We start from the raw sequence: 120,200 nt of genomic DNA, 5'->3' as shown, positions 1-120,200 counted from the left end.
CTGAACACTGCAGCTCATTAATTGTTGACCTTCCTTACAAGACACCTCTTAATGATGACTTTTGGAGAATTGAGTTTCTTTCTGTACCATACTGAACACATCAGCAGAAGGTTCAGGATATCCTGTAGCAGGCAGAGTGAAGGTATGTGAATGCCTGGCACCCCCTCTCCCTAGTGCAGCTGCAATCATACTCCTAACTAGCCCATTTCTTTGTTCAGTAGGCTGTGGTTAGGTCTCAAGTGCTGAGGTACACTGTTCAAGCCTAGTGTGAAGTTGCCCTCTTTCCAGTACTTTCGGGGGGGGGGGGAGTAAAAGGGATCCAGATTCCCTGCCTTTTTTTAGTCAATGTCTCTACTTCTCCTAAAAGCAGCTTCTAAGATACCCACTAACATTACACAGGCCAACACACATTTTGCTTCCTTAAACGTTACACCAATTTCTGGGTGTATTTGGGGTGCCGATTCCAAAAATGGCATCCGTTTTGCCCTATTACGTCTAGTTTTGGAGACACGGCATAGCCTCATTAGTGTATGGTTCAAGCAGCCTCCTCATGAGGAAGCCTACACCATGGCTTCCTCATTAGGAAGCTACCTGAACCATTCACTAATGAGGCTATACTATATTTCCAAAACTAGACATGACAGGGTAAAACGGATGCCATTTTTGGAATCGACACCCCAAATTCATATCAAACCACCATAAAGTTTGGGAATAACTTTTCTGACCCTCAATTTTGTAGGCCTGTGTTATAGAAGGGATTTGCCAATACAGCTTGCATGGGTGTTCCAGGTTGGGTTCCAAACCCACATTTTGAGTCTAATCAGTGCCTGGATGGGGTGACTTCTTATGAACCTGATACTGCCTTGAGTTCCATGACAGAAGAAAGGAAGGATATAATAGCAAATAAACAGAGAGGCAAAAGGTTATTTCTGATACTATTTGATGTACTGCAGCTATAAATACATAGGCTGGAAAAAATACTGAACACTCCTAGCTACCCGCAAGTTTTACTTCCTGCTCTGAAGGATAGCAAAAGTATGACAACTTTAGATGCCAACATAAATGTTTAGGCACCCAGGATCTTTCTGGTTGAGAAATGTAGAGGTGCTATGAAAAACTATGGCAGAAATTAAAGTTTAAAAAAACAACAACACATGACACCTAGAAGCATTTATTTTATACCACAAACTTAAATATGATCATGTGTACATAAAAGTGTACACAGTATGCTGAACAATGCCAGAAAAATTAATATTGATGCAACAGTTTTCTAAATTAAACATTCAAAAAAAAAAAAAATGAGCCAGAACAGGAAGACAAAAACGTAGAACGACTTACTTTCAATCAGCACAATGCTTAAAATTGAGAGCAATCCTAAACATTTTCAATGCTCCTTACAAAGCTGCCAAAAGTCCAACTATTTTTAAAAATTGATTTTTTACATCAATAATAAAAATCTGGTGACATTATAAAATCAAATGCTGGGCTGCCTTTACTCCCTTAAAATTTAGAATATTCCAACAGAACCACAGGAGTAAACCCACTTAAAAGTGATATATGTTTTTATAAAACAAAACAACAATATGTACATTTATTGCAAATTATATTAAACTAAAGTGGAGGGGGAAATTAAAAAAGATGAAATGTCTACTTGCAAATTAATCATCAAGTGATTAGTCTCCCACTCTGATAAAAGTCAGAAAGCAACATGTATAAAAATTGCCACTATGTGACTTTTCATAGCAGGAACTAGAATCTGTACAACTTAATTTTGCTGGAAAGTAGGCAGGTGGAAAGAATTATAAGTAAAGAGTCTCCAAAAGCAAAGCAAATGTGAATTCAGGTATTTTCCATGGATCTTGGCTTAATATTCATTCAGTAGGCCTTTATTTTTTTTCTTGCAAAAAGGTGGGCAATACCCAGTTCTAGGTCTGACAACTGTTAAAACTGCTGTAAGGATCTCCCTCTGACTTGCTTTAAAAAAATGCAGCATGAAAATTAATGAAGTAACACACTTTTAAACTCCAGATATGCAGAAACTGGAATCAAGTGTTAAGCAATTTGCTTAATTATTGACTTTTCATAAAAAAGTCTCTGGGGAAATAAGTACAGATGCTTTTAGCCTCTCTCTCAAGAGTTTCTGCAGATTAATTTCATCTGAAAGGGAAGCAAAGTTTTCTTTCTGTTTTCAGAGCTGAAAGCTGTGAATTTTGAAGTATTCAGTTCCTATACAGGAAGTTTCTTGGTGTTTGCAGAAGCTTGGAGCATGCCTTCATTTGGCCCTCCTTTCTTCCCTTTTCGAGGAGGTTTTCTTTTTACCTTGTGGAGGAGAAAGGAATTTCAGAAAGTTAAACATGGTATGAAAGTTCAACCTTAACCAAGAAATGAACTTAACTTCCCTGAAGGGCATATTATTAGCATTAAAAACCATTTCAATAACACCCTTCCTGCTCTAGGCAGCTTACAAAGAATAAAATAGAAACAGAATAGAATATCAAAGATAAACAATCAAATTAAAAGCAGCATCAGTGAAGCCAAATCCACAGCTGAAAAACCAGATTACATATTTCAAACACTACTGCAGCCATCACTTTCCTCCAAAAGCCAGGTTGACAGATCTCCTAAAGGTGAGTAGCTTAGCAGTCAACCAAACCTCTGAGAGGGCATCCACAAGGTTAGTGCCACCACAGATAAAGTTTTACTCCTAATGGATGTCCTCCATCTCTCCAAAGGAAAGGGCATCCAGAGCAAAGCCTGAGTTGGCAACCAGAATGTATCAGCTAGAAGGCATAAAAGGGGGAAAGTGGTCCTCAAGGTTACCAGGTCCTAAACCTTATAGGGCTTTAAAAAGATTATTAACATCTCAAACTGAGTCCAACAATCAGCAGTCAATGCAACTCATGAATAATTGGGGCAACGTGATTCCATTGTATGGCCCAGTCAACAACCTGGATCTCACATTTTACACCAGTTCATGTTTCTGAATGCTTTTCATGGGCAGCCCCAGATATATAACACAGTTGTTTTCTAATAATAGATTTTTCACTTCAGACATCAATATTGTAGACATTAAAGGCCTCCTCTAAATTTAACTGAAGAAAAGCAATATGCTTTTAAACAATGCTCTGTAATATATCTATGAATTGCGAAAAATTTATTTTAATTCAAAGTATGGACATATTTTCATCATATGGCAACAATGTAGGAGGATCATAAAGATGCTTCAGCATAAGTCTAGAAATCCTCTGCAGCAAAACTAAGGAGAGGACAGAATTCTGTATTTTTTGTTTATAAGATCTCATTGAACTGAATTAAATTTATAAGATATAGAAGAATTATGTGATGTTCAACATATGCAAGAACTTGCTGCTAATCACCTCCTTCCAGCACCTGCAATTATACAAATACATGACATAGCCCTGTATAAACTGCCTGCTGCACCTTCAGGAAGCCTCCCTCTGTTAGATCTGTTTCCTCAGAGTCTTCCTGGCTGCTCTCACAAAGTTTAAACAGATCCACTTCACTTGGAGAATATCCAGGACTTGATTCTATCTCCAACACTGAATCTCCATCACTTCCCAGCACCTGGCTTCTGAAAAATGTTAGAATGGGAATATCATTTGGGAGTCAAATTTTAACTAAATCAAGCTAGGAACTGTGCTTCTGTACTTGGAATTGAGATAACGTAACTTCTGCTTTTCAAAACTGAAATCAACAAGGGCCACCACAAGATTTTTCTTAATGTTATTTGAGAAGCAGATAGAATCTTGTATATAGACTGTTATATCATTGTATTTTACAGATGTGTATGATTATGTTTTGTAGGGGTGTGTGTGGTTTGGGCCATTTATGCTATTAAATATAATGCAGTTAGGTTTTAAGTAAACCAAGTAAGTAGCTCTTTTTTAGTAAGATATAAAATCTGAGATAATGCTACAATGGCTAACTCGAATTCCAGACATAAGACATCTCTTTTACTTTGGGCTGCACACAAAGATCTACTTAGTCTGTCTTCTCTGTCCTCACCTGCAGGGACTGCTGTCTAGAATTTCCCATGTCAGCTGGACAGGAAGACTTTTAAGCAGTTTTTTTTTTTTAAGTGAATGCCATAGGAGAGCATTTGTTAAGTCATCTTCCACACTCCTTCACCTTGTCGTTCATTAACATGGTTATAGAAACCAATTGTTGGAAGGATTCCTTTTTAACAAAAAGTGGATCTCATTATCTGTACAAAGAAAAACTTAAATTCTGCACACTAACAGCATAGATAGGATTACACATCAGTTTAAAGGAAATCTGGAAGTTTTGGCAAGAACTAGGAGACTAAGAGGGATGGGAAAAAGGTGCAGGTCAACAAGAAAGGCAGGGGGACATAAAAAAATATAGGAAGGAGTTTGCAGGAGGGCATACAAGCTGTCCTAAAACTGAAGCCCCAACAGAACCATTTTATTTCTGAGCTGTCACAACACAGCCTTCACCTTCCCAAACTTTAAGCTAACACAATCTGAAATTGGTGGCATGGTTATGACAGATTATTCTACAGTGGTCCAGTGTATACCTGGGACACATACTGTTCAGGACTTAAACTAAATGTTATATGTAGACAGCTTTGGTTTATTAACATGTGTTGCCATGTATTCAAACACATTTGGGAAATGTCCCCAGTTTCATAAGAGAACAGACAAGCATGCACGCTGTACCTTTGTAGATCAATCTGTCTCTGTGCTGGGACGGCTTTCTTTACTGCATCTTGCTGTTTTGGTGCTTTGGCATTACTTGCCTCTAACCCCCCTGGACCTTCTTGACTTGGTGCTGCCCTTTTCCGTCCTCTACCAGATGATTTACTTGTTTCTGCATTTTTTGCTGTGGTGCCCTGAGATTCAGATTTGGGTGGACGTCCTCTCCTGGGTTTGGGAGGGGCTGGCTGTCCGGTCTCATCCGTTTTCTTTTCTTCTGTCTTTTGATGAATATTCTCCGTTCCCGCTGCTGGTGCAGTTCTTTTTTTCCCACGCTCAGTGCTAACATTTCCTTGCGTTGCCTGATCGGAGTTAATCTCCTAGAAAACAAAATGAATTGTTAGCCTGTTCTCAATTGAGCCCCAAAAAGGTCAGGTGGGGTTATACCCGATTCAAAAACTTGCAAGCATTTCTGAAGCATATTTTCAATTGCAACTGCCTTGCAAGCACCACAACATAATTAATTCAAAAGAATTTCATCCTTCCACCAGACCCTTTTTAATACTTAAGGTGGCTTACACTAAGACCATGAAAGCAACAGCATTCAAAAACTGAAAGGCTGTAAAAATGAGTTTTGGGCTGCTGTTATAACATAGATGGACAAGAAGCCATCAAGACAGAATCCCACATGCACTGCCACTGCAGATCCCACATGCCACTGCAAAGAAGTCCCCCTCTTTATTATCCCCTTCTCATGGGAATGGTGGCTGACTGATGGCTTCCGCAAACGTTGAAGCAGTTTTCAAAAATCTTGTAAAACAGCAATTTCTGGATAGCATTAACCAGGGCCAGTATAAGCCTTAGCCACGGTTACAGTCGGCAGCAAAGATGACCATAAAAATAGTAGGCAGCAATTCCTAGAATTCTTTTTAACTAATCTGCCTAAGGGTGCAATCCTAACCCATTTTCCTGCACAAACATAAGGGCAATGCAACTTCGAGGTAAGGGAACAAACACTGCCATACCTTGAGGAGGCCTCCGTAACTGCCTCCCAACTGCAGGATGCAGCACATGCCCCACTGGCACAGCTATGCCAGTGCTGGAATGTTGGTTAGGATTGCGCCCTAAAGGAGGTAAGCGTCATTCTAATTTCAACCATACCTTGTTTTTTACTGGTTCTATTTTTGCTGGAGTAACAGAAATAATTCTTACTGGATTTTCATCATTTTCACTGACACCAGTTTCAGATATGTCTGAGCTCTGCTCTCTGTTGGAGAAATACAAAAAGAATTCAATTAAACATCTGCTTATCTTCGTAACTCTGTCAAACAAAAAGATACATTTACTCTTATTTCAGTCTAATTGGTTAACGAATAAGTAAAAAGATCAATATTTAGAAGTTGACAGCCTTAGAACAAAGCTATTGAAAGTGCCAAATTAAACATTATCCAAATATTCCCAACTCTAAGGAATACATTTTGAACTGATAAAATGGCATATTCTTTTATGAACTCCATCACACTGGTTAATTCTCCACTAAGGCCTCAATATAACACAGCTTAGCTTGCCTACCTGTGTGTTACATAGCGGTTTTCAAAATTCGCTTTTCAAATTCATGATTGCCATAACAGCAACAAACTCAAAATTCTGAAAGTGCATCTTTTCAGCATTTTTCATTAAATATTCCATGCAAACCTGCATATGGACTTAGGATACAACCCTCAGTGCCTCTCCTGTTTGGTGAAATAACTGCTCTGGCATTGGCATCCTTCAGTCTCGGAAGACTATGGTATCGTGCTCTGAATGGTGGTTCTGGAACAGAATGTCCTCTCCAGAGCGCGCAGCCTGGGTAAAGTAGATATGGAGGATAGACTGTTTCCCATGCAGCAAATCCCCCCTCTCCACGTCGCTGAAATGGTCCAATGGAAAGGCAGAAGCCAATACAGTTGGTTCCAGTGGCGTTGCAGGAGTTGCCAGACGTGACTGTGTTCAGCCACGAACTGCCTCAGGGACTCCGGCTCCGGATTTTGCCTCGAGGTTGACTCCTGAAACCTTTTCCATAACTGGATGTAGCCACAAGGCAGTGGAGGTTTGGGATCAGAGTTTTCCTTCTCTCAGATGAGCTGACTTCCCAGGCTATTGAGTCCCATCTACCCGGTAATAACTGCTCTACCCTTGTGCAAAAAGATCTGCTTAAACAATCTCCTCTTTCCTTTGCAACCCCTTACACTCCCATGAAAATCTGTTCCTGAGGATAGGAGGACCTCTCCAAGGACAGGTATTTGGGAGCTACAGAGAAAATGGGAGATTAGTGAAATCACTCCCCCCCCCCCCCCGCAAACTGAAGAAGTACTTAGGACAGAAACCCTTCATCTACTGTGTGGTTTGGGAGCCTAAAATTCAGTAAAGAGGTAATATTTTTGCTTACAAAATTCCTTAAATTGCAAATAATCAAGCTTCATCTAAAACTCTTTGGGATATACTCTAAATATTCACAGTGTGTGCAGGGAGAAGTGGCAATTTCCCTTTCCACAGATACCCCCCATGCCACTTTGTTCCAGAGGGTTCTCCAACTGTCAGAAGCAGATCCTCAGAGGGAGCACAGAGAAGTGCAAAGGGAAGAGAAGATTAAGGGGTGAGAACTGCCCATCTCTTTTGTACTAGTAGTATTTGCATAACTAAATACAACCCCTGAACTATAGTATTACTATTACATAAGAGGTTGAAAAGTTTGCTTAACAGAAAGCAATTGGATGATGAGACTCATTGAACCCAAACTCCAATTCTTGTGTGCACATCCAATTTTGTATCTATTGTATTGTACAGTTATAGGAGCTTTATTACACCAGAACACATTTTATTTCTCAGCAATTTGAAAATAAAATAGGAAAGTTATTATTACAGTAGTACATCCACCAGAATGCATTGCAAGTGAATCAAAGAGCCCTAAACAGTAAGTTCCCATATGGATTAAGCTGAGCTTGTACGATGCCATGCTGATGAAAAATCTCTGCACACAGTAGCCTATTTAAAGAAAAAACATTACTGCAAAGCAGTGTACCTTGATCGGTTTCCTGCAGGGGAACTCAGTTCTGAGTTTACACTATTATTGCTTCCAGTTTCAGATCCTGTGCTTCGGATATATGGCCTCCTTCCAGTTGCAGATAAAGGTTTATTTACTGCACCTAATACACCAGTTGGTTTGGGCTAAAATGGACAAAAGTAAGTTTATTTATGTCTGCCACAGAAGCATGTACAAGGTATAACCCATTTAACTATACAATAATGAAAATACAACTTTTTAAAAAATCAAACAGTCCCCTCCAACTCCATATGTAAAGTACTTTCAAATAATACAATTAAATAGCTGCAGGTATCATGAGTCCAATATGTAAAGATTCAAACATATATGCACTGTTGGAAAATGTACATTTTCAAGTGGCAACACATACCACAAATACAATACAGCCTCATGGCTTTATTCAAAGACCTTCAACTTTAATTACAGACCATAAGCTCAAAAATGTGCGTATTAAATAGATTCACACTGCCTCAGAATTTTAAGGATTTTTCTTCTATTGCATTATACTATTCTAAGGTTAAACTGTGGGTGCAGAAAGAATACAAAACTCTTCAAACACACTTTTAGAGTGCCATTTTAGAATGTTTACTGCCTATAACAAATGTAAAATACTGCAAAACAACTGCATGAATGAGAATATTTAATCATTGCAAAATTGCAAAGCTAGGATACAGTCTACAAATTACTGAGCTGCACAAGTTCTACTGAAATAAAGGGTTTTTTTGTTGATTTAGGTAGAGACATGTCTAATTAAATAGATGGCAGATTGTACTTCATTCAGTTGACTATTCCAATGTCAAGTAATAAAATGGAAGGCTTCAATTGCCATGTGAAGTCAAGAAATGGGATCACAAATAGTACCTTTCCTGTTAAAAGAAGAACTCTCATCTCTTCTGAAATATAATTCCTGTCATTGCAAAAATCCTGCAGGAAAGGGAGAAGTTAGTTTTTTCCTTATTAATATTTTAGGGTCTATAATTTGACAGGCTAACTGGCAGTTCCTTAATTCCCCTCCACCCCCAGTCTTCAAGAACTAATGCTTCTAAACACTTTTTTCTAATGTTCATCAGAAAAACAGGTCACAAACTGAAGAACTTAAAAATCAAATTTCATGAGCCAAAGGGGGCTTTTTCTCAAATAGCCAACACAGGCTCATGCTAAATGGCAAATTGCTTCTAAATTTCAAAAGCAGTTTTGAGATATCATAGGGAAATTAACCCCCTCCCCCCTCTGCATTCAGAACACCAAAATTCTACTAGGCTAGTATAAGTTCTTCGACTGGATGATGGGCCGTACTGCTGACAACAGAGCAGATCCAGCAACTCCAGCTTGAATACAATATTTGAAAAATGTATTGTAATCTGTGAGCTAGTAAAGCTAATCAGAATAAACATTTTTTCTAATTTCTGTATTTTATAGCCAGCCTGTATTGCTAGTGCTAATTGAGCCCATATATTATAGACAAAAGATAGCATGCACCGTTTCTCCACCTCTAAAGCAAAGGCTCCTTTCTCCAGAAGCAGATAAACCGCTGATGTCACTCAGAGTTTATGGCTTGACCTCTAATAATCTCACATTTCAAAACACTCATAAAAATCACTGTAAATAATGTTAGTAGCATTCGTTTTTCACTGGATAAACGAATAGGATATTCAAAGAATAGGATAGTATTTGGATAATTATCTAAAACAGATAATTTAACAAATATAGTCAAGAGAAATGCAAACTTGCCTCTTGCAACATTTGAAGTTATGCTTAACAAGAAAATAAAGTCACAAATTTGTTTCCGTTACCATCACAAAATTACCTTTTCAGGTTGTGTAAAAAATTTCATTGGCAATACAGGATCCTTTGGAGAATCTGCATTACATAAAGCACTTTTGCTGTTGATTACACACAGGGCCACATCACATACAGTATAGAGTTTCTGAGGTAGGGGGGAAAAAGATAACAGTACTTGGAAGTTATTGTGCACTTTGAAAAAAAAAAAAAAAAAGACCACCACTACCATGGTGCTAGTCTAATACACAGAAATAAGTAAGACAGTTACATCAAGGAATCATTATTAAATAAGTCAATTCCTTTCATACATTTTACTTCCTAGTGAAAAGTCTTGGTTTATTTTTCATAATCAAATTTTGACAAAAACAAAGAAACCTACTTTTCATGCTTCAGACTTTGGGATAATCCCTGCCCACCTACTTTTCCAGTTCCAACCTTGGAGTTGGAGGGGACCAAGAAATTACTCCTGACCTTGCACAGACACATAGGGTGAGGTCAGGGACTAAGGCTGAAATCCTATGTACATTTACCTTGGAATATGCCAAACACAGTAGTACTTGTTCTGAGTAAACATGTACAAGCCTGTGCTCAAAGTGGTCACAGAATCCTGTCAATTATAGTTTATGGACCCCTTCTTGTACAGTATATCAACTCACGTGCACACACAGAGTTTTCTATGGGAAGACAACACTCTTACCCCAATTCGATCACAGGAAACAAAAATCAAGAATTGCAAAAAGGCACTAGGATAATGTAATAAACAAGTTTAGCCTTCATTGATTACAACTATATACTGCTTAATTAATCATTTTCTTTTGCACATGCACACTGTTTACAACTCAGATTGCCCATGTAGAGAAGGAAGACATTCTGGCTTTGCAAAACATTCTGTCGATCTTGTTCAATAACTGATTTCAAAATCCTTTTCCTTCCACCACATTTCTTACTTCGTTGGTCTTTGGTTCATCTGGAGACTGTGCATCCCTTGTAAGTTTGATGCTTTCTGTCATTTTTTTCATGAAAGCATGGCTGTTGTTTTCATTTTTTGTCATTAAGACTTCCAGCATGAACCACAGGCACCTAATGAAATACAAATGCCTTGAAACACATAACATTAACATTCTGCTTATAGAAGGTCTGCTTTGGGCCTACTTCAAGCTCTATATTTTGTTTCTAGCAATCTCAATATCGCATTAAATATTAAATGTATTAAACATAATAAACAAGAAACAGATAATGCAAAACTGCAGGAAATAGCTATCTCAGAAACTGATCTTCCATCTTGTAACTAATGGCTCACTGTTCAGCTGCATCATTTTTCAGAAAGAAATCCTCACCCAGAGAATTGCCTGGAGACACAGGAAGCAGGTTCTACTACTAAAGGTTATGAGTTCTACCATGCAAGTTGCCTGGGTAGGAGCACTGTCTAAACTACATGTAAGCCACTATCAGTGAAATAACTAAACAGTAAATAAGTAAAAAGAATATGAGTAAGATCTTCCAAAATGAGTGCTCCCATTAACTGAGTTGCTAATAAAAATCTGAATTTTGTATATGTTTAATTTAAAGCACTGCAAAAATAAAGGAACTTCTTTTTCTTTAGAAAGAAGAAATAAACCTGTGTTTAGAATGTCCAGTAAGATCCCCCACATTAAAAGCCATCACTGCAAACTACAAGTTTTTCAAATTTCTGACACAGGAGGATACATACTCTTTGATATCACGAAGCTGATCAACATCTTGAGGTTTTGTAAAATCTGGATCATGAGCCAACAAATGAATCATGTATGGAACCACATATTCAGGCAGCAGGGATAATAGCTTTTCTGGAACAACACAGTATAAAAGCTGCATTAGCAAACAAAATATACACACACTGATTCATGCTGATCACCAAAGAGATTTCATTGTTTCGCTACTAAGCAAGCAAACAATACAGTTGTAACCCATTTTTACAAAAAAGTTCTAATATAAATTCAGTTCATGTAAGAATTAGGCAATGCCTTTCAAAATACATATTACTGCTTTCTTCATACACACATACCAAAACACAGTATTTGAAGTAAAAATGTAAGAAAAAAGTTTACTGGTAAACAAATTTACTAACCATTGGCCATAGGATTTTGCTTAATGTACTCTCGCCGTATACTTATATTTTTAAGCAAGCACTGTCTTGCATGTGCTCTCCTTTCTTTTACAGGGTCTTTGGCACACAATGCAAATATTGCCATGTACTCCAATGGGAGCAGTAATTTTACTAGTGCCTTATGCAGCTTCTGAGCAAATATCTGTCTCACTTGGTAACATTCATCCTGTAAAAGAAAAATGAGTATAACAAAAGTATGTCATATAGAAGCCAACAGAAATTCTTATATGCACTCACGTATAGAAAAGATTTTAAAATGCCTCTTTTTTAAAGTGTACATGTTACTTTTCAGATATTAAAACTCTCTCACAACAGCTCACATGACCATAAACAACAACAGTTAAATAATAAGTATTAAATTCTGCAGAAGACAGCAAAGTAGCTAAAATCCAATAAGGCATCAATTAAATCCAGCACTGAAGAAATGTGGGAAAATCTGAATAAAAAAAAATCTTCATATATTTACAATGTTCAAGGAGAGGAGAAGGAACACATTATCTTAGCCTGAACACAAATTCCATAGTAGGGAGTGGGCCTTCCTTTAACTGTCTCCTCACAGGCCTACGAAAGGTATTTACTTACATTAATGACCAATGCACAGAGTTGAAATTGCTCTGGGGTTATAATTTCATGGTAACAAGGCTCCTGTGCAAGTTTCATTATGGCACTACCAGCCGCCAACCGTAGACGGGACATGTCAGATTTGCTGCATACAAAAGAAAACAATGTTTCCCTTCTATCAGCAGTCAAATGTATCTATACATGTAAGAACAGTATGAAACTTCTATTATGTATCACAAAACAGGTTTTTCAGTTGAGTGATAAATTCTTCACTATATCTTAAACTACATAAAAGATGACATAGCAATTAACACACTTCAGATGCTAATTAGCAACTTCAGCTTCAGAACCAATCTGAGAATCCATTATGCCAGCGGTTTCCAACCTATGGGAGCCCAAGGACTACTGATGCAAAAATTGGAATTGTCATGGACCACATGCAATCCCTCACCCCGACCTCCTGCACACACAAAAAATACAATTAAATATGTAATAATCAGAAATTAGTTTTTTATAGAGAAGATTTGTGGTTTGTCACTTTTGTTGCCAGCTGCGGCTGTGGTCAGTCCATTCTCCGCTCTCTCTGGTGGTCTGTGGAGCAAGCAAGACACTGGAAGTGATAGAAGGCAATCTTTCTGGGACCTCAGACCACTTCTCAGGGTCTTGCAGACCACCTGTGGTCCACAGACTATGGGAACCAGTGCATTATGCAGACTGAAGTGGTAAAATTCTGGACTAGACCGAACTTTGCATAACACCACTTAGGGCCATATCCTATCCAAATTTCCAACACTGATGTAGCTGTGCCAATGGGGCGTGCACTGCATCCTGCTGTGGGTGGACAATCATGGAGGCCTCCTCAAGGTAAGGGAATTTTTGTTTGCTAACCTTGGGTCTTCATTGAGGTTACATAAAAGCTGGAAAGTTGGATAGGATTGGGCCCGTAGTCATCATCTAGTTCATATCGGAGCCCTCACCACAAAATATTTTCAGAAATATGCAAAGCACATATAACATTTAACAGCAACTTCCACTCTAACAACAACAGATAACTGACCACAGGAGAAAGTATTTCAAATCAACAGAGCTTCTTCTATAACTGTTTTTTAATCTGTTTCTCCTGATGTTGTCATGTTGTAATTACCTTAAGTATCACCAATACCTAAAATACCTGGGGCCAGGACATCACTTCCAGGTTCACAAAGCTCAGAGCAGTTGCTTCTTCACCAAACCCAGACATGATGTCACAGCCACAGGGGCCGTGGCCTGTTGTGTACTGCTGGTAACATCTCATGTACCACTAGTGGTACACATATCACCAGTAAAAAATGCAGTTCTATAACAAAGCTTGACATTTAAGATGAGAATCTGCATTCCAGGACAGAGTATTCAATCATGGTAAAATGTACAATTTGCAATTCATAAACACCTGCATAAAAATCCTTCAATTTCTCTTTGCTCCACTGGGGATCAAATAGACATTTCCTAGACCAGGCCAATGAGAATTCTAAAAGCGTCTTACCTGATTCTCTTCTGTTCTGTCAAGTCTCCTTCACTGACCAGCATAGCTGATAGTAAACGAAGTGTTGAATTTGCAGATTTGGACTGGTTGTTTTTCATACCCAAGAGCCAACGTACAAGAAGTTTAATTGCTTGAACCTATTAACAGATAAATAAATCACAAATACTCTAGTATTTGTATTAATAGATAAATAAATCACAAATACTCTAGCATGCTGTTTTCATGGACTGAAAGACTAGCTGATGACTTCGTTGATGAGTACTTCAGCTAGTCTTCAGCTGGATCTTCTACCTTTCTATCTAACATCTAAGTTTTAAAGAACAATGTAGCTACATGGCTAGCTAGTACTTCTTGCTATAATATAGTTGTAGTTTTACTGAAATAATATGACAATAATATTGGCACATAATGTCAATATTGGCAATAATATGCTATGTTAGTTGGCTTACTAACCCTTAAAAATATTTCATAAAATTGCCCATAACAGAAGCAATCTTGCCTTACTTCAATGCCAGCCTGTTTTAAGAATTGTCCCTGGGACTTCAGAAACATACTTTGAGTGGGAATTGCAGTCTTCTAAATTCAAAACAATAATCTGACAAGATGATTCGCCTTCTGCATATCCTGCAAAAACTGCAGCCTTGATGACATTGTGCCTGAGGACCTTGATTTGACAACTTGTGCCATTAAAGTTTCCGCAGATTCAAATTATATAACTTTACAGGTGCACCGACATTTAAAGTAAGACGACAGGCTAGAATTCCAGGGGGATTCATTGGTTTGAAGAATTCAAAACAATAGTTCACTGTCTGATTTCTGTTTATCACAGTATCAATCGAATGCCGCATGGGTGCTTTTGCCACCTTCTACATAAAACAGTCTGTCTCTCAGCATGTTTTTTTATTAGTGATCCATAAGCAACAACCATGCCAAATTTCAGCTTTCTAGCATAACGGGAAATAGGAGATAAACTGATGTTCAGGGCAACGTGAACAACGCGTGGGGTGGTTTTACCGCCTTCTATGTAAAATACAATCTGCCTCACAAAGTCATTTTTATTACTGAGCTGTAAGCAACCACCATTCTTTCTATGTTAATGGGAAACAGGAGATACATTGATGAGTCAGGGGTTTCACTTTTATATATATATCAAACAAGGGACTACAGAAAAAAAGAACACTTTTGAATGATCACTCATATTTCAATTAATTTGCTGTCATAATACCTATCTGAAAGTTTATCACATACTAAACTACAGAAGAGATGACTAAAAACCATGCAAAATAATAAAATAGTCTTTTAAAAACAGTGTAGTGTTTCCTTAATTCAGCTGCAGGAAACTACCCTAGATACTCATCTATAAGGCGATAAATTTCTGCTAATAAATCAACTGTAAATCACCTCCTTGCCTTATCTCTGGGTCACTCAGGGGTCAGGGCTGCTGCAGCAGCCAGTAGAGCAAGGGGACAATGCAGGGACTCACTGCTAAGCCACCGCTGGGACCCGTGAGTGCCCACCATCCTACCCCAGACAGCCAGCAGCAGGCTCCTGCGTCTTGTTCTCATGTTCTGCCAATGGTAGCCGCTGCAGCAGCCCAAGGTGAGTCAAGGGGAGAGGCAGGCAGGGAGGAAGCAAGGTTTGCATGGGGGGGGGGGTGACATGGCAGTGGAAGTGGAGCAACCATGGATGCAGCCTTTTTTCCCATTGCGCCAACTGCAAGCAGCATCTCCCTTGCCCCTCCTTTCACCTTGCGGCCAATAGGTGGGTGACCAGCAATCCTCCTCTGTATTGGAATTGCGGAAGATCTGGCAAGGAGGTAGGGTGTGGTGTCAGCAGTGGCCCCTTTAAGGGTAAGGAATGGGCATCCAGCAGTGTGCTGCACAGCTGCAGCCATCTGAAGGCAATAGGGCCCTCAGGGATATAAGGAGCACCTGAGGCAGGAAGGGTTTGTAGGTAGCAGAAGGAGGAAAGACACACTGAGGAACTTATAGCTAATGGACTGCTAAGTGAATGAACTTTGGAAGCTGCTGGAGCAGAAACTACTGGAGACACTGATGTTTGGCTGCTGTGCCCAAGACCTGCTAAGGACCAAGGGGCTGCTGTAGTGGCGGGGGCTGCTGGCAAGAAGGAGGACCTCTGTAGGTTAAACAGGCGAGCTACCCTGGTGGTGGGGTCCAGCAGTACTGCAAGGCAGAACCAGGGTCACTTGTGAGGAAAGAAGGGAAGCTAATTAGCTAAAAGTGGGCATAATTCTCCAGGTGGAGCTTGGACTGCGAATCTGGCAGAACATCCTCCTTCCTCCCTCCACTCCAGAGCATGCATGCCCATGTGAAAATGTCCGACTGACCCCTGAGAGGACAGAGGGAGCTGATGGACCACTAGGGAACCCCACCCCATGTCTTGACAGAGTGCCCGCAACCCTTGACTGGGCTGCAGTTGGTGCTCAGGAGCCTTGTGAGTCTGAGAGGAGCCACAAAGGGCCCGGCAATACTTGTGCTCCCCTCTGAGGAACGCTTGCCCTGCCACTCCAAATGGGACCAGGAGGGAAGCCTTGCCAGTCATGTTACTCTCCTGCTGCCTCTCCTGAAGCTTTTTCAGCCCTCAATGCCCCCCACAGCCCCTCTGCCACCCCCCCAGAGCAGGGGGGCCTCAGCATGTTCCATACTTCTGGAGCAGCAGACGTGGGGCAAGAAGGCAAGCCCAAGTCCCCCTATCTCCTCCCTCCCCTCTGGTTTCAGGGGGATGATGGAGGTGAGAGACGAGACACCAGGTGGCCAGAATGGATAAGGTGATATGTGTGTGATAGAAAGATGTGCAATGATTGGTGGTGGTCAACAGTGACCCTGTTTCCCTCATGTTCTCTCTGACTCCCCCCCAACCCCCTCCAGTGACCATGCCAAGAAGAGTTAAGGAATGTGGTCTAGGGTGAGTTTGCCACAGAAAGAAAGAAAGCGTGCACAAACAACACATGCACACATTCCACTTTTGTTAGAAAACACTGCACACACTGCCCATGTGAGTGTGTTATTGATTAATGATGCCATGATCTCGGAATAGGGAATCTTAGCTCATGACACTGCATCCTGCAAAGAACCACCACGGGCACACTGCATGTCCCCTACCTTGGCATTTCTTTTCCTGTTCCACCATCTCCACATGATGGCAATGCTGCTTAGCTGGGCTCAGGCTGCAATCCTAACCACATTTACCTGAGAGTAATCCCACTGGTACAATTGGATTTACTTCTGAGTAGAGATGCATAGGATTGAGCTCTCATTTAGCCATATACAATATTTGGGATTTTTATTTATGTGTGGGGGGTCTGTGCAGCCTGGATTTACTAGCCCTTTCTGATACAATGGGGTAGCCAGATTCCCTTAAAGGAGGCCCTTAATTTTTTTAAGACACATCCCATTAATGTATTTCAACCCCGTGGAACATAAGCCATGTCCCTTTTACAACCACAACCCCCCCCCCCAAATTGAAGATATCTCTGTGCTGCCTCTTATTTTGAATGTTTGCATCTGACATAATGTGGAGCTGTTGTAATGATCATGTGATTTCATTTATTTTTTTAAGATGGTGTGTAGACATCTGCCCTTCCCATCCTGTAATTTAGAGTGCACTTAATGTTTACAAAAAGATTGTGAACAGCAGAATTTAAAAAGTTAATAAATATAAAATATCTTATGATCTTTTACTATATTTTTTACGTTTACTATATTTTTTAAATAAATTAGAGGCTGTACAGTTCTTAGGTGACAATTACTGGTAGGTTATTTTTTAGGATGTGGCCTAGGGTGAAATCAGAAAAAATTAGTCAGACACCCCCTAAGTTTATCCCCCCTCCCCCACTTATCCAATGGTCATAGAAAATTCTATGATTTTTGGCTCAAAACCTGCCTTTGACTTATCTGTGAGATTGACTTATACTTCAGTATCTACAGTATTTGAAATTTAGAACAATGATGCATTTTCCTTTACTGGATTACACTACTTTTACGTGAGCATTATATAAAGTTCAGCAAAAATGAGAAATTAACTCTGGTTCCCAGCAAAGAAGCAGATAGGCCAACATTGCCCTAGTTCATCACATGCATTAGTGGAACAGAACTAAAGTAGCAAGATTATAAGAAATTATTCCACCCAAATCTTTGAAGGGCATTTAACACTGATCAGTCAACAAAAGCAAAATACTTTCTTGAAATTAGAGAAACTGAATTCCTCACACTGCAACAAAAATTTTTTGAAAGTAGATGTAGGGAATCTTTACAGCTCACACAGAAAAAGATATTAACCTACCTTTGCTAGAACTTCTGGAGAAACCTCTTCATCTGGCGACCAAAGTTTCCCATTTTTCTCACCTGTAGACTGCAAATATTTATGCAAGTTTGAAAGCTGACCAAAACAGGAAATTCACAAATACGTATATGAATTTAGCTTCTTCACAGAAGCTCATATATCAGATATTCATGAAACACTTCTTCACTCTCACCATTTGGTAACAACACCCATTACACCAATCTCAAACTTACCCTATCATTCATCAGGAGATCCTTTACAATGAAATTTGCAACTACAGATTTCATTGGAGATGCAAACTGGTCTGGTGCCAACATAGAAATGTGACCCAAAGAAACTAGTGGAGTTATAAGCTGCTCTGGAACATCAGCATTCAAACTTCTACTTAAAGGCTGGGAATGAAAAAATGCATTAATACATGGTACATTCACAGACAATTACTTCCAAAATCATTACTGCTATAATTTGATTACAAATACAAGTCTCAAGACCAAAAACACAATACATGTATTTATTTCCAGACTTAAATTAATACTATGATTTGAATTCAATAGTCCAACATCTTGAATAAGACACACTCAGGGAACAAACTGTTCTCTATATCAATTTTCATACTGTCATCATTATATATCATTTCCCTAGCTCTAAGGAGTAAAGTTCAGTGCAATCTTTCTATACTCCTCATAATCCAAACACATTTTCCCCAGAAGTACTCTCACAGCTCAATCTTAACCGGTACAGTGGGGCTGCACGGCCCATGCTGTATCCAGTGCTAGGAAGGAGCAGACTGGAGGTCTCCTCCTTGTGTCAAGCCCTAACCTGTGTAGTGAGGTTATTTATTTATTCACATTTTTATACCGCCCTTCCTCCACAGAGCTCAGGATGGTGTACACAGTGCTCCCCTTCTTTTGTCTTCACAACAACCCTGTGAGGTAGGTGAGGCTGAGAGAAAGTGACTGGCCCAAGGTCATCCAGGAAGCTTCATGGCTGAGGGGGGATTCGAACCTGGATCTTCCAGGTCTAAGTCCACCTCCCAAACCACTACACCACCCTAGTTACTCATATCTGTGCCAGATAGATTGCTGGTGCAAATCCAAGAAGCCCAAGAAGTATTGGGCTTTTAAGCCTGGGGGGGGGGGAATAGGACATTGTGTAGGCCAGTGCCACTGATCCTGCCCCCCTCCCAAATCTGAATCACCCACTTCCTACCTTCTCCCACTCCTGCACTGCCCAGTGGGAGTTTACTTGCTCTCTTGGGTCTAGCATCCAGATTCAGTGCTGGCAGGATGTTGCAGGTTCTCCCACCAGCACAGCTTACTCAGCAGGTGCTGCAAATGAAACTGGTTTGTGAGTACTGTTTCTCAACATTCTAACACTTGGGGTGCCATGTGGAGGGTTGCACGGGGCTCCCCACACCTCCTGCTTCTTCCCACAGTAAGTAAAAGCACCTCATCTCAGCACTGCGATCCTCGGGATCACATTGCTGCCTCCTCCCGCCCCTTAAAGGGATGGAGGATGCTTACGAGAACTGGTGGGTTGTAACCCACCAGTCTGAGAACCACTGCCTTAAAGAATGAAAAAGGAAAAGTGTCACTGGAGTCAGCCCTAAATGAAACTGGCAACACACAGACTATCTCCACTTTTTCTACCATGAGGTGTCAGAAGACCATGGTGATATGGAACAAACCCCTAAAATTCCATCAATACACCATAACAAATGGGAAATATTGGCAAAATTTCATTTCCTTTTTCGGACAACTTGAAAACTTACCAAGATACATTAATTAAAGATTCTTACATTAAGAATATATTAAGTAATTAAAGATCAAATTATCCGCTAATTACCAAAACCTCAAATGCAGGTGACTTCTTGAGAAAATGAAAGAAGTGTAAGGTAACTTATGAGCTAATAAACAAGAGCATTTGTTCACTGGTGGGTAGGAATAGTTATTCTGATTGTATCCAAAGTTACTAATGACCAAGCAGCAATGACATAGCTGAAATACACTATCAACAGAACTTAAGCTATTCACACCTGTGACTGTAGCTATTCACTGTGACTCAGGGCCCAATCCTATCCAATTTTCTAGTGCTTATGCAGCCATGCCAATGGAACATGCACTGGCATTCTGTGATGGAGGGGCACTCACAGAGGCCTCCCTAAGGTAAGGAAGCATTTGTTCCCGTCCCTTGGGGCTGCATCGATGCTGGAAAGTTGAATAGGATTGGGCCCTTAGACATGACTGACTCTCTTTGAATCTAACCCAAACTTCTTGCTTTATTCCTTTTAAACAGAAACACATCAGAACCAAAACAGCTTCATAAAATAACTATGTTCTTAACTATTCAACCTACCAATCAACTAAGACTTTGATTAGTCTAGCATTTAAAGTTAGTTGATTGGGTATTTATCAGAGTAGAAGTAAAGAACATTGCTCAATAACATGCACTTATCACAATGTATATACTCTTTGAAGAGCTCGATTGTTAGAACAATACCCCAGGGCTAATTATTGTGCCTTCATTACGTCATAACTTTTTAAAACTAGCAAGGCAAACTCATTTATTATTTATTTAGCTGAAGTATTTATACCTTCATTTCTTAACCTTGATGAGTAACAATACCCATCAGAATAAATTTACAGAATAAGTTTAAAAATTACAATACATATAAAAATAAGTAGTCAGTCTGCATATGTATTAAAATATTTTAAAAACTGCATTAAAATACGGTTTTACCTACCTCAAAGATTTGTGCAAGCTGTACTTCTTTATTTGAAAATATGGCATGTATACAGTGGACAGCTTGTTTTGCTTGGTGAGGTGTTCCTCTTTTTGCTTTCTGATGCAAAATAGGAATTAGGGTTCTGGATATATTTAGCAGAAAAAGAAATTTTTTTTGAAGAAATTATAGCAAAAATACATTCCTACAATATTTGTTTAAAGTCAAATCTAACATTTCTGGAAATGTTTCAAAATCTCTACCACGGAAAACTTCTAAAGTAAATTAGGAGCAAAAATTCTTGTGTTGAAAGGTAGCTCAACTCCCTGGTCAATAACCACACTGTATGAATTATAACTCAATCCTATTAGTCTTTTACATTAGCTGAATGAGTGTATTATGAATGAGTGTATTATAAACATGAAATTTATCTTTGATAAAACATTGGTCTTGAAGGCATTAATTCACACCCTAAGGAGGAGCGGATGATAAAACTGTTTCTATCAGAATTTTTTTAAAATAACATTTTGGCAAAATTATTCTAAACAGATTTAATAAATCCTTAAAACAGTTATATGCCTTAACATTGGTCTTTATATCTACTTCAATTCTTCTGGAAAAGTGGTTCTCAAACTTTTAGGGAGATTTACTCCCTAAGTAAGTCTTTGCAGAGGAGGGGCGCTGGCAGCGATGCCAGGATTGGGTCAGGAAGAGGGGGTGAGGTGTAATGGAAATGTGCAAGATCCCTCAAGGTGATAGGGTGTGGTGTCAACAGTAGTCCCCTCCTCTGGCAGGCAAGCATCGGGTTAACACCAGGGCTTTAGATTGCAGTGAGTGTGCTGCAAAGCTGCAGCCACTTGGAGGCAAAAAGGCCTTCAGGGTTAAAAGCAGCACCTACAAGAAGGAAAAGAGTATGGGTAGTAGAAGGAGAGAGAACAAAACTAGACTGAGGAACTAATGGACAGGCTGATGGGCTACTGGACCTGCTGACTAACTAACCAATGGACTGACTAATGAATAGGTGCAAGAATGGACTTCTGAGGATTGCTGGAATGGGGACTGCTGGAGATACTGGAGATAGGTGTGTGGCTGCCATGCCCAAGACCTGCAGAGGACCAAGGTGTTGCTGTGGTGGCTGGAGAAGCTACTGGCAGGGGAGGGGAGGGGAGGAAGAAGGACCTCTGCAGGTTGAACAGGTGAACTACCATGATAGTGGGGTCCAGCAGTGCTGCAATGCAGAACTAGGGCCACAGTTGGGGAACAGTGGAACTAATTAGCTGAAAGTGGGCAAAGGTTCTTTAGGAGAAGCTTGAACTGAGAATTTGGCAAAACATGAGAGGGGGTGCTTTCACTTACTTTCACTCATTTAGGGCTGCTGGAGGCTCCAGGAGGTGCAGTGAGCCTTGCGCAGCTCTCTGCAGGGCTCCCAGATGCTTGGAATGTTGAGAAATAATAAAGTACAAAGCACTTTCTCTACGTCACAATCAGGAAGTGCTTTGTGCTTACTTATTTCTCGATGTTCCAAGCAAAGGGGAGACCTGCATACAGCTCCCTGCACCTCCTGGAGCCCCCAGGAGCCCTACATGAGTGAAAGTGAAAGCACCCCTTAGCAACACGATCCTAGGGATTGCATTGCTGCTTCTCCCCTAACCCTTCCCCTGCCCCTTAAAGAGACGGGGAACCTTTACACTAACTGGTAACTTTTCTCGAAGAGTAACCTTGATAAAAGCAATGTACTGATAGACAAATGTAATTTTAGTTAAGCTTGTGTGCAGAGCATTTACTATACCGTACCTCCCACTTTCATCCCATTCTAGGCAACAGTGATCCAGCAACCCTATAATGCGGGTACTAAAAGATAATATATGTTCCAAGCTTTTCTTTTTCAGAAAGTAATGCAAATTAAGTGATATGGCAGTGATAGGAATAGGTGTATTTACACCAGCAAAGAAAACTTTCAGCATCCACATGCTAAAAGACTGAAGAGAAAAAAAAATACTGAAAGCACTTTTGGTATGTGAAGAAATGCACTCACGATCTTATCTGTGGCAGATCAGTTTCTATTTTGTGGCCTGTGTTTCTGAATATCTGAATAGCTGCTTCTGCTACCTTATCATCTTCCATCCTGAGGCACTGCAGGAGAGATTCATATGTCTCTGCAGAGTGGAACGAGGTAGGATGCGTGAAAGACAGAACCTGTGGGTACAACCAAAGCAAAAGTCATTTTAACAAATGCATCCTGAATTCTTGGAATAGGACAAACTATGCATCTAAACAAATATAACTGTTTCCCATGCAAGTTTAAAGGAAGGGCTGGGCAACATAAGATTCTCTTGTGGAAACCCTAATAATCCCTGCCTTCTGTAGGAACACAAAAAGGGGTTGACTTTGTAAGGTGCAGAAATAAGTTTGAATACAGGATGTCAATGTTTCTTAAAGTGGTTCCCATTTGTAGTGCCAAGTAGGGCAGCACCTCTCTTTAAAGGCATCAAAAATAAGGCATGCTTTTCTTTTATCAAGAAAAGACAAGCACAAAAAATATTTTTAAATGCATTCCAGAAATCATCTTCTATAGGTGTGTTCAAAGCAATTTATGAAACAAAACAATTCTCAAAGAATTATATAATTAGTTTCACATGCTTCAGTGGATTTTGAACTTTTTTGTTTTTTGAAACAGCAGCCACATGCCACATGGCAAACAGCTTTTGAAATTAAGGGGGCTTTTAAATTGAAAAAACCCATTGATACGCATACTCTGTTAAAAATATGGGCCCCCAGAACATTTCCCCTCTAAACTAGAACTACCCCTTTCTGCTCAACTCAGAACAGGTTCAGATTATTTTCACTTGAGTGTCTTGCAAAAAAATCACTTCTATTGGGTGGACTTTTCACCCAATCAAATCTAGATTTAGTACAGTCGTCTACCATACATCACTTGGTTTGCATCCTATAGAACAGGGGTGCCCAAACCCTTGGGGCCACTTGTGGCCCTCAAAGACTCCCAATCTGGCCCTTAGGGAGCCCCCAGTCTCCAATGAGCCTCTGGCCCTCCAGAGACTTGCTGGAGCCCGCGCTGGCCTGATGCAACTGCTCCCAGCATGACAGCCAAGTCTTCAACTTCTCGCGTGAGCTGTGGGATGAGCTGTTTCACATCAGTAATGCAGCAGTGGCAGCAGAGAAAAGGCTGGCCTTGCTTTGTGCAAGGCCTTTTATAGGCCTTGAGCTATTGCAAGACCTTCATTCATTCATATAAGTTCCATCTCTAATAAATTCATTTATGTAAATTTATTCAAATTTTATATGTAGATTAATTCTTTTGTTTCCCGGCCCCCAACACAGAGAGATGATGTGGCCCTCCTGCCAAAAAGTTTGGACACCCCTGCTCTAGAATCTCAGCAGCCTTCATGTTGCCTTTGGCAAGAATGCTTCACTGCAATAAGGAGGGCTCTTGCTCGTTTCAAGACTCTCAATTCCTTAGTCTCCCCTAAAATCCATTAATTTCTCTAGCTTTTAAACCAGTATTTTCTAAACAGAGTATATTTGATGTTGCCTTCTTTACCTAATCTGCTCTTTGACATGTTCTAATTTACTGTGATTATACCTAGAATCACAAACAAACCCACAATTTAGGATATGGAACAATATACTGAGATTAAAAGGATGATTCAGGCTAGTCCTTCTCATAGTTTTCAAGTAAATGTTAGTATCTGAAATCTTTGTTCAAACCCCAAAGTAATGATAGACTCACTCAAAGAAAATAGACTGGAATGCAGTCAGTTTAGGTACAATATCAAGTAACTTTACAAGAAGTACCTTGAGAAGTTCAAGCCCTGAACGAATTGCAGTATCAGGACTTACGCCCTCCTCTTCATCATCAGCTGTCCCTTCTATCGATTTATTCATCAGCTTTACTAATGCACTAAAAAAGAATTTTTTAAAAGATTACACTTATGTTCAGTGCGTTGAGATATGGCTTACAAATATGATCAGACCATAATGTAACAATTAGCTAGTTCATATTTAGATTCTTATTAAAAAATGAGAATCATTTTAAAATATTTAAAATATTTTTATTTTAAATAACTTTTAAAATATAACTTTTGATACATTATTACAACTTTTGAGCATTATTTTACTACCTTTCTCCAAATATTTAATTTGAACATCCTAAACTTTATGTTGAACATTTTCCTATTGCATAATTGAAAAAGACATGCTTTGCAATTTTATAAGAAAAAAGCCTTATTTTTTGGTGTATTTATTAAGATTCAATTCAGTTCCAGCAACCTTTCACTGCATATATCGCAAACAAAAGAGATACCAGCAATTGCGCTACATGATTATATGCTTTTTAAAAGGGCAATGGTGCCAAAAAAAAAAAAAAATGCACAATAAGTGTCACACATCCAGTCATACTTACCTGATGGCTTCAGAGTCAATGTGTACAGGGGCAATTCTTTCCAAAAGAAATTTGACCATCTCCAGGAAAGGATTAGTTGGTTGCTTAGGATTTGCAAGTTTCCGTGCTATCTCCCTCTGAATAAATGGGAGAGAAGGGCTAAATTATTTGACAAATACTCTTATGTAGAAGTATTCACAGTTCTAATTTTCAGAAGCTCTAAAAATTCAAGAGCAGCATCAGGCTCAAAACTGTAAACAGCTACTGCAGATAACCAAATCTGCAGAGCTGTAAATTACCAAATTAACAGAGCTGATAACCAAATTAACAGAGCTGATTGAGCCAGCCTTCATTAACATATGAACTAGGTGTAACAGCTGCTGTTGGATAGTCTTCCACAAAAATTGTTCCCTATGCATGTACACTTCACAGCTGATACAACTTTTGAGCAATTAAGCTTTAAAATACTCTAGCATTGAATGAATACTCTCTTAAGGATTTCACCACTTCAGAATCTATATCCACTCAAATCCAAAAGCAACTAGTGACTTAATTTGAAGGTCTTGAACATTTGCTCCAATTCAGGGTTCTGTGCATACTGATGCATGCAAAGAGCTCCTTTAAGTCTCATTCATTTCAACAAAAGGAGTACAAAGGAATGCACACTGAGACACATGAGCTTCTCAGTGGTGCTATTCTAATAATCACATTAAAGATTTTTAGGCTCATGCACACTTGATTGAAACATATCCTATGTTTTTCGAAAAGGGTAACTGTAAAAGTTGTGCTTTAGTGTAAGGTTTCATTTGTGCATTAAGTTACCTTAATTCTGCAAACCTAAGAACACTTACTTGTGAATAAGGCTTACTGAGCTCAGTGGGACTAACATCTGAGTAAATATTCACAAGATCAGAATCAGATACACATCCTCAGTTGTTAGAAACTTCCCTTATTTGAACTTTATACTGAGCCATTTTTCTGCCCTGTTAAGGCACTGATACAAATTTTGAATACTTTCCTGTTCCTCTAGGATAGTGGTTCTCAAACTCTCAGGGAGAGTTTAAGAGCCACTAAGTGTTTGCCTCAGAAGGCAGGAGAGCAGGGGGAAGGCAGAGATGCAATGCCCAGCATCACGCCTCTGATCAGGGCACAGGGGCAGTGCACTGCCACTCGCCGCCACCTGCAGCAGCTTCCTGGGGGTTGAGGAGCCCAGCGCCAGCCTCAGCAGGGCTCCCCACGCAGTGCAGAGCCTTCCAGAAGGCAGTCAGACCACTTCCTGTTTCTCAATCTCAAAACCGGAAGTGGTCGTGATTGACTTCTGGAGGCTCTGCGCTGCATGGGGAGCCCTGCTAAGGTTGGCGCTGGGCTCCCCTGACCCCAGGAGGCTCCTGTAGGTGGCGGTGAGTGGCAGTGCACCACTGCGCCCCCATCAGAGGCGCAATGCTGGACATCACATCTCTGCCTTCCTCCCCTCCCTACCCCTTAAAGGATAACAGCACAGGGCTCTCACCCTAGTTTGAAAACCACTGCTCTAGGAATATATAAAAATGCTATTCAATATCTATACTGGAAACCTATAAAAAACCCAAACCCAATTTCTTACCACACAGACATCTGCCTGTTTACAGGAACATGTAGGGCTGATTAAGAGCTCAAGTTGAGAACGAAGCTTCTCATCATCACCAAGAACTTGATTGAATTTTTTAACAAAGTCCTGTGCTTTCCCAGGGTCAGGGAGATTTTCTATAGAAATAAAAGACTGAAAATGTAATTTACAGCAGCAGTTTTTAAGTGGTGTATTGAAATACATATTAGAGATCTTACTTGCTATAGTCATCAGCTTCCCAAACATAGCAGCACTGTTTGCCTCTGACTGAAAAGAGAAAGATTCAGAGTGAGCATTCAAACAGGAAACTTGCTGGGCAACATGCCTGCTTGACCTGCTTCTACTGCTGCAACATATTTTTCTTCCTCCCACTCTATTCTACAATTTGGGCAAATGCATGATTACCAGGCAATAAGCTAAAGATGTGAGATACAAAACAAATTTGCCTGTCTTATAGCAATTATTTGAATTATAAAACTGAAATTAGAAGAAATTGCTAAAGGGGGGAAGGAAATACAGGTGCCCCTTGTATTCGCAGGGGTTCTATTCCAGGGCCTCCCACAAATAATTACCACTGCTAATTGGGTAAGAGGCACTTTTTCAAGTGGGTGCTCCTCTTTTTTTAGCAGGGGGAGAGTAACTGGCCCACCTCACCCCGCACTGTCTGTTCTAGTGGCTGTCTGCTGGTATTTATTTGCATCTTTTTAGATTGTGAGCCCTTTTGGGACAGGGAGCCATTTAGTTATTTGATTTTTCTCTGTAAACCGCTTTGTGAACTTTTAGTTGAAAAGCGGTATATAAATACTGTTGTTGGTGTTGTTGTTGTTATTATTAATAATAATAATAAGGAAAATGCAGATAAGGGGGAACCCTATATAAACAGAGCCCCCACCACCCCATTACAGTACCTTTGTTTTTCTGTAGCAGCACTTGCAGTGTGGGCCTTTCTTGCTTAACTGAAGAACTGAAAGTGCAGGTAACCAGCATGCACACTACAGAGAGGAGACTAACTGAATGTTAACAGGAAGTAGTAACTGTCCTGCTTCCTGTTAACGTTCACTTAGACTCTCTCTAGCATTGCTTGCATGTCTGGTTCTTCAATTAAGCAAGAACATTAAGCAAGAAACACCTGTGCTGCAAGCACAGCTACAGAAAATGTAGGCACAGTAATGGGCGTGGGGGGATCACCCCGGATCTGGGGATAAGTGAAACTACAGATACTGGATCTGGATATGGGGGTGGTGGTGGTGCCTGTACCCTTTAAAAATTTAAGTAAATACTTTTTCCAAAGGGACAGTCATGCTAGTCTGTAACAGGAAACACACCAAGAATTTTGCGGACAAGAGACTACAGGCTGAGCCTCATTATTTGCGTGGGTTCTGTTCCAAGCACTCACGTGGATGGCAAAAAAACGCACTATAGCTAATCAATTTTAAAAACAAAGTTTCTTTGCTCAGGCAACAGTCTTGCTGGCCTTTGCGATGTAAGATAAGAGTCATTAAGAAGACAATCCATCAATCAATCCTCCTCCAAGTGCTTCACTCAGCCCCTCCCTTCACCAATGCAAAGTGATCACTTTTCTTTCAAGTGCTCAGGGGAAAGGGAGGGGTCTGCTGGACAGAGACGGATTGATGGATTGTCAGCCAGCTGCTCCCCCCTCATTAAGGAGGCTATCCTTTAAAGGACTGTTCAGTTTTTTAAACTGATTTTAAAGGGATACATTTTTCCCCTTCTCCAGGGATCAGCAAATTCCTTCTCATTTGCAGGGGCCATTTGTGTTGAGTCAACTCTGTGTATAAAAAATCCGTGTATAAATAGGCTGGACCTGTATTTCAGACAGTCATGATGATGTCATCACCAGTTACTTCTGGATTGGGTGGGCAGATGCAATGCAACAAACACCAGTAAAAGGCTCAGTGCAGACAGGAGGGCTTTTCAGAGTGCATGAAAAGTGCACGCTGGAGTTCTGTCTGCTGAGCCGAGCCTCCTATTGCTGCTTGTCACATTGCATTGCTGATCTCGCTGCCAGGTAGTGGGTGTCTGGGGATCCTGAAAGTACCACCAGACACCACTTCAGGTATCACCAGTGGTACAAATACCACTGGTTGAGAAACAGTGCTCTAGCCTGAAAATGCTCATGCTAAAATAATGTTGCTAGTCTTTAAAGTAACTCATGACTTTTAGTGATTTTTATTAAATATTATTTTGTTCATATATTACTATGATTTAAATATTGCTATTAGTTTAGTTCTGGAACAATATTGGGATGCTTTAAAGCAAAAAACCCACAAGGAAATGAAGAGATGACATTCTACATTTCTAACCACTGTATACTACCACATAAAGTTCTGTTAATCCTCCACACACACAAGGTAATATTAGAATGTAAAACACAAGTTTGAAGCCATCATTAAATATGTTAAGTTCACTATATACATGTTAAAATTAGACAAAATAATAAATACAATAAGGTAATTAAGAGTTTCTGAAACCGTACAATGGGTTGCTTATGTAAATCTAGTAACTCCCGCACGTGACTCCTAAGCATGTTCTGACACTTCCACATTTCATTCAGTGCCCTGGGAATAAAAGAAATTACAACTGTGTTAAAATAAGATGATAGTATTATTCTATAACCATCATATGGAATATGTCTCAAAACACTACGAATGGTGCTTAAGTGCTTTCATTCAGTAACGCTCTTAAGTTGCAAAGTAATTTTTGTTGTAAATGTAAATCTGTGGCCTGTGGCTTGGATTCAAAGGTGTTTCCTAGCAGAAACCGTCTTCAACTCATGGGAGGGCCACTTCCAACTCAGCAAAAGAGTTTTGCATGAGAAAAAGTGACCCCAAAACTAGAAGCTTTTTTTTTTTTTTTAAAACAAGCTCTTTTCAAAACATGCTCTAGCATAGCAGGTTGCATGTGCTATAGCCTGAATAATCCTGGTTTGCATTTAAATCTTGCATGAGTGGAAGGTGGCTCATGCACAGTTGTTTGCTTGCTGCCTCCTTCCCATAGCAGTTCTCAGAACCTCCTGAAAAGGGTCTCCTGAGGGTCAGGGATCCCTCCAAAGGGAGTGCGGAAGTCTATTCTGCCCAATTTTAAAGCTATTCCTTCCTCCCCTTCCAGGTTCTCCCCACCACCTGTTCCCTTCATAAAGGCCCTCCCCACAAGCTGAAACCTTGGGGAGAGCAAGGAAATAACTCTGAAGGAACTTCCTTATTATCTCACAAGGTTTGAATGCAAGCTGCCGTTTCTTATACTGCAATGCAAATCCTAATAACCTGTGGGTCTGCACTACAAGAAACCTTCCACAAGTGTTTGTTGAATGGCACCAAGTTATTTTCCTCTTCCTCTCAGTGTTCTTTGAACCTTAACCTTTATTTTTTTTAATTCTTTTTTTCTTTACTTTATATCTTATTTTACTTTAATGCCTCATTTGTTGGAACATGAGTTAATGCCAATAAAGGTCTCTAAATCTTAAAAAAAACACCTTTTTTTTAAACCTAGGGCCTCAGTATCCATGGGAGATCAGTTTTTGGACCCCTTGATGATACTGAAAATTGTGGATAATGAAATCCACAATCTTTGCCTCCACGATCTTTCCTTAAGCCCTCCAAAGGGGACCAGAGCTGTGTTCCAGTCCCCTCCAGAGGGCTTTCTTAAGCCTGGAAAGGCAGCATGTACCTGCAGGCTTCAGAATGGCTTAGACCCCCCCCCCAAATGCTACTTCCGGTTTCCCTTGAAACTGGAAGTGACATTTTTATGCCTTTTCCTAAGGGAAAACGGCAGTAGCATTTTTTCAGCTCTAAGAGCCATCCTGAAGCCCACAGAGGCAGAGATGGAGCTTGCCGCTTCTTGGGGCTTCAGAAAGCCTTCCGGATGGGACTGGAGTACAGTTCTGGCCCCCATTGGAGGGCTCAAATGGAGCTGAGTCTGGCTCAATATGGGTCCAGTGGAACTGAGTTGAGCCAGATTCGTAGATGTAAAGTCTGCTGATAAACAGGCTCCACCTGTACTGTTGAAGCTCACTTATACTTTTGCAGAGAAAATACTCAGAAGTATACTCACTTAACAGCATTTGGATCTAAGCTAGCATACAAATAATATAAGCACTTCATCCTCTCTTCTGTTTCCAAATTATGAGGAACAAGATACTGAGCAAAGATTTTCTCCACCAATAACCTAAAACAAAAAACAGAAACACAGAATTATACATATCCTAATTATTCATATCTTTCAAACTATAACACAAGCCTTGGTGTACCAACCCATTTTCTTATTTCTACATATCTTCTAGCTCTCCAAACCTCTCTATTACCATCGGAAAGAATGGAGAATACCTGATGGAATCTCCATTACTCAAGGTAAATGGAATTAATTATAAATAGCCCAGTGGTTCTCAAATTTTAGAGTCCCTAGAGAAGCGATTTTCAACCAGTGTGCCAAGGCACACTAGTGTGCCGCAAGTGGTCCACTGGTGTGCCAAGGGAGCTTGGAGAATTTATTTAATAAATATCACTTATTAACAGGATCACTGAGGGATGTGAACCCCCCACCAGCAGCATGATTGTCAATTGTCAAAAGACTGATGGTGTGCCTTGACAATTCTAGTGCCTTGTCAGTGTGCCGTGAGATGAAAAAGATTAAAAACCACTGCCCTAGAGGCTGCTGCCTGCTTTATAAATGCCAACAGATGAAGCTATTATAAACTGGAAGTGCCCTTTAAAGACCTCTGGGGACTCAGCCCAGAGAACACTTCTGGTCACGTCTGAGAGCTCAGGTCTGGCCTTCCACCATAGGTTTGGAACCCACCATGAGTTAAATCCATGGGTCCCAGATCCGTGGATTAGGAGGTTGGACCTGTAGCTCTAATCGCAGGAACAGACACAAATTATTCTGTCCATGTTCTTGGGCTTCTGCTTCCCTCCCTCCTGACTGCATCAAACTGCACCATCCTCAAAAGTTGTTTTGCAAAGCTGGAAGACTCTACAGTGGCCTCTGATGTTGAATAGGAAGTAGCAGTTAGAACAGAAAAGCTGGAGAGTTCCAATGAACATATGAAAGTTTATGGGTGTTTGCACTGGCTCTTAAATCCTAATCCAGATTAATATGATGTCTAAATCATATTGCTTCAAATTAGTTTAATGTTTCAAGTATATAAAGGACATTGTTCAATCATCATTATGAAATAGAAGACTGACTTTGTTCAATCATCATTATGAAATAGAAGACTGACTTTATTTAAAATGATTATATCCTAATTTTCTTTTCTAATTCCTATGACAGCTTTATGATTTCTAACTAAACTACTAGGAAAACTAAAGTGACTCTCCATGAGTACAAAGTCTAGAGGCCTAAATTGTGCCCTGGCATGATTTCTTTGTTTGTGAAAAGTGGACAGATTTACAGCAGGAGATGGACAGCACTCCAACATATTGTATTTCTCTGGCGTACTAGTTTACTACAGGACATTTTCTATACAATGGCTTACATGAGACCTCCTTCCTCTTTTTATAATTTGAGATAATTTGCCATGACATCTTAACTAGGCAACATGTTTCCACTAACCAAAGATGTGGTTTTCTGTCTCTGGTTTGAGAGCAAACTACAGGTTGAGCCTCATTATTTCTGTGGGTTCCAAAAAACACACTATAGCGAATCAATTTAAAAAACAAAGTTTCTTTGCTCTGGTGATTTAAAAACAGCCTTGCTGGCCTTTGTGATGTAAGATAAGAGCCATTAAGAAGACAATCCATCAATCAATCCTCCTCCAAGTGCTTCACTCAGCCCCTCCCTTCACCAATGCAAAGTGATCACTTTTCTTTCAAGTGCTCAGGGGGAAGGGAGGGGTCCGCTGGAGAGAGATGGATTGATGGATTGTCAGCCAGCTGCCCTCTCTCTCTCTCTCTCTCTCATTAAGGAGGCTATTGTTAAAGGACTGTTCAGTTTTTTAAACTAATTTTAAAGGGATGCATTTTCCCCTTCTCCAGGGATCAGCACATTCCTTCTCATTTGCAAGGGCCATTCCTGTAGAGTTAAATCCATGTATAAAAAATCTGTGTATAAATAGGTTGGACCTGTATACTCAGTGGTAGCAATAGTTCACCCAATCTGACAAACTAAAGGCCCAGTCCTATCCAAATTTCCATCACCAATGTAGCCGCAATGAAGTCCAGAAGTAAAGGAACAAATATTCCCTTACATTGAAGAGGGTTCTATGACTATCCCACAACAGGATGCAATGCAAGCCCCGTTGGCGTGGCTACATTGGTGCTGGAAAGCTGAACAGGACTGGGCCCAAGACAATCTCAAACTATGGAAAAGACATGAAAGAGAAGATCACCCACAAGGGTTGCCCAATGGCCAAACCAGCATGGCAATCAGCTCCATGATAGCTGGATTGAGCTGTGGATAATTTAAACAGCTTACTGTTAAGTTCCACAGTTATATTTTTGGAAAGTGGCTAAATTGACTCACTTGTCATCGATGCTATTCTGATAATATATGTGCAAAAGTTTATCCTTTATCCAGCTCACTTTCTCTGCTGCATCCTTCCCAGCTTCAGCATGAAGGCAGTATTTTTTGTATAGTTGGGCAAGGCCCATCATTGCTTCTTTTCTTACCCGCCACTTAAAAACACAAAAACAAATGAATGATAAAACAATCATTTTACTCAGAAAGCACTGCATTTTACACTAACATATTGATGACTAAAATATCCCACAAGTTTTTAAAGTTTAAATTAATATGGAAGTGTCAGCACTGTTGTTTTTCCCAGAGCAGAAGGCTGACAGGACATCTGTCTAGAATAGTAGCACTCTTCATGTCTTAAAACCGGGCTTGCCAAACTGCGGCCCACAGACCAGATCCAGCATTAGAAGAAACCTGTCCCTGTTGTGAATGGCACTTACCATTCTCATGCCGCATCTTATGTTGCCATTCAATCTCTGCAGCAAGTCGTGGCAGGGAGCCGCTTCTCCTGCCCACTGCCCCAGCAGCTTCTGCAAACAGAACTTGCTGCAGAGATCAGATGGCAAGATAAGACAGCTGACATGACTGAATAGTATACCAGGACTAGTTAAACTGAAATGAGAGTACTTTATTTAGAAAACCTTTTTGAGAGAATATTTTTTACTGATTTTTGAAAATACATACTACATACAAGAAAACAGAAAAAAGTAGTACACACAATAGCTGGCAACAGCTTGAACAGTATTCCAAAAGCAGGGAAAAGGCAAGGACATCTTGCAAGGTTGGTTTAGCACCTTTTTCTCAAAGAAAAATAGTGATCAGCTGGGCATGAAATTGACACATTTTTTTCCTTACAAGAGATTCATAAGTTGTAAAATTATCAGGCTTAAGGAGGTCTTTTAGAGAAAGATTTCATGAGTCGGCTTTTCCACAAGGACTATTATTATTATTATTATTATTTTATTAATTTATATCCCGCCTTTATGCCCCAAAGGCACACAAGGCGGCTTACAACAATTAAAAATACAACATTAAAAACTTTAAAACAATTTACAAATAATTAAAAATCTAAAAAAAACAAACCCCGTGAATTCTCATATAAAAAGCAAGAAAGTCGGCCAGCCTGTCAACAATTAAAAGCTTTTTGAAATAAAAAGGTCTTCAGTCCACGCCGAAATGTTAACAAAGAGGGAGCAGTTCTCAATTCTAAAGGGAGGGTATTCCAAGGTTCGGGGGCCACCACCAAGAAGGCCCTCTTCCTGGCCGCTGCCCTCTCACATCTCTTGGTGGCAGCACAGTCAAAAGGACCCCCCCCAACTGATCTAAGAGCACGGGCAGGATTGTAAGGAAGGAGGCGGTCCCTCAAATACCCTGGACCCGAGCCATAAAGGGCTTTAAAAGTCAAAACTAGCACCTTAAATTGGGCCCGGAACAGAACCGGCAGCCAGTGTAGCCTCCGAAGCAACGGCTCGACAGAGTCAAACCGACATGGCCCAGCAACCACACAAGCAGCTACGTTCTGTACTAATTGTAATTTCCAGACCGTCTTCAAAGTCAGCCCCACGTAGAGCGCATTGCAATAATCTAATCTAGATGTCACTAGGGCATGGGTTACTGTGGCCAGGTCCGCGCAGCTCAGGTACGGTCGCAGCTGGCGAATCAGCCAAAGCTGAGCAAAGGCTCCCCTGGCCACCGCCACCACCTGGGACTCCAGGTGCAGCTGTGGATTCAGGAGAACCCCCAAGCTGTGGACCTGCTCCTTCAGAGGGAGTGCAACCCCATTCAGAGCAGGACGATAGTCCAGTACCCAAGCTGTGGATTTCTGAACCAAGAGCACCTCTGTCTTATTCAGATTTAATTTCAGCTTGTTCGCCCACATCCAGCCCCTAACCACCTCCAGAAAGCGATCCAGGACCCCAACCGCCTCCTCAGAATCAGGGGGAGAGATAAAGCTGGGTGTCATCAGCATACTGATGGCAACCCACTCCAAACTCCCGGATGACCTCTCCCAGCGGCTTCATGTAGATGTTAAAAAGCATGGGGGATAAGATGGAACCTTGCGGCACCCCAAACCTAAGAGGTCGGGGTGCCGAACAGGCATCCCCCAGCACCACCTTCTGGGATCTGTCAGCCAGGAAGGAGCGGAACCACTTCAAAACATTGCCTCCAAGCCCCAACCTGGCCAGCTGACGCAGAAGGACACCATGGTCGATGGTGTCAAAAGCCGCCGAGAGGTCCAGCAGGACTAACAGGGACGCACTCCCCCTGTCTGTTCCCCGGTCATCCACCAAGGCGACCAAGGCAGTCTCCGTCCCGAACCCCGGCCTGAAGCCAGATTGGAATGGGTCCAGATAATCTGTTTCCTCCAGTACCCTCTGAAGCTGGGACGCCACCACTCGCTCAATCACCTTGCCCAGGAATGGAATATTCGAGACTGGCCGAAAGTTATTTAAATTAGTGGGATCCAGGGATGGCTTCTTCAGGAGAGGGCGAACCATCGCCTGCTTCAAGGCTGGCGGAAGCACCCCCTCCCTCAGAGATGAATTCACCATCCTCCCCGTCCACTCGGCCAGCCCTTCCCGGGCAGCTCTAATTAGCCATGCTGGGCATGGGTCGAGCGGGCAAGCAGCAGGTCTCACACTCCAGAGAATCCTGTCCACATCCTCAGGCTCTACAAGCTGAAAAGAATCCCAAATAGCAGGACAGACAGGTTCCCCAGGGACATCACTAGATATGCCCACAGCGGCGTCCAAGTCATGCCAAATCTGATCGACCTTCTCTGCAAAGTGTTTTGCAAACTCGTCACAGTGAGCCTCCGTGTGCTCCTCCCCACCAGTAGGGGGGCCAGATGTAGAAGGCTGCGGACCACACAAAAGAGCTCAGCTGGACGGTTCTCTGCAGATGCAATGGTGGCAGAGAGGTGTGCCCTTTTAGCTGCCACCACCGCCTTAGAATAAGCTCTTAACTGGGCCCTAGCCCGTGTACGGTCAGATTCGGTATGAGTCTTTCGCCACTGATGCTCTAGACGTCTGTCCTGCCGCTTCATCATTCGCAGCTCCTCAGAAAACCAAGGGGCCGCTCTGACTCTGCGACTGGGCAGAGGACGCTCGGGAGTGATCTCATCCAGCGCCCTGGCCATCTCCGTATTCCAGAGATCGACCAGAGCGCCGGGTGGGTTTCCAGCTCTGGCAGCAGGAAAATCCCCCAGAGCCCTCAGGAATCCATTTGGATCCATCAGCCTCCGAGGGCGGATCATAAAATGTGAATCCCTGCCCTTGCGGAGGTGAGAGGCCGCAACAAGCCTAAATCCCACCAGAAAATGATCTGCCCATGACAAAGGAGTGATCTTAATGTCCTCCACCTCCAGATCACCATCAGCCTGCCCAGCAGTAAACACCAGGTCCAGCGTATGTCCCGCATCATGCGTTGGGGCCGATATTCTTTGCAACACATTCTTTTATATCATAAATTTAGAGGTACCCAAAATCATGCAGCGTACAAGCAATTTCCAATTTAGCAACAACAAGAAAGTAACTGTATTTCTACATGAAACATTGTCATGCTTTTCGTTAAAGATAAACAGAAGATCTAATTTACATTACGTTTGAATAAGCATACCCATGATTGCAGAGATATCCTCTAACACAGTGTTTCCCAAACTGTGGGTTTTTGGTGGGTTGTGGGAACTTTTAAAAGTTGTAAGCTCCCTTTCCCAGTTTGCAGAAGAAAACAGCTGAAATGTTAACCTGTGGTATGAGTTAATCTTCATACCCTCAAATTACAATGTCACATTTTCTCTAACAATTGGTGTGCCAAACATGTGAACGCAGTTTCAGCCTTTTGTCTGACTGGAAGTCCCTAACTGCACATCTTGCTCTACAGGTCAGGGTACTTCTGAGTACCCTGGGATGTCTGTAAAGGTTGGGGGAACACTCTTTAAATTCAATTTCTAGGAAGAGTATAGCAAATGCCTACACAAACATACTATATGCAAGGTCTCTAGCAGCCTCCGGAGCACAAGATTCTGATTATTATTAATTAATCATTTATTATTTAAAATAAATTTATTTCTAGATCTTTTTGTCTAATCGGTCACAATACATGGTCATTACCGCATGACCATCACATATGGTAATGGTAATTACCCCCTTTCTGCATATTTCCAACAAAAACTATTATTTTGTAATTTCAGGGGACATAAATAACAGCAATGAATCAATTTCAAGGTATTTTCCCTGATAAGGGCAGAGAAAGTCTTGAATTGTTTTTTTTGTTGGTTTTTTGCCGCAGATAGTATTTCATATGTCCAATGGAATGTCTAAATTCATTTCTTTTTCCTAAGCTGCTTTGAGATCAGCTTTAGTTCTGAGAGGTACAGAAAGTACAGACAGATCATTGATTAGGATGTGGTCATGAATGCCTCAAAAGTGAGGCAAGTAATCAGAGGGCTTGTTCTTGAAATGAGGCTATGGATATGAGAGAATCAGTTAAAAGATCTCAAACCAATTAACATATATTTCATGTAGTTGGGTTTTAAGTTGAATAGGAAAAGGAATTATTTTCTTCCAATGAAAAAAACTACTTAAGTAAACCATGACCATCCCATTTATCAAGCTGCCCTTTCTTGCATGCATCAAAGAGTAGTAGATGAAGTAGGAAAAGCATAAGCAGGAATGCTGTCATCATTAACATAGCTCTCCATTTATTCCAAATACACACTGTGTTTTGTAGAAAAGAACTGTCAATCAAGTGTGACCACATGGCACAAGTCATCTCCCACCTCATGGATCTCCAAGGAGATCTAATCTCTTGCATTTGTATTATGGGCTAGCAGCACAAACTGCCAAGACTGAAAGGTACAGTATTACAATCTCAGACTGAACACTCCAAACCCTCACTCTTTACTAGGGTTATACAGAACTACTTTACAAAACCTGGGTGATTTTCCCCAAAAGAAATGAATTGTATAAGTTTTTCTACCCAACGGAAAAACAAGCTTGAGGGACAAGATAAGCAACAAGAGTGACTGCTCAAGTTCAAGGTCTCATTTGCCATATAACCTACAGCAGTTATTTTTTCCCCACAGTTTGCAGGATCTTAGTTTTTGGTGGCTTGATAGGGGCTGCCTAACTGGCTTTAGAGATGATCCTTGAGCTGTACCAATGGATTACATACAGTCAGCCATCTTACATGCAACAGACTTGCACAAATTCAAGAATACATGCTCCCCCCCCCCCCCAAAAAAAAACAACAGAGAAAAAACAGTTTAAATAGTGCAGGTGGATTTATAGATATGTAGAATCACCCAGAACACCAATATTTTATCTCTGTATTGAAATAAGGTGTTGACATTTGAATGACCATTTCAATAAATGGATTTTATGCTTTGTTCTAGCAAAATCAATATAAAGTGCACATCTGTTTTATGCCGCACAGAAATTATGAAGTGTGCATTTCACAAATTTTGACTTCTTGGTTAAAAACATATTCTTCCTTGTTATAGTCTTACCCTCTTATCCAGTGTTCTCTCTCTTACAAAACCAAGAAGCTGGTCATTGACTAAAGAAAGGTCCCTCTTGCCAGCAGTTATTATGGTAACAATAACATCATGGCGAATGGCTTCTTCTGGATCATGTGATCTAACTTTTAAGTACTCTGTTCAAGGAAAAAACAGTATCAGTTGTACTGGAAAATACAGTCCATTCATATGCTTCGGTTATGACTACAATATAAAAGATGGGCGCGTGCACATGCCAAAGTAGCTTCTGCTGAATCAGCAAAATTTATTTCCGAATGTATATGACTGGAAAGAAACAGCTGACATGGTCAAGCGAGGAAGCATCTGAATACAGAGAAGCCTCAGGTCCTGTTTAACTAATGCAAAGCCATTTATAGTAAACTTACAATTTCAGCAAAAATTAGAAGCCGGCAGATTAAGCTACTTAAAAACAATTCAAGGCCAAACTACACATTAAGGCCATAATTAAGAGATGAGTTTACACTAACAGCACACTCTATGCATATTTACTTAGATATATGTTCCACTATGTTCAGTGGGTTTACTCCTAGAGTTTGAGTGAGCAAAAGATTGCAGCTTAAATGTCTCTTTTAAAGAAAAAAAAAGAGGGAGTAGGGGAGAGAAAGTGATGCAGATCAAGATCATGGCACATGGAAGTTAAATTCCACAGGCTGTTTTTCACCTATAATCACCTCTCCTCCAGCAAAGCAGTTATTTGCAATTAAGGACTCTGGGGAAATATTTTGGTAGTAAAACAGCACAAATAAAAATTATCAGGCATCCACAGTTTCAATCTGCATCACCACCATTCCCCCCCACCCCAACTTGTATCAGTTTTCCGTGAACAAAGGAATAATCCTAGTTTTAAAACAGGCTTAATCTACCTTCAATGGTTCTTTTAATTCTCTGATAACAGAATAATCAAATCACACATCAATATATCTTGTAACCATAGTGCTAATTATTGTGCCACTGTGCAACATACTTGAAACAATCATCTTCAAACTCTTCTCTCTAATTATTCTAACCTTTTGAGTTGGATAACTTACCAGTAAGGTCTTTTGCTAAATCTGGATGGTTCATTAAACAATGACTTGCAAATTTCACACTCTCTAATCTCACAGGGACATGGATATCATTAAATCTGGAGAGGGGAAAAATTAATTCACAAGCATGTTCAAATTGAGTATTAAGACAAACCGATTACATTTCCATGAACTCCATCACTGAGAGTGCAATACACAGAGTGGACATGCCATATGGTAAGAAAACATATAGGACATGGCTGTATAGCAATACTTGAAATAAAGCTATGATATGACAAAATAGCTAAATGTATAATTCTTGAAACCTAACTGGATCCATTAGATATCAACAGAAAATAACGGATCTATACAACCACTCAACAGAATACAAATGCTGTGCTACCTCCTTTGAAAACAGAACTTGGTCTAACAATTTGAAGCAAGTCATCAACTACAAATATAAATACTATGAGTTGTGTGTGAACGTTTTTTGATTTTTTTTTTTAAAGGAGAGAAAGAGAAATGTTCAGGAAATAATTGCTTTGGAGACAAATACAGTCAAAGATATATCTGTAGTTCTCTCACCGGCCAAGAAAACACTGCCAAAGAGGACGGTTCTGCGTTGCAAGATCAGAATCTTTTGAGCCAAATAGCTTAGCCAAAAGACGAACAACAGCTAAACGTTCCTCACCGTCATTGCTCTATAGATTGAAAAAGAAAAGGCCTCTTTTGAACAACTTGTCAAAATTAAATGATGAGCTGTCCAGAATAGATATCAAGTTCTTGCTACTAAACACTAGATCCTTGAAAAATAGCCAAAGCAAAAAAACACTGGAGCAGAACTAACAGATAACCCATAAAACCCTATCCCAGTGAGAAGTTCTTTAAGCGTTACCTCACATAAAGAGTTACCTCAGTCCATAGATAAGGAACTACTTGTGCATGGATCACCACTATCATGCTGATGAGTCTCTATTCCTTGTACCACATTCTTGGTTACTACAGATGAAGCACAGACTCTCAATATGATGGAAATGATCCATGTGATAAGCAATTTAGTTGTTACAGTCAAGACAGGGATCACTCACTAAGAGAACACTGTTTTCAGAAGTTGTGTTCTATACACGTCTCAAATTATTTGAGTTTCTGTAGAGCAATTGTTCCCAAACTGTGAGCTTCAGCTCCCCAGGAAGCTGCGGAAACTAGCCAGGGAAGCCATGGAATCCTTGCAAAAAAGACGACACCCTATACAATGTATAGGATTGTAGCCCTAAAGGGGAGCCATGGCCAATGAGCCAGTAGGTCAAGGAAGCTGACAGCTAAAAAGTTTGGGAACCACTAGAGATAACTCCTAATTCCACTAATTTTGCTTCAGCTTTACTCTGTGCTGACCTTTACAGACCATGTAACATTCCCCCCCCCATGCCCTGCCTGCATTCCTACTTGGTGGTTAACTTTTCTTCTACACCATCTAGTCACCCTTTGTTGGAAAATACTCTGATTTTTCTCAGTGCCTACTGCCATACTAGTTTGATCCAAGAACATGGTCCAGATATGCTGTTGCTATACTGTATTGTGTCTAAAACCTGTGGGATTTTACTGTATTTTGTACAAAAGCAACCTCAGTGCTATGTTGGAGTGGTTTGGTTCAAAACATCAGTTCACAGTAAATAAAGTATTTTGATATATTAAGTCAGTCATATTTCCACAACATTTGGAAAAGTATCAGATTCAGAGAGATACTTCAGGAATGGCCAAAAGCTTATGCATACCAAGTAAGTTTTATTTTTGTCTTGGAAGACTGGATCCCCCCCAATCCATATTAGTAAAACTGATTCTGACCCTCCATCTCTTCCAAAACCACTAAAGTATTAAAAATTATTTGCCATGGGAGCCTGCTGTTTAAGAAACATAAATCCCAAGCTCCAATAAGTATGGAATTAGTTAAAAAGGTTTTTGGAACCTGATCAAACTATTGGCAATTGCCAATTAGAGAAATAAATTTGTTCTTAAATCCAGAGTCTCATGTGAGGGATTTCTACATACATAGAATACAAGAGTACAATATATCTTACCTTCAGTTTGAACTCGAGCTGCGGCATGACAGATAGCAATAAATTAGGATCAATAGCAAAAAGCTCCTGTATTAGATCAAATACATGCTCCGACAAGTCACTTACAGAAGACTTTCCTAATACGAGAACCTGGTTAAAAAACTAGAGGAAGAGATTAAATTGTTACACATGCACTTGAATATAGTATATACTTGTATAAACAGTGATCAACAAATGTTGGCTAACATTAGGAGCCAGCTAAAACACATGCTTGCTTCTGATCCTGTTTCTCTCCCATCTTGGGAGAACAGTGGAATCTCTTGTCTAGTATTGCTCAGTGCTTCAAAGAGAATCTGAAGCAGAAGTTTCACCATTTCTGAGTGCCTCCAAAGCCAATCACAAGGTCAGACAAGAGCTTCTGTTCATATCTCACTTTGTGTTCAGACAGAAAATGTAATGGATGATCTTGCCTGCTCAAGGAGACAGCAAAGCAAATAAAATTGCTTGTCCCAGAAGTTCGGAGAAGAATCAGGACAAGTCAGTGCACATGTATGGCTGCATGGATACCAGGGCAAACAGCTCAGAATATTCACTACTTTTGTTGAGATAAGTAAAGTATGCTTCTGTTTGGCTTGGGGTTCCATGGTTGAGCGAGAGCACACAGTATGATTGGGAGGGGGCAGAGGGAACAGACAAGGAAAATTTTCTCATGGCTCTCAAGCTTGTAAGAATAAAGGATGGACCACCAGGTGATGGTGACTCCTCCTTTCTGATCTGAGGCCATAGCAAGCATCTTTGGACGTGGGCTGAGGACAAATATGGGTGCTTGCCAGAAAAGAGTTACCACAGGTTATTGCTTTTGCGGACTGCCCTTTATGCAAGAGAAACATTTTTAAGTGCTTAACAGTAAGACTACAATGATAGCATTTGTCAATATTGTAATTCTTGATAATTCAGAAAACCTTTCAGTGCAATCTTCATATCAAAAATATGTTTACACTTCAGTTCACTTAATCCTACTTAAGTGAATCAGATTTGGAACATAACTGGGTTCATAGATCCCAAGCTTTAAAGCTGGAGCTTTCAATCAAAAGCTCTAGCTTTTCCAGAATTCACCAGTTTATCTGCAATGTATGTCTATATAAAGAATGCTGTATGTCAATATATTTGTTCTAATTGTCTTCTAATGTGCTTGATTGGCAGTTTATGACATACAGCAATTCTTTTCAGGCAACTTGGTTCAATCTCACATCCCTGCAAGTGAAGTTCTTGTTTCCAGCAGAGACACAATGCTCCTTTGTTTCCTCATCAGGTAAATTGTGTGCAGCAAGTCTGGAAGCTGCCTCAATGTCCAGCTTCGTATCCCTAATGCTAGGGATCCTGCATTTGCCCTGTCTGTGAGAGACAAGGAAGAACAGCATGCATGCTGAAGGTGGCAGTAGTCACATTTCCTCTTTCTCTGCTTTGTGTTGGAGTTAGGGGATAGCACTACATCCAGTTGGAGAAAAACAGAGGGGCAACATCAATTTTTTCTCATTTTGATAATTCAAACAAAAAAATAAATAAAAGATTTATGAAGTTAACAATAACATACATTGGCAATGCATGCCTCAATGATCTGGACTGTCCTTTTCAATAGAATCTTTGCAAGATCAAATGCCTGTTTATTAAGGTTCTGAAACAGAGAGAAGAAAAGCTTCAGAAGAAAAAAATAGCCTTTTATCAATTATCAACATTAAGTAATATCATATCTAAAGAGAGGGATCATTCTGTGTAGAAAGTTAACACCCAAGTTCTAAGAGGCGTCTTCTATACAAAGGATTTCAAATTCAGGAAGTACTTCCAATTAGCAAAAATGCTAACTTACAAATAAATACATTTCATATCCAAAAGGCACCAACATCAACACATATCTGATAATCTTCTGAAGGTAACTATTTGTTTTGATACTGAGGAAAAGGCATAGGAAATTACTGATATGACGGAGAATTCATTTTTATGCACCTCATAAAGCAATGCAGAAGTCTTACAAACATTTTTTTCCCCTAGCATGAGGGGAATAAGTCACACCTTCGCACACCCCCACTCTGTACCACTACCACCCCTAGAAAGAGGAGGACTGGCAGAAGAGTTAGAAAAGACAAAAGGAAATTATTTTTACCCAGCCAATCAATCTGTGGAACTCCTTACCACAGTATGTTGCGATGGCACCAGGTCTGGATGCCTTTAAGAGGGCATTGGACAGATTCATGGAAGAAAAGCCCATCAAAGGTTACAAGCCATGACAACTGCATGCTACCTCCAGGTTTTAGAGGTAGCCTACCTCTGAACACCAGATGCAAAGGAGTGGCAACAGGATACTGGTATCTTGTTGTACTGTGTGCTCTAAAGGATTCTAGTGGGGCCACTGTGAGATACAGGAAGCTGGACTAGACAGGCCCTTGGCCTGATCGAGCAAGACTTACAGTCTTAATTTGGAAAAGTTGTCTAATTTTTCAAATTCAGATTCAGATTTAAAACAAATGATTGTTATCTACCCTAGCCTATCAACTTGTAAGCTGTCATTTACACATATAAAAGTAAAACATGACATGCCCTTGGTAACCACCTCCACTCTATCAGGTTTCTCTACATGATTCCCATAGGCAGGGCCTAGGAGAGGGGAGTAAAGGAGTGATTTGTACCCGGGCCCCGGGTCAGAAGGAGGGCCCAGGAGCCAAAGGAGGGAGACCAGAAATTTCCTAGGATCTTCCATTTTCCAATCTCATCCAGACTCACTGTCCACGTGGGATGCTGGGGGCATTACCATGGGCACAAGGCAGAGACTACTGCCACAAGCCAGACACACCAGGTCCAGGAATGCACACATTCCTTAACAGTGTCACATCTGGGAGGAAACTGACCTGATACAGTAGCTCTTTGGCTTGTGGATTTGCTTATCATGAAGGAGTGTATAGTCAGAGGCACAGCTGTGGGGCTACAGCTGCTGCAGAAGTCTGTTTTGGTGTACACAGGACACTTTCCATTCTAGTGTGAGCCTAAATACAATGCTACTAATCTCCTGCAATGATTTTCTATATTTGAAAGACTTTAGAGAGACTTAGCAGTGTGTTTGATTTTCTGAATGTAGCTGCCAACACTGGGCAGGCAGGTAGACCTGAGCCCTGCATTGGGAAGACTGGTAGACCTGGGCTCCAAAGACTAGTCCAACTGTTATCCCCCTTCCAGTTGTGCCCCCATCAGTGGCATCGCCAGGGGTGTGTGGGTGGTGTGGGCCGCACCAGGTGACGCGCATGGAGGGGTGATGCACAGTGGGCGGGGGGGGGGGTGACACGCTAAAATCACGGTGGTTAGGAGTAATACCATCATTATATACTGTTGGATGCGGAATGCTGAGCAGAATGCAATGCAAAAAAACCAGAGTGAAATATCTCCTTTCTATCAAAAGTTATGGCCAAAAAACTGGAGAACAAAAAATGCATGAAGTCCTATGGAAAGTGAAACTGAGCCGTATCACGCGTTTACTTGTGAGTAAGCGAACCTGCCTTAGTCCTTCGGAAAGGGCAGGCTGAGAGGAATCCAACGACACCAGAATGAATGCAGCCCCCAAAAATACCCAAGAAGGAAGTCCCTCCCTCCAAGCAGACAAACGTATTGATCCCTATGGAAAGCTAAACTAAGCCTCACGGTCGCATTTACTCGCGAGTAAGTAAAAATGCCTTGGCTGGTGGTCAGGCCAGGCAAAAGGGAATGTGAAGTCTCCCCAGCCCTCAGAGCACCCTCCAGACGCAACTGGAGCACAACTCTGGTCAGATTCAGTTGAGCAGGCCAGAGGCTTACAGGGGACCAGAGACTTACTGCGGGCTGTGTCTGGCCCCAGGGCCAGGTCTGGAGACCCCTGATTTAGACTACAGAAAAGAAAATCAAGAACAGAGGTACCTTGGGTTCCTCTGAGCCACTGTACGGCAGTTGCACTATGTTACATCTCTCCTATGAAGCAACTGAAGCACACGTACTATGCCCTCAGAAGCCAGATAGGTACTTGAATAGAGGGAGGGAGGCAGAAAGATAACAGGGAAAAACAGTTTTGTGCTGCTCTTGTAGTTATCTGGATAAAACAAAAAGTAAGTCAAAGGAGTTTAAACCAAGATACACTATTGGGTAGGGGTATCACTAAAAAAAACACTTTTCAAACCTTGTGTGCGGGGATAAGGTTGATAAGAATAGAGTCCAATAGTTCTTGAGTCACTCCATCGCCTTCCATGATGATAGAACTCATCAAATCCAGCATGTGCATTTGTACTTTCTGGTTGTGGCTATTACTAAACATAAAATTAGAATAGATTAGTTTAATAATACTAATGTGACCATCTAATTTGAGAATCTTTACTGATTTGCAGCATTTCTTTGTTCACATCACCACACCATGAACACGCACACTCCTTTTTATGTCTCTAAAGGACTTGAACAGTCCAGTGCCCAGGGATGAAGAGCAAAGTTTCCAGATACAACAGTCCCTCCAAATAAAGCACTCCCTCCTCCAATAAGAATAAAACGACAGCCACACACTTTTATAGGAGAACATAAAGTGTGTACTTGGAGACAAAATTAGGGAAGAGGGCTGGAATTGCCTTTTGCTCTCAGATTTCTGGGAAATAGTATATTTTACCCCTCTTCAGAATTCCAAAAGCACTACAGGAAATCAAGCCTCTCCAATTTGAACCACCCAAAATCTTCTCTTTGTCTTGCTAGAGTACAGCTGAACCCTACAAATGGACTTTTATACCTATCAGGTACGATGACCTCAATCCCCAATCATAACTCATCACTGGCAAGGTACAGTTTCCAGCTAAAACATCCTTTACCACAGCTATTTCTCTTTCTACTTTCAGACATGCTTAAATGTTAAAAATATTAAAAGTGTGTACATAAAAATAACTTAAAATTTATGGAAAGCTATATAATTTATCTCTTGGCTCACTAAAGGCCCAATTCTATCCAATTTTCCAGTGCTGGTGCTGTTGTGCCAATGGGGCTTATGCTGCATCCTGTGGTGGAGAGGCAACCACAGAGGCCTCCTCAAGATAAGGGGAAGATTTGTTTCCTTACCTTGGGACTGCATTGCGGCTACACCGGTGCTGGAAAGTTTAATAGGATTGGGCCCTAAGGTGTTACAACAACCATAAGGAATACGCCTAGCATTTTATAATTATCAATTCAGTTCATTTCACTATATGCATTAAAAGAAAAAAGAGACATGATATTTAGACTGCACAGAATTTCAAAGTAATTCAACTTACTTGATAACTGAAAAGAGAGTCTTAAAAAGCTGAATAAAAATTTCATTGCAATCTTCCAACTCAAAGCAGATGTTGTAAGATTTAACCCAAGCTAAATTCTACAACAAAAACACAAACATGTTAAAATTTTAGCATCATATAATAAACTCATAATGTTCAGCATAAACCTCAATGTGTTCAACTAAATAGACCTATCTTATACACCTGCATGCTAACTTCTAGATTCAGGCAGCATGGGATAAGTAGCTTTATGTAATGTGTATTTTTTTTGTTTGTTTTAACAATATCCAAATAGTTTCATGTGCTGTGACATGTTTTCTGTCTGTGCCTGATGAAAAAAAACCATTAAAATAAGTCTAGGATCAGAGCCAAAGCTGGTTTCTGTCTTACAGAAACTGAGTAACGCACACATACGAAGTTGCAACTTTCATTAATAGAAATTAAATAGAAATTTGTTGACTGTAAAGCATAAAAATCTGTAAAAACAAAAGTTACCTCTAGTAAATAGAAGTATCTGTTAAATTGGGGGCTTTTGGTATCCTCCAATCCTTTTAACTGTCTTGTAATAAACAAGAATATATCCTGTGGATTAGAACAAACAGAAAAAGAGCTTCTTAAAAACATAGTATGACATGTCAACATTGCTAACATTGTAATCCAAGTTCGTTAAACTGCAAATATTACACTATTACAAAAATTTTTACACTATCTCAAATGAAAATTTTGAAAGCATTTAGCCATTTCTCTCGAAATTAGAAATTATTCACAAATGTTTTACCTTGAGTTTGTCATGGGAAGTGTATGGTGCTTCTGGAGCATAAATTCGAAAGATATCAGCCAAGCAACATGCTACAAGGAGACGGACATCTTTATTAGGATTCCTGAGGAAAAATTCTGATGCAAGGTGCAATGCAAGTGGGAGATATTGTTGTTTCTCATCTTCTGAGTCCTGATCCATGTCCATAAAAGTTTTCACTACCATCTAGAAGTCAATCAAAATAGTAATACTTTCAATTTCACCTCAGTGTTGCCAACTCCATCGTAATAGAACTTACTGCAACCAATGATTCAGCATATATATGTTTTGTAAGTTTCTTACCACAGACCTACATACATTAGTTTACTAAAGTTATGTCATATTCTTTAAGATAAAGAACTTGAAGTAACATACAGATAAAATGCAGCATAATTAAAGCATATAATTTAATGCAGATCAACAACCAGAACCCATCAGCTATATTCAGAGCATCAGATAATACATTTAAGATCAATTTCCAAACATGAATCAACAGTCACAACATGCCAAAAATTTCAGCAGGTAAAGTAAGAACATAAGAACAGCCCCACTGGATCAGGCCATAGGCCCATCTAGTCCAGCTTCCTGTATCTCACAGCGGCCCACCAAATGCCCCAGGGAGCACACCAGATAACAAGAGACCTCATCCTGGTGCCCTCCCTTGCATCTGGCATTCTGACTTAACCCATTTCTAAAATCAGGAGGTTGCGCATACACATCATGGCTTGTAACCCGTAATGGATTTTTCCTCCAGAAACTCGTCCAATCCCTTTTTACAGGCGTCCAAGCCAGATGCCGTCACCACATCCTGTGGCAAGGAGTTCCACAGACCAACCACATGCTGTGTAAAGAAATATTTTCTCTTGTCTGTTCTAACTCTCCCAACACTCAATTTTAGTGGATGTCCCCTGGTTCTGGTGTTATGTGAGAGTGTAAACAGCATCTCCCTATCCACTCTGTCCATCCCCTGCATAATTTTGTATGTCTCAATCATGTCCCCCCTCAGGCGTCTCTTTTCTAGGCTGAAGAGGCCCAAACGCCGTAGCCTTTCCTCATAAGGAAGGTGCCCCAGCCCTGCAATCATCTTAGTTGCTCTCTTTTGCACCTTTTCCATTTCCACTATGTCTTTTTTGAGATGCGGCAACCAGAACTGGACACAATACTCCAGGTGTGGCCTTACCATAGATTTGTACAACGGCATTATAATATTAGCTGTTTTGTTCTCAATACCTTTACTAATGATCCCAAGCATAGAATTGGCCTTCTTCACTGCCGCCGCACATTGAGTCGACACTTTCATTAACCTGTCCACCACCACCCCAAGATCTCTCTCCTGATCTGTCACAGACAGCTCAGAACCCATCAGCCTATAGCTAAAGTTTTGATTTTTTGCCCCAATGTGCATGACCTTGCACTTACTGACATTGAAGCGCATCTGCCATTTTGTTGCCCATTCTGCCAGTCTGGAGAGATCCTTCTGGAGCTCCTCACAATCACTTCTGGTCTTCACCACTCGGAAAAGTTTGTGTTGTCCGCAAACTTTGCAACCTCACTGCTCACCCCTGTCTCCAGGTCATTTATGAAGAGGTTAAAAAGCACCGGTCCCAGGATCCTTGGGGCACACTCTTTGCTTCCTGGTCTCCAACCAGTTCTCAATCCATGAGAGGACCTGTCCTCTAATTCCCTGACTGTGGAGTTTTTTCAGTAGCCTTTGGTGAGGGACTGTGTTAAACGCCTTCTGAAAGTCCAGATATATAATGTCCACGGGTTCTCCTGCATCCACATGCCTGTTGACCTTTTCAAAGAATTCTATAAGGTTCGTGAGGCAAGACTTACCCTTACAGAAGACATGCTGATTCTCCCTCAGCAAGGCCTGTTCATCTATGTGTTTTGAGGTCCTATCTTTGATGAGGCATTCCACCATCTTACCCGGTATAGATGTTAGGCTGACCGGCCAATAGTTTCCCGGATCCCCCCTCCTTCCCTTTTTAAAGATAGGCGTGACATTTGCTATCCTCCAATCTTCTGGCACCGTGGTTGTTTTGAGGGACAAGTTGCATAACTTAGTCAAGAGATCAGCAACTTCATTCTTCAATTCCTTAATAACTCTTGGGTGGATGCCATCAGGGCCCGGTGACTTATTGATCTTTAATTTATCAATGAGGTCTGAAACACCTCAGTCAGGAGGGGCCGTTCAGGCAGCGGTATCTGCCCAAGGTCTTCTGCCTTGAAGACAGATGCAAAGAACTCATTTAATTTCTCTGCCATCTCTAAGTCTCCTTTTATCTCCCCTTTCTCTCCCTCTCCATCCAGGGGGCCAACCCTGGATAAATAAATGCCTTCAGAAATAAAATCCATTTGCATATTTGCTGTTCAGCAGAAGTAGTTCATAGGCTTCCTCCCACAGCTCCAAGACAAGCAATATTCTCTGTTTCTGCTATCTACAGTAGAGACCTCCTGGTATCTGTATAGCCTTTCCCAGCACTATTATAGATGAGAGCTTTGAAGGCACTCCTAACTAGTGCCTCTGAAGCTAAGCATAGTATCAGGCATAATATCTCTCCTCTTCTCCAAAATAGGCAAGCAACAGAGTCTATGACAAGCACATTTGGCTGGTTAAAATTTGTTAGTCCAAGCACCAGGACTGACTTACACCCTGCCTTTCCATCCTTTCCCTGCCTTAAGAGCCCTAAGGCAGCTTACAAAATAATATTATACAATAATGGAAAAAAAAATACTAAAACATTAATGTAAAAACAATTAAAACCATAACAATTAAGACAATAAGACACAATAAGTTCAACTGGATCACAGTTAAAATGTTTCATAAAAAGCATCACTCCCCTCTCCATGTCAACATTTAAAAGCTTCCCTAAATAAAGTCTTGAGGCCCTACCAAAAGGACTCCAAAGAGGAGCTGTCCTCAACTCCAGGGGAAGGAATTCCACGGGGTGCCACCAAGAAGACACTATTACTTGCCGCCATTCTCTTCACCTCTACTGGTGAAGGGCCCCCGCTGATGACTTGAGATGACAGGCAGGATTATATGGAAGGAGACAATCCCTCACACACCCTGGACCCGAGCTGTAAAGAGCTTTAAAAGTCAAAACTAGCATTTTGAACTGAGTCCAGAAATGAACCGGCAGCCAGTGTAGTCACCAAAGCAATGACCCAACTGAGTTGAACCAGTGAGCCCCAGCAACCACGGGCAGCCACGATCTGCACTAGTTGCAGTTTCTGGACTGTCTTTAGAAGCAGCCCCATATACAGCGCATTGCAGTAATCTAATCTAGATGTCACTAGGGCAGTGGTTCTCACTCCTTTAGCACCGGGACTCACTTTTTAGAATGAGAATCTCTCAGGATCCACCAGAAGTGATGTCATGACCAGAAGTGACATAATCAGTAAGAAAATTTTTAACAATCCTAGAATGCAATCCTATCCACACTTACCCAGGAGTAAGTTCCATTTACTATCATTGTTAAAAGCATCTTTACAGTAGCCTGCTAAACATACAGATCTGTGACATTTCCCCAAATGCAGTCACTTACCAGGGTAGCATCAAGTCTAATATTCTCAAAATAAAATATTAAAATGAATGGGGACCCAGCTAGTGGGTCCCGACTCACAGTTTGAGAAACACTGCACTAGGGCATGGGTCACTGCAGCCAGGGCTGAGCCACCCAGGGTCACTAATCTAGATGTCACTAGGGAATGGGTCACTGTCACAGGTCTGAGCCACCCAGGTATGGTCACAGATGGCAAATCAGTGAAGCTGAGCAAAGGCTCCCTTGGGCACACCTGCCACCTAGGAATTCAGAAGTAGCTATGGATCAAGGAGCACCTCCAAGCTGCAAACCTGTTCCTTCAAAAAGTGAAAGATACATCTGAAGGATGAAATGAGCATCACCATGGGACACAATGGGAGACACCAGGCACTTCCAATTTTTTTAAAAACAGAAATGGAACACAGACGCTCCCCTTTCCAACTGAACCAGAGCTTGTGCGTTCCCCCTCCCATTGACATGTCTGATGGCGGCAGCAGCAGAATTACTACCGCAGCCAGTTTCTGAAATCAGACGCTGTGAATTGGCGAAGGGAGGAGGGATGTTGGTGGCTGGCTCGGAAATTTGCTATTCAGCATTGCTCTCTCGGCAGAGATGTGCAGAGCGGGGAAGTGGGGTGGTGGTGGGGGAAGACTGAAGAGGGCTCTGTTAGGATCCTGCGTAAAAAGACGAGGGGGAGCGAGGGAGGGAGGGGAGGTTGATGCAAACGTGGGGCATTTTCTGGGCACACAGAGCCTCCCACCGGAAACCGCATGCTTAAGGATCAAACTTGGGGAGTGTGTGTGTGGGGGGAGGATGGGGTGGGTGTACACACTGCGAATGTGGACATGCATGTACATGATTTGGATGATGTGCTGATGATGCCTGGAAAGGGAGAAAGAGGATCCCGCAGAATCTGGTTGAGGGGGGTCTGGGGAAGAGGAAGGGGGGATGGAAGGAAGGGGGAAGAGGCTATAAAAACTTCTGCATCCATCCTAGCAGTCTCTCTCTTTCCTCCCATTCTAATAAAGCAGGGATGAGAGAGAGAGAGACTGTTTGCAAATGGTTGTGGCCAGGAAGAAGAGAGAAATCCCCCTTCCTCCTTGACCAGACGTCTGAAAACACAGGACAAGAATGTATGACAAAACTAACTAAAAGCTACAAGAGGGGGCTACATTATAAAAATGGGACCTATAAGAGCATAAAGGTAAAAAAAAACTATATACACAGTGTTATCTTCATTTTAGATGTCAAAAGGGTTTTCTGGCTCCCGAGGTTTTCTTTTCTCCAGAAAAAGGGTCCAAATGGCTCTTTGAATGTTTAAGGTTGCAGACCCCTGACCTAGGCCATATTGTGCTCCAAAGGTAACAGGATTTTTGAAATCTGACCATAACAGTGCATTCCACCGATTCATAGGGAATCAATTTGAAGTTATCCTCTGATGATAGACAGCACAGTATCAGCAGTCAGTTGAGGCTGAACTAAATTCCATTTGCATTTTGCCTATAAATATACATACACTTATAGTAATCATAAAAATGAATTCTTACGAGCACCTTGTATCTATATTTTCACTTCCAAATACTGAACATACCTCTGATGAATAGATATTCCCATGTTTAAGAAAGTAATTTGTAACTTTACCTCTTACAAATATGCAATTAAAAAGAATTATAATTTCTAAAGCAATTCAAACTATCAGGTCCCATTAAGTCTTGTTGAATATTTTGGACATTAAATTGTACATTTTGCTAAATGGTAGTGAGGAAAAAGTTCCTTGAATTCTCACACAAAGACTGCTGGGCTTCCACAAATGACTACAAATGTACTGACAAAAGGAATTGCAGAATAAGGCCACAATAGCAATATTCATCTCACACATATCCTAATTTACAATACTTTCCCTATGGTCTAATCTACATTAACAGTTTTTCCTCAGAGATTCAACTGCTGATTAGATCAGCACTAAACAAAATTACCTTTTGTAACCCAGAATTTAATTTAAAACACACACACACCTTGTTTAACTATGTAATTATTTAATTAGGATTAAGGAAATTTGACAAGAGTTTTTTACTCTCTGGAACCCTGAATGGCAAAGCTCTGCAAAAATTATAAATAAAAAAGTCACAACCACACCCATGAACAAAACCTATGTTGTTAAATACAGGGAAATCATTATTAATAGAAATTTGGGAACAGAGAGCTGCACAATATGCAAATATCATTACAAATCTACAACATTAGTAATAAAATAGGCATAATTAAATCAAAATTTTATCAAGACATGCAAGAAGGGTAGTTATTTCTCTTATTGATAAGTATGCACTAAACATTAAAAGAATGCATTATGCAGATCAGCAGAACAGACTTGTTCATAGCAGGACACTTTCCTACAGAAAAAATGGTATGGGTATCTTAGGGTGCAATCCTAACCCCTTATGCTTTCCAGAACTGACATAAGGGCAATGCAGCTCTGAGGTAAGGGAACAAACATTCCCTTACTTTGAGGAGGCCTCCATGAGTGCCCAACTGCAGGATGCAGCACATGTCCAATTGGCACCGCTATGCCAGTGCTGGAAAGCACTGACATAGGGGGTTAGGATTGCGCCCTTAAATAATAACAGTGCTTGCATTCTACATGGCCATTCCTATAATTTTTTTAAAAAAACATGCTATACATAAACCAACTTAAGTGATGATTCTAATTAAGCAACCAATTGGCTATAGAGCAATCAATCGCAGGCTCATAATTTGTCATTCACTTGCTTGCTTGGAGCAAAAAGCCAAGTGGCAAACTGCCTGAGCAAGGTATGTGTCACAAGCCAAATATCTGGCCAGCTGCAGGCACAGTGAGAACATGTGCAAGCATTGAATGCCTGTTACAGTGTTGGATCTTATACGTAGCACTATAGTAATTTAGCCTTAAGGACTACTGGTCCTTTAAAGCAGAAGGAAGCAAGTGAGCTGGGTGTGCAGATGGACAGCTAAAGAAGGAAGCAACCTGCTGTCTTAAATTCAGTGCCAGTAATAAAGAAGAGTGCCTTCCATGCACTTAAAATACTAGATTACTAGTACTTAAAGTACTAGATGCAATTTTTCACCAGACCTTGTATGGGCTTGGGGGGATATATTAATCCTGCAATTTGCAGAAAAGGCAGAGACAAGAGTTCAATCACACTAAACTTCTATCCTACCTTAAAAAAAAAGACCAAAAACAGACAAAACTCCCAAAAAACTAGAGCACTGTAACATTCACTTTGTCATACGTTTAAAAAATCCTATTAGCAAACAAGAAAATTAACACACGGATACTCACTAACAATAAACAGGGAACTAAAATGATAAACTCCTAAACCTGTTGCAACAAAATCTTGTTTCCTTAAAACCTGCAGACTAAGGCTCACTTAGGCCACTCTTTAGAGCAGGGGTGCCCAAACCCCGGCCCTGGGGCCACTTGCGGCCCTCAAGGACTCCCAATGCGGCCAGTCTTGCTTTGTGCAAGGCCTTTTATAGGCCTTGAGCTATTGCAAGACCTTCATTCATTCATATATAAGTTCATCTTTAATATATACATTTATGTAAACGTATGTAAATTTATTCAAATTTTAAATATAAATTAATTCTTTTTCCCCCCAGCCCCCGACCCAGTGTCGGAGAGATGATGTGGCCCTCCTGCCAAAAACTTTGGACACCCCTGCTTTAGAGGAACCACATATTGCCCTTGGATCTAAGCCATTAAATAGTCAGGAGAGTCAAGAACCTTAAGAGCAAAAACCAGACAGCCCACAAAAATGATTACTACAATAATCAATGTGGAAAATAATAGTGTCAGTAATGTCTGGAAAGGAGTTAAGCAAATATTCCAGATATATTAGTCAGGTGAAAAAATTTGCAAACAGCCAGGAAATGGGTGGGGGAGACAAAGAACACTTGAAGATTCCAAAATTAAGAACAATGAACAACACTAGCAAGAAAGGAATTTTGTAAAATGATACCTAGGAAGAAGAAAAACTAGGAACTTGGATTTTTTTTTTTTTACATAGTCAGGTTCAAAAAAATTGCCATTAATCCAATTAGATAGCAGAGAAATCAGCAGAGACTGGGGGTGGCAGAAAGAAAGATCACATAAAAAACATACTTTTAACTTGCCAACAAAAATCTCCATTAATGATAATAGAAGCAAGAGGGACAATGTAAAGACTATTTTATAATTGTATTGCTTTGTTAGCCATTTTACTTCATGAGTCAAGGCCTTTCCCCAAGCCAATGTTTTTAGTGAAACAGAACCTGCCTAGCCATTCCATTCGAGAACGTAATTGTTTTTTCTTCCCATATTATTCTATAGCCATTTTAATTGTTGTTTAAAACAAATACTCTGGTTTACATTTGACTTTTCCACTAGAAAAGGTAATTGGAAACCAGCTAAATAACAGTGGTTTTTTTAAAAACTAAATACTAATTATTTTATATTCAGAACACATGCAACAGACAGAGGACTACACACAGCTGTTGGATTATGGATTATGTTCAATATTGCTTCAATTACCAGGTCCTGTGGACAAACAGGTGATGGCCATTACTTTCATGCTTGTGAACTTCTAAAGGCCATCTGTCTAGATGGCTTCGATATTCGTTCTGTGCTCTTAAAACACACTGAGGAAGCCTCTTGTAATTCTTTAGGATTTCATCTAAAACTACTCCCCTACCCTGGCACACAGAATGAGTTGTGCTCAGAACCTCTTCCTCCAGCCCCTCTCTCTCAGCATGGTGGTTCTATCCAATTCAACTTCTGAGGCCTCTCCTCTTCCTCTGCCTTACCAAAACAAATATGAATGCCCCACTTCACTTCCCCCTTGGTGAAGGGTAATTCTACACAGAGAAAGGTGCTATGTGAATGTGCTTGCCCTGGACGTGTTTAAATAAATTTAAAATTTGGATGAACTGTTTACCAAGGGGTACTTACAGATTAATTTCATTCTTAATTGTCAGAAGGCCTCCAGGAGGCCTCAAAAGGCCATTGCCTGTCTGCTCGTCAAACTGGAAGTGGCTGGGAGTCATGTATCAGTGAATTCCCATATTCATGGAGGGTCCAAGAACTGACTCCCCCACTAATAAAAAGGCCCAATTGTACCACAATCAAAAGGGCACCACCAACTGAAATAAGGTCAATTGATTTTCAGGTGGCATTAAAATTGAATTAGCAAGAACCCTGACCTCATCTCCTGTGGGAGGGAGTTCCATAATCTGGATGCAATCATGGAGAAAGTTCTTCCACATGGTGCTCCAGATGTACTTCTGTTAGTAGCCAGAACATGGAAAAAGTTCCTTCTTAAAGATCCTAGCAGATGGGCAGTTTCGTACAGGAGGAGGAGATCCTCCAAATACTCTGGTTCCAGGTCATTTAGGGTTTTAAAGGTTAAAACCAGTATCTTGAATTGAACCTTGCTATTGCTTCTGAAAGCAGTTGATTTATATTCAATGAAAAGCTATGATTTGCTGTCAGCCACATAAGAAGCTTCTGATGTCAGCACATTACACTAAATCATGATTTAGTGTTCTGGCTGAACAGAGTTCTTGCTTTAAAATGAAAAGTGCAATGTTAAAGACAAACAGATATTACATAGGCTTGTGAACTGTGCTCATTACCTTGCCCCCATTTTTGCCAAAGCCCAAAAAATTCAGGTCAAACCTTGGTCTAGAGCTGGGGTCGGCAACCTGCCATTCTGGAGCCGCAAGCGGCTCTTTGAGCCTTCAGCTGCGGCTCTGTGCGGGACCAACCCGTCCCGGGGGAGGGGCTCACCCCTCCCACGACGCAGCCGCCGCTCACCAGTCCGAGCATACGGGCTGCGGCTGTGCCCCATAGGAGAGGGCGCGAACAGCTGGCGGAGCGAGCCCCCGCACATTCCCTCCTGCCGGAGCCGCAGCCCGAGCCTGTGCGTGTCTCCTCAGAAGTAAATCCCATTGAACACCCTGATGACCCCCCTTCCCACAAGCAGCCCTGACCCCAGGGAGCCAAGGCAAAAGCAAGCAATTGAATGCAGCTGCTCTCTCCTCCTCCCAAGCTCAGAGCACAATCCTGTGTGTGTCTCCTCAGAAGTAAGTCCCATTGTGCTTCCTTGTTTCCCTCCATGACCATGGCAAAAGCAAGCAATTGAATGCAGCTGCTCTGTCCTCCTCCCAAGCTCAGAGCACAATCCTGTGCGTGTCTCCTCAGAAGTAAGTCCCATTGTGCTTGCTCCCAGGAAAGTGTGCACAGGATTACAGCCTTCAAACTCCCCACTCAGCACCCCCTGTCACTCACTCACACTCTCACTGCTCCATTTCCTTCACTTGGAAACTTGAAAGGGGTTTGGAGACCCCTGCACCAGATGGTATTCTGTATATGTTTGTATACTGTATGTGTAACATACTGTATATGTAGCACCAAAGCATATTTCATGTTTGTGATCACTGTTAGTATGCCTTTTATTTTATGCAGTTTTGAACTCTTAGCGTGTTTGTTCAGGAGCACTTTTGTGAACAGTGTTAAGTAGTACTAAGTGGTCTTGTTCAGAGGTAGTATTGTGTGGAAAGGCATTTACAGAAGTACAGAAGTAAATGACAGTAAAGAATGACAGTATCCTTCACAAGCAGTTCACCTGCGCACAATCTAAAACTATTGTTCTCCAACTGTGGGTCTGGACCTGATTTTTAGTGGGACCTCTAAGAGGGGAGTGTATTATATAAGTGGGACCTATAAGAGGGGAGCGCAAACTATATATGCAATGTTATCTTCATTTTAGATGTCAAAAGGGTTTTGTGGCTCCGAAGGTTTCCTTTTTTCTGGAAAACGGGTCCAAATGGCTCTTTGCGTGTTTAAGGTAGCTGACCCCTGGTCTAGAGTTTTATGAGAACAGATTGTTTTTATCCAAAGAGCTTGCCAAATATTTTAACCCACATGTACCATAAATTCTGGAATTGTCCTCTCTGATGAATTAATTATCATTGGATAAAGTGGAATAGCTTTTATTCTGCTCATTTCTATTTACATTAGAATAGCAATTATTGCAGATCAAAAAGAAGTGAAATGCTTAATATTCTCTCAAGGAGCACTATTTAAAAAAAAAAACTATTCAAAAACCAGTTAATACCTAACAATGAATATTCAATGTTTTTCTTTCTTTTATCCACCTTGTCCACTATTTTCTCCAAGTCCAAGCACATCAGAGGGATGGTATTCAAAATCAGTTTTATTATTGCATCAATCCTAAGTGTCAGTGATTTCAGAAAAAAAAAAACAGGATTGCAGCCTCAGCACACTAACAGTATCAAGATTCATGCAGAAGTAGAAGGATGTTGTTTGGCTTGATGTTGTGATGGCACGTGGCCTAGATACCTTTAAAGGAGGATTGGACAGATTTATAAAGGAAGAGTCCATCACAGGTTACAAGCCATGATGACTGCATGCAACCTCCAGGTTTTAGAAGTAGCCTGACAGTATCTCTGAAGGCCTGACACTAGATGAGTGCTTCCTGAGACATCAGTTGGGTCACTGTGAGATACAGAAAGCTGAACTAGATGGGGCCTTTGGCCTGATCCAGCAGGACTCTACTTATCAGCTATGTCAGACCACTGTCTACTACAATGATTTTAAACCCTTTTCAGCCCACAGCACACTGATAAGGCACTAAAATTGTCAAGACACACCACCAGTTTTTTGACAATTGATAGGACACACCATGCTTCTGATGGGGGGGGCTCAAATCCCCAATGGGCCTACTAATAAATGATTCTCCCCCAAACTCCTGCTGCATACCTGAGGACCATTCACAGCATACTGGTTGAAAATTTCTGGTCTAGTAAATTCACACTGGACATCTATCCATTTATTTAGGTCCATACTAACTGCATAGGCAATGTCAACAATGGGGCAAAGACAGACCAAAAACATTAATTCCAGCAACACAATCCTAACATAGTCATTTGGTTTTGCCCAGGTCCTGTCACAGAGCCAAAATAAAAATACAATAAAATTGATGATTTCTGCTGCCTTTTATCATTGTTTAAAATTGTAATGGACACTGGACTATTGAGGAGGGAAGGAAAAAATATTGTTGTCTCACAAAAGTTTTTCCCCCAGCAACTTCGCTATACAAAGAAACCAGAGCCATAACCTTTATTTGGCACAAGAAAGAAAAGTCTATGAATCTGGGCAGTTCTAACCCAGTGATTTTCAACCTTTCTCATTTCATGGAACACTGACAAAGTACTAAAATGGTCAAAGGCACACCATCAGTTTTTTTACAATTAACAAGGCACACCATGCTGTTGGTGGGGGGTTCACACCCCCCCAATGGCCCTATTAATAAATGACTCTCCTCCAAACTCCTGTGGCACAGACCATTTGTGGCACACCAGTGTGCCACGGCACAGTGGTTGAAAATGGCTGTTCTAACCTCTAGCACAGGGGTGTCCAAAGTTTTTGACTGGAGGGCCACATCATCTCTCTGACACTGTGTCAGGGGCTGGGGGGGGGAACAATTAATTTACATTTAAAATTTGAATAAATTTGTATAAGTTTACATAAATGAATATATTAAAGATGAACTTAAATGAATGAATGAAGGTCTTTCAATAGCTCAAGGCCTATAAAAGGCCTTGCACAAAGCAAGGCTGGCCTTTCCTTTGCTGCCTCTGCTGCATCACAGACATGAAACAGCAAGCAGTGGAGGGAGCCCTCACCCCACAGCTCATGTGAGAGGTCAAACAGTTGCCCTCACGCTGAGAGCAGTTGAGTCTGGCCAGTGCAGGCTCCAGCAAATCTCCAGAGGGCCAGAGGCTCATTGGAGACTGGGGGCTCCCTGAGGGCCACATTGAGAAGCCTCGAGGGCCATATGTGGCCCCCGGGCTGGGGTTTGGGCACCCCTGCGTCTAGCACAAATGGCTAAGGATTTAATAATAGTCTGAATTGCTTTCACACAAGGAAAGTGTATATTTTCCTAATTATGCTATCTTTAATGACTTTAATTTTAATTTAATACTTTAATTTTTTTCCATTACATTTATGTTAAGATCTGGTTCTTTAGGAATTGCTTGGATACTAGTAACTGCTATATGTAACTGGAGAAGCTACAGCTTTGTATGCATTACATCCTTTTATTGTTGCCATGACTGTTTTATTGTTCTCTTGTTTTATAGCTGATATGCTATTGTCAGAGTACAGCTAAATCATTTGACTGAAAGAATAATGTAGTCTTTAAAGATTTATCTTCAAAGCAAACCTTTTTTGTTCTTTAAACACTACAAGAAATAGTTGTACTTACTAAACCTATTTATATAACTAAATATAAAGATTTTAAATAAATCAATAAGAAGTGTTGGTCATACAGTAGTACTTACAAGCTAAGGGCCCAATCCTATCCAACTTAACCATTGCCTGTGTAATCACAATGCAGCCTTGAGAAAAGGGAACCAATATTCCCTTACCTGGAGGAGGCCTCCATGATTCCCCCACCACCACAAGATGCAGCACATGCCCCATTTGCATGGCTGCACCAGCACTGGAAAATTGGATAGGATTTGGCCCTAAGACACTAATAGTTACTTAAGCTGTTCCTACTAAGGAGTTATTTAAAAACTACATTATATGCATCCTTAAAATCTGCAATCTCAAAAATATATTGACTCAACAGGCTGCTGAGATAACTGAACTATCCAAGACACAGTTCTCACTCCAAATTCAAGGATAACATATACAGTTATGTTTAGTCTTTAGAGGCCCTTTTTGTTTCCTAGCACTTTTCCTGATGTTGCCAAGAGACCATCACAGTGATACTGCACATGCAACTTTGCCATTAATTACTGTTGTGTGTATGACACGGAAGTGACTATAGCTGATGAAACACTTTCATTTCCATCTCACCTCAAAGACTCAAATTAGTAGTATTTCCTTCAGGACCAATGAAGTCATGGTGCTCATACACAAGAATAATTTAGAAGAACAAAACAAAATGAAGGATTAAGTCACTTTATTCCCAAACTAGCGTTCTGTGCTAGTGAAAATTTAGTGCAAAAGCCACATACAGACACCACTACCTGCTGCATTCTGAAAGACAATTACTTTTAAGTCAACTTCCAAAGAAAATCAGTGACATTTCTAGGTAAACACATCTAAGCAGCACACATCATGATTCTGAAGAAGTTTATCCCTTCTCCCATCATGAAATATTCTTAAAGTCTGGTCCAGCCAAAAACCATAAATTTATTTAATGAATTTTTATCACACCTTTCTCCTGGTAAGAACACTCAAGATGGCTTACAGCAATAATGATCAATAAAAACATTAAACACAGCAGTTAAAACAACACAGAGCTAACTGATTGCATCAATTAACAATTAAAAAACCAGTCAGTCATGTTTAGAAAAGGCATCCTAAACAAAAATGTCTTAAGGCCAGAAGATCGCCAAAGAGGGAGCCGTTCTTAGCTTCCAGGGGGAGTTCCACAACTAAGGTGCCACAACTGAGAAGGTCGTATTCCTCACCATCACCCCCCCCACACACCTCCATCAATGGCAGCATGGTTGAAAGAGCCCCCTCTGATGGTCTCAGCAGATGGGTCAGATAATATGGAAGAAAGATATCTTTCAAATACCTTGGCTTTAAAAGTCAAAACTAGAAACTTGAGTTGTGTGCAGAATGAACTGGCAGCCTGGCTGAATTGAACAGATGAGCCTCTGAAACCACAAGGGCAGCCACATTCTGCACTAGCTGCAGTTTCTGAACAAAGGCAGCGCCATGGACAGCCTCATGGACTACACGTCCATAGCCAACAAGACATATTCCAAAACAGAAATATGGTGAACTTTTGTCCTGCCAGCTCTGGCTTAGTTATGCAGCTAGCACACAGTCAGGAAGGACAAGAATCAGGTCATAGAATGGTTGCACACTCATCCACTTGCTTTGAAAATTTCAGTATTTTAATTTAAAATGTACAGTTAAAACTGCATTTCAAATCTAGCCAAAGCAACTTAAGGACTGAAAGACCCAAAGGAGGTCAAGTCAAAACTTTATCCACTACATATGACTTGATATAATTTCAAATTAAGATGTGAAAGAATGGCTGTTAGCCCAGAAAATGTTTTGGTACAAATTGTGGCAGCTTTATCATACATGAAAGGGAATACCTATAAAATTGTATCTGTGTATATTTGATGGCTTTATTCATGTGTTCAAGCAGTCACACACCTCCGAAGGAAAAAAATATTTCACTAGCATACGCTTTGAAATATCCAATTGAGCCTTCTAAAACAGGGGTCTCTAAATTTTTGGGCCAGAGGGCTGCATCAAATATCTGGCACAGTGTTGAGGGCCAGAAAAAAAATTTAAATATAAAATTTAAATAAATAAATTAGAGATGGAATTTAGATGAGTGAATAATTGAATGAATGGGCTCATTCATTCAACCTCTCTGGCCCTCAGAATGCTCTCCAGACACAACCAGAGCACAGCTCTGATCATGTTCAGCTAAGTGGGCCAGTGGTTTTCAGGGGACGAGAGGTTGGCCACGGGCTGCCTCTGGCCCCCAGGCCAGGGTTTGGAGACCCCTGCTCTAAAAGATAACATTTTGATTGGAGTCATTTTTTTACTTGTTCAATAAGCTACATTGACCAGATCCAAAATGCATGTTTTAACATTACAAAATAAACAAAGCACAATCAGACAGTTAAGGAAAAAAATCAACAAACTGATTAGAGACAGTATAGACAGACAGCTAGAAAGGATAAAGCAGTGTAAACCTCCTATGTGAGGGGATTCCAGAGCCTGAGGGCTGCCACTGAGGAAGCCTTGTTCCTATGCGCATGTCCAATAACCTCTAATGGACATTATACAGAGCAGTGCTTCTCCTACAGGTCTTAATGGGAAGGCAGAAATATTCAGGTGTGTAATATCCTTAACACACCTGGAGCTCAAACCATACAAACTACTGACACAAGGAAGGAAGAGGAGAGGACCATTGAGAGGAGAGGCCCAGCATGGTCCTAATGTGAGTAACTGTCGTGCCACAACCTTGCCCTTCCTCATGGACTCCACCATCCGTGGATTTCGGAATCCTCAGGAGGTGCTAGAATACCAAGGGCCCACTGTGCAAGGCAGCTTCCTATGCATCTGGTCCAATCACATATTTTCACATCAAAAAACTACATGCACGAGAGAAACTGAACTCTCCCCTACCTTACCACCTTATTGTTTATCACCCAGCACTTCTCTCAGTAAGCTCACTTCTGGAGTTGGTTTTAGAGAAAAGAAAGTTGGGGGAGTCTGCAGGAGAGAAGCTAGGCTCCCTGTATGCATGTGTGCCTTTCTGATGATAAATTAGATCCCAACAGACCCAATGCCATCCCACCCATTTGCCCCAGGGAAAAATCAGGACATTAACACTAAAGGCATCATACAAACATCACTGCTACATAGAATTATGAATGTTTATGCAAGTTTCGCTAAGCATCTAACACACTTTTTAAAGGGCTAGAATTCTAAACATAAGGGACTAAAGCATCCAAGAGTACAGCTGAACCAATGCCAATATGAACTAGACCTAAATAAAAGAATCCCATCAACAGCAACAAAATGAAATTAAGTTCCAAACTATCTTTTTTAATTGTCTAAATATCCAAAGATAAGCACTACTAGTTCTTTCCCAACTGAGCAAATCAACACATTTTAAAGTGGTGGCTCTCTTTTACTTTGCGGGGGCACAGCTGCCCCATTAATCACAACATAGTGTCTCCCCAAGTGGCTTTTTGCTGATGTCTCCTTTTTGGAGACTGTGAGCCTCTTTGGCAGGGGTCTCCAAACCTTGACCCAGGGGCCAGATGCTGCCTGCGGCAAGCCTCTATCTGGCTCGTGGTCAGCCTCTGGAGAACCTCTGGCCCACTTGAGTGAACATGACCGGAGCTCTGCTCCAGTCACACCTGGAGGGAGTTCTGAGGGCCTAGAAGCCTGCACACAGCTTCAGAACTCCTGAAGGCCAAAAAACATCATTTCCTGGTTTTCCTCCCAAACCGGAAATAACTTTTTGTGCCCTCTGAAGGCCTCCTGGGCCCTCAGAACACACTCCAGGTGTTTCATGTGATGTGCTGGTTCTGAGGTATTTACTCCTATACATTTAAGTAAGCTACTTGGAGGTGGGAGAATGGGGGTCAATTTAAGTGTGTGCTTTATTTCTGTGGAATGCTCTGGTGCTCGGAGAAATCCTGGAAATTTGAGCCCATTAATTTAAGTTCCATCTCTAATTATTTAAATTTTATATTTAAAATTAATTTTTTCTGGCCCTTGACCCCTTGCCAGATATTTGATGTGGCCCTCTGGCTGAAAAATTTGCAGATCCCTGCTGTTTGGGATAGAGACATCATCTTATTTCTTTGCTATGTAAATCTTTCGAGAACTTTTTTTGTTGAAAAGTGATGTCTAAATATTCTGACTTCTAAAATAACAGTGAACTTAATTTAACATTCCCATTCCCAGGTAAAAAGGAGAATATCAATATACTTACAAACACTTTTGGGTCAGTCACAATTAAAATGCAAGTCCTTTAGGCTGAAGGAAAGGTTCCCACATGGAAGTCAATGAAAAACGCCTTTCCACAGCAATACCCAAATGTTAAGTGAAATATTTAAAAAATCTCTTTTCACACACATCAGGTCAAATATGAGTAGAATCTTCATGCCAGCACCACACATTCTGGGCTGGCATGAAAATACCGCATGCATTTCAGCAGGCATATATGGCAAGAGGCTTTTAATTAGCTCACTAGTCAAGGGGAAATCCCTTTTTGTTACCTCCACTTTGGAGTTAAAATATTAAACTAATCATTTAACACCTCCATCAAGTTGCTATCAACACATTATGGAAACAGAAAAGTGCTCAAAATTTAAAATATTACTGCGCTTGAAGCAGATTAACCCTACAGAGACAACCACAGGGAGAAAAAAATTACAGCAAATGATCAACAACAAAGTTAATCACAGCAAAAAAAGGATGTCTTTTCACAAGCTGAAAACTGTTACCAAAGAACAGTTCCTTTCTAACAGAACTAACAACAAATGATAGCACCAAGGTTGATTACAGTATCAAAAGACAAAGCCAAAAGCAACACACCTGAAATACCCCTTTGACCAGCTGCAGGACAAATCTTACACAGGGATCAAATATCAAAACAATTCTACAAATAAGAACATTTGTCAGTCTGTGGCATAACAGGATCATAAATCTAACCAAAAAGAAATTTCTTCTAAAACAAGATTTTATTAGGGTGCCAAGTAAAGGGTTATGCATTAAATCATTATAGTATATAAAAATTATGGAAACAGCCAACAAGGCAAATCTGTGCAGGCAAGCATTTGGAGATTCTAACTCTACCAGAAAATCTGCTCAACTGTATAGCAGTAAGACAGAGTTCACATGCAGTTCAGTTGGCAACCTTCAGTTTTGGAAGACTATGGTATCGTGCTGAAATCCAAGCAACATATAAGAGACAGGCAAACTACCAAGGGGTGGAAGAAAACAAATGGAAGAGGACAAAAGGAGGATACAAAGATGATCCAAGAATTATCAGGACCAGTTTTTAAAGATAAATACAAAGCTACGGAAACAAGCACTGTAACTGGATAGCAGTGAAAATTCAGTAATGACCAAACCCAACTTGCAACATGAGCACAAATGTAACAGTGCAGTTAACCAGCATACTTGCTCAGACAGTGCAAATGACTCTATTAAACATTAATATTCTTTTGACGAAAGATGATTTGGACTTGAACTTTCCAAACTTTCTTTGTTGAAACATACTTAAAGTATTTAGATTAAATAAAAGATATATAGAAACTACCCAACAATGATTCCAGAGCATTTTGCTATCCACGTACGTAATAACTAACAATATTGCAAGGGTGTGTGTTACTAGGTTTTGGTAAAAAGTTCACCATATGCATTTGATAGTAAGTTACCTCATTTTGCTACAGTGCTTAAGAATGTATGCAAGGAAATCTTAACAGCACCAGAATTCAAAATTGACACACTAAGGTCCAAATCCTAACCCACTTTCCAGCACTGGCATAGCTGTGCCAAAGGGACATGTGAGCATCCTGCAGTTGGGGGGCACTCACGGCAGCCTCCTCAAAGTGAGGGAAGTTTTGTTTCCTTACCTAGGAGCTTCATTGCCCTTATATTGGTGCTGGAAAGTGGGTTAGGATTGTGCCCTAAGTCCCCTAACAAATGTACTGGCTTGCTTCCAGAGATGATGATGATGATGATGATATTAACTAGGTATTTATATACCGCCTTTCTGGTCATCGGATTACCCCTCTGACTTGATTCAAGGTGGTTTACATAGGCAGGCACTTCTAAATCCCTCAAGGGGATTCTGACAATCATAAAGGTTCTCTCTTTCAAGAACCAACCACATTTCAGAATGGATCTTCCTGGTTTGGTCTCACTTCTGGCCTCCAGTTCTCCCACGCAGGCTGACAAGCAGCTCCATCTCTCACATGGAGGGCAGCCAAGACACTTCTTGCTCACACCAAGAGCAGGTGGAATCACTCAGCTCGGCTTGTCAGCTGCTTCAAGGTCTCACCATTCTCAGCCGTCAGGGAACTGCCGGTGTCCTCAAACTGGTGACCTTCTGATGTAATCTTCGGGCTAACGGAGGCTCTACCCTCTAGACCAGACCTCCTGCCCGTACAGATGTCAAAAATGTACATATTTTGAAACAACCAAGTCTAGCAGGCCCAACACTATTATATCTGCGTGAAAGCAACACTAAAGGACATACTGCGACTGTGCAAAAGTGCTGACACAGCTGTCTGTAACTCAGAGAGCCAATGTATTTTGAAACATCTTCTCTTCATTCTAATATAGTAACCAAAAGTTATCTGCTCTTACTGTTCAGCTGATATGCAGCTTTTGGATGGCTATGGAGTACAGAAACACAGTGACCAGGATCAGGCAATGATTTTCATCATAATGAGCTGCTATGCACAACCTCTGCACTCATTCACTATGCTTTATATAAGAACAGAATCACAATGTGGAAGAAATCCATTCCCATGAAGTTAAGGAACAAGTTACTTCAAAAGGTTTGTTCACCATGTTCAATCTAGACATCCAGTTACATGCTGATTACCTATAATCTCCCATTTCAAAGTTTATGTCCCACTATTAAAGCCTTTCTCAAGGTTGACCCAAGTGACCAAACACAACCTTATAACACAAAGTTATAGGGACTCTTTTTCACTCTTATAAGAATCTTCACCTCTCTCTAGAGCAGGGGTGCCCAAACCCCAGCCTGCGGGTCATTTGTGGTCTTCAGGGACTTCCAATCCGGACTGTAGGCCCCCTGAGCCTCTGGCCCTTTGAAGACTTACTGGAGCCCACACTGGCCCAATGCAACTGCCCTCAGTGTGGGGGCAACAGTTTGACCTCTTGCGTGAGCCATCGGATGAGGGCTCCCTCCACTGCTTGTTATTTCATGTCTGCGATGCAGCAATGGCAGTGAAGGAAAGGCCAGCCTTGCTTTGTGCAAGCCCTTTTATAGGCTTTAAGCTATTGCAAGACCATCATTCATTCATATAAGTTCCATCTCTAATACATTCATTTATATAAATTTATTCAAATTTGAAATATAAATTAATTCTTTTTTTCCCCTGGCCCTCCGACACAGTGTAAGAGATGATATGGCCCTCCTGCCAAAAAGTTTGAACATCACCTCTAGAGCAGGGGTGCCAAACTCATTTCAAACAGCAGGCCACACAGTACTCACAATGCCTGCTGAGGGCTGGAAGTGATGTCATTAAGCAGTTGATGACCAGACACAAGAGCTTTTCTGTCATTAAACAGGTGATGACCAATAAACAAGAGCTTTTCCCTCACTTAGGAACTCATTAGCTACAAATAACAGAATAGCAAACATGCGAATTTTGATTATATTTTCAAAATATGGAAGAGCCCAATTATCCTGCCCTTTCAGAAGTGACACCTCAGCAGCTGATCAGGGTGCTAAGAGAGCCCAAGGCCCCAATAAAGAGCTTCCACAGGCCAGATTGTGGGCCTTATGTCTGACAACCCCTACTCTAAAATCTGGTGAAATGTAGGGACTGTGAAAGACAGCTTGGTATTTTGTGAGCATCCCCAAATTCAGAGTGACATGGAGGAGCCCTACCCTTTCTCCAGTACAGAGATGGGAAGGAAGCTTGCCCCAGTCACACTTGGTTTCAGAGACCATTCACTCCCATATAGACAGGATCCTGACTGTTCCTCAGGACAGAGCTGGTGGTAAGCACAGATTTTAGCTAACTACCTAGCACAGACACAATCTGCAACCCTAGGCTAACCCTAACAGAAACACCACCACATACATTTCTCTTCCTTTCTACAACTGTTATAATCTTATAGCTGAATTCAACACCTAACATAAAGGTGGACTTCTAGTGCAGGACTGTAATGGACACCAAAACTCACTACTGACAAATCAGTTCCTACACGTCTTCTGCACCAAAGAACCAAATTCATCTCTTGAACAGACTTTTCATATTCCCTACCTGTCATCCCACCAGAAACATAACTTTCAAAAACAGCAAAAGGTGGTTAAGATTATTTCTGAAGTTTTACAAAGATGGACAATCACCAACTACAAATCTCAAGAGCTACCAGATACCAAACCTAAATATGCAGGCAAATTAATTGCAGCATTATCACATATATGTGCTGCTACCTCAAACTAGAGTCAGTTCAGTTCAGTAGACCTTTATTGGCATAAAATACAGAGAAAGAACAAAACAAAACAAAAATATACAAAGACACCACAACATAGACATCAGTCTTTTCCTCACATACTGCCCAGAGTTCCAGAGCTCTGCCTGGCAATTACCCCAGATAAAAAGGCAGCGACCCTATCAAGGGTCTCAGAGTCAGATGTGGAAAGGAGAGACTGAAGCATGATTGAGTCCTCCCAGCCCTGCATCCTAGTTAGCAAAGGGCCTAGATATTTCTTGCAACTAGAGTCGAAATACCATTTGAATCCAATACTGAAAATCTACCTACCAAGGCTGCAGCAACAACAAATTTACTTCAAACTCAGGGTCCACAAATTTTGATTTGGATTATCAGAAACCATTATTTTTATTGTTACTAATCTTCCCCCCCCCAAGCCTCCAACATCTTCTCTCCTACTGGAGCTCTGCTTTTTTTTTGTCTCCCTGGTTCACCCACACTCCTCCTACTCTTCTATTACCCCTACTTCAGCACTTCAAAGGGTAACAGAGAATTTCACCTTGGCAGCCTGCACCTTTTTCTCCTGTCCCAGAAATTCTCTCTCCCACCACCTGAAAGTTTCCAAGAGCATGCAGGACCAGAAGAGTCAACTTCAATTGCTCAGACAATTGAGCCAATGCCTCGCTGAGACTGTGACTAGGCTAGAGCATGCAACCATTCCCATGCAACCCTTCCAACATCAACCTCACTAGACTGAATCTTGGCTGCAATAGCAACTGGGAGACTGCACTCTGCTGCTTTGTGGCAGATCATTCAGGGTCCTTACCACAGCCTTGGATTGGGTGATCACACATCTTCCATCCTCTCAAGTGAGGCATCTGCCAATCATGCACATATCCCCTCAGTGACTTTTGCAGAAGCCATAAACAGCACTTTCTGATGTTTGCAAACCTCACTGCAAGGAGGGATGGGCAGCCCTGCTCCTACCCTACATTTTCTGCAATTCACAGGGAATCTGGGGAGAAGCACTTGTCATTGGCACACTAGTGAGGGAATTTGTGGAGTTCTGAATGCAATTTAAGAGTTCACATATTTAGTGACTGCTTTATTATATAACCACCTCTTGATTGTAACTTTGATTTTTTCCAAAATATAGGGAACACACGCACCATTTTTGAGTCATGATGAAGTCAAAATAAATGTTAGTTCTAGGAAAAATTTGGCATCCCAGTTTCATAGTACATGTAACAAATATCAACTATATTACTTATAGACCACATTTAAATTTTAATAAAGTCAGTGACTTTGCATGCACTATCTTTCAATGGTAGAGTTTTATATAACTTGTCAATAGATTGATGACTCAACTATACCACATCTCTCAAAAAAAATTTTTTACAAGCTACAAGAATTCTTAATTCACGTCAACTAAGCATAACCCATGTCTATAGAAAAACTCTAAGGTCCAAATCCTAACCAGCTTTCCAGTGCTGACCCAGCTGTGCCAATGGGGCATGATGTGCTGCATCCTACAGTTGGGTGCAGACAGAGAGGCCTCCTCAATGTTTGTTCCCTTACCTCAGAGCTGCATTGCCCTCACTTTGGTGCTGGAAAGTTGGTTAGGATTGTACCCTAAGACTTTTAAACTCCTTAGAAACTGAGAACCCACCTCAAAAATTTGAGCTACCTCCCAAAACATTTCTAAGAGAAGAATTTTTATTTGTACAACAGAGCATAATTGGCATATGTAAAACTGGACTATAAATCTTATCAACCTCTGGTACAAGAACATACTGAAAACATACATTTGCCTAAAAAACCACTAGGCTAGTGTTTCTCAACCATCGGTACGGGTACCACCAGTAGTTATTTGAGGTGGTGTCTGGTTGTACTTGCAGGACCCCTAGACACCTGCTGCCTGGCAGTGAGAACAGGAATGCAACACAGCAAACAGTGGAAGGAGGCTCCAAAGCATGCTTTTCCACACTCAAAAAAGCCTCCTGTCCACTGAGCCTCTCTCACTGGTGTTTGTCATGTCTCATTTGGCCTTTCAACCCAGAAGTAACTGGCAATTATGTCATCACCAGTTACTTCCGGTGGCACTTTGAATAGGTGTACAGCGGAGAACAAACATTGAGAAACACTGATCTAGGACACCAATTTTCAACCTTTTTCATCTCACAGCACACTGACAAGGCACCAAGATTGTCAAGGCACACAATCAGTTTTTTTATCATTGACAAGGCACATCATACTGCTGGTAGGGGCCTGACATCCCCCAAGGGCCCTATTAATAAATGACTCTCCCTGAAGTCCCATGGCACACCTGTGGACGATCCACGGCACACCAGTGTGCCGCAGCACAGTGGCTAAAAAATCACTGCTCCAGGATAATAGGTATGGGGGTGGGGGAGAAAGCAATAGATTTGATGACAGATTTGTCCAGAATGGCAAATCGGGGGGGGGGGGGGTGTGAAAAGGGGAAAGGATCTTACCTTCAAGCGCTTGACGACTTCGTCATTTGTAATTTTATCTGTGATCTCCTTAACTCCTGGAGGGTAGAAGATGATTTTGCCATCGGCAGGAGGCTTTGGTTGGGTAGATGGAAAATCCATCCTGGTGCTGCTGGTTATAAAGTTTCCTTCTTCTCCACAGTCCTCTACCGGCCTCTATCGGTCAGAAAACAAAAGTTCAATGGAGTGGAGGCGACTTTCTAAACCTCTTTTTTTTGGCCCTCCCCCATTTCTAAACCTCGATTCAAAAGAAGCCCCTGCTGGTTCCCAGTGAGGTCCACCACCAGCCCCCCACTTACGTGGGGGTTCATGCTTCCCCCAACACCACCCCCTCTCCCCACTGCCTCCTTTCACTGGGTGGCCACTCTGAGCCCAGCATGATGAGTTGGGCTGCCACCCTGCTTCACAATGAAGCCCCCCAATAAACAAAGACCCCCTTGGGGGGCAGGGGAGAAGGAAAGGGGGTGGGTGGCGGAATCCTGGCGTCCCCCGCAAGAGGTTCCACTTTCCAGCCAACCTGGGAGGGGAGGTTCACAATGAAGCCCCCCAATAAACAAAGACCCCCTTGTGAGGCAGGGGGTAGAGGGAGGGGGAAGGAAGGAGGAAAGGGACGGGTGGGGGGAATCCTGGCCCCCCAACAAAGGGTTCCCAGGCAGGCACTTCCAGCCAGCCTGGGAGGTGAGGCCTAAACTGTTAGGCCTCAAAACTATCCAGAGACACAGAAGCCAGGAGGGGGAGAGCCGGAGGGGTGAGGGGGTACAACCCCGGGGACAGCACAGCCCCTCCCCCCCTCCAAGCCCTCCCCCCAACCGTCCCTCGTGTTCAGCTCGGTGGGGGGACAGCCCAGCCGAGCACCCTCCCTGAGGCCACTTTCCCTCAACTTCCACCTCAGGACCCCTCCCCCCCGCAGAGATCGCGCCTCGCCCCCCTCGATGCCCCCCCCAAAGGGCCACGCCAGGGGAGGGGCGCACACCGCAGCCGGAGAGCCGAGCGCGCCGGGCCGCCCGCCCGCCCGCCTTTTTACCTCATGCAGCTCCGGAAGGTGCAGCATGGAGCGGCCCGCTGGTGCAGCTGGGGGAGCGGGAGCGGGAGACGGCCGTCCTGTGCTGGGCGGCGGCGGCGGCGGCGACAACCAGCGTGGCCTCCCGCCCGCCCGCCGGCCCGCGCCACTCGCGTCCTCCCCTCAGCCCGGCGCTGCTCTCCGGGAAACCTCTCGGGCGGCAGAGCGGGCGCTCACTCCGCCTCGGCCGGGAAACAGTGCCGCTCCCCGGCCGGCCGCGGAAGGGCAGCCCGGGAGGAGAGCGGCCCCACGTCGCCTGCCCGTCCCTCCCCTTCCGCGCTCTCGCCGGCCCAGGCGGGCAGCGGGCGCCGCCCTGCGCTGGGCAGGAGGCCGCAGTCCCGCCTGGAGCGTCTACTCGGAAGCAAGTCTCACTGCGGTCAGTGGGGCTCACTCCCGGGCAAGTGTGGATGGCATGGCGGCCTCAGAGCCCGAGCGTGTCTACTCAGAAGTAAGCCCCATTATAGCCAATGAGGCTTACACCCAAGTGTGGATAGGGTTGCAGCTTCACAGCCCAATCCTATACATTTCTACTCAGAAGTAAGCCCCACTATAGTCAATGGGGCTTATTTCCAGGAAAGCATGGATAGACTTGCAGCCTATGCATGTCTACTCAGAATAAGTTCCATTATTGTTAATGGGGCTCACTCCCAGGAAAGTGTGGATAGGCTTGCAGCCTTCCAGCATAATCCTAGGCATATCTACTTAGATGTAAGGCCAACTGATTTCAATGGGACTTACTCCCAGGAAATTGTGTATAGGATTGCAGCCTTACATCCCAGTGCTTCCTCTGGTCGATGCTGAAACTCTGGCCATTGTTAAGGGACAAAATTCATGACTAAAGTTTGGGAGAAGAGATGCAATATAGCTTTTTTTCTGGCAATTGGGGTGCATTGGGTTATGTGTACACTAAAGTTCAGGTTTATGTCTGTTGTGGAAGTACCTTTATAATTTGTGTACATTCAACACTGAATGAGGTCCAAAAGTGACAAGTAAATACAGGTCGCATAAACACGTTTCTAGGAAATCCCTTCCCTGAACTCAAGGCTTTGTCAAGCCCTGTACAGCAATGGTTCTCAAACTTTTTAGCACAGGGTCCCAATTTTTAGAATGACAATCTGTCAGAACCCACCAGAAGTGGTGTCATTAACCTGGAAGTGATGACATGGCTTGAAGTGACATCATCAAGCAGGAAACTTTTTAACACCCCCCCCCCATCTGACTGAATTAAGTACATCCAGTTTACTATAAATTAAAATTTTTATTTTAAATAAAGAACCCTCCTAATCCTCCCAAGAAGTTGGTCTGGCTCAGTTGGTAGAGCTGCCGCCTTGTATGCCTGAAGATCTGAGGCTGCCAGTTCGAAACAACCAGAAGTACCCCAGAACTGAAGACAGAACTGTGAAATACTGATGAGCTGACCCTGGGTGGTAGAGAGGAGTTGCCCTCAAGTGGAGGGTGGGAGGCGAAGGGCCAGAGAGAGGCCAGACTAGGAAGGAATCCAGCTGGAAGGAGGAGTTCTATGAAAGACTAGAACTATTCAATTGTAAAAATCCCTAGAACACCTGCCTAGAACGGAGTTTAGAACAGCCTGCCTATGTAAACTGCCTTGGATTAAAGTCTGAGGAGAAATCTGAGGACCAAAAGAAAGGCGGTATATAAATACCTGGATAAATATAAATCTGTTTAAAAAAATTAATCCCAAAGGCTGAAATTCTATCCACACTTACCTGGGAGTAAGCCCTATTGACTATCATTGCTGAAAGCATATGCATAGTAGCTTGTCAAAATACAGATCTGTAACATTTCCCCAAATGCAGTCACATTCCATGGTAGCATCAAGTCTAATATATAGAAACTGTAATACACATTGAAATGAATGGGGATTCACCTGACATTGGCTCACAACCCACCTAGTGGATCCCAACCCACAGTTTGAGAAACACTGCGTGTACAGTATATGACTTTCACAGCACAGCATTTTTTGAGAGGTGTGATTTTCCCTTTGTGCTGGCCTCTACCCTGAGGTAACCTTCATGTCCCAAGTTTTGCCTATTTGAAACTTTCTAGTAATTAGTCATCTGATATCCTTTTCCAGAAAGATGCATAGCGTATCTTTGACCATATGGGAACCATATTCAGCTCTACAGAGAATGCAGCTCAGAACCTTTTCAGCTCTGCAGAAAAAGATGAAATATCTGAGGCTTCAATCCCGTGCACATTTCCCTGGAAGTAAATCTCACTGAATACAGTGGGAATTACTCCTATATAAATATGTATCAGATTGTACTGCACATGGATGAGTCACAACTCTCATGTTGAAAGAAGCTACTATCTATAATCTATCTATACACCCACATTTCTGGGAACAAATCCCATTAAACAGTGGAGTTTACTTCTGAGTAAACCTGTAAGAACTTAAAATGTTAGAAGTGACCTGGTTTCAGACTATAAAAATAATCAAGGTGTTATGGGCTAAGGCTATTGTTATTAAAATTTTCTAGGTGGTAAGGAGCCTCTCACTTATCACTGCCCTGAGCCTGGATGCAGCACACACCCTGTTATGTCTTTTGTCCCTCAGAACTTCTCTGATTAGAGAGCAATCAACCTTTTGTGTACTCCTGGAAAGACACACTCAAACTCAATCAAGTCCAGGAAACTTGGGCTGCATCCCCAAAGGGAAGCTCCAAATTCCTTTGTCCACCCAGAAATGCTTTTGTTTCCTTTGTGAAAAGTCCTATAAATGTGGCCACTTTTCTTTGGAGAGTGTCTTAGCTGCTGTGTTGCTGAGCATTTTTTTCCTGGCCATTTGCCAAGGAGCACCTTTTTGCTCTTTTTCTCCCTTGGAACCTGGGATTGTGCAGCCATGCCCTTGATGCTTAGAGAGGACTTCAAAACCCTGCCCAGCAGAAATGGTAATCTTCCCTTCATTTTTTCTCTCTTTCCTCCACTCTTTTCTCTCTCCCTACTAAAAAACCTCCATTCTCATGTTCGTAATTCAAAGCTTCCAGCTAAATTGTCTTCTTTTGCTTGTTAACTGAAGGGGTAACCCAGGTTATATCAGTCTCATTCAGTCACGTTCTCCAACTAACTCCTGCTGTCCAAACACAGCTATTCACAAGTATTTCTTCCATTTGCAATAGTTTAAAGCTCTGTAACTTATTTCTTAAGCAAAGTACCTGAGATTCTATCTATATTTCTTCAATAAACTCTTAACTTCTTTAAAAAAGCTCAGTCTCATGGTAGCTTGATTCTGAGGCTGTTTGCACAACTCGCCCATGTCAGTGATCTGAAACTGTTGGACACTGCTGTTCTTGACCTCTTGGTCTAACATTTTGCTAATGTCTCCAATTTGGTTCAATTTGAGTTATTGTGTGTATATGCACAACATGTGTAGGAACACGTGTGAGTGAAGGAGCAGTGTTGGCAAGGCTATGTAGACTACAATGGTCACCTACAGCATGCCTGGCAACAGCAACCAGCTATTCCTCTCTTGGGTTGCTAACCTACTTTTCTTTAGCTTTGTCCATGATAGACAGTGATATAACTGGGGCAGCCACAGACTTCACTGACACCTATTACTCTACTGTCTGTTTTAGAACCTGCAAAGGGTGGAACCTGTAAAGGGTTAGCAATTCCACTCATATGTCTTTTTCAGATGTGGCTTCATTTCTGATGCTATTCAGTAAAAAAAATTAACTTTATTACAGTTATTGTTACTAGGCATTAGCAGACAGAGATGCTCTGTACCTACCCCAGTTCTTACTTAAGGATGTCAGGAGAGGGACTGCTGGTACCAGGGCTTGGGGTTTGCATTCTTACTCTCTGATCCCACATGCACCAACATGGGAAGTTTCCTTGAGGCTTATAGTCAGGGCTGCAATAATGAACAAAGGAGTCAGGGGACAAGGACAGTACAGTTGGACTGGACGGATAACCAGCAGCATATGCAGGCACTAGTAAATGAGCATGGCATGCATCCCATGTGGCTAGAGGGGCAGCTGATGCAACAAGGAACCTGAGTTGCATGCAAGTTAGATGATTGACCTGTGCAGTGCACACTTGCTACAGCCTGCCACAAGTGCCTGTCAGTGGTTCTACCAGGTCTCTTCAGGTAGATCACATCTCAGATTTGAACCTGTGCCTTCTGGTGCTTGAGACCTCTGCTCTTCCACTGTGCTAACAGTACAGTGCGCTAATATACAGTCACTCTATTCCTCTACAGTGCTAAAATACAGTCACTCTATTCCTGCTGTATAAGGCTGGGTCATTTTCAGGGCACTGCAGAATGTTATTCGCAACAACACAATTCCTTATCATATATCCTGCTGTTTGTTTCCTGCTGTGACTGAGAAGCTTCAGATGAGAGCTGCTTTGCAGATTAGCCAGTGTGAGTTTGAGACCTACCTACCTGTTGCTACTCCTTTTCCCCTGCTCTGTCAAAGATGAACTTGATAGTGGCAAAGAAGGATATTTCCAGCAAGTGGTTTCTCCCATGGGGACCTGAACTTTTTCCTGGGAGAAGCTTTTTATTCTGTGTGCCTGCTCTAAGGGAGCTATCTTCTTTCCTTGGATACTGTAAAAGATCCTTTTTGGTAGTGTGTGATTCTGAGAGTGGCAGAAGGCAATTTGAATTCTGAGTGCTGGGGTTCCCAGCTGGCCACTGTTTCTGACTCTTTACTACCAGTAATAGCTCCTGCAGGGGGAGGTGCTATGGAATCCTTGTCAGGAGCAGTGCAGTGTGCTAATGCCAGAAGGGTGTTTCCCTATCAACTTACATTGATTGGCTGTCTCCATGTGCTGCTGGCTCATGACTGAAACATGCTGGAGGTGTTGCAGTTTTGACAGCCATTCCCCTCTACAGCATCTCTTTTTGGAAAAAAAAAAATCCTCCTCCCCTTTGTGCTGGACTAGTAGGATAAGGACTACAGTGTAGTTCAGTGTTTCTAACTCTTTGTTGGGACCCCATTCATTTCAATTTGTATCTTCTTTTTTAAATTAGATCTGATGCTATGGTATATGACTGCATTTGGGGAAATGTTACAGATCCAAAGTACAGCAGGTGCAGCATTTTTAACAGGCTACTATGTCTATGCTTTTAACAATGAAAGTCACTGGGGCTTACTCCCAGGTAGATGTGGGTAGGATTGCAGCCTTTGGGATGTTTGGGGAATTTTTTTAAAAAGATCAGCAATTGTTTGGCAGGATCAGAAAGGTTCTTTATTTTAAATGAATTTTTAAACTTTCTTATTTTAAACTTTTGATTTACTTAAATTCATTCATTTGATTTCATCATATCAAGATGTTAAAGTTTTCCTGCTTGATGATGTCACTCCTGGGCATGACATCATTTCTGGTGATTCTAAAACACAGGTCCCTGTTTTACCAAATTCCCTTTCCAAAGTTGCTCTAGAGAACATATGCCCACTTTCAGCTAATTAGTCCCCCTGGCTCAACCACAGCTAGCTCAACCATAGCAGCACACAAAACTACTACTGAACCCCAGCACCAACAGGAAGGTAAGTAGCTTTCCTATAGGGCTGCAGGGTCCCTCCTCCCAGTTTTCAAAGCAGTAGCTCTTCTAGACACTGTGCCAGAACCACCATCCAGAGCACGATACCATAGTCTTCCGAAACTGAAGATTGCCAACAGCTCTTCTAGGTACAGCAATACTCCCTCAGCTCTTCACCACTCAACGGTCTCTGTTCAGTTAGTCCATTAGTCAGTCCATCCTTCCGCCAAGCTTTCTTCATTCTACTTACACACAAACTTTCCCTCCTCCACATGCTTTTATCCCTGAGGGTCTTGTTGCCTCTAAGTGACTGCAGCTGTGCAGCACACTCCCTGCTATCTAAGGTTTTAACCCTACACTGTCTGTACCAGGGGCCACTGCTGACACCATACCTATCTCCTGGGGGAGGTGGATCTTCCGGTGCTAAAAAGTTTGGAAACCACTGGTGTAGCTGGTCTTTCAGTGGTTTAATCCATTTTTGGCCCACAGGTGCATGTTTGGTCCCTGTTGCGTATATGCAACATTGGGCAGAAATGGCTTAATCTGAGTGTGGGACTTCTGGGGTGTCATGCCCTCTGCCAGGGAAACTCTACTTCTGGGGGGCAGAGAAGGAAAGACCAGGGATGTGCAGACCAGGGTGGTGCGGTGGGTGGGATGTGCAGAGCGTGTGGGTTGGGAGTGCTTGTGCACCACGCGGCATGGCTTTTCAAAGGACTCCAGTGGGGAAGCTCTGCCTCACCTGCCTCCCCACCCACCACCCATCCCTGGTTCAGACCCACTCCCGAGAGCAGCTGGGCCCTGAGAGACCCCTCCTCCCCTGCCAGAAGGGGAGTGGTCCAGCAGGGGGCGCCCGAGAGCCTCTAGGGAAGCGCAGCAACAGCAGTCCTTCAGGGGGCGTCACGTGGCCGCCCGCTCCCCCAGCTGCAGTTCTGCGGCCGGCCGGGCGGCGGCGCTCCGGCGCTCAGGCCTAGGCGGCCCTGCGTGAGCTCGGAAACCGGCGGCAGCGGCGGAGACCAGCTCGGGTTCGGAGGCTGCTGTCGTGAGGTAAAGGGTGGCTCTGAGCCAGCGCCCTGGGAGGAGGAGGGTGTGTGGGCTTCGGAAACGGAAGGGAGGGAAGCCTGCGAGGGGAGCGAGCCGCCCGCCCGCCGGGGAGAGCCGCGAGGCCTTCGGGCTCCTGCTTCTCACGCTCTTGGGTCCCCCTAGTGGGCTCGCTCCGCTCCCTGGTTCAAGTCACCCACCTTCTCAGCAGCAGGCACTGGGGCTGACCCCCTGAGCCTCTTTTCTAGGCTCAGCCCCTCCCTTGGGCGTCTGGAGCAAGAAAGTGTGCCTCTGAGCCTGTCCAGAGTGTTATGCTCCCTGAGACTGAAAAACCCTGTACAGTATACCCACTGCCCAGCTAAGAGCACAAGCCTAGGCTTGTCTACTCAGAAGTAGGTCCCATTATAGTCAATATAGTCATTATAGACTAGTCAAGTGTGGGTAGTATCTACTCAGAAATGTCTCCAGTGGAGTTTACTCTCAGGAAAGTGAGCACAGGATTGCAACCTAAGCACAATCCTAGGCTTGTCTTGACTACTCAGAAGTAGTTTCCTTGTCTTCCATGGAGCTTACTCTCAGGAAGGTGTATATAAGATTGCAGCCTAAGAGCAAAATTCTATGCTTGTCTTCAGAGACTTACTTCAGAGTAAAGTCCCATTGTCTTCAATGGAGCTTACTCTCAGGAAAGCGTACATAAGATTGCAGCATAATAGCACAGGCCTATACTTGTCTTCTCAGAAGTTCCTGTAAATCCTATCGTCTTCAGTGGAGCTTACTCTCAGGAAAGTGTGCATAGGATTGCACACTAAAAGTCACCTGGCTTCAGCTAAGTGTAAGCCCCAGCATCCCCCCCCCCCATGGGAATAACTGAGTAGGATTATACCAGGTGTGGCCAGAGTTAATTTCTGCCCAACAGTGACATATACACAACAGGGATCAAATGAGTACACCTGTGGGCTGGGCAAAAATGGGTTAACATAAGAGCCATGTTGATAAACATCAGATGTTGGAGAGCCACAATATTTAAGAAGCATTTAGGTTCTTAAGTATATTCACTCACCATGAACATTAAATGTGTGTTTTAATCCAGTGGACTCTCCTTTGTGCTTGGTGAATAGTTTGAAAGCTTGAAAAATTTTTATTACTCTTTATATTAACTGTGATGCAAAAAGGAGCTCAGCCAACATATTTTCACAAGCCACACATTATATGTCAAAGAGCTGCATGTGGCTCGTGAACTGCGGTTTGGCCACCCCTGGACTACACCAAGGAGATATGTTTTGTGTTTTTGCCACAGTGGACTATTAAGATTTATAGTGTAAACACTTCAGAATGTGCACTGAAATGTTATGCCTGTTTACTCAGAAGCAAGTTCCATGTATTCCTGTGAGGCTCATTCCTGTATAGGTAAAAACAGGGATGTACATCACCCTTAGCTCCTTGGCAAAAGGACAGAATATATAGGATAGAATTGTGGCCTAAGACATGAACAGTAAATCTTCAAAGAAGATATTGGGTACATAGTGGAAGATTGTATTGTATTGGCAACCTTCAGTCTCGAAAGACTATGGTATCGCGCTCTGAAAGGTGGTTCTGGCACAGCGTCTAGTGTGGCTGAAAAGGCCAATCCGGGAGTGACAATCCCTTCCACACCGGGAGCAAGTGCAGTCTGTGGAAGATAGTGGAAGATAGGAAAAAGAAAAGGGGAGCGGGGAACTAAGCAAGTTTACTCAGACATAGACCCCACTGACTTCAGTATGTTTCACTCTTCAATACTCCAAGTTAGTCCTGTCAAACACTGAGATTTACTTATGCATAGGATGTTTATGCGCACAAAGCACTCAACAAAAATGGAAGTGAGAGAAGAGAAAGTTTCATGCTGAAGTCTTTGTCTCTCTGTCTTGTAGAAAGTTTGACTGTTCTTCAGCATTCTTGATTTGATTCATTGATACTGCCCAGGGACTTGGGAAAAGCAGGTGTTTAGAGAAATGGGCCACGCAGCCCAATTTACCCACCCAATAAATTGATGTTGGCCCACCCAACCCTTTACTTTGGAAGGATAGGAGCTGGGAGACCTATACAGTATTCAGTTGCCCCCTCAACCCTGAACCTTTCTGAATGATCTTAAATCAGTGCCTAACCTATCTCACAGGATTGTTGTTGATGCTAAAAGGGAAAAATAGTGACACGCATCACTCATAGCTCCTTGGCAAAAGGACAGAATACAATAAATGAATAAAGTGGAAATGCCTGTTTGTAAATCTTAGTTGCCTCCCCTGAACTTGTTTAGTGAACTGGCTTAATAGACCTCTCTTGGCGGACAGCTCTTTAAGTTGCATAATTTTGAAATTAAATGGTGTTCTGATGCTGAATTTTTGAGTAGTAACTGCTTGAAATTGGAGAGTTTAAAAAATTTAAATATAGTTGCAGACCTGTGTTCTGTGTGTTCACTGCCTTATTCTTTTTTTGCATGTGTGTATGCTGGCACTTTCTAAACTTGTCCCAAACGTTCAAATATTTTTAAATTTCTTTGTGGCAAAAGGCAAATAGTAAGCTCTAAACTAAAATTCTCTAGATTCTTTTGTGCTTATTTAAAAAAAAAACTTTAAAAATATGTTTCAAGCTTACAGACATGTTCATTTTCAGCAGAACACTGCCCCCTCACTAATTCTGTTTGTTGTGTTTTTCCTTTTGGTGAAGAGGCATTGCTGATACTGCCACATGGCCTTTTAAAGCTGGATGACATAATTTAGAACATGGTTTTAATTTCATGGCCAGACAGGTTAGAAGGCTAACCCTGTTGTAATCAGACCTCTGATATTTGAGTGCTTATATAGGTGTACTGCAGAGCTTCAGCAAGGAAGTTTTTTTCTTTTCTTTCTTTCTCTTTATCCTGAATTAATCATTTTCCTTACAGTCAACTTGCTGAAGGATAGGGATGAGTGTAAAAGTGTCTTCTAGTATTGTGCTAAATTGAGTTTTAACTGACTTGTTCTTAGTCATTCTGTGCCTTCCCTTCCCCAAATGCCTGGGAGATAGGCCAAAGACAATTGAGCAAATTAGTAGTTGTAGAAGGGTAAATTTAATTAACTCTCCACTGATATAAACAAGTTACATGGGTATTGCCCAACTGATTCATTCTATTTCATTCAATCAGATGTTGTGCTGTTTTAAATATCTGCTGTGCTGTTTTAAAAAGTACAGGTTGAACCTACTTACCCACAAATTTTTGATCCTCAGATCTGGCTCAGTGCAGGTCCACTGGGCTCCTGTTGAGCCCCATTCAGCCGAGCCTGAAGCCTCCAGAGATGACTGGAGCTGTGCAAGGCTCTAGTCACATTTGGAGCCCAGTGGACCCCACAATCTGCATGATTTGATATCACGTGGAATTCGGTTTCTGCAAGGGGTCCAGGAATGGAACTTTCGTGGATAACAAGGGTTCACCTGTACTAAAATTTCATCTGCTAAAATTGAGAATCATGACTTTTAGTGAATTTTTCCTTGCTGCTGTCTACTCCTAAGCCTTTCTGGACTTAAAGCATAATCCTTTGCATATTTACTCAGAAGTAAACTCCATTAAGTTTTGATTCACTTTCTAGTAAATGGGTTTAGAATTGCAGTCTTAGGTATGTACATAGAGGAAATATTAAGCAAGATTATACTGTATCCAAAAATTGCTGAAGAGTTGGCCATACTTTATTTTTATGAAACTTCTTTGGGACCAGGTAGCAAAGAAATTTTGCTGTTTCTTCCCTTGGCAATTAGATGGCTCTGTGTTATAATTGAAACTTATTGCTCTGTATACTTTTTGAAATTTTTAACTCCTCAGTTATCATTGAGTTTTTAATTTTTTTCCCTGCAAAACAGCAGACTTTCCTATTGCTTCTGAAACCTCAAAGAGTACTATATGATCTCTATTAGTGCTGTAACACTACATGGCCTGAGATGGACAGTGTAGTGTTGTTCTGTGCTTGTCTGCAGTGTAGTTCTGTGCATGTTTACTCAGAAGTAAGTCCCATTCCGTTTAGTGGCACTTAGTCTTTGAAACTGTGAATAGAATTGAAACCTTATTACATAGTATTATGTAATATATAGTATTACATATTTTTATTACAAGTTTTATTACAATATTACAATATTATTGTAATATTACAATATTACATAGTATTATTACAAGACCCAGCAACTGAGGACTGAGCCAAATCTGGTTTATGAGAGATGGAGCCTGTCCTTCTTAGTTGCTAATGCAGAAGTAAAATGGCAACAGCTTGCTGTTGGGCTACTTTAAAATGTACAGGTTTATCTGATTTATATGCTTTCCCACCAGCCCTCATTCTCCTCTTCCTTAACTTTCATGAAAATCTGATTTTTTGAGAAAAGCAGATGAGAGAGAGGATGCTGTTTATTGGTCCACTAATAATTTTATGTTGAAGTAAATTTTGTAATGCTGTTTGTTGTTATGGCTGTGTTAACCCTACCTCTCAAGGCTTTTGTGAGACTAAAATACCACCTTGAGTGTTCTGTAGCAAGAGTTGATGCTGAAGTAATAACAGTATCTTTAAATAAAAATATTTCTCCAGCAAGAGATGTGACCTAGAGAAAGCAGTTGGAAAAGAAGGATTTGTAAGAACAGGGAATGTGGGATGGTGCCTGAAAATAGAAAAATGGGTTGCATTCCTCTGCTGAAATGAAACAGTTCTTGGTTGAATTGCCACATCTGAGGCAGGGCCTCTGAGAGGAATTTTATCTGGAGTGTGTGTGTGTGTGTGTGTGTGTGCGCGCGTGCGCGCAGAGTTTCTTTTGGGCCCCTTCCCAAGGGGAGCAAGGGGTGAAACATAATGGGAGAGGGTGGAGATGGGGATTGGCAGAACAGGGGCAAGGAGGAGGCAAAATATGGCAGGGGATGGTGGCAAAAGCCAGAAAAATCTCAGATCTATGAGCTTTCCAATGCAGAGCCCAGGTGTACCCACCCATGCTATATCATCAGCTAGATCAGTGGTTTTCAACCGCTGTGACGCGGCACACTGGTGTGCCATAAGGCTGCCTCAGGTGTGCCGCAGGGCCAAGGAGTCAGGCAGCATCAGCTGCCCATATGGGAGAAGAGAAAAAGGAGCAGCCTTGCAGGGGCTTGGACACTCCTGCTTGCCTGCCTCGCGTGCTGATTGGGCAGGCAGCCAGGCAGCTAGAGAATTCTGGAAGAGCAGGTGGGAACAGGGAGAGCAACAACAGCGAGGAAGGAGTGAGAGTGTGCCTGAAGGTGGAAGCAGGTAGGAGCCAGAAGCAGCTGGCAGGAAGAGGATCCTGGAGAAACCCTTTTCCTTGCCAGCAATACCCCAAAGTGACCCTGCCTGCCTTGCCTCCCCTGGCAAGGCTTTGGCAGGAGGGGCACTGAGTCACAATCCTATCCACACTTACCTAGGAGTAAGCCCTATTAACTATAATGGGGCTTACTTCTGAGTAGAGGTACAGAAGCTTGGTTGCACTCTTTCTTGAATACATGAGCAGCCAAGTGATGCTTTTCTCTTCCCCCATCCCACCTCCTCCACTTCTGCACACACATCCCCCATCATAACTGCAGTTAACCCCTCTGACTGCCCCTCCCCACCCCTCCCTCTTCCCTATGCTCCAAAGTTCAAAACCTGTTGCCTCCCATTCTCTCTCCCCCCCCACCCCAGTGAGTCCTGCACTTGTTTCAGCCACATATCCTCACTGCCCCTCACCCCCCCCCTGTTTCTCCAGTATGCTCAGTCTCATCTCTCTTTGCCACCACTTCCTGGCATCTCAGAGCATATCAGTTGATAACAGTTTGAACAGACCTGCTTCAAAACATTGTTCTTCCTTTCCAGAAACCACATACACCTCCCTCTCCAAGCTTCTGGGGAATTTTTTTCATTGTCATGTAATGATTTAAGGCTGCAATCCTAACCACAGTTCCCCGAGAGTAAACCCCACTGAACAAAATAGGACTTACTTCTGAGTAGACCTGGTTAGGCTTGTGCCCTCAGTGTATTATGCTGCAATCCCAACCACACTTTCCTGAGAGTAAGCCCCATTGAACAAAATAGGACTTACTTCTGAGTAGACCTGGTTAGTCTTGTGCCCTTAGTTATATTAATTAAATTAATTGTAACATAATAATGCAATTAAAAACTAGTAGTGTGCCTTTACAACTTTAGTGCCTTGTCAGTGTGCCATGAGCTGAAAAAGGTTGAAAATGGCTGAGCTAGATACAGTAATATCGAAAACCAAACACACTCCTAAGTCTCTAAAAATGTTTAAATATTAAAAATTGTTGTAGAAAATTAGCATCATCATATTAGCATAAGATGGCATCATATTAGCATATTCCACTAGAATGGAAAGTGTCCTGTGTCCTGGACCAAAACGTACTCCTGCAGCTGTGTCCCTGAACTTCTGTACTCTCCTACTTCATGATTAGCAGATCCACAAGCCAAAGAGCTACTGTAACAGGTCAGTTCTGCTGAAGTGCCCTGAACTGAGATCTTAGAACTGAACTGGAAATTATAGCCCACTTTCTAGCCCCTAGTAAGTTACTAAAAATTCCACTCCTATATGGGCAGGCATGCTGTGATTTTAATTGCATCTGAATTCTGACGCTGCTGCTTTTCCTCATTGTAGGTTAATGAATTCCAACATGAAGATTAATAAAGGGGAAAGTATCCAGACTGGATAATTTGTTGCTTAGAAGATAAAAAGAACTGATGTGCTGACCTAGATATTTAAGAACATGGTACTTTGTAATACGCTCTCAGAAGTGAGTAAACATTTGCATTTTCCTTTAAAGCTGTTTAACTGTCATGTAATTTGTCTTTAATAACTAAAGCATCCAATTTTGTTTAAATTTAGTTTGCTCTTCTTCTGAACACACTACTATGCACTCTAATATAGATAGATTTGTTGTAGCAGCCATTGATCCTAGGGATAATCCCAAGAAGTTGACTGTGTTTTGTAAATTATTATTGAAAATTTAATTTAAAATATCTTTTGTACAAAGCAGGATTTGAAAACTGTCTTGGAAATTGAAGAGTTCTGAATTTTCTGAAATCCAGGGGTATTAGTAAATTTTGCCAACTTCATATATGGTATGAGGTATGTAGGGGCTTCTGCTAAGAAAAATAGGGAAACATGAAGCTACCTTCTGCTGCTTCCAGTCCATGTAGGTTATTATTTTCTGCACTAATTGATGATGACTTTCCAGAGTTTCAGATAGAGTTCCAGAGTTTCAGCCGGACCTGGAGATGAGCCTTACCAGACTAAGAAAAGGACATTAAGGTTGCAGTCATAAATGGGAGTAAACCCCATTGAATGCATTGGGATTTCCTTCCATGTATAGAATTATGCTGCAGCTCAATGTGACAGTGCATATTTGAATGTAGTTGAAATTAGATATAGTTGCAGGCTTGAAACGAATTGTTAAGATTTACAGTAAAGCAAGTTGCTTGATTCCAATTGCAGTTTCATTGTGAATCACTTTGTGCCAGTTGTTTGGACAGTAAGCTAGTACAGTGAAGCCAATTGAACGAAAGAATTGGTAGCACAATTAAGAAGTAATTTTAAACTGCTCTCTCTTCCACTCACTCTTAGTCTCACCTATCTAATAGGGTTGTTGTGAGGACAAAAGGAGGGGCGGAACTATGTACACCATCCTGAGTTGCTCCGAGGAAGGATGGTATAAAAATGTGAAAACAAACAAATAAATAAAATGGCTGGTGTTAGCTGAATCTCTAAAAAGTCTATAGTAATTAAAAAAATTTAAATGCTATGAAAAAGTATTTTCATAGTCTTGAAACAGTAATGCAGGAAAGGACGATTTTAATGTTGTTTTTCAAAGTGGGCAGACTTTAGATAAATTGGTGCAGATTTAAGGCTTCTGAATGAGGAGTATGGTTTATGATGTTGTACTTAGGCATTAGTTTTGAGGAATGAAAATTACATATTATTGGGGATAGAAGTTTTTTTTCTGAAGAAAGAACTTTCAAACCTGTAAGTGGAAATTAAGAGTGTTTCATTATGAACAAATAGTGACATTATTTCAATAGATGTGGGGGGAAAAACATGAGTAGCAGCAGTCAAGTCATGAACATGGGGGGAAATTTGGGGGGGCAGTTGTGAGTGGGAAGTTTCAGCAGAAAGTGTCAGTCTTGCCTATGTGGTGCAACTGCATCATGCTGTGGTGCAGGCAGGATTGCAGTTTTGCTGACAAGTTGTGACTCCGGTTCTGGCCTCTCTCAGACTCTATTATAACTCTCTTTTTCATCCCTATCCCCCAAAGATTTAGTGCATTTTGCAGTGAGGTCTGGAGTTATCATACAAGGTCACTATCTCAGAGAAATTTGCTAAAGAAAAACCTACTGCACATTTTCTGTCATAACATCTTGTGAAAATAACAGGAAAAGAAGCTTTTGTAAGATAAATGAGTTACTTGGCAATCAGTTACTGCCACCTGCTAAACTGTTTGAAAAAACATTATCTGTGAGGAATTAAAACAATTTTTATTGCATCTTGGATATCATGTGATTTTTGTGGCATCTCTATTTGTCACATACTTTCCTATCTTCTGTGGCTTTCCTTCACCACTTGTTCAAATCTTCTGCTTTGGTGCCCTTGTCTATATTTCTCAATTTGTCTGAGAACACTTTATTTTCAGACAGTAGAGGTAATTTCTGAGGTCCTTAACTTGTCCCATACATAGCCATAAGTACTATAAAAACTGTGGATGCTACTTGCGGATGCAGTCTACCAGGAACTGTTGCCGCACAATATAACTTTATTGCAATGACTTTTGTGTAAGGTGTCCTCCATGTCATGAATATTTATATAGACATAATTCAGTTGATAGGTGATGCTGTACATATTTGTACATATTCTCCATTGGTTACTGGGAATTTGGGCAGCTACCTGCATCTAGGATAGCCCAAATTGGACGGGCAGCTTTTATAAAGAATAATAAGAAAAGTGACATTTTCTCTTTTTTTATAGAAAAGCTGTGATTTACAGGGAGAGTCAAGATACAAATTTTGTTATAAATTATTTTAATGTTTTAAAGTCATTTATAAAACTGATGTATATTAGGTTTATTTGTCTCCTGTTTCAGTAGTGAGCAAACAGCTTGTCACCTCAATACATTTGCAAGGGTGAGGGAGAGTGACTGGACTGTTAATTATTTGTTTAAGCATTTAAAATACAAAGTATAATCTTTTTGACAACGGAAGCTGGTTACGTTAATTCTTATTTTACAGACAGGAGATCTGGACTGAGAGAGTGTTCCTAAGATCATCTCGTTTACTTGAACCACGATCTCTGGCCTTGAAAACAAATTGTCTTTTCTCCAGATTTAGTCATGTATTTTATGTGTTTCACTTGCGCATTTTACTAGTGGCAAAGTTAAAACAGAAAATGAATTTTTAGAACCTTTATAAAAAGGTTATCTTTTTCAATTTGAACAAATGAAGCCAAGAGCTTCATATCTTCTTTGTGTATACCAAAGAGCTTGAAAACAATAACTAAGAGCCCAATCTTGAGCTCAGTGGCATGGCTCCATGCTGCTGAGTACAGTTGCAAACGTGCCATAAGGCACATTTGTGGGGCTCACTGCCGGGCTCCCACCCATGCTAGCCCAGCGCTGGCTGGTGCTGGGCTAGTGCGGGGATTTTGTCCAGGTTCCGCAGCTTGGTGGTCTCCTGGACCACCGAGCTGCGGAACAGTATTTGGGAGCGGGGACAGGGGAGGAGGCGTTCCAGGGAGGGGGGAGGCCAGCGGGAGGTGGAGAGAGGGCGGAGGGAGGCGTGCCGGGGGGCAGGCTGGAGGAGGATCCACGGAGCTCCACTCTGCTGGATCCAGGGCGCCTCCCGCAGCAGCCCTCCCTGGGTAGCTCAGGATTGGGCTGTTAGTTCTGTGTTTTAAAATATTTGACCTATCTCTCCCTTCTAGATTTGATGTTGCTGACCTGGCTGCATGGTCTATAAAAATGACTGTCTCTTGTTTATGACGTAACCAGCATTATATGGGCCAATTAAAACACAAGGGAGGTGAACTTTGAAAAAGAAAATGCCAAAGAAAAAGAAAAATCTTGGTGTGAGCCCCTCAAGAAAGACCATAAACTCGGAGTCAATTGCAGCCGCTGCTGCAGGTGTGCTACCCTCTCCAGTAGATCTTGCAATGTCACAGCCATCACATGGAGTCAGTAAAGAAGAGCTCTTCAGCAGCCTTTCAGAAATGTTTTCTGACTTGGATCCTACTGTTGTTTACATGGTGCTTTCTGAATGTGATTTCAGAGGTAAATCAACGTTCCTGATTTTGTCAGCATTTGCATTTCATGGCTAAATTTTTCCTTTAAATGTATAACATACCGTGGATTTTTTAATGTATTTGAACAGATATGTCTTCTAGTTTGAAGAACTAGATTTTTTTTTGGTCTTTTTCATTCAGCTTTCTCAAACTTGTAGCAGGTCTGTGAGGTAAAAAAAATAGTGATAGTATTTTATTTTATTTTATTTTTTAAATTAAGGCTTGCAACCAGAGTGGAATGGATACATGTCCTAGCCTATACAAACCCCAAAGATCTGGAAGTTAAACTGGAGCTTTGTGTCTATTAACCTTCTGGTCTAATAGAGAAAACTGACTTTGCTGTGCTATTTTGAAGAGCTTCCTTGCCATATCAGTGTCTTTTAGAGGGTGTTTTAGCAAATCTGCCACACAGTTCCAGGAAGTAGGTCCTCTGGGCTGCAAGCATCTTCCTCCTCAAAAGTCTGTTGCAATTTTCATACTTTGGTCTTGTTTAAGTTCATTTTGGGTTGGTGTTTAAAAACACTGTCATTAAAAACATTCATTTATGCAAGTTTTTGCAGTTCATCCTGCAACAGATACTTCAAAAACATGGTCCTGTATTTCTTTATTGGCTTTCCATTGGCTTTGCATCATCTCTGTCAAAGGAATCAAATAGTATTTTTATATATAAGTGACCTGTACTCTCACTGACATTTTGCCATAAACACATTTTAATAAAATACATGGTTCAGTTAAATTTTTTTTACTTGAATTCCCTTGTGTCTTTATATATAATTACACAGTGCTCATTTATGCAGTGTTTGTTTTTGCAACAGATGTCTTATAAGATTCTGTCTTATTCTTCACATTCTGGAGATAAGACACATTCGGTCATAAGATTCTGTCTTATCCTTCACTTTCTGGAGGCGGGTTCTTACATGATCTGAACAGCATCTCTTAACCATCATTGTCTTCTACTTCTTTTGAACTGTTGTAGTTGTACCTTGATTCTCTAGCTTTTTTTACCTTAGAAGGCTAGAGAAAAGTATGTTTCAAAATAATTTGAGAATGTCTGTTGGCTTTACTCTATAATGGTTTTCTTGTTTCCCTCATACAGTTATGCATGCATGAATTCCATTGAAATTGACATGAGTTTGAACTCACATAATCACACCTTGGGTTGTGGCTATAATGTTTTGAACAAACATTTTGTAATTTTGTAAAACCCATGAAGACAGTCTTGTTAAAGGATGCACTTCATAGTCACCCAAAGGTGAAAGGGGCCCTGAGCTGATCAGAGCAACTCTGAGGAGATGCACTGTTTACCATAGGATCTATTATATATTAAATAGATCCTATGGTAAACAGTGCATCTCCTCAGAGTTGCTCTGATCAGCTCAGGGCCCCTTTCACCTTTGGGTGACTATGAAGTGCATCCTTTAACAAGACTGTCTTCATGGGTTTTTGTTATTGTTGGAGAGTGGATAGAAAAATACTGAATTCGAAGCTGGGAAAATGTACTGGAACCAGTAATTTTCTGAAAAAGATTATATTTCGTGTTTGTTTCTACAGTGTTCCTGAAATTCTTATGTAATTTAGTACTGCTTCAATTGACTGTGTTCTCTCCTTTGTTCAACAGTGGAAGACACTATGGATTATCTTCTAGAATTGTCCACAGCTGCTAAGGGTGTAACTTTTTCCTCAGGAATCTCAGGTTTTGATTCCATATCTGCATCGCTGGTTGGTGAAAATCAGCCAACTTCTGTTGCTAATGAAATAGAGGGCCAAAGTTCTGCTGCCCTAAAGTTTGTGAAATCTAATGAAGAATTGGCAACATCTTTGTCATCTGAAAAACTAATTTATTTGCTACAGAACTCTTCTGAGAAACATAATCTAAATAGTGAACTGAGGGATTCAAAAAATGACCATATCTCAGGTAATTTGTCTGTGACTTTGAGCCATAGTAGTTCTGGTTGCTTTAAGGAGTTATCAGAGTACACAAAATCCAGTTTAGGTTGTAGTGCTGTACTTCCTTCGCAACATCTGAAAGCAAACAATGAAAGATTGGAAACATTCTCCCCTGCACTAAATCCAGATAATCAGAAAACCTCTGAACTGGTTTTCAGGAAATCAATCATTCAGACAAACTCATTAGACGATGTGGATACGTTTGCACAAAACCCAGAGAACTGTATTTTGCCAGAAGTGGTACTTGACAGTGGTGCAAGTCCAGAAGTCATACCAGCAAACATGGAAATGTCTTGTACTAATCCAGATCAAATACAGAATGTTTCAGACTTCTCAGCGATAGATGGTGTGCCTGTTCAACTTTGCCAGGGACTTGCTAAATCTGAAACAAGTGGAGTTGACAATTTTAGTTGTAACTCACTAGTTACTGAAAAACAGGAAAATATAATGACTGCGTGTAACAATTCTAAAAGTATTTCTGTTCCTGATTTGTGCCCAGGTTCCAGATTTAATTTGGCACCATTTGAAAATGTGAATCCCATGCCTGCTGAGACTGGTCAATATTTTTCAATGCTTCAGAAGCATTCTCAGGAGCCTACCTGGAATCTAATGGCTCCTTCCTTTTATCCACAAAGTACAAATCATAGCTTTGTAACTCCAGTAGCAGTCAACCCTGCAAAGTGGAGTCCTGCTTCAAACTATAAGAGTTTTGCAAACGTATGTTCCCCTCAAGCAATCACACAGCCCCGGGACAGCAACTCTTCCTTACAGAAAACATGGGGAAAGAAAGATGGAAACCAAAAATTGAACCTCTCTCAAGTACACCAGCTTCCTGTTTGTCGCATGATGAGAAGAAAGACTCCTCTCTTAGGCCATGTTCTTGTTCTTCTTAGAGGTGTTCCAGGATCAGGCAAGTCATATCTGGCAAGGTAGGCTATTCATGTGATATATTTAAAAGGGACAATCATGACCATTTTTAGTGAAAGGTTTATGAACAAGAAAAACTGTCAAACCTGTCTTGTATTTTAAGTGGCTCACCAACCTGAGAACTATCCATATGCTCTTCCTATCAAGTAAAACATTTGTTTTAGCAGGGATGAATCTTTTTCAAGTTTGTTTTTTTATTTTTAAAATTATTTTTAAAGTACAGTACTAAAACTTCATCGGCTAAAATTGAGAATCATAGCTTTTAGTGAATCTTTCCTTGCTGCTGTCTACTCCTAAGCCTTTCTGGACTTAAAGCATAATCCTTTGCATATTTACTCAGAAGTAAGCTCCATTAAGTTTTGATTCACTTTCTAGTAAATGGGTTTAGAATTGCAGTCTTAGGTATATACATAGAGGAAATATTAAGCAAGATTATACTGTATCTAAAAATTGCATTGAGGAGGAATAGGGCATGCACAATTTTTATCATTTATACAAAATAATCTTTCCTAGTCCATATTTCTTTTTCTCTCTTGTCCACAAAAGTTAATAGTGCCTCTGAGCAGTTCCTAGTTTATAAATTGAGAACTGTCTTTTAAAATTCGCATTCCCTTCTCTCTTTTCCAGAGTGATTCTCTGCCCTCCTTCCACAAAACAACTATTGCTGTGTGCTGTTGTTAATGTAAACCAGATTCTCTTGTAATTCAGATTTGCAAATCTACTTTAGACCATAGTTTCAATATCTAGTTTTCAAGGAAACTGTTATTTTGTATTGGTGCACATGTAATGCAAAGCACCACAACAGCTTGAGCCTGCTACCCCCAGCCAATACCTATCATAGCCAGGCTGGGTTACCATAGGTTGGGAAGCCCAAGAATTTCTTCCCCAACTGGTCACTGGCAGGAGACAAATAGAATAACTTCTTGGTTGGTATTGAATTTAGCATTAGGTATTGAATCCAGGCTTTCCCACTGAAACCACATGCTGCTGCAAAGTTCAAAGTTTTATTTATGACTAAGAGATTGATAGAAGCACTTAAAGATCACTGGAATACTGTTGGGAATTACACAGAGGCAGACAGAAAATAACAAAGGCTAAACTCCTAGCTTTCAAGATTTCATCCTACCTGGAACCAGAGTTTTTGAGACTGTGCAGAGTGGCAAAACATCCTCCATTAGCATATCCCCTTGCCATGCCAGGTAATTTCGAAGAAGGGCAATTTAGACTCTCCCCAAAAGCATATCCCCTTGCCATGCCAGGTCATTTCGAAGAAGGGCAATTTAGACTCTCCCCAAAAGGATGTTTTTACCTAGGAATGTGCCTTTTCAAACATTCTGGCCAATCAGAACCCATAGTTTCCTCAAACTATCAAAAGGATAATGCAGTCTGTCCCAATAGTTGCTTCCCCCCTCCTCATCAGGTAACATCTGGAAGCAATTTTTAATTAGTCAGCTTAGCTGCTTGGCCTTTAAGTCCTGGTCAACCTAGATAACACAGGCATCTCTCCTGAAAATATTTGCAATTAGTAATTCTCATGCTCACAGATTTCCCTGTGATGAATTCCCTGAGTGCCTCAAAATGGGGTTTCAGACTCAAAATGTTGTTTGCAATGTCCTTCATAGTGGGGTGCAGAATTGCTCTGTAGGGTGCAGTGGGAGTTAGCATGTATTTCCAGCCTTAGTTCATTGGAAACCATGGTTTGTAGGGATTCAGCATTATATCTTCATTGGGCAGCTAACTTGTGTGCTTCCTACCAAAAAATGCAACTGTTCTAGTACTTGATTGTTGATGACAAGGGAAGTCCTTACTTTTTTACATTACTGGCATGAGAAAAACAGAAAAAATGTTTAAAGTGTTTCCACTGAAATTTAGCTAATTTTAAAAGATAAGAAACATTGAGTACAACAGAAAGGTGCTCACATCTTGTTTTAGAGCATCTTATACAATATGATCTCCCATTTCAGAAAGTGCTTTCATCTTCATAACTACTTGGGATCCAAATTAGTGAAGTTGTCCTCTTAAACAATTTGCTAATAAATACTTGAAAAATATTAAGACTATAAATATTTGAAATAGTCTATTATGCACTTTGTTGCTCAGATACATTGTATATGTTTTAAAGAGAAATTACTGGAAGTTGGGAGGAAAACACTGATACATTTTCATTATTTTTTACAGGACTTTGCTAGAAGATAACCCTAGTGGAATCATTCTTAGTACAGATGATTATTTTTACCAAAAAAATGGGCAGTACCAGTTTGATGCTGATTGCTTGGGAGAAGCACATGAGTGGAACTGGAAACGTGGTAAGATTTAACTAAAAGTAGAATAAAAATTGCTCATAAGTATTAGGATTGAATAACCTAGAACTGTGTAACCTGTGGGTCGTGACTCTAGTGGAGTCATGAAGCCTCATTTGGGAGTTTGAGGCAACATTTCAAACCCTGTACAAGAGAGGGCTTGGATCCAATCCAATAATGATACTGCCTTATCAAAACTGAGTTCTTAATATAATTCTGCACAGCTTCTTTTTGCCCCACATTCCTAGGGTTGTTACCTTACAGGGTTGTTGTGAAGGCACAAGAGGTAGGGGGAAGTGGGTGTTGGGCTGTGACAAGGGTGGGTGGCAAGTCCCAGGAGGTTAACATGATTGGCAACAGGTCTTCAGTCTCATACTTTATTTATTTATTTGCTTATTTATTGGGATTGTTGCACTAAAAAGGTTTAAAACCACTGACATAGAAGGCTTCTTTGTTTTTGTACTAGAGTTAGACCTGATTTTTATCTGCAGGTACTTATTAAAAAACTACTGAATGTTAGAATATTTTGTTCTGTATACTTGAATAACTCAAGTTATCTGGTCCTTAGTTTCATTGTTAATGGGAAACAATTGCAGAACCACCTCAAGATTCCTATTGCAAGACTGTGAGAGAAAAAATTGATTTTCTTTCTTTTGCTCACAATGACACATTTTTAAAGCAAACTCTGTTCAGAGTTCAAACATCCAGGATACAGTATACACTGCAAACGTACAAAAACACACTAGTGAAAGATACATCAGGAAAGCTAATGAAAAATAAAATAATGAAAAATAAAATTCACATATACAAATATTACTATAGGCTCATCATAATTGATTGATACATTTTGTATGTACAGATTATTTTTGTTTTTATATCAATGTTTTCCAAACTTTTTCAACTGGTATCTCCCTTGACCTTCTGGACCATTGACTGCAGCTCCCTATTAGGGTATAATCCTATACATTGTATAGGGCAGTGAGTTTTTTGCAAGGATTCTGCAGCTCTCATGGCTGGTTTCCATGGCTTCATATGGCAGTGCCAGGCTACATGGAGCTTAGCTTCCCTCTGATATGCTCAGAGACACACTGGTCCTTATTTGTAAGAATGTGAGGAGGGGACAAATTACAATTTTACAATATGATAAGGAAAGTACTCTCCTACAGATGCTTAGTTGCTTTCTCCATCTGTCCTATCTTTGTTTCGATCACTTTCTCAAATGTATTTAAAGGATTTATATCCTGCCTTTCTCTCTAAAATATAGGGTGCTCAAGGCATCTTGTAAAATAAACAGTTCTGCCTCTTTCAATCATTATAATGACATTAAAACTGTTTTTGTCTGTTGGTATATTTTTTCAGCCAAAGAAGCATTTGAAAAAAGGATCACCCCTATAATAATAGACAACACAAACATACAGGCGTGGGAAATGAAACCTTATGTTTCTTTGGTTAGTATTCCATAATTTAGTAATGTTGAAATGAAAACCTGTTAAGTCTTTCTCTGCATATTTATAGATGGCATTGTAGTACTTTGTACTTTCTAGCAGGGTCTAGGAGAGGGATGTAAAGGGGGTAATTTGTATCCTCGCCCAGGGTCAGAAAGGGGCCCAGAACCAAAGGAGGGGGTCTGGAACGTTCTTGGGATCTTATGTTTTCCTGTCTCACCCAAACTCACTGCCCGCACAGGATGCTGGGGGCACAACCACAGGCATGAAGTGGAACTGCTGCAGCAAGTCATACACACCGAGCCCAGGAATGCATCTATGATTCTCCCTAACACAATGTCAAATCTGGAAGCAAACTGGCCTGCTACAGTAGCTTTTTGGCTTGTGGATCCCATAACCACGAAGGAGTGTTTAGGTTCAGGGATACAGTTGTGGGATTACAGCTGCAACAGAAGTTCATTTTGGTGCACACAGCACACTGTACATTCTAGTGCAAGCCTAACTATGATGATGCTAATTTTCTGCAATGGATTTTCTATATTTCAAATATTTTAAAGAGACTTAGGAGTGTGTTTGGGTTTCATATTACTTTATCTAGCTGCCAAAGCAGCATAGTTGGGTAGACCTGGGGTCCGCATCAAGAAGCCTGATAGACCTGGGCTCCAAAGACTATTCTGTCAGCACCCTCCCCCTCTTCTGTCTGCTCCCATTGCCCCCCTCCCCCTTTGGGAAGAAACTTTGTAGTCCCTGATAAAATTCCTCTCAGAGGCCCTGCTTTCCAGGGGTTTATTCAGATGATACACGGGAAAGAACTGGAATGGTCTGGACCTTCGACACTCCTTCCATGTGAGGAGGGAGTGGGAAAGGAAGCATGCATGCTTCCAAAGTCCACTCTTGATCTTCCTGAGGTACAGTCATGCAGGTAAATATCTTCTGAACCAGAGTCCTAGTGTCTTGCGTTTGGAGAGACTGTGATTAGCTCCTGAAAGTGCTTGACAGGATTACATGTGTATTCTGTGAATTTTGATGATAGTAGAAAGCTTATATTTGCACATGTGTTTATGATAAGGGTACTTAAGTTGTGCTGTTTAGGGTAGATCTTGTATGTGTCGACTGGCATACAAGTCGAAATGATAATTAACTCAATGAATACATAGCCTATTTTTTTCTTGGTTAAAAAGAGATGGTGATGCCTGTTATGTGTTTTTTTACACTTCTGTTCAGTCGCAGCAACACAAATATAAAGTCATATTTCGTGAACCGGATACTTGGTGGAAATTTAAACCAAAGGAACTTGAAAGGTAAAAATATCTTGCATTATAGCACATATGAAATTTGTATTATGACGTTATTTCTGCTGGAAAGGAACCCAATAGGAGTGATGGCAAGCTCTTGTGGCACCTAAAGAGTAATCAGTTTATTTCACCATAGGTTTTCGCAGACTATAGTCCACTTGTTGAGATGCATGAAGAGGGCTGTAGTTCATGAAATTGGATGCTACACTAAATGTTTTAGTCTTTAGGGATTACTCATTTGCTGTTGCAAACTAACATGGCTGTGCCTCTGGAAGAGCAGATATTATTACTCTTGAGCAGTGGTTACAGTGAGGTGCTCCCAGGCTTTTGGTATCTGAAACCTGGGGCAGCTCCTTAACTCTATCAAAGCTCTTTAGTTCTCATTGTTGGTAAAGTAAAATGTTATGAACTATCCAGGTGCTACAGCTTATCTTCCATGTATAAGGTGGTGAGAAAAAATGTAACTAATTTCTGATGTCAGAATAGTACTTTGGTTTTTCCTGTTCCCTTTTTAGATTGATTTTAGTTTCATGCTCTCTGGTCCATTGCTCCTTGGTCTACTGAGAACTAAATGTGCTGTTGGCTGAAAATATCTTCCAGCCAATAATTGTTTCCAAAGCTGTAACAGAAGTGGTATAAAGTAGTATGGTTTGGATAAGAATAGTTCAGTGGATTCTCCCCTCCCACCATAGGGAAGTTGTCACTAAATAGTCACATAGAAATTGAAAGTAAAAGTTCTGTCTTCTAATCTCTGTTACTCACTTTGAAACTTTGAGTAATAAAAAAAGTACTTGAGAATAGTACTAAACAGCGATATTGGACTGTATGCTTTCAAATTACACAGATCTTTATTTGTTTTTCTATATAGAGCTAACAGTAGGGAAAGTATTCAGCACCTGCTCTAGGTTTGCAACGTTGCCTAGAACAACTTGGGGTATCTAAATGTTTAGCATGTGTCTCAAATGTATTAAGAAAAAATGTTCCATCTTATTGTATGCTTGGATTGTGGTCTTAGACTCTCAGTTACTTTGTTCTTTTTAATGTTTAGGCGAAATATTCATGGCGTATCTAAAGAAAAAATCAAAAGAATGTTGGAACGCTATGAACGTTGCCTGACGGTTCATTCAGTTTTGAATTCTTCAATCCCAGATGAATTGAAAAGTGCATCCTGTGATGAAGTTCTTCATGAGGAAAAGGGACAGGGGTAAAACTAATGTTATTTTTTCAGACATAAAATTTTAAATGTGAAAGTGGTTTTCAGGGAAGCTCAGCTAAGATTCTTCATCACAAATCTTCTCCAGATTTGCAGTTTATGAACCTGGATTCAAGTAGGGTAAAAAGGGTAGTGGGTGAGGTGTGGCCAGCGTGAACCAAATAAGCCGTTCACAATATCCTTCCAAATAATCTGCAGCGTGCTAGGATTCTTGGCAGAAAACTCATTGTGTAAAGGGTTCCCTGAAATTAGAAACTTTGAAAATCACTGATAGTATTGGGTTTTTTAAAATTAATACAGTGGAATAATTTTGGAAAAATGAGCGTATTTTCTGAATCAGTGCTTTTTTTACAGCTATACCAGCTTTGGAACAAGTTCCAGCTAGCATGAAGATTTGTATGCTAAACTTTTTGCAGAGCATAGCACATCAGAAGCTCCTTCCTTCTCTAGAATGAGCATTTCAGTCATGCAAAGCCTCCTTGTTTGGGTAGAACACTTCTTCTGGGAACATCCCATACATCCCAAAAATGTTAGGATGCAACCCCATGTTATATACTGTTGTTTAGAGAATCTTGGTACCCGAAAAAATATTTTTTCTTGAGAAATAATCATGGTTAAGAAGAAAGTTTAAGATTATGGAACAGTGCCAAAGAGCAAATAAACTGTTGTGGATGTCAGGTGGTCAGTAACAGCACAGCTACAAGACCTCTGGTACTGAATTGCTTCACATGCTTAAACATCCCTGTTCATTTCAATGGAAAGAAGAGATTCATACATTTCTTTGCATTCATAGATTAGTTTCCTCCATTTGATTGAATGGTGTAGCTTTCATGCCAAGTAGATCTGTATGTACTTCAGGACCAGCATGGATCTTGTTATGCTCTATTAATCCCATTTTTCCTGTCCCCTTCATTTTACTGTTCTTGTTTGCAGTTCTTGCTGCAACTACAAAAATAGTCCCACTCCATCCAGGGGAAATTTTTCAGTGTTTTCAGCCAGTCCATTTTTAAAACTTTGATCCTCATATCATATGAGGAATAAGTTGATTCACATTTCAAGATGTCTTACAAAAGAACCTTGATTTATAGAACCGGGTCTCTGCTCCAAAGAAATTATGGCCTATACAATTTAGCAGTGTGTAACAATATTTTAGCAGAGATAATGTGCATATTTTGAAAAAAAAAGATAACTTTATTCCACTTCTTGTCCTTTAGGGAGGAACATGAATCTTCTTATTATGGGGACAGTGAAGAACCTTTCGTATCAACTGAACCTTTGAAACATATAGAATTAAGTATTGATAAGTCTCTGTTAGACATAGTTGCACAGGAAGATCAGAGTCTTCAGAATGAAAAGACCGAGGTTGGATATAAATTATTAGAATATAATTCTGAGTGTAGTGTCCCTGTAGGTGATTTGGATATGTATACATCACCAAAGAAAGGCACAGTGAATCCTGTTCTTGTGACCCAACTAATTAAAACTGGTCTAATGGAGTCTGAGGAAAGCGCACATTCTTGTAAACACATCAGTGAAAATGTTCAGGAATACTATAACCAGGACTTGGAAGTTCAGGTTGATGTAAACCAATGTGACAAAGTACTAAAAGAAGCAGAATTAACAGAAAGAGATCACAAGAACGTGGTAGATTCCGATTTTGAGAAATCAGAGAGATTAAATTTTGTGGGAGACTGGCCAATAGAACAAACTATGGGGCAGAGGGTGAAAAGAGCTAGAAGGTTAGAAAAACTGACTATAAAGAATGATGACAAAGATGACAGATGCATAAAAATGCCCCCTCTTGATTCATTAAAGATTTTAGATGAAAATGAAAAATTGGACCTGACTGATAGTCATAAAGAGTTGCCACTTTATAAAAATAAGCAGGAAGAGAATAACCAGTCCTCTGTCTGTACAGCCAGTGTTGATAAGGATGAAGATACATCAGGATTGCTAATGCTAGGAGACTGGCCTATTCAAGACTCTTTAGAGCAAAGACAACACAAAGCAAAAAGAATGCCTAAGAGAAGCATTAGTGAATCCGAAGCAACTGGAAATAATCAGTGTGATAACAAGAATGTGCTGAGCACAGTGGCAGTTCTTCCTGAAACATCTCTAAGCACTAGAACACCATGTGTCTCATCAAAGGAGGAAAGTTTTCAGGGAGCTGAAATCTCAGCTTCTGAAATTCTTTGTGAGAAAAAGCCTATGCAGAATAAGAGAACACGCAAGCATCATAAATTAGCTCTGACATTTACCAATAACTTGGTGCTCAGCAAACCACAGGATCATTTGTCTCTGTTTAATTTTCTGGAAGAGAAACATGAGGCATGCAGCTCAGCAGAGGCAAGCAAGTGTTCACAGACTGAGCCCCAAGATTTCGCTCTCCTGTGGAGACTTGAAAGAAAAATAATTGTTTCTGAGGGTACGAAAGTGTTACATGGCAGATTAGATGGATTCATACCAAAAGGTGTAGATGATACATCTGCTTGTCCAAAAAGAGTACCCTTTAAAGTCACCTATGATAAAAGTACGTATGTGGAGGAAAGTGAACTTGTTTGTGTTGATGAATTGGAGAATCTGAATATTTTGTGCAAACTCTTCGGATCATTTTCATTTGATGCACTCAAGGATTTGTATGAAAGATGTAACAGGGACATTGACTGGGCTACAGGAATCTTGTTGGATTCTGCTGAAAAGATCTGCAAAGATGATGATGATGGATGTTTGCAGGATGCAGGGGCCCATTCACTTGGGAAGACTCTTGATTTCAAGACAAATGCTAACTTCAAAGAGAAACTTGCAGACTCGGAGGAAACTACCCAAGTACCTGGAACTTCTGCAGTTATTCAGGGCTCAGAAATAATGAATTTCTCTGTTGATGGTGGAGGTGATAAAAGTTTAGACTGTTCCTTGTCTGAGATAACTAACTTGTTAGTTACTGCTTCTCCTGTTCCTTCAGTTGAAAATGAAAATTTCAGCCATAATGTTCAAAAAACCCATGTAGAAGAACTGGATAGTGAGGAACTTCTCTTAAATACTATGAAAAAACAGACAAAAGAAATTACCCCTGTTCAGAACATGACCTTGCATAGTGAAATTGATTCACATATTCCTGTAACAGTCTCCAGTTATTCTAATGAAGGTCCAACCACTTTGAAACCTACTTTTGATGAGGATCTATCCAACAGTCCTTCAGAGAAGCTTCAAGAGTGGTCAGAAATAGAAGATACAGGTGCTCAGGAGCTATTAGCTGATCCAGTACTTCTGGATTACTCTGTGAGCAAGGAAAGCAAATTTGAAACCAGCAATTGTAAGCCAGCATTTTCAATTGCAGCAGAAAATGTAAATGGAAAAATGTCTAATCAAGACGATGATAGAACTAAGTTGTTAAACTCCAAACCTACATCAAAATCTGTGAACATAGATTGTCTGGAGCTGATCTTACCTCCTGAACTAGCCATTCAATTAAGTGAAATATTTGGCCCTGTTGGAGTCGATTCAGGTAATGTTAAAAATCTGTCTACGTTGGGGAAATTGGGAACTGATGTGATTATGTAGTTAGTGCAGTGTAGGAGGAGTTCAGAAATTCTGTATTCAGTTATGTCTTAGGTAGTTAAAGAGCAATGTTCTTTATGTATTTTAAAAGGGACTTCTTGCACATTCATCCCAGACCCTATTGGCTGCAGCCAGTTTACCCAGTAGTAGGATAGTGTGCAAGTTTGCCCTTTCTATGGCATTGTCTCCAGCTACCTTGCTTGAATGGTATTGGGGTTGGGAGCGGAATGAATTCAGTGCCTCAAGTGAGACTTCACCTTTGTCCTTTCTCAAATGTGTCCCAAGTTGTAACCCATTTACCTTGATTCAGTCGAACTTGGCCATGGAAAACTGAGCCGGTAAATATCTAATAGCAATACATCTCTAAGACCCAGTGTTTCCTCACTAGGTATTTCTGAGGTTTTTATCACATCTCAGGTTTTGTTGCTTATGCACTTGGTTTGTTTTAATTGCAGCTGTTTTTTATTATTTGTATTGACTCAGTTTTATCATTTCAAAACTCCTTTAACCCTTCATCCCTAAATGGAGAACATGAGATAGTTAAATAAATAATCCATACTTTGTATTCTGTTTCTTAATGTGACTGTGGAAACTGGCTTTTATGTGTTTTGGATAATTGGGTATGATTTCTTTTTTTTGTTTGTTCATTTTTTCACCTTTTTATACTGCCCTTCCTCCAAGGAGTTCAGGATGGTGTACATTATCCTTCCCCTCCTTTTTGTCCTCACAACGACCCTGTGAGGTAGGTGAAGCTGAGAGAGAGATTGAGCGAAGGTCACCCAGGAAGCTTCATGGCTGAGCAGGGATTTGAATCTGTATCTTGAGATTTCATTCACTTTGTTTTCTGTTCCACATACTCATTTATGAACTAGTCTCTCAAATGCCGTTCACTGAGAAGTCCCTGACTGAGTTAATTCAGGAAGTGATCGTTTCTGTGCTTTTTAAAAACACTTTATTAACTATGGTAGATATTTATAAAGAATAGTAGAGCTGGACTAATTTCACTTCATACAGTGCCTTTACCTCTATGTGTGTATATTTTTCCATAAGGATCGCTAAGTACTGAAGATTATGTGGTTCATATTGATCTGAATTTGGCCAAAGAAATTCACGAGAAATGGAAAGCATCTATTGTGGTTAGTTAACTTCTTTCTAAAAGCAAGTCTATGGTTGCAATTTTTATATAGTTTTTATTAATTTATATCAATATATTATGTGTTGATCACCATTAAAATCTTTCAGAATTTATAGAATAGATGAAACAGGAATGGCTAACAGATAATTTCCTATTTTGTGGGGTGGCTCATTTAAAATGTTTGTATGCTGTCTTTCAGTCAATTATTCCTTGGATGGTTTGCCATTGGGAAAATAAAACAACATGATTACAATAAACAGAGAATACTATTATGCAGTCTTTCTGGCTGCATTTGGCGTTTTATTGATGAAGACTACTATTCTAGCTTGTCACACTTGTTGTCACTCTTGAAAATTAATATTCAGTAGCCAAGATATCTTTGTAAAATATCCTGAATCTATTACTGTTTTGTATTTTATTTTGAGTTTCATTGATACACATTTGTATTTGTGGCTCACTAATGTTAAACTATTTTCATTTAGAAGCGACAGAGGACAGAAGAAAAATTGGATGAGCTGCTTTTAGAAGGTAAATATATGTTGTTTCTCTTGAACAGACTGTCCATTCCATTATTTGGAGTAGATGGAATATAACAGAGCAATCCAAACCTTCCCATGAGCCGGCACATGTGCCTTGTGCCAGTTCCCAAGTGTCGCGAAAGCATGTTTGTGGCTGCTCAAGAACAGGCTAGGCCAGAAGATAAGTTTGTGCCTGCATAGGGGGCTGGAGAGGGTGGCGGGAGGGTGGAACAGGTGGGGAGGCAGCGTTTTTGGGCAAGGGGAGGGCAGAATGGGAAGCAGATCAGTCCTGGGAGGGGGTGGGACAGGCTGTGGCTGCGCAGGCCAGAGCCTAACCCCTGGCCCCGGCCCGACAAACATTACATGAACCACTGAAATCTTTGCTGGTGAAATTGCGGGTGCAGATCCGAATAGCCCCTTAAGGCTAGCTGGTGCGCAACGTGTGCTAAGGGGAATAAAATCCCCTAATTGCGAGCTGTGCCTTGGCCCACACCTACCTTGCACTTATTCATCATGGGCCAGACAGCCTACCTGTTTCAGTGCAGCATTGTATTAGGATTGTATCCTAAGATGAGCAACTGGGGAAGTATAATCAAATCTTTGCTTAGCCATGGAGGTAGCAGTAGAGTCACTTGACCTCTAAACCTTAGCCACATAAAATTGTACAAGCTTAAAAAGTCATGTTTGTACTTCATTCTTCCTGCAAGGAACCTAGACAGTCATATATGGAATTGTCTTATTTTATTCTAACCACCATTGCTCTGCAAGAGAGGTTAAGCTGAGTAATAGCTCACCCAAGTAGGGCTGTCCCTAGAAAGGTATGGGTCCCAGGACGACTCATCCAGTACAGTGTCCCCATATAATAACCATATATATATATATGAGAGAGAGGGAGAGAGAGTGTGTAAAATAAGGCATTTTTTACTTATATAAGTGCCTCTTAGGAGAGATTTATCTCTTATTTGGTAAATGCAAGATCAACAGGGCTTCAGTCTGGGAACCTCATTAACATAACAACTCCTTCTCTGAGTGAAACTGGATACTAAGGTTAATCCTCTGAAAGATAAAAACAAGAGCCTGGGATTGAGCTTCTTTTTCTGTAGTGGTGTAACAGATAGTGTACTCTTTCATAATAAAGCAGATATTTAATAATGTTACATTGCCATCAAATTACATGATGCTTCACAAAAAAAGTATTTTGTTTGTGTTTATGAAGATTAAATGCACTGCTTGAGTTGGTGTCCTTGAAAAATGTTGATTGCCCCTTTAGAAACCTAAGGAAATGAAATGCATTTACATTTCCTTGGGTTCTTATTTCACCAAACTCGTCTCCTTATTCCCCCTCCCCTTTTTTTCTTAAACACTTTCAATGTTTGTCTTTCTGTAGATCCCACACTGTTCGAGCAGTTATGTCTGGATGATCTGGACAGTGCCCTTTCTCAACGTACAAACTGTCAAGAACAAATGACGGCAAGACTGCCTACTCACACACTGGCAGAAAACTCCAGAACATCAAATATTTTTCCTTTTATGGACCACTGGAATGCTCAAACACAGAAAGTGTCACTCAGGGCAATAATGTCTGAAGAAATAGCCTTACAAGAAAAAGAACTGGTATGAACATTGCCTCTTACCAAGATTGCTAATACTGTATTTCAGATCTGTATTGCAGTGAGAATGTAATTCCCCACATTTTGGGACATCCCATCTTTTTTACTATAGGTCCCAGACTTCTGCCCACCCCCACCCCCCCATGCTATGATAGGAGCAATTTTGTTAACATGCTATAATTGTGCAATCTAGAAGTTTTCCAGGGTGGGGTTGGCAGTCGGGGTGGCAGTTGCATCTGGTGTGCAAGTGTTCTGGGGGTAGCCTGATCATCCTAGCACCAGTAAGCTGGTAGGGATGAATTTAAAACTTGCAAATGGAAAGTGGGGCATGGTTCTGGACCAGTTGTGAAGCTGAAATATAGAACAGGATCAGACTGAAAAACTGGCGTTAAATCTAAAACAGTGGTTCCCAAACTATGGGCCAGGACCCACCAGTGGGACAGGACCCAATTTTTGGTGGGTCATGAAATGAACAAGTTGACAAGGGAAATATATTAAGCCCTGTAGAATCAGAAAGGAGCAGGACGTGCACGTTTACTAGTGTGCAGGTGACCATGCCTTGGTCCATGTCGAAGAGCAGGCTGAGGGGAACGTAATCAGAATGGTCCTGATCTGAACACAGGCCCCAACAAATTTTTAAGAAGGAAGTCCTCCTTTCCAAGCTGACAAGGAAAATGTATTGAGCCCTATGGAAAATGAAACTGAGCCACCTGTGCACATTTACTCATGAGTTGGCGAATATGCCTTGGCTCTTATCAAAGGCCAGGTGAAGGGGAACGCAAGGCCACCAGAAAAGTCCCAATCCGACAAATGTGGAGCTCAACAAATGCTCTCGAAGGCACCTCCACACCATAGCAAAAAGAGTAGAAACAGAGGCTTGAGAGGCTGGTAAAGTGAAACTACCATGCTGGGGATCATTAGAAAAGGTACTGAGAATAAGACGGCTAATAATATGCTGTTGTACAAATCTATGGTAAGGCCACTGGAGTATTGCATCCAGTTCTGGTCGGCACATCTCAAAAAGGATATAGTGGAAATGGAAAAGGTGCAAAAGAGAGCAACCAAAATGATTACTGGACTGGGGCACCTTCCTTACGAGCAAAGGCTTCAGCTTTTGGGGCTCTCCAGTCTAGAAAAGAGGCACCTGAGAGGGAACATGACTGAAACATACAAAATTATGCAGGGGTAGGTACAGTGGATAGAGAGATCTCTTTTCCCTCTCACACAACACCGGAACCAGGGGACATCTGCTAAAATTGAGTCTTGGGAGAGTTAGGACAGACCAAAGAAAGTATTTCTTTACCCAACGTGTAATTAGTGTTTGATACTCCTTACGACAGGAAGTAGTGATGGCATCTCGCCTAGATGCCTTTAAGAGGGAATTAGACAAATTTCTGGAGGAAAAGTCCATCACAGGTTATAGGTCATGATAGGTATGTGCAACCTCCTGATTTTAAAAGTGGGTTACCTCAGAATGCCAGATGCAGGGGAGGGCACCAGGACTCAGGTTGTGTCTGCTGTCTTATGTGCTCTCTGAAGCACTTGGTGGGCCACTGTGAGATACAGGAAGCTGGACTAGATGGGTCTTTAGCCTGATCCAGTGGGGCTCTTCTTATGTTCTTAACTTTTTATTAAGTTAGTCTCTGAAAACAAGTTGTGTCCTGATAGGATGTTGTTTTAAAAAGTGGGTCCCGGTGCTAAAAAGTTTGGGAACCACTGGTCTAAAACTAGTTTTGGAGCCAAAGTTCCTAGTATTTGGTTTTAGTAAACTCATAATATTTGAGATGGAGATAGACTTTAACAAATGACAGTTTGGTTAGTTGTACTGCAATAGCTAGTTGCTACTAAAAGTGTTAAATATATCCGTGTAGATTTATTTGTTTTTATTTTGCAGATCTATATCTTGATCATTCATTTTATTTTCAATATTACTTGGGTATAAATCTGAGAAGCCCAAGCGACTTTAAAAAAAAATGAGATTGAAGTTGTGTAACTTCTTTTGTTTTGATCACATACAGAGCATTTCAGTATTTTATCTATAAGAAGAGACCTAGGGGCAGACTGCATATGATATTTAAAGTGTTGTTAGCTCTAGGGTATGTGTGCATGTAGTTTCAGTTCAGTACCTTTATTGGCATACAGCATTTAGTTAATAACAACTGGATTGTGCACCCCCATGAACTGGGATCACAGCAGAGGGCTTAACCCTACCTATTCAATTGTCTAGTCCTGTGGTTTTCAAACTCTCAGGGAATTAGAGGACCGCAGTAAGTCCTTGGAGGGGAGGGGAAGGAGGTATTGGGGGCAGGGGGGAAGGCAGCGTTGCCCCCGCCCCTTAAGGGGGCAGAGGCCAAGGCTGTCAGGCTGGGGCATTGCAACGCCCCAGTTTGAATAGCTCTGGTGTAGTCCATGGCAGGAATCTCATTTATGAAGCTTTTTACAAAGCTTATATGATCTGAAACCAGTATTAGAACTGTGCAACTTAACTCTTTTTTTTCCATTGTGAGATTTGGCGACATTATTAGATAAGTTTTAAGATTTCTGGGTTCATAATTATGTGATCTTTACTTTCTGAATTAGAAACGTCCTTTCGTGGCTAGAAAAGACTGTGCTGCCAAACTGAAGGAAAAGCAACTTTTGGAGCTATTCCCAACCATTCATCCAAATTTCTTAATAGACATCTTCAAGGACTACAAGTGAGCTCCTCCTTTTATAAATGCATTATGATGCCAGTCTGTGGAACATGAATCTTCTGTTGGAAAAAGGCATTGCTACCAGTATAATTGTGGGAGTGGGCCATAGATCCCATGGTATAGCACCTGCTTTGCATGCAGAAGGTCCCAGTTTCCATCCCTGGTAGGGCCTGGAATGAGTGCCTGCCTGAATCCCAGTTCATGTAAACAATATTGAACTACAGAGAACTATGGCCTGACTCAATAAAAGGCAGCTTTATATGTTCATGTAGAACAGGGGTGTCCAAAGTTTTTGGCAGGAGGGCCACATCATCTCTCTGACACTGTGCCGGGGGGGGGGGGGAAGAATTAATTTACATTTAAAATTTGAATAAATTTACATAAGTTTACCTAAATTAATATACTAGAGGTGGAACTTATATGAATGAATGAAGGTCTTGCAATTGCTCGAGGCCTATAAAAGGCCTTGCACAAAGCAAGGCTGGCCTTTCCTTTGCTGCTGCTACTGCATCACAGACGTGAAACAGCAAGTAGTGGAGGAAGCCCTCATTCCACAGCTCACGCGAGAGGTCAAACAGTCACCCTCACGCTGAGAGCAGCTATGTCGGGCCAGTGCGGGCTCCAACAAATCTCTGGAGGGCCAGAGGCTCATTGGAGACTGGGGGCTCCCTGAGGGCCGCATTGAGAGGCCTCGAGGGCCGCATGTGGCCCCAGGGCCGGGGTTTGGGCACCCCTGATGTAGAATACTACTAATACATGCCTTGGCCTTTTGGACTCAGAAATTGAAGATCCTTAGAATGGAAGTTTCTCTCTCAGCTATAGCGACATATTGCTGTTTTGTTCTGTGTTTCTTGTGTTCCAGATTATTCAGTGTGCTTTTGTTTTATTTGCTGCAGTTATTCTTTGGAACAAACTGTCCAGTTTTTGAACAGCGTTCTGGAGGCAGACCCAGTACAAACAGTTGTAGCCAAAGAAACTACTCAGGGTGCTTCTCTCCCAAATAGTGCTTCAAAGACCCGTGAGAAAAAGGTAGAAGCAGTTTTGCTCAGTAACCACAAATTTTGTGAAATCTTTATGGGTTTTGTAGTAGTTGTGGGGTTTTTATTATGTTTATATTTTTATTTCCTGGTTATAATTTCACTTTTGCCATGAATTCTCACTAAGTGGTCTAAGGCTAGCCCCTTCCTCTCAACTCCATGGCTGCAGTGTAAGGATGATGCATACTTTACAATCTATAGAGTATTTTACATCCAAGTTACAGATTAACTACTCTAAATCTAAAATCATGGTGTTTGCCAACAATTGGAAACCATTTAAATGGTCATTTATGGGCAACAAAATGGAACAGGTAAAGACATTCAGATATCTAGGCATTAATTTCCACTATAAGCATTTGTGGGTTTCTCATCGTAATGCAGTCCTAAATGCATCAAAAATCTCATCCCTTGCAATTTCCCGTTTTTTTTTTAGCCAGGGTAACAGATACGTCCCGGCTGCTTTAGAGGTATTCAAGGTTAAGGTACTTTCGCAAGTTCTTTATGGCTGTCCAATCTGGCATAAGGCCTTGAATCATTCAACTGAGAGCATACAGGCCTCCTTCCTTCGGAGGATCTTGGGTTTTCCCAGATGTGTTCCATACTCTGCTATGTGTCTTGAAGTGGGTTTTATTAGACTCAGAACATTGGCTTGGTTGAGATCAGTAAAATTTTGGCTTGCAATCCTCTTCAGTGCTGCCCCATATGGGCTAATGGCTGATTAGCCAGCTTCTGGCTGATCATATGGGCTAATGGCTGATTAACCAGCTTCTGGCTGATTCAGTACTGCCTGTGGAGGTTGCGGATTTACTCACCAAGCTTAAATCGATAGGACTAGACACAGCAAGCCTGGGTATGATTGGTTTAAGCGAAGCCTACAGGACTATCAAGGAAAGATTGCTCGGTATTGAGCGTCAAGAGCTACTCTGTGCAGCTAACACCATTTGCTCCCCTCTCCATCTGCACATCCCAGTCAGCTTTGGGAAGCCGGCTTCTTTCCTTTATCATCTGCAGTGCCCACAGGCTCGCAGAGCATTCTCCCTTGCGAGATACAATGCCTTTCCATCAGCTCTGCTAGCGGGCAGGTTTAGTGGCATTCCCTACTCAGAAAGAAGTTGTACCTGTGACAAGAATTGTGTGGAGACATTACATCATATATTTTTTTACTGCCCACTCCATGATACCCTTCGTAAGATCTATCTGGCTCCACTGCTGAACAAAATGCAGGACTGGGAGGATTCATTTAAATTACAAACTCTTCTTTCCATAGAGGAAACTGACTCTCTTGACAAGGTTGCCAACTTTGTTTCTGGGATCCTGGCAGGACGGAATTCTGGGTCTTCCGCTATATTATGGTGAATGGGGGGAGGGGGTATTGGATGATTACGAGTGTTTTATTTTATTGTGTGTGTGTTCTGAATGTTTAATGTTTGGTTGTTGTTTCGTATTTCCATTATCTATGCCAATAAAGGTCTTATGGATGTATGCATACTTTACAGGTTTGTTGCAAGGGCAACAACAAGAGAATACATGTGAGGTACTTTGCACACTCAGAAAGCACTATTTAAGTGCATGTATTTCTTATATATGAATGAATGTCTCTTGGCTGTAATGAACTAAGCAAACAGCTTTGTTTTGGGAAGTTATCCCACAGTATAGAATCTAATTAGATTTTTAACTTTGTCCTACATATGTATCTCTTATGAATTACAGGCCAAAAAGTCTAAGGAGCCAGAAGAAATGTTCAGTGAGAAGATGTTTCAAGATTTTGAATACCCAGAATATGATGACTTCAGAGCAGAGGCTTTTCTTCACCAGAAGCATAAGCAAGAGTGTCTGAGAAAAGCTGGGGAGGCATATCGTATGGGAATGAAGCCTGTGGCAGCATTCTATGTACAACAGGTATGTTGTACGTGTTTAAGCAATAATTGCATCATGTTTGATTTAAGGCAGGGCTGAACGAACCCCGATCTGGCGTTTGGCTGAATCCTTCCCTCCTGTGACTTGCACTTCTAGTTCCAGAGCGGTGCTGGGATGTGCCAACCAGTCTTATGTTTCCAGAAATCCAGGCCCGATGCCCACTGGGGCATTGCACCATAGATACAACTGGCTGGAGCGTCCCCTGATCAGGGGACATGAAGCCCCGCAGTGCTGCAGAATTTAGAGTGCCAGTTGCACTGGGGAATGCATTCCCGGCATGCAGTGGTCGGCACTTTGAGCACCACTGCTGTAAGGGATGAAAATTTGGAATGTTTGTGTTTGCTTATGGAGCCACAGGGCATCCATTCTGATATGAGCTCAGACATATTGTAAAAATCCCTACGGGGATTTAAATTGCCTGCCTATGTAAACCGTCTTGAATAAAGTCTAAGGAGAAATCTGAGGACCAAGAAAGGCAGTATAGAAATACCTGTACTACTACTACTACTACTACTACTACTACTACTACTACTACTACTACTATTATTATTATTATTATTATTATGCTAATCACATATGAATTTAACTAAGGCCTTAACAGATTGTGAATTTTCATGGGGTCCTCATTTTGAATCAGTGTAGCATAGCTAGTAGACTACATGCAGAGATCCAGATTAAGAAATGCTTCTCGGTGAGTAAGCAGAAGCATTAATTTTTGAAATACAACTGGCCCTCAGCATTTGTGGTTGTTCTATTCCTGGAACCAGTGCAGATGCCAAAACCCATGGGTAAGCGGATTGGGGCTTTATTTGACCTCCAGATGCAACTGTAAGAAATTTCCAGTCACATCCGGAGACTTTCTGAAGCCTGGAGAGGCTGCACGCAAGTTGGATGTTGTTTTTAAACTATGCTTTTTTAGTTGGCATCCTCAGAGGTTATTATTTTATTCTCTACCAAAAGTATTATTTCTGCTAGGAATCACAAAAAAGTTTACTTTCCTCTCTTTTCCTTCCTACCCTGATCTCTATTCCTACTTCACACAGTGTCATTGTTGACTACATCTTCCTGAAGCTCATCTAGTCATGCCTGTCTAGTCATGCCTGTTTTGTCAAGTGCAATCAAAATATAAAGCTTATTGTCTTCAGGCATTGAAATGGTAGAGCTCCCTCGTTCTCATTTCATTTTGAGGCCTGATAGCCAGTGTAGTGCTTGGGTTGCCCTTCATGATTTTACAGTTGATGCGTGTTTGAATAAAGGGTCGCCTTCATGAACAGAAGATGAAAGAAGCAAACCATGATGCTGCTGTGCAAATCTTTGAGAAAGTGAATGCCTCCTTGCTGCCTGAAAATGTTTTGGACTTACATGGTCTTCATGTGGATGAAGCTTTGGATCATCTATGCAGAGTACTGCATGAGAAAACAGAAGGTACAAGAATACCTCTTTGTATACCTTAATTATTCTGGATTTGTATACATGGACTGAAATAGATGAATTCACTCCTGGCAAGTTGTCTTGTGAGTTTTTCATGTTGGAGGAGGGAAATGTCATGGAACTGCTGCATGTGGGAAGGTGCGATAGCTCAGTGCGTACAGCTTTCATGCAGAAAACTCTAGGTTCATTTCCTGGTGTCCCCAATTTAAAAACATTTCGAGGATCAGGATGATGACCAAGCTGCTGCCAGTCAGCAGATAATGCCAAGCTAACTGGACCAGTGGATTGCCTAAGGCAGCTTTGTACATTCATGTAAAGCAATGAAGAATATTTCAAAATCATCATGTTGAATGCGTTCAGAAATGCACACTTTAAAAAGGCTCTTAAACATTGAGTATATGAAGAAAGAACATTGTGACCATTATCATTCCTGTGTAACAGAGTACAACCAGGCTGGTGGTAAGCCGTATCTCTGCGTGATCACAGGAAAGGGAAACCATAGCCAGGGACGGGTTGCTCGCATCAAACCGGCAGTCATGAAATACCTCACAAGCCACAAATTCAGGTGAGTTGTGAATATACTGTGACTGAAAATTTGCAATCTGCATTTAACCAGTTAAAAAACTGGTGGTTACTTCCTAGAAAGGGTAGAAGACAATGGCTTGACTTCTACAAAGCTGCTCCCACATACATAGTGCTAGGCCTGAAGCATGCAACCTCTGTTTTCCATGGAACTTCTATATAGGATCCTAGACTCTGCAGCAAGAACAGAGCAAGAGTATACAACTCAGCCCATTGTTATATTATGATGTAGGTTGGTCAGGTCTTGGTGATGGTTGGTATTTTTCTTTTAACTTGCGAAAAATGAGCATGGAAGAAGTGAGGGAAAAGGGTTAATAATGAGCTTCAGGAAGAAAGGTGAAGTTGAGGGTGAGGAGTAGAAGAATAGAGAATTTGGGCATAGCACCATTTACAGTTGGTAATTTAGGTTCATTTTTCTCTCTCTCCCATAGCTCTTTTAAGCTAACCTAAACACATAAGAACATAAGAACAGCCCCACTGGATCAGGCCATAGGCCCATCTAGTCCAGCTTCCTGTATCTCACAACGGCCCACCAAATGCCCCAGGGAGCACACCAGATAACAAGAGACCTCATCCTGGTGCTCTCCCCTACATCTGGCATTCTGACTTAACCCATTCCTAAAATTAGGAGGTTGCACATACACATCATGGCTTGTACCCCATAATGGATTTTTCCTCCAGAAACTCGTCCAATCCCCTTTTAAAGGCGTCTAGGCTAGACGCCAGCACCACATCCTGTGGCAAGGAGTTCCACAGACCAACCACGCGCTGAGTAAAGAAATATTTTCTTTTGTCTGTCCTAACCCGCCCAACACTCAATTTTAGTGGATGTCCCCTGGTTCTGGTATTATGTGAGAGTGTAAAGAGCATCTCCCTATCCACTCTGTCCATCCCCTGCATAATTTTGTATGTCTCAATCATGTCCCCCCTCAAGCGTCTCTTTTCTAGGCTGAAGAGGCCCAAACGCCGTAGCCTTTCCTCATAAGGAAGGTGCCCCAGCCCCGTAATCATCTTAGTCGCTCTCTTTTGCACCTTTTCCATTTCCACTATGTCTTTTTTGAGATGAGGCGACCAGAACTGGACACAATACTCCAGGTGTGGCCTTACCATAGATTTGTACAACGGCATTATAATACTAACCGTTTTGTTCTCAATACCTTTCCTAATGATCCCAAGCATAGAATTGGCCTTCTTCACTGCCACCGCACATTGGGTTGACACTTTCATCGACCTGTCCACCACCACCCCAAGATCTCTCTCCTGATCTGTCACTGACAGCTCAGAACCCATCAGCCTATATGTGAAGTTTTGATTTTTTGCCGCAATGTGCATGACTTTACACTTACTGACATTGAAGCGCATCTGCCATTTTGCTGCCCATTCTGCCAGTCTGGAGAGATCCTTCTGGAGCTCCTCACAATCACTTCTGGTCTTTACCACTCGGAAAAGTTTGGTGTCGTCTGCAAACTTAGCCACTTCACTGCTCAACCCTGTCTCCAGGTCATTTATGAAGAGGTTGAAAAGCACCGGTCCTAGGACAAATCCTTGGGGCACACCGCTTTTCACCTCTCTCCATTGTGAAAATTGCCCATTGACACCCACTCTCTGCTTCCTGGCCTCCAACCAGTTCTCAATCCACGAGAGGACCTGTCCTCTAATTCCCTGACTGTGGAGTTTTTTCAGTAGCCTTTGGTGAGGGACCGTGTCAAACGCCTTCTGAAAGTCCAGATATATAATGTCCACGGGTTCTCCCGCATCCACATGCCTGTTGACCTTTTCAAAGAATTCTATAAGGTTTGTGAGGCAAGACTTACCCTTACAGAAGCCATGCTGACTCTCCCTCAGCAAGGCCTGTTCGTCTATGTGTTTTGAACACATCCCAGCTTGCTCTTGTCTTTACTGAACAAAGTTTTGTCCCCTCTGAATAATAAACATCATGCCCCTCCCCCAATGCCATGTTGCAATCTGCTTTTGAAAGTTCCTTTAATTTTCAAAAGCAGCTTGCCGTGTGACATGGGCGTGTGTGTGCTCCTGTTCAAGAAACGCTAACCCCCCAATCTCCTTTGGGTGCATAACAACCAGCTGATTTGAACCCCAGACCCATCCCATCACTTCATATAAATAAAAACTAGGACTTTTAAAGAATGTGTGAGCTCTACCTTTCTTGTAGCCAGCCTAAAAGCTTTTGGTTGAATCCTGAGATGTGCTTCTGCATGAGAGAGGCAAATCTTGCACACTTTAGAGCTGTGTTACACTTCACACTAGAACAAGACACAAAAAAGCAAAACTCATCCCAAGAGTTGTTTTGCATGCACAACCTTTCTTTTTCATGCAAAATACTATAAAACATACATGTATAACTGTGAAAGTGCTTGTCCAAGCGCTTTTTAGAACAATGGTATTGCTGAACTTCCTTCTGCTTGTAGTCTTTGGATCCATCGTTTTATTTTTAAAAATGTATACCTCGCCATTTCCCTTAATTTTAAGGTGCCCGAGGCAATGTGTTTTGCTTATTCTGTGATTGCTCATGCTTTTCTCTTTGAAACTAAATCTCCTTATTCCACAGGTTCACGGAAGTGCAGTCAGGCTGCTTGAAAGTAATGCTGAAGTAAAGAGTGTGGCCGAGAGGACTGTGAAAGTTAGCATTACTCAGATACAAGCAACTTCAACATATAGTAGAATTATTGTCCTACATTTAAAAAAAGAAAGGAGTATTTTACTGGACATTTTAAAACTTATTTTTAGCCTGTATTTTTGTCAGCATGTCCTCCCATCCCTCTGAAACTCTGAATGGAATTTCTTTTTGTTTTTAAGGGAAATACTTTTATAGCGCTTTTTCTATCAAGCGGTACATGTTAAGAGTGCATCTATACAAGAAATGAGCTTTCAAAGGGAAGCTAAGGCTCTGTTTTGAAGTCCCCTGCCCTCCTCAGACTTAGAACATTCATGGATGTCTTCCACACTATGTTTTTTAACTCTTCCCCTTCTGTATATGCATTTAAAAAAACAAAACACTGTTTACAGTGTATGCTTTTAAGATTTAAAGTTGAGGTTATTTAAAAAAAAAAAATTGAGGGGGTGTGACACAATGGATCTTGTAATGAGAGTGAACAGTGTTTCCGTATAGGATTCCTTTACAAATAACACCTGTTGGATAGAACTTTGTTGTGAAAGGATCTTGTCCCTAGTTCATCTAGGAACCTCACACTTTAATGAAGAGTCATTTCTAATGCCTAATTATTCAGATACCCTTGGGATCTGTGGAATCATTAAAGGACCCTACTGTTGTGATTATCATATGGTTTTCCTTGCATTCACAAAATGCAAAATGAAACCATGTTCTATGGATTTTTAATGCACACACGCACAGCTAGATGTGAGAAGGGCCTTGATTGTTCACTTCAGTAATTGGGTACAGCTCCATGGATATGAGGATATGTACACATTGCTATTGTCAGCATTGAAATACACAAGGATGGGCCCTGTCCAACTGAGCTCTTTTTGTGTATTATAATCCCTCTATGTGCACCAGAGCCACTGGTGCACATAGCCATTGGTGCTTTTGTCTCAAATTCTCCAGAGGGGAAATGTATAAGTGAGTAATCTCCAATCAGTCTACAGAAAAACTTTATATAAACTCTTCTGCAAATGGATGCTGTGTAACAGCTTACTAGTTCTAGGAAGCCTCAAGTGTTGTTAACAGCTATGCAGCTAGGACCATTCCCTGACGGCAGCTGTTTTCTATCATAGTTCTGCTGATGAAAGGAGCTAAATCAGCTGCGCTTATCCTGGTCATGGGGCTGTTAAAGCATACATACAAGTCAGGAGTCAGAAAACCAAAGCACAGTAATGAGTGTATGCATGATTCTAGTCCCATCTGAAAGTCTCATTGATGCTCTAGCAATTATTTTGTGTGAATTCATTGCTTGGGAATAAGGGGTTATTAACGTCAGTGCATTTTTAAATACATTTTCAAATAGCAAATCAGCATGATAGTGGTTCTTAAAGTTAAACAGGCAGAATTGTTTTGGTGTTATTCAGTGCCTCTGTGCCAAGCAAACTTTTAGGGAACATTTTTAAAAACAGTGATGGGAGCAATTTATTTTCATAAAGAAAAATGAATATGCAATTAATGTATACATTTCTTCTTTAAAAATGCCCTTTAAAAGATACAGTTTTGTTTTAATTCATGGAACTTTCAGAACAATTTCAGGTTGCATGCCAGGAATCATGTAAATGAGCAAACATGATATATTTTTCATACCCTTAAAGTAGCATTTCAGTAAAATTTGAAGTTTTCTTTCTCCAAAGTAGATATCTTTTTTTTACACACAGTACAACAAATTTGCACAGGTATGTCATGTGCACAAATTAATAATCGGACATTTTTGTGCATCTGTAACTATAAGTAAGGGATAAGCTTGCATGCACGCACAGTACCCATTCTTTCACCAATTACTGATTGCAGTGACCTCAGATGAATTTTGTCAACATTGAAAAGGCATTCAGTTGTTTGATACAATTATTCACATTGTTTTGATATCCTGATCTTCAAGAGAGATCTATGAGCAGAACAAATTTCTACAATTAGATCTTAACCTACTCCCATGAGTGCAAAAAGGCTGTGGGTCAGGGGAAAGAGGAAACTCATCCAGTATTTAGGGTGAGTTCACAGTGTGTGGGTTCTGAGTAACAACTGACAAGTCGCCATTGTACTTGCTGCCCAGGCACCAGCTGTGATGGTGTCATGGCAGCATTGATGACATCTTAGAAAGGAAAGGAACATGGTCAAGAGATGGTGCATAACTTTTATGGTTTTCACTGGATCAGATCTCCTATATATGTATTCTGCTAAAGTGGAAATCTGTGCTAACCAATGTAACCTTTCTTTTAGGTAACAATATTAAGAAAGATTGCCTGGCAGTAGAGGTGGCAGAATAGATATCCTAATTGCTTTTTGGTTCATGGGTGTGTTGGAATTATGGTGGTAAAGCAATATTTTTCCTTTGTTATTATACACCAAGCATTTTAAGTATGCATGTAACACAGCGGCTTAGTTTTTTTGCCTCCTGTATGTGTGTCTACAACCAAAGAAGCTTCTTCCACTATTGAAACCATTGGCAAAGCAAGAGGTACATTTTCCAACCTTGATGTTCACCAGAATGTTGGTTTTCATCAAAACACTTATTCAGGCATCTAATGCAATGCATCTAATGCTTCACACATTATCAGTGTTGCTGTATGACTATCATATCTGTGTGATCGGTCTGTTTTGTTTCATGTGCATGTCATGGTACACTACAAATGGCTGTAGTTCCCCATCTCGTGTACAGCATGCCAGAATAAGTACATAAGTGATGGTGTATGCACATGGAAGTATGATAACTATGTATGAAAAACATTGCGTGGAGGGCCCTGACAGCCCAATTCTGAGCTCCCGTGACGTGCAGCTGCAGTGGCACCGAAAATGGCTACCGCCACATCCTGCACTCCCACAGCAGCTGCGGGCGGCACCTTGGGAGAAGGGGATTTTCATCCCCTTCTCCTGGGTAAAGGGAGTAGCCCCACAATGGGCTACTATGCTATGAAGTAAGAGCCGTCGAGTTGCTCTACCTGTCCCGCCTCCCTCCCTGCTCCCTCCCCCTGGCACGCCTCCCGCTGCCCTCTCCCTGTCGTGCCTTCCCCCTCCCCCCTGCCCTCTGCCTGCCTCCCTCCTCCCCAGAATGCCTCCTTCCCCTGCCTCTGCTTTCCTCTCCACAGCTTGGTGGTCCATGCAACCGCAGAGTGACGGAGGCCGGGCACTAGCCCAGCACCGGCCAGCACTGGGCTACACAGGTGCTCCGCCGGTGTTAGAGCTCGCAAACATACCTTATGGCATGTTTGCAACAGTGCGCCGGCGGTAAGCCAGCACATTGAACTCGGGGTTGGGCTCTGAGTAAGCTATCTGGTAATGCCCAGATGTATACGCAGTGGGTAATTTTCTTTTGGACTGGTGATAAATTTTGTGTGTTTGTATTCATTTCTAAGTGGTATGCCTTTATGCATACAGTATTCTGCTCACTTCATTGGACTAACTCCAGAGATGGGGTTGCTCAGTTGTATCCTGTTTTTCCTCTAAAATTCTAGCAGATTAGAATTCAGAGATAACTGTGTGGGAGATCTTTTTCTTTCTGTAGACATTTTTAAAAGTTCAATTTATTTAAGAAATTAAAGCTATAAATCTGAAAATAATTGCTGTAAAGATACTAAGAAAGGACTGTGCTTAAATGTTTCAGTTGCATGTCCCAAATTGTTTCTATTAAATAGTTTACTAAGCTTAATTAAAAGCACTGTTAACATGGAAAGTCAAATGGAAACAAAGGAAAACTATAACTTCTGTGTGCCCATTTCTTAAATTGACATCAGTTATCCACCTAAGAAGTAATGAGCATGTGCTTATGTGAATGAGGAACATTGCTTATACTGCCAAACTTGTAACGTGACTGAAGTTTTATTGAAAAGAGATTTAAATTTACTCAGGGCAATGTTTCTGTGAAGAGTGCCTTTGGAAATGAGAGCCTTCCCAGTCTCTGTTGTTTTCAGTGGGTATTACTGGATTGATAACTCTGAATATAACTTGCATTTAATCTAGTATATGCAGTTCAGGTTTCAAGATGTTACCTAATTTTTTTTCACAGTCAAAGAGCATACAACACATTGAATATCAGAATATATCTGAATTTATGCTGCGAACAGAACTTGTTTCTTGTGCCCTTTTAAATTTGTTTTATGCCAATAAAGGTTCTCGAACTCGATATCAGAATAGTACATAAAATGAAACATTCTATGTTCAGGTTTTAAGGCTGGTTCTTACAATACTTTCTTCTCTCCACATTTTGCATGGACAAACACCATCCCTGTGTAACAGT

The 120,200-nt window shown here is 41.2% G+C and overlaps 2 protein-coding genes across 5 annotated transcripts; one reads left to right on the top strand and one right to left on the bottom strand.

Moving 5' to 3' along the window:
* Positions 1-1,157: 1,157 nt before the first annotated feature.
* PDS5A (PDS5 cohesin associated factor A) lies at positions 1,158-73,036 on the bottom strand. 2 transcript variants are annotated; one of them, XM_066631852.1, is made up of 34 exons: positions 72,794-73,036; positions 71,752-71,925; positions 47,948-48,151; positions 47,665-47,751; positions 47,170-47,267; positions 46,065-46,191; positions 43,464-43,544; positions 41,891-42,031; positions 40,401-40,516; positions 39,840-39,934; positions 38,782-38,927; positions 33,279-33,430; positions 30,870-30,983; positions 29,296-29,377; positions 27,017-27,065; positions 26,796-26,935; positions 25,214-25,329; positions 24,607-24,712; positions 22,829-22,989; positions 20,815-20,938; positions 18,305-18,463; positions 18,072-18,140; positions 13,770-13,906; positions 12,269-12,392; positions 11,648-11,852; positions 11,252-11,366; positions 10,488-10,620; positions 9,566-9,685; positions 8,620-8,682; positions 7,738-7,883; positions 5,838-5,943; positions 4,701-5,056; positions 3,442-3,592; positions 1,158-2,319 (listed from the first exon to the last, which is right to left on the bottom strand). In XM_066631852.1, the coding sequence occupies exons 1-34, from the start codon at positions 72,818-72,820 to the stop codon at positions 2,227-2,229; spliced, it is 4,317 nt and encodes a 1,438-aa protein (XP_066487949.1). In that variant the 5' UTR covers positions 72,821-73,036; the 3' UTR covers positions 1,158-2,226. The 2 variants fall into 2 exon arrangements, with proteins under 2 accessions (XP_066487949.1, XP_066487950.1); XM_066631853.1 differs by lacking the exon at positions 3,442-3,592 and having other exon boundaries at positions 2,234-2,319; positions 72,794-73,035.
* Positions 73,037-79,304: 6,268 nt separating this feature from the next.
* N4BP2 (NEDD4 binding protein 2) lies at positions 79,305-118,918 on the top strand. Of its 3 annotated transcripts, XM_066631848.1 has the most exons (20): positions 79,305-79,382; positions 86,016-86,151; positions 89,328-89,673; positions 91,303-91,599; positions 92,131-92,560; positions 94,737-94,864; positions 96,218-96,306; positions 97,528-97,604; positions 98,647-98,802; positions 100,026-102,316; positions 103,420-103,505; positions 103,987-104,032; positions 105,410-105,636; positions 108,213-108,328; positions 109,222-109,354; positions 111,073-111,261; positions 112,536-112,704; positions 113,152-113,275; positions 115,859-116,258; positions 116,331-118,918. In XM_066631848.1, the coding sequence occupies exons 3-19, from the start codon at positions 89,445-89,447 to the stop codon at positions 115,902-115,904; spliced, it is 4,833 nt and encodes a 1,610-aa protein (XP_066487945.1). In that variant the 5' UTR covers positions 79,305-79,382; positions 86,016-86,151; positions 89,328-89,444; the 3' UTR covers positions 115,905-116,258; positions 116,331-118,918. The 3 variants fall into 3 exon arrangements, with proteins under 3 accessions (XP_066487945.1, XP_066487943.1, XP_066487944.1); XM_066631846.1 differs by having other exon boundaries at positions 91,303-92,560; XM_066631847.1 differs by lacking the exon at positions 86,016-86,151 and having other exon boundaries at positions 79,348-79,382; positions 91,303-92,560.
* The last annotated feature ends 1,282 nt before the right edge of the window (positions 118,919-120,200 follow it).

This window comes from Tiliqua scincoides, chromosome 6, assembly GCF_035046505.1.
Source record: "Tiliqua scincoides isolate rTilSci1 chromosome 6, rTilSci1.hap2, whole genome shotgun sequence".
Taxonomy (NCBI): domain Eukaryota; kingdom Metazoa; phylum Chordata; class Lepidosauria; order Squamata; family Scincidae; genus Tiliqua; species Tiliqua scincoides.
Note: the sequence above shows the minus strand (reverse complement) of the source record. Positions and strands in the feature narration are given on the sequence as shown.

Excerpts from the sequence above, each read along its gene's own strand:
- PDS5A (XM_066631852.1), bottom strand. The coding sequence starts at position 72,820 with ATGCTGCACCTTCCGGAGCTGCATGAG. Across the intron at positions 33,431-38,781 it reads AGAGAACACTGGATAAGAGG|TGGCGGGTAAGAAAAGAAGC; the intron begins GTAAGACTATAA and ends TGTGTTTTTAAG. Across the intron at positions 13,907-18,071 it reads CTCCAGAAGTTCTAGCAAAG|GTTCAAGCAATTAAACTTCT; the intron begins GTAGGTTAATAT and ends ATCTGTTAATAG.
- N4BP2 (XM_066631846.1), top strand. The coding sequence starts at position 89,445 with ATGCCAAAGAAAAAGAAAAATCTTGGTGTGAGCCCCTCAAGAAAGACC. Across the intron at positions 89,674-91,302 it reads TTCTGAATGTGATTTCAGAG|TGGAAGACACTATGGATTAT; the intron begins GTAAATCAACGT and ends TTTGTTCAACAG. Across the intron at positions 112,705-113,151 it reads ACTGCATGAGAAAACAGAAG|AGTACAACCAGGCTGGTGGT; the intron begins GTACAAGAATAC and ends CCTGTGTAACAG.